The 108459-nt window shown below is 44.5% G+C and overlaps 7 protein-coding genes, 1 long non-coding RNA gene and 1 pseudogene across 15 annotated transcripts; 2 read left to right on the top strand and 7 right to left on the bottom strand.

The window, feature by feature from the left end:
• The first annotated feature begins 2711 nt into the window (after positions 1-2711).
• LOC110497016 (cyclic nucleotide-gated channel cone photoreceptor subunit alpha-like) lies at positions 2712-9525 on the top strand. The gene is made up of 9 exons (XM_090239870.1): positions 2712-3003; positions 4881-5019; positions 5278-5328; positions 5543-5710; positions 5944-6000; positions 7234-7320; positions 7427-7528; positions 7626-7732; positions 7835-9525. Exons 2-9 carry the CDS (start codon positions 4925-4927, stop codon positions 9190-9192), a joined length of 2025 nt encoding a protein of 674 aa, XP_090095996.1. The 5' UTR covers positions 2712-3003; positions 4881-4924; the 3' UTR covers positions 9193-9525.
• Positions 9526-11315: 1790 nt separating this feature from the next.
• Positions 11316-21799, bottom strand: LOC110518946 (ubiquitin-protein ligase E3A). Of its 2 annotated transcripts, none has more exons than XM_036982198.2 (12): positions 20702-21799; positions 19911-19955; positions 19139-19377; positions 18287-18966; positions 17635-18201; positions 17318-17462; positions 16344-16549; positions 15945-16109; positions 15641-15796; positions 15469-15542; positions 15127-15270; positions 11316-13245 (listed from the first exon to the last, which is right to left on the bottom strand). In XM_036982198.2, exons 1-12 carry the CDS (start codon positions 20773-20775, stop codon positions 13125-13127), a joined length of 2616 nt encoding a protein of 871 aa, XP_036838093.1. In that variant the 5' UTR covers positions 20776-21799; the 3' UTR covers positions 11316-13124. The 2 variants fall into 2 exon arrangements, with proteins under 2 accessions (XP_036838093.1, XP_036838094.1); XM_036982199.2 differs by having other exon boundaries at positions 20544-20994.
• On the bottom strand, positions 21524-25074 carry LOC110527210 (uncharacterized). The gene is made up of 7 exons (XM_036982201.2): positions 24971-25074; positions 24432-24451; positions 24042-24242; positions 23590-23882; positions 23460-23504; positions 21914-21986; positions 21524-21799 (listed from the first exon to the last, which is right to left on the bottom strand). The coding sequence occupies exons 2-7, from the start codon at positions 24445-24447 to the stop codon at positions 21735-21737; spliced, it is 693 nt and encodes a 230-aa protein (XP_036838096.2). The 5' UTR covers positions 24448-24451; positions 24971-25074; the 3' UTR covers positions 21524-21734.
• A 10723-nt stretch (positions 25075-35797) lies between these two features.
• On the bottom strand, positions 35798-39220 carry LOC118965223 (uncharacterized). 2 transcript variants are annotated; one of them, XM_090239874.1, is made up of 10 exons: positions 39110-39220; positions 38443-38462; positions 38053-38253; positions 37579-37871; positions 37449-37493; positions 37177-37221; positions 36921-36960; positions 36753-36814; positions 36137-36231; positions 35798-36029 (listed from the first exon to the last, which is right to left on the bottom strand). In XM_090239874.1, the coding sequence occupies exons 2-9, from the start codon at positions 38456-38458 to the stop codon at positions 36154-36156; spliced, it is 780 nt and encodes a 259-aa protein (XP_090096000.1). In that variant the 5' UTR covers positions 38459-38462; positions 39110-39220; the 3' UTR covers positions 35798-36029; positions 36137-36153. The 2 variants fall into 2 exon arrangements, with proteins under 2 accessions (XP_090096000.1, XP_090096001.1); XM_090239875.1 differs by lacking the exons at positions 36137-36231; positions 36753-36814 and having other exon boundaries at positions 39110-39218.
• Positions 39221-49329: 10109 nt separating this feature from the next.
• LOC149982217 (uncharacterized) lies at positions 49330-50330 on the bottom strand. The gene is made up of 3 exons (XR_016497013.1): positions 50250-50330; positions 49718-49737; positions 49330-49527 (listed from the first exon to the last, which is right to left on the bottom strand). It is a non-coding gene; the product is annotated as an uncharacterized LOC149982217 (long non-coding RNA).
• A 2270-nt stretch (positions 50331-52600) lies between these two features.
• LOC149982216 (importin-5) lies at positions 52601-68333 on the bottom strand. 2 transcript variants are annotated; one of them, XM_090239868.1, is made up of 25 exons: positions 68113-68333; positions 66297-66444; positions 64313-64393; positions 62958-63150; positions 62697-62799; positions 62450-62546; positions 62168-62272; positions 61726-61969; positions 61151-61238; positions 60491-60597; positions 60210-60334; positions 59817-59906; positions 59446-59619; positions 58772-58990; positions 58513-58596; positions 57389-57521; positions 57058-57179; positions 56712-56808; positions 56322-56494; positions 56019-56186; positions 55593-55715; positions 55110-55329; positions 54527-54755; positions 54147-54288; positions 52601-53938 (listed from the first exon to the last, which is right to left on the bottom strand). In XM_090239868.1, exons 2-25 carry the CDS (start codon positions 66372-66374, stop codon positions 53852-53854), a joined length of 3282 nt encoding a protein of 1093 aa, XP_090095994.1. In that variant the 5' UTR covers positions 66375-66444; positions 68113-68333; the 3' UTR covers positions 52601-53851. The 2 variants fall into 2 exon arrangements, with proteins under 2 accessions (XP_090095994.1, XP_090095995.1); XM_090239869.1 differs by lacking the exon at positions 68113-68333 and having other exon boundaries at positions 66297-66597.
• LOC110527217 (carboxypeptidase O) lies at positions 68113-72238 on the bottom strand. Of its 4 annotated transcripts, XR_016497011.1 has the most exons (10): positions 72108-72230; positions 71853-71919; positions 71672-71773; positions 71385-71489; positions 70844-70960; positions 70470-70563; positions 70032-70234; positions 69828-69912; positions 69346-69662; positions 68113-68191 (listed from the first exon to the last, which is right to left on the bottom strand). XR_016497011.1 is itself a non-coding variant. In XM_021608381.3 (9 exons), exons 1-9 carry the CDS (start codon positions 72206-72208, stop codon positions 69397-69399), a joined length of 1140 nt encoding a protein of 379 aa, XP_021464056.3. In that variant the 5' UTR covers positions 72209-72238; the 3' UTR covers positions 69189-69396. The 4 variants fall into 4 exon arrangements, 3 of the variants coding, with proteins under 3 accessions (XP_021464056.3, XP_090095998.1, XP_090095999.1); XM_021608381.3 differs by lacking the exon at positions 68113-68191 and having other exon boundaries at positions 69189-69662; positions 72108-72238; XM_090239872.1 differs by lacking the exon at positions 68113-68191 and having other exon boundaries at positions 69189-69662; positions 69785-69912.
• Positions 68290-70780, top strand: LOC149982215 (nucleotide triphosphate diphosphatase NUDT15-like; annotated as a pseudogene). Its single transcript, XR_016497012.1, has 3 exons — positions 68290-68444; positions 68534-68711; positions 68856-70780. The product of XR_016497012.1 is annotated as a nucleotide triphosphate diphosphatase NUDT15-like (transcript).
• A 3679-nt stretch (positions 72239-75917) lies between the features above and the next one.
• LOC118936676 (carboxypeptidase O-like) lies at positions 75918-79120 on the bottom strand. The gene is made up of 9 exons (XM_036982206.2): positions 78834-79120; positions 78584-78650; positions 78393-78494; positions 77823-77927; positions 77601-77717; positions 77227-77320; positions 76783-76985; positions 76589-76673; positions 75918-76455 (listed from the first exon to the last, which is right to left on the bottom strand). The coding sequence occupies exons 1-9, from the start codon at positions 78911-78913 to the stop codon at positions 76190-76192; spliced, it is 1119 nt and encodes a 372-aa protein (XP_036838101.2). The 5' UTR covers positions 78914-79120; the 3' UTR covers positions 75918-76189.
• Between the last annotated feature and the right edge of the window lie 29339 nt (positions 79121-108459).

Raw genomic sequence — 108459 nt, 5'->3', positions numbered from 1 at the left:
GGCTTTACAGCACAGGGCAAGTAGATAACAGATTATGTAGATAACAGATTATGAATTTGATTGATCCTCAGTGGAAAAAAGGTAAAATGTTTTGTTCATCATAATAATTTGTATTATGCCACAAATGGCAGTCCTGTGGGGGAAAATAACTCGTTGATGAAAGGTCAAAGGAGAATGGCAAGAATCGTGAAAGCTAACAGGCGGGCCACAAACAGGCAAATAAAGGCGCAGTACAGGCATCTCGGAACGCACAACTCCTCTGTTCTTGTCACACACCTGGTTCCACTCCTATCAGCTAAAAACAAGAAGAAGCAGACCCAGTGGGCACGCTATCAACAACACTGGACAATTGAGGAGTGGAAAAGCATTGCCTGGTCCGACAAATCCCAGTTCCTGTTGCGTCGTGCTGATTGCAGAATCAGGATTTGGCGAAAAGCAGCAAGAGTTCATCACCCATCCTGCCTGGTGTCAACATTACAGGCTGGTGGCAGTGGTGTAATGGTTTGGGGAATGTCTTCCTGGCACACGTTAGGTCCCATTGAGCAACGTTTCCATGCCCCAAAGAATTCAGGCATTTCTGGAGGCAGAGAGGTCCAACCCAGTACTAAATGGGTGTACCTAATAAACTGAAATATATGGAAATACTAGGAAATGCTCCAGGTCATACTAGGAAATGCTCCAGGTCATACTAGGAAATGCTCCAGGACAGCAGTGTATGATTTGAATTGGCCTGTTTATTCTAGCACAAAGAGATTTTTAATTGATCCCTCAGCACATTGACGCCTAGGATGGAGTGAATCATTGGTATCATGGTTACACACACAATCTCACAAGATCAGTGATTTCTCATGTGAGAGAAAAGGAAGTGTCTCCTCCATATTAGGATACATTTGGATATCTTGATCAACTGTATTGTGGGAGACCCTGAAAAACACCCTGAAGACTCTTCTTGTTAACTTCTTCCCAGCTGACTGCAGTTGTCATTGCCTCTCTTGTGAACGTCCAAATACCATCAAAAGATTAGAGGCAATCTCATTTGTAAGTACTAATCCCACAGTGCCAGTGACTGCAGTCTGGCCACACGGAGGCTTTTGGAGTACACAAGGTTCAAACGTAAAGGCAAATAAAACACAAACAAAAAGACTTCAATACAATTTCAGTCTATGGACTCTGAAGCTCCATCTATGCCTCTAATATTACATCAGTGTAGATTTAGTCTACTACTTGAAGAGGCTGGTACGAATGCATGTCCCCCAGTCGCACAATCACTTTTCTGGCCCTTTATCTAACGTTGTATGGCCAGTAAACACCTACATCTCACAACCAACAGGACAGGTCATGCAGTTTCTGGAATTGTTGTTGGACAGAATTAGCCTTTTATTAATGACTGTTAATTCAATGTTTATTTCTGAGCCCTTGATAAGAATTTATAGCTGTGGTAGTGGAGAAACACTGTCTGAACAACTAATTAATTGCTTTACTCTCACATTCATTCAGGTGCCTCTGCGGTTCCTTAATCTGCGGTTCCTTAAGTCCGTCATGACAAGAACTGACTTAACACTTGGACCAGGGAAACACATTAGTGGATCTAGGGACATGCTGGAGTCTTAAATCTAAGATTAGAGCTTCTGTTCTATAGATGGAGGACGGAGGATTTCCCCTGTGTCTTCTCCACTTTTCCCAGGTGGGTGGGGCCTCTGTGGCCATCCAGTAGAGTAGCCTAGTGGGTGAGACATTCTGAACATCGGTGACATCTCACAGCAGCTCATGGCCCAGGCTGTGCTGAAGGAAAGAAGAGCGCCAACCATGTCCTACCAAGCTAAGGGCAGAAAAGGGCACTTGGCTCTTCCTGTATTTGTAAACTGTAGGTAAACTACCTGCCTGATACGACACAACACCAATCACCCAGTCCTAAATCAACACCTACCCACTACTCACAAGACACTTGTGTAGATATGAATGGAGTGGATAGTTGTCTGGAATATTATAATATTTTCACCTTGCCGTCTGATAGGCTAGGTGGAATTTACGCCATATTTCGACCACTTATCCAATCCGTAAGGGGATGTTTCTTGTTATCTGTTATTATGCAGGTGAGGAGCAACACATAGCACCTCTTTCAGTCCCAATGGAGGAGCAATGTTGCTAAGTGGAAGTCTAGGGATTCATTTTCAAGAAGGCAGGGAGAGGGGGTGAGTATGAGCTACGCTCTACATTTCTAATGGACTATGATCTTTTTAGCCTCTTTAAGCCCCAGTTCATCTCATCCTTCTGACTCCTGCTCTATTATTCACTGGAGCCAAAGAGTAAATCCGTCTTCCTTCTTTATATGCTCTCATGACCATGTACTTATGGCAGGCTGGTCTGAACCTTGTTTAGTCGAACCTGGTGGAAGAGCTGACATCTGGTCCAAGGGTGACTGACATTAGGGCCCATTGCAAGGACTCTGTTGCACAACATTATTTATTTCAGGCAACATCTAATGATAAATGATAGGACTTCACCACCTGAACAAGTACTATCTTACCTAACTGTAGGCTAATGGCAAAAATTCCAAAACTAAATGAATACTGCCCTTATGTGGTAGTCGTTAAAAGTTGTAGAAACTTCACTTCGCAACAAGCGGTGGCGCTCACAGACCCCCCCCCCCCCCCCCCCCCCCCCCCCTCCCCTCCTTCTCTCTTTTCTTCCCCCCCAAGCAGTTAATGACTGTTCATGAAGGTGACGGAAGTCCGTTACGGTTTAAAGAAGGCTGCTTGGGTAATAAAGGACACAGGGGGAGCTGTCCGTTGGCCTGGGTGCTGAAATATAATTCCAAGTCGTTGTGTCCAATAGTATAACATTTGAAAGTAATGTAAGGCCGTGTCTAAAGAGGAATTAATGATTGGAAAACGTTTGTGTAGCCTATGAAGCAAAGGAGGAAAACATGGGATTATATCACATCGAGAGTTCCTTTGACGAAGACATTTGGTTGAGGACTATCCTTCCCTAAACTATATTCAGGTACATTTAGACTAGAAATTTGCACAAATTGTGTGGTAGTCTAAAGAAAGAACCAATTTTCCGTATTGTTGCAAATATAGAATTCATTAAATGTTATAGCTAGATAAAATGTTTTCGTATAGCCTACATTGAATCGGGACCAACAATAAAGGATAGATCCAAGCAGCTATGGCTACTTGGCAAGGCAATTTGTGAGGACGTTCTGATTAGATCACATTTAAGCAGACTACTGTGTTAAAAAAAAGGATGAACTAAACAACTAAATTAAATCACAATGAATTAACTCAAAGTTTGAAAAAGTAATTAAAAAATTACAACTAGGATGTAGGCCTTATTCTAACTTTTTTGACAGATTTTTATTATTATTGTAACGGTTTTCTGTATGAGAAGGAGAGTCGGACTAAAATGCAGCGTGTAGATTGCGATCCATGTTTTAATAAACAAACGTAAAACACGAATCAATACAAACACTACAAAATAAAGAACGTAATGAACGTAACGAAAACCTAAACAGCCCTATCTGGTGAAAACACATAGACAGGAACAATCACCCACCAACACACAGTGAAACCCAGGCTACCTAAATATGGTTCCCAATCAGAGACAATGACGAACACCTGCCTCTGATTGAGAACCATATCAGGCCGAACATAGAACTGGACAAACTAGACATGTAACATAGAATGCCCACTCAGATCACACCCTGACCAACCAAAACATAGAAACATACAAAGTAAACTATGGTCAGGGTGTGACAATTATCACCAGCTGCTGAAATAGTTTATAATCAACCATAAAGACATGTTAACATAAATTATAGATACATTGGAAACATTGGAAACATCAAACATTCTGAAAGGGGAAAAGTCAATCAATTGGATTTAATTCGGTCTCCTTCGTAATTCTTAACAGTAGAGATGTAGCCTACCCGAAAGTGTTGTAAATGTGTGGATTAATTAATGAATTATTCCTTGCATGCAGGTTGTAAAATGTTAGATTGAATGCGTGTTAATCCGTTATTTGACATTTTAAAAATAAGCACGAATACATATTCCATTTCAATATTTTTTGTCTTTGATTTCAAATAAAACATGTTGCGCAGAATAATACAATCATGCCTTACTAATGTATCTGTATTCTTTCTCTAATCTCGTGTTTCATTTAGTTGTTCAATTTGAGGTTCAGACAGGGCCATTCAAAGACATCACACACGGCATACTATGGGCAGGTCATGTCAATACACCAAATCATTTGCATGTAACGCTTTGGAAAGCAAAGCATTACTTCAGTGCGAGTCTATTATGCACTTGTTGTGTGGTTGTGGACCAACAAGTAAAATCGTATTTTTTTTAGATCACATTTTAGTTTTTTATTGTTGTTATTAAGCAAATGTCTTCGTTAGTGCACGTCCAACACACATTCATCGATACAATGTAGATTCATAAAAATCGTGAATCAGTCTATATGAAGTGAGATTGTTAAAACCATAGTTAAGTCTGATAAAATCCCTTCTAAATCCACAGTGAGACATGTGGTTCACCATCCCTTAAAATCCCTATTCATACTTCTCCCCTCTAGGAGAGTCACAGAGTCATCCTAGACCTAGAGTTGTCCTATAATAGATAGTTGAATCATAGTCGTACACTTTATACGTTTGTGATACATTACTATAAAATGTGGGTGTACACAACTACTGATATGAACATTGTTGCCTCAATGTCTAGGCTTCAACATTGAAATGTCTCTGTTATAGTTGTAGGTATATTTAATATTTAACAAACCGTTGTTCTGACTTGTGAGACTGTGAACAATGTAAATAATCAAACCCTATCTGTATCCTACTCTAACGTATCCTCACTATTCTGTTCTGTTCACAGCAGTCCACCAGCCTGATGCATTGGGGACCATAGAGTGAACCAAGATGCCTAAGATCAGCACGGAGCAGTCTTATCCCAGCCACGGCCGCTGTTCGGTAAACACCCCCGACAACCTGGACCAGATTGAGAGTGGCAGCAGGTAAGAAATGTACAGGATTTTACCAGCTTGGGTTTAGTTTAGGATTTGAAAGCTTTTACTTTGAAGAGCCAGCAACACACAGACTCCATTTTTGAATGCCAGTAAGCGTTCTGTGTGATCATGATTTATTGCAGTGTAGTGACACTCCAAACACAGGAAACACAAACGTTGACACGTCCCAAGCTAGTACAATTTCAGTGTATATTTTTAGCCTGGTGGAGGCCTCACTCTCTTCCTGGTGTCCTCTCTACGCTGCAGCCATGAGGACCAACTAGACCCCTCCTACACGGGGACAGGAGGCATGTCCAGGTCAGTGCAGATGTCTTTTTTCCATATAATTATTTACATTTATGCTCATTTTGAGGACTACAATGAAAATAAGTAAATAGACTTGAATGTGTTTTTTATTCTTCATCATTTATAATGTGTGTATAGTTGTTTCTCATTGTTTTATAATGCATGTATAGTTGTTTTCTAAATATTTGAATATCATTTGAACAACATTACAATGAATGTCTCTCAGGCTGTCTCGCTTCATGGTGTTGGTGAAGGGCTGGTCATCTCACAGTAGTCAGCCCTCAGATGCCCTTCCTTTAGATTCAACCATGAAGTCACACACAGAGTTCAGAGAGGCCTGGAGAGCAGAGAGCATGTCCAACACCAGACTCTCTGACCAAGTCCGCAGGAGGAAGTGAGTCCCTGTGTGTGTGTGTGTGTGTGTGTGTGTGTGTGTGTGTGTGTGTGTGTGTGTGTGTGTGTGTGTGTGTGTGTGTGTGTGTGTGTGTGTGTGTGTGTGTGTGTGTGTGTGTGTGTGTGTGTGTTTCGCTCAATTTCTCTTTCTCTCATGTTGCAATTATTATGACTTAGAAATGAAATAGCTGCTTAGATTTGAAGCTAACACGTGTATTTATATATTTGTTCAAGCAATGGTCAATGGCCCCTTGCAGCATACAATATGAACAACTGCAACAACAAGGATGAGTAAGTGGACCAACTATAGCATTCAGATAGTATTCAGACACCTTGACTTTTTCCACATTTTGTTGTTGTTTTTTCCCCCTCATCAATCTACACACAATACCCCATAATGACAAGGCAAAAACAGGTTTTTAGACATTGTTGCTGATTGATAACAAAAAAAATTGAAATATAACATTTACATAAGTATTCAGAAACTTTCATTTACTATGTAGGTAGTAACTAATCTAATCAAATCAAATGTTATTGATCACACACATATTTAGCAGATGTTATTGATCACACACATATTTAGCAGATGTTATTGATCACACACATATTTAGCAGATGTTATTGATCACACACATATTTAGCAGATGTTATTGATCACACACATATTTAGCAGATGTTATTGATCACACACATATTTAGCAGATGTTATTGATCACACACATATTTAGCAGATGTTATTGATCACACACATATTTAGCAGATGTTATTGCGGGTGTAAATAAATAGCTGTATATGGTTTTGTTCCCCCCCTGTCACTCTCCAAACTATTTTGTGTTTCATAATTGTGATCAGACACATATTTGTTTTTATAAATGTCATACTGGATGACAAAGAATGACAAATTACAAAGAAATATCAGGAGAAAGCCAAGAGACCTGTCACTACTCTTTTGACCCGACAGTAGCATGCTGCCCCCCTCTGGTCTTGATAAATCATTGCACATAGTTTCATGCAATGGAAAATCTAATTGAAACCAAATAACACCCTCCATGAACATTACAATCCAATATCACCAAACAAATCTGTAAGAGTGACGTTAGTTCAGTTGATTAGCCTGATCCACCATCCAGACTGCTGAGCTTTTGTTTCTTTTCACTTCATATCAGTGGAGGCTGGTGGGAGGAGCTATAGGAGGACGGGCTCATTTTAATGGCTGGAAGGGAATAAATGGAACGGTATCCAACACATCAAACATATGGAAACCACATGTTTAACTCCATTCCATTTATTCCATTCCAGCCATTACAATGAGCACGTCCACTCTTCCCACCAGCCCCCGCTGCTTCATATAGCAAAACAGAGAGTAAGCTTGCGAGATCAGGATGGTGAAACGAGGCTTGGTTGAGTACACCTGCTATAGATAATCCTCTTATTTTCCCCTTTGTATAATAGTGTGCTGTGCTGTAGTTAGTACCTGCTTCATTGAGATTGATAAAACGATATGTGGGAAAATAATGTGTTCAGCAAAAAAGACGAGAAGAAGGATGAGAAGAAACCGGATCCCCCGAAGCCACCTGATAAGAAACCAGATGAGAAGAAACCGGATCCCCCGTAAGTATATTCATATTCTATGGTTATATGGAAGTCTTATATGTATAAACAAAAAAATGGATTATAAGTGAACAGGAAAAAGCTTTGTATTTTATGTTTATTTCAGTAAAGAAGTGTGGATCATTGACCCCGCCACAGATATGTACTACCAATGGCTGACAATAGTAGCTGTCCCAGCATTCTACAACTTAATGCTTCTGGTGCCAAGGTGTGTGCTGTTTTAGAATTCCAGTTTTAGAGTTTCCCAAGATATTGTTGAGTAATTGTGAATGATCAATACTCTTGTGTTTCTGCTTATCTCCCAGAGCTAGTTTCAATGACCTGCAAGCCAACTATGTAATGCTGTGGATGGTTCTCGACTACACTTCAGATGTCATCTATTACATTGACACGTTTGTGAGATCTAGGACAGGTAAAACCATTCTTGTTTAGGGTTGTTGAAATTATTTCTACATAACATAGCCTTGTTCAACAATTTAGTATTTGCGATAAAGCTTTGAAATGGCATCAACAGGTTTCCTGGAACAAGGATTGCTCGTAAAGGACCCAGTGAAACTAAAAGAACACTACCGAGCCCAGAAGCAATTTAAATATGACATCATATCGATGATACCTACCGATCTTGCCTTCATTCCATATGGTTACAACAATCCAGAGTTCAGATTCAACCGCCTCGGCAAGATGGCGCGCCTCTTTGAGTTCTTCGACCGAACGGAAACCAGGACAAACTACCCCAACATTTTCAGAATCGGCAACCTTGTGCTTTACATCCTGATCATCATCCACTGGAACGCTTGCGTCTTCTACGCCCTCTCCAAACTCCTGGGCTTCGGCTCAGACACCTGGGTGTACCCAAACATCACTGACCCCGAGATGGGCCAGCTGTCCAGGAAGTACGTCTACTGCCTCTACTGGTCCACCCTGACCCTGACCACCATTGGAGAGACCCCGCCCCCTGTCAGAGACATCGAGTACCTGTTTGTAGTCGCCGACTTCCTCACGGGCGTGCTGATTTTTGCCACCATTGTTGGTAACGTTGGCGCCATGATCTCCAACATGAACGCAGCACGTGCCGAGTTCCAGGCCAAGATCGACTCCATCAAGCAGTACATGGAGTTTCGTAAGGTCTCCAAGGTCCTGGAGGCCAGGGTGGTCAAGTGGTTTGACTACCTGTGGACGGAGAAGAAGACCTGCGACGAGAAGGAGGTTCTGAAGAACCTGCCGGACAAGCTGAAGGCTGAGATTGCCATCAACGTCCACATGGAGACGCTGAGGAAAGTGCGTATCTTCCAGGATTGCGAAGCCGGCCTGCTGATCGAGCTTGTGCTCAAGCTGCAGCCGCAGGTCTTCAGCCCCGGAGACTACATCTGTAAGAAGGGCGACATTGGCCGAGAGATGTACATCATCAAAGAAGGGAAGCTGGCTGTGGTGGCGGACGACGGGGTAACACAGTGGTGTGTGCTGAGCGATGGGGCGTACTTCGGAGATCTCAGTATCCTGGGCATCAAGGGCAGTAAGGCTGGCAACAGAAGAACAGCCAACATCAGGAGCGTGGGTTACTCTGACCTCTTCGCCCTGTCTAAAGACGACCTGATGGATGCTCTCACTGAGTACCCTGACGCCAAGTACGCTCTGGAAGAGAAAGGCAAGGCCATCTTGATGAAAGACAACCTTATTGATGAGGAATTGGGAAACAAGGCCGACCCCAAAGAAATGGAGAACAAAGTCCTTACAATGGAGACCAACATGGAGGTCATGACGATCAAGTTCACCAGAATGATTGCAGAGTGGGCAACATACCAGGCCAAGGTCAAGCAGCGCATCAGCAACATGGAGGCCAGGGTCAAACCCCTCAGGCAGGGGGATGGATGAGGTGATGAAGGATAAATAATCACATGCAGAATATCTACTCCACATATTTAACAGACACGGACATTAAATGTAAATCTATAACCCATACTCACAATTTAGATCTGGTTAGATCTAAATAGCTTTCCATCCAAGTGGATTATAACCATAAACTGTATTGTTGACTAGTCAAAAGCAGTGAAGGCTGGTGGGAGGAGCTATAGGAGGATGGGCTCATTGTAATGGTTGCAATGGAATAAATGGAACGCAGTCAAACATGTGGTGTCCATATGTTTGATACAATTAAATGTTTTGCATTCTAACCATTACAATGAGCCAGTCCTCCTATAGCTCCTCCCACCAGCCTCCACTGGTCAAAAGTATACCTAGATTCAAACATAAACTCAGCCAAAAAAGAAAGTCCTCTCACTGTTAACTGCGTTTAAGGCAAACTTAACATGTGTAAATATTTGTGTGAACATAAGATTCAACAACTGAGACATAAACTGAACAAGTTCCACAGACATGTGACTAACAGAAATGGAATAATGTGTCCCTGAACAAAGGGGGGGGGGTCAGAATCAAAAGTAACAGTCAGTATCTGGTGTGGCCACCAGCTGGATTATGTACCGCAGTGCATCTCCTCCTCATGGACTGCACCAGGTTTGCCAGTTCTTGCGATGAGATGTTACCCCACTCTTCCACCAAGGCACCTTCCCGGACATTTCTGGCGAGAATGGCCCTACCCCACACCTTCCGATCCAACAGGTCCCAGATGTGCTCAATGGGATTGAGATCCGGGCTCTTCGCTGGCCATGGCAGAACACTGACATTCCTGTCTTGCAGGAAATCATGCACAGAACGAGCAGTATGGCTGGTGGCATTGTCATGTTGGAGAGCCATGTCAGAATGAGCCTGCAGGAAGGGTACCACATGAGGGAGGAGGGTGTCTTCCTTGTAACGCACAGCGTTGAGATTGCCAGCAATGACAGCAAGCTCAGTCCGATGATGCTGTGACACACCGCACCAGACCATGACAGACCCTCAACCTCCAAATCGATCCCGTTCCAGAGTACAGGCCTCGGTGTAACGCTCATTTCTTCGACCATAAACGCGAATCCGACCAGCACCCCTGGTGAGACGAAACCGCGACTCGTCAGTGAAGAACACTTTTTGCCAGTCCTGTTTGGTCCAGTGACGGTGGGTTTGTGCCCATAGGCGACGTTGGACGACGTTGTTGTCAATTTATTGCCCTGGCCACATCAGCAGTCCTCATTCCTCATGCCTCCTTGCAGCATGCCTAAGGCACTTTCACACATATGAGCAGGGACCCTGGGCAACTTTCTTTTAGTGTTTTTCAGAGTCAGTAGAAAGGCCTCTTTAGTGTCTTAAGTTTTCATAACTGTGACCTTAATTGCCTACCGTCTGTAAGCTGTTAGTGTCTTAACGACCATTCCACAGGTGCATGTTCATTAATTGTTTATGGTTCACTGAACAAGAATGGGAAACAGTGTTAAAAACCTTTACAATGAAGATCTGTGAAGTTATTTGGATTTTTACAAATTATCTTTGAAAGACCGGATCCTGAAAAAGGGACGTTTCTTTTTTTGCTGAGTTTAGTTATTTGTCCTGCTTGTTTGATAGGCTTAAAGTGATACCAAAATGTTTTTATTTTGTAATAAATATATTATCCAAAATTGGTCTGTATTTGAATCCAAAAGACACTGGTAGTTGAATTTTGCTGCTGGTGTGCTTTTGAAATGTCTTGGTCAGTTGAAATGTACATTATCTGAAAATAATTGGATGTTTTTGGCTTACTATCATTTCCAAGTCAATTCCACTTAAACTCAAGATTGTACTGTACTTGTTAAAACTAAGAAGCTTAAAAACGGTCAAATCAAATGCAAACATATTTATTTGAACTTTCAGTGATATGTTCTCTTTTCAGAGGTAGAACAACTCGGCTCTTTTAAGCCAATCGACTGAATGTATGTTGAATAAATTAACATGTCTTGGTTAACTTCACTGGGGTACGAGACAGTAAAAAAGTGGAAGAGTACTTCAGAATCATAAATTACACAATCCTCAAAAGTCTTACAAATCCATCTGTTCGCATATGATTAAATGAACTCTTCACCAAGTACAAGTTGGAAAAAAGCAGTCACTTTTATTTAGCATGTTTTCACAACACTTGATTTGAAGCCTTTTTATCAATTACATTTTTTTTTAAAAGGTAACAGTTAACTCAAACCAACCTATAAACTGACTGCTTCAATTCCAAGATCAGGGTGAACGTTGTCCATTCTCTGGGCCCTGGAGTCCTTTTAAATGTACAGGCGAGCAGCAACTTCAGCAGTACAAAACAGAGATACAAATGAATGAGGTACAGCAGAAACCCAAAGAAGCGATGGAGGAAGGGAAGGCTCAGGGCACAATATCTGAAATGTATTTGTTGGGGTAGGTTCTTCACAAGCAGCCCTGAGCACCGTTGAAAAGTGACATTACTGCGAGCTGGCTGACTGCTTACTGACTGAAAGACGGCATCAGGATTCAGGATCCATTGACATTCCTAAGCAGTGATTACATCCCTATGGAATTGTCCAGAAACTAAAAGACAAAGAAACAAATCAACTGTTTACTGTGCCAGGGCTGAAGGAATTTTCACAGCTAGCTTTCCCAAATCGAAAATGAACCATTTAAAAAAAAGGTCTGTCGGAAGTTATTTTCGACACAGAGACAAATCTTCTAGATCGCTCCAGGATCACTGGAGAGCAAAGATTTGTCAGTAACACTTGGCAAATGTCTGTAGACATTTCATTTAGTACAAAATGCCTCGATTTTAAAAGGAAGATAAACCTGGGACATATTTGGGGTTGGTCTTCTAGAAGTGTAGACAACCAGAATAAATGCTATTCTGATGATATAAATGTACTGAGGATTACAATATAATACCGGTTAGACACGGGCAACAAAGGAAGACTTCAGAAATTATTTTTTTTGAGAACAATCATGTAATTGTAGCCAAAAAATAATAATAATTCTGAAAATGTCTAAGTGCACTTACAACAGCTCCGACAAAGTTTCAGTCTACTCTCAGTGCTCCAATGGCGAAAATAATGTATGTGTCCCAAATGGCACCCTAATGGGCCCTAGTCAACAGTAGAACACTAGATGGGGAATAGGGTGTCATTCAGGACAGATGCTCAAGGTAAACATTTTCTGAAGATGCTGTCTGAATGAAATTACTTTCCTAGTTTCAAACACTTCCATGACAAATGGAGTCTGGTTCGATTGGCTAAATAATATGGAAGGTGTGTGTGTGTGTGTGTGTGTGTGTGGGGGGGGGGGGGGGGGGTAGGACATCATATACACATACACACGGTTTCCCTCGTCACATCAGCTTCTGACTGCAGCGATGCAACCGAACGATCGCAAAGTAACAGACTGCAAAGAGGACTGCAATGCATGAATGGATGCAGCCCTTTCTGTCTCACAAATGGTAAAATGTTTCTACATCGTCATTGTCACAATCCAGATTATTAAATAATCCCAGCCCTCCCCTTTCCCAACAAAAAAAAGGTGTTATTCCAGTCAAGGATCAAAATAACCGATTTCAACCTTAAAATAAATATTAAGGGGGAAACAATCCCCTGTACATAAAATAAAATAAGATAAAGGATGCGTTCAGAACACATTCACACGTGGGAAATGAAACGTACTTTAGATCACATGAAGTTCAATGAAGCTGCTCCAAGAGATCGGGACGCTGGCACAGACAAACTCCACTACTAGAGTGCGCTACCTTTAGATTAACCATTGTGTTGATTTTCGGCTTTTCTCATCTCGAATCTTGAACAATTTTGTGTTGGTTGGTCATCTTTCGTTTATTTTTTCTGATATGGGGGAAGGAGGGAGATTGTGAAAAGGAGTCCTCTTTCAGTGTGGCAGCCATGGCCTCAGAGCATCCCAAACCCTTTGGCATAGAGGATGGCTTTGAGCAGTCTCTCTCTCAGCTTCTCCTTGGTGTCGTACTCCGGGAGCAGCAGCACGTTGAAGCAGGTGTGAGATGTGGGTAACCTGCAGAAAGGGGCAGAGGAGAGGGAAGGGGTCAAAGGCCATTCCAATTGTTAAGGTCAACAGGCCATTCATTTGGAATGGGATTACCTTGAAGTTCCACTGTAATCTGAAGCCAATTCATCAATTTCCCCTCAAACCAAATGCATGCAAAGTACATGGTTATTTTTATTCATTTATACAGTGCCTTGCGAAAGTATTCGGCCCCCTTGAACTTTGCGACCTTTTGCCACATTTCAGGCTTCAAACATAAAGATATAAAACTGTATTTTTTTGTGAAGAATCAACAACAAGTGGGACACAATCATGAAGTGGAACGACATTTATTGGATATTTCAAACTTTTTTAACAAATCAAAAACTGAAAAATTGGGCGTGCAAAATTATTCAGCCCCTTTACTTTCAGTGCAGCAAACTCTCTCCAGAAGTTCAGTGAGGATCTCTGAATGATCCAATGTTGACCTAAATGACTAATGATGATAAATACAATCCACCTGTGTGTAATCAAGTCTCCGTATAAATGCACCTGCACTGTGATAGTCTCAGAGGTCCGTTAAAAGCGCAGAGAGCATCATGAAGAACAAGTAACACACAAGGCAGGTCCGAGATACTGTTGTGAAGAAGTTTAAAGCCGGATTTGGATACAAAAAGATTTCCCAAGCTTTAAACATCCCAAGGAGCACTGTGCAAGCGATAATATTGAAATGGAAGGAGTATCAGACCACTGCAAATCTACCAAGACCTGGCCGTCCCTCTAAACTTTCAGCTCATACAAGGAGAAGACTGATCAGAGATGCAGCCAAGAGGCCCATGATCACTCTGGATGAACTGCAGAGATCTACAGCTGAGGTGGGAGACTCTGTCCATAGGACAACAATCAGTTGTATATTGCACAAATCTGGCCTTTATGGAAGAGTGGCAAGAAGAAAGCCATTTCTTAAAGATATCCATAAAAAGTGTTGTTTAAAGTTTGCCACAAGCCACCTGGGAGACACACCAAACATGTGGAAGAAGGTGCTCTGGTCAGATGAAACCAAAATTGAACTTTTTGGCAACAAAGCAAAACGTTATGTTTGGCGTAAAAGCAACACAGCTGAACACACCATCCCCACTGTCAAACATGGTGGTGGCAGCATCATGGTTTGGGCCTGCTTTTCTTCAGCAGGGACAGGGAAGATGGTTAAAATTGATGGGAAGATGGATGGAGCCAAATACAGGACCATTCTGGAAGAAAACCTGATGGAGTCTGCAAAAGACCTGAGACTGGGACGGAGATTTGTCTTCCAACAAGACAATGATCCAAAACATAAAGCAAAATCTACAATGGAATGGTTCAAAAATAAACATATCCAGGTGTTAGAATGTCAAAGTCCAGACCTGAATCCAATCGAGAATCTGTGGAAAGAACTGAAAACTGTTCACAAATGCTCTCCATCCAACCTCACTTAGCTCGAGCTGTTTTGCAAGGAGGAATGGGAAAAAATGTCAGTCTCTCGATGTGCAAAACTGATAGAGACATACCCCAAGCGACTTACAGCTGTAATCGCAGCAAAAGGTGGTGCTACCAAGTATTAACTTAAGGGGGCTGAATAATTTTGCACGCCCAATTTTTCAGTTTTTGATTTGTTAAAAAAGTTTGAAATATCCAATAAATGTCGTTCCACTTCATGATTGTGTCCCACTTGTTGTTGATTCTTCACAAAAAAATACAGTTTTATATCTTTATGTTTGAAGCCTGAAATGTGGCATAAGGTCGCAAAGTTCAAGGGGGCCGAATACTTTCGCAAGGCACTGTATATACACACAGTTGAACACATTTGCTAGTTGCATGTTTCCAACGTGATGTGAGTGAGCAATGTGGGCTGCAGACGGAAAACATCCTCACCTGTCTGTGTCGGGGCCGTTCTTGGCGATGATCATCTTGAGCTTTCCCAGGCCTCCGACAGGGGCTCTGTCTGTGCCCGTAGTGAACTGCAGGAACAGCCTCTTCTGCTCCTCAGCAAACGAGTGCAGCGTCTCCCAGAACTCCCTGGTGGGTCAAGTACAGACAAGGCTTTATATTAGTGTCCTATTCTGGGTTTTTGGTCACTGTCCCTGATGTCAGCAGCAGATCAAACTGCTGAATTTCAAAATGGTTAGACTGTCCTTTCTGCAGTCAAGTCCCCTTTGAAGTAATGGTCCATCACCTCCACACACACACACCCCCTAAAATAAAGCAATTCCTTACTTAATGATGCGTGAATCTCTGCTGTAGCCGCCATCATATTCTGTCGTTTCTTCAAGTGCTTGAAAGTCTAGGTTCTGTGTGTGATATACACATTATGGAGAATTAAAAATCACATTTAAAAAAACACAAAAAAATAAATACAAATGACTAAATTCTCTTTTCTACAGCTTACCCTGCTTCCACAGATGAGCAGCTCGATTTCCTCCGGCCGGAATAAATATTTCAGCGGGGACTCGTTGGTGACCATGTGAAAACCTCTTCTGAAGGCTTTGAACTGCTTCTCAACACTCTTATTCAGCATGTACTCCGCATACTGAGCTACAAACTCCTGTCGACCACAAGATGAAACAACGGCATGATTCTCTGGACGGAACACTACCTCATACTCTATTCAACCCCACTGGTCAAATAAGCTACATCTAAAATAGAAAAACACTAATAATTAAAATGTCTAAAAGCAAATTTTTGAAACTCACTTTTCTGTTCTCATTGGTGACTGGAATTTGATCACCATTTTCCCTTAAGTCGTACATGAGGGGGTTTCCGAACAGGTCCGTCTGGGATATCTGGAAGGTGATCATCATGTCCTCCTCCACACTACCCTCGTACTCTGACAGCTCCTTCAGACTCTGGTACAGAACCTGCACAGAGAACAGGACACAGGGGAGAGCAGACAGAAACACCTTATCAATAACACCATTTCAATGGTATTTATCTGTTAAGGTCTAGATTGCCCTGAAAGAAATTGCTAAGTAAAATGTAATGTAACACCATAGGAGTCTACAGCCATGTCGGAGCACAAAGGTTTAAATCCCACTCTGGAGATGAATATCATTAAGCTAATTGTATTAATAAACAGGACTTCAAATACTAACCGGATTGGAGTCTGCGAGGTCCCGGAAGGTTCCTTTCTTGCCCATGAGCTTTCTGTAGACCACCATGGGGAAGTGAACGTCCAGGATGCAGTTGTTGTAAATGGCCAGGCCAAGGACGATGCCGATCAGCGTGAACTGACCCTCGTTTTCAAACGACGACGGGTTGAACCAGAACATCTTGGTGCGCTCGTCGTACGCAAACATTCCTGAGGAGAAGGACAAGGAACCACCTTTACAATATACAACACAAACCAACCACATCCACTGCAGTAACGACGAGGACCTTTATAAAACACAACAGCAACACAAACCAACCACATCCACTGCAGTAACGACGAGGACCTTTATAAAACACAACAGCAACACAAACCAACCACATCCACTGCAGTAACGACGAGGACCTTTATAAAACACAACAGCAACACAAACCAACCACATCCACTGCAGTAACGACGAGGACCTTTATAAAACACAACAGCAACACAAACCAACCACATCCACTGCAGTAACGACGAGGACCTTTATAAAACACAACAGCAACACAAATCAACCACATCCACTGCAGTAACGACGAGGACCTTTATAAAACACAACAGCAACACAAACCAACCACATCCACTGCAGTAACGACGAGGACCTTTATAAAACACAACAGCAACACAAACCAACCACATCCACTGCAGTAACGACGAGGACCTTTATAAAACACAACAGCAACACAAACCAACCACATCCACTGCAGTAACGACGAGGACCTTTATAAAACACAACAGCAACACAAACCAACCACATCCACTGCAGTAACGACGAGGACCTTTATAAAACACAACAGCAACACAAACCAACCACATCCACTGCAGTAACGACGAGGACCTTTATAAAACACAACAGCAACACAAATCAACCACATCCAATCCCAGTCTCACAGTGACGGGTCAGCAACGTATCGACCGACTGACGACTTGGTTTCTCACCAATATCTGGGTTGAAGATCTCCTCCACGACGAGCTGAAAGAACTCTTTGGAAACCCCTCCTTCATCTACACCTTGTTCTCCTTCAAACTCCACATACAGCTGCTTCTTCAAGTCTGCAGGATTCTCCATGGCGATCATCTCAAGCTAACAGGAAAAATAGAAGTAAAATAATGATCTAATACTAGTGTGAGGAATATAGTGGACACTCTCCAGTCAGTACAAACACCACTCCAATGCTTTTAAATCCTTGAGGGGGAGTAGACGAAACAAGTACACACTTCGGGGTGGGAGAAACTAAACAGGGCCTTGGACTTACCCTGACGAGGGCATCATCGATGATGTGGTCTCGGCGTACTTTAAGCCTCAGGTAGGGGTTGAGCTGTTGTCCCTGCACTAGGCTGTAGAGTACTGTGATGCGTCGCTCGCTGTACATGCGGATGCGGTTGTCGTAGTACAGGCCCAGGTTCTTGGTCACGGCGTTGAGGATGAACGGACACGTCATGAAGGAGAACTTGTTCTCCGTCTCCACTTTAAAGAACGTGTAGTCCTTGTCCATCTCTAGGACTTCATTCAGGGGCTCGTTGACAAACTCCTCAAAGGGGATGAGGGGCCGCCGGCTGTCGGAAGTCCGGATGGTAAGCTCAGTCTCCAGGGGGTCCACCCGGGGGCCCTTCTTGTTTCTCCTCTCCTCCCCCAGCAGCTCCTGCAGCGTCAACTCGCTGGACTCAGGGATGGGCTCCTCGTCCTCCTCTTCGTTGTGCTCCGTGTCCACCTCCCCTCCCATGACATTTGCATAGTAGACTATCTTCAAGCACTTGGTGGCTGCCACCACTGCATCGTCGTCGTTCACCAGGTTGCGGCTGTTGAACTCATTGCTGACCACCTTAGTAATTAAAATAACAATACATTTAATTTGTATAGTGCTTTTCATTACAAGAAAATACAAAATACCAAGAGAATCTAGCTACCTTGTAGGTGATGAGCTGCTGGAAGGTCTCCATTATGCGGTGGATCTGCTCAGCACTGTAGTGAGACCACAGGCGGGCCAGCTTGGCCAGCGCGGGTAGGGGCAGCTTGCTCATGGCCCTGCAGAACTGGGGCAGGGCGATCTCCAGGTAGTCTGGGCTGTGGAGGTTACTGTTCTCCATCACCACCACAAACAAGTTCAGGTAGTTGGGGTCCCGGGAGTAGACGTTGTGGTACGTCAGGTCACATTCCACGTTGGGCGACAGGTAGACCAGTGCGTTGAGGAAGGCAGTTTCGATATTACCGTTGGACAGCAGTCTCTGGTAGACCCTCCTGACAGCGTCGATGTCCACAGAAACCTCATCAGGACCCAGCTTCCCCACATCATTGTCCCCTGATGCAGCGCCGTCTAACCGGGAAGAGGAACCGGGCGAGTCCTCCTCCATAGCAGCAGCGGAGCAGGCGGCCGCTTCCTCCTCGTCCTCGTCTTTGTCCTCGTCCTTGCTCTGGAGGGACTTGAGCTCCTCCTTGGTGGGTGGTTTGGACCGGCGGAAGCTCTGCACCAGGCCCTCTGCGCTGGAGAACACCCGTCCTATGACCCGGATCAGAGGGGAGTAGTCCTCCTTCTCTCCACAGATGTGTAGGATCTCATAGACTTTATCCTCTGTTAGGTAATTCACATCTGGAAAACATCAATGTAATACAGTTAATTAAGCAGCATATGTAATATCCAGTTATGGCTAAAAAGTTAACAGTTTCAGTTAAGATCAACAGCCTGAAACTGAAATTCTGCACTACAATTGAAACACTCCAAAAAGTATTGATGCACGAATGAGTCACTTATGCCAACACACCTTTGAAGTCGTCCCTTACACAATGGTTCATAGTGGTGCCTTTCTTGGAGGGGTGTGGGTCGCACAGTTTGGCATTGTTCTTGTACAGCTCCAGGGCCTTGACGGCGGCTGCGTTGTTGTCCAAGCGGTGGGAGCCCCTGGACGAGGAGCACCACGCGTTCGAGCAGGAGTCATTCCCACAGCCCTCCGTTAACTGGTGGTAGTAGCGCTCTATTAGATGCTTGGCGGCTGCTCGCTTCCTGAATTGGAGGCCGTTCAGATTGGAAGCATGGAAAGTTATGAAACTGGCTGCAAGTCTCAATCAAAACAGCACTGAAATCAGTCTTATCAACATCCAAAGTGGTAAACATAAAAAAAAAACAAAAAAAACAAAGGGAACTTAATGTCATTTATAAATATCGATGTGGTCTTCATTGGAAATAGATAAGCCGCTAAACATTTAAGAACGAAAACATTCATTTTCATTGGGAACTTGTGGACTCAGCATCCACTGTGTGTGCCTGCTGCAGTCAGCAGACCATGCAGGAGGGAATGTGTGTGGAAGCCAAAGAGTAAAATTATTAATATGAAGGTGCATAGATGGTGACACTTTGACAAAATGACTGTGGACATTCATTGGTTAGTGAAAGGAGGGAGATATTAAATATTAGCATTCCATAGATAGTCAATTAACATGTTCTGAGGTAGGCGACTAAATTAACTTACTGTACTGTAGCTAGCTACTGTATGTTAATCACTGAATGACATGACTGACAACTTAAAATAAACTTACATTCGGCTTGCTTCCGTGTTTTCTATGTCAGACTCCTCTTGTATTCTAAACAAACAAATACATCAATAGCTTAGGTCAGGAATATGTAGCTAAATATGTTGACAGAACCATCTAGCCTACCTACTACAGCTAGCTACAGCAGAGAAATTAACCAACTTATCTAGCGAGTGAAACGATTTTTACTAGTGTAGCGTTAGCTAACTAGCTAGTTAAGACAGCCACAACAACTAACAGTAAGTGAACGCTAGTTAATCTTATGTTAATGTAAACAAATTTCTAACTGATGATGAAATGTCTACAGGAACAGCGAATATAAATCTGCAAAGACCGATACAAGTAGCTAACGTTGGCCAGCTAGCTAACGCAGACAGAGTGATGACCGTGCAGCTTGCTTGCTAAGTAGCTAGTCGTTCAGGCGATAATGTTTTAGGTAACATAGTTACAATTCAGCAATACATCGTCGTAACTGTACGTTAACGTGAAATCAGAACAGCAAACAAACTAGCTACCTAAAAGTTATGTTAATAACTAGCTAAGTAGCATTGCTAGTTAGCCAACTAGCGGTTGCTAAATGCACTTTTCAGGCCTAGCCTAGCCTAGCTGGAGGGCAACATTAACTAGCTGCCTACATACCTGGAAATCTGCAGGAATGTTGCACTTTTACTTCATTTTACATGCCAGTTACATAGCTAGCTAGCCAGAAACCATAAGTTGGGAATCATTTTATTGCAACGATACAGAAACATGCACCCTTCCCCAAACCACGACACTCTATTTATCTCCATGCCGACCTGTCGTATCCTCCTGCAGGGGATGTCTCGGCCTGTGGTAGCGCACACTCACAATCCCTCTCGTCGGAATTCATACGAGACGTTCTCCCGCAGTTGCCCGTGATCCTGTGTAACTGTATGAATTAACACTTTCTCCACAGTTTGGATAAATATTCAACAAATCGTTATGTTACTGCTCAAGGCTCTTGACGGTGATGGGCGATTTTATTGAATAAGGAACTTCATTTAAGGCCTATTTCATGCTCTAGTCTCTGTTTGGTGTTTACAGCCATCTTGACTTCAACAACCCGAACAGGGGACACGTCCCAGAATGCAATGTTGCGGTAGGAATATTTTGTTCAAAAACCTTTTCCCTCACTTTTGAGCTCAGTTCAGTCATTGAGCTACTGCAAAAAACAGTGAAGCCTTTATGTCTGTTACAAACACCTCCAAAATACATAGCTATCCAAATTAAAATTGTGGCTATCAAGTGTTCCTTGAGTCAGGCAAATGGGATTCTGCCACTGTTCACTACACCGGTGTCAGAAGTGGGATACATGTACTATCGTTTTAATTCTTAAACGTCTAAGCTGGGGGGGGTGCCCTTTAGCTATATAATATTTTTGTTTAATTATTTGATAAAATATTGAATTTGGCCTTTACTACTATAGCCTATAGAAACGCAATGAATAACACATGCATAAATGGCAACAAAAAAAAAGAAGTAAAAAAAGAAATCATAAATAATAAGGTTTTGAAGTGTCTGTCCTATATCTAAGAGATATAAGAAAACTCAGGAAATATATACTTACTCTAGGGTATAACCAGTGATGTTGAGACTCGTGCCCTTCCACAAATCCTGTTTTTTTTTATTTCCATATTATTGTTACATTGATACAGCCAGGCCTAATTCCATACATTACCACTGTAAATGATCTGTACTTTCTCAAGTAGGCCTAAATGACGTGCAATTAAAGATGTAATCCATAACATTTGTTCTCTAAGGGAATTGATCATCACGTTTACAGGAGTCACACTATATATTATCACATGTTCATAGTTGGGCCAAATGTAAATAGTCTTCATTTCTGGAATGAGGTCTTGCAAAGGGACATGGATCTTGAAAAGATTAGGAAACATAAAACACAAGATGTTAGTTGTTGATTTGACCTGTGATGATTACTGTAATTACAATGACGATATTAATGAATGCTTAAACCTACTGGAACCTACTTTTGCCTGAGATGAGCCCCATCATGTAAGAAAACACCACACAAGGGCAGTTGCAGCATAAAGACAGTAACACCTGGAAAGAAAATAATGATTTAAAAGTGACCTGTGCTTCAGAGATACGCTGCAGTTCTGACTTTTCTTTAAATAGCTACATTATGGCAGATATCTCCCCAACACTAGACAACAAGATATTTAATTAGCACTGAACAAAAACATAAACCCAACATATAGTGTTGGTCCAATGTTTCATGAGCTGAAATAAAATATCACAGAAATGTTCCATATGCACAAAAAGCTTATTTCTCTCAGATTTTGTGCACAAATTTGTCGACATCCCAGTTAGTGAGCATTTCTCCATTGCCAAGATAATCCATCCACCTGACAGGTGTGGCATGTCAAGAAGCTGATTAAAAAGCTTGATCATTACACAGCCGGGGACAATAAAACACCACTTTAAAATGTGCAGTTTTATCACATAACACAATGCCCCAGATGTCTCAAGTTTTGAGGGAGTGTGTAATTGTCATGCTGACTGCAGGAATGTCCAACAGAGCTGTTGCCAAAGAGTTGAATGTTCATTTCTCTACCAAAAGCCGCCTCAAATGTTGTTTTAGAGAATTTGGCAGTACGTCCAACTGGCCTAACAACCGCAGACTACGTGTAACCACACAAGCCCAGAACCTCCACATCCGGCATCTTCACCTGCGGGATCGTCTGAAACCAGCCACCCAGGCAGCTGAGGAAACTGTGGGTTTGCACAACCAAAGAATTTCTCAGGGAAGCTCATCTGCGTGCTCGTCGTCCTCACCAGGGTCTTGGCCTTACTGCAGTTCAGCGTCGTAAACGACTTCAGTGGGCAAATGCTTACCTTCAATGGCCACTCTGTTCACATTGTGAACAGAGTGCCCCATGGTGGCGGTGAGGTTATGGTATGGGCAGGCATAAGCTATGGACAATGAACACAATTGCATTTTATCGATGGCAATTTTAATGCACAAATATATCGTGAGGTGATCCTGAGGCCCATTTTGTGCCGTTCATCCACCGCCATCATGTTTCAGCACAATGCACTGCCCCATTTCGCAAGGATCTGGACACAATTCGTGGAAGCTGAAAATGACCCAGTTCTTCCATGGCCTGCATACTCACCAGACATGTCACACATTGAGCATGTTTGGGGGGGCTGGATCAACATGTACAACAGCGTGTTCCAGTTCCCGCAAATATCCAGCAACTTCGCACAGAGGAGAGGGACAACATTCCACAGACCACAATCAACTCTATGTGAAGGAGATGTGTCACGCTACATGAGGCAAATGGTGGCCACACCAGATTCGGACTGGTTTTCTGATCCACGCCCCTACCTCTTTTTTTAATGGTATCTGTGACCAACCATCCATAGATGATTGTTTAATGAATTTATTTCAATTGACTTATTTCCTTATATGAACTGGAAATCAGTAAAAATCTTTGAAATTGTTGCACGTTGCGTTTATATTCTTGTTCAGTATAGTAGTTGCTGATGTATGGTTACTTTTTATCATACCATGGCAGCGTTTAGAATCCAAGCTAGACAGTCACAATTTCTGGCCTGTAAAAAAAGGAGAGGAAAAATTAATACCGTACATCAAATAGAGAAATACTGTATTCAAAATGATGATTAATTGATACCATACCACAGGATCTATGTCAAACTTCTGCCTAATATTTCTGACTGCTGCATCATTGTGAGGACAGTCCAGTAGTCCCTGGCTCTCATGGAACAGACAGTCCACTGTGTCAAACTTCTGCCTAATATTTCTGACTGCTGCATCATTGCGAGGACAGTCCAGTAGTCCCAGGCTCTCATGGAACAGACAGTCCACTGTGAGTATTACATCACTTCTGGTCACTAGTCTGCTGCTGTAAGGTACAGTGTAGTCTGGGTTGAAGGTGTGATGCAGCACTACCAGAATGACATCTTTACCCACTGTCAAGAAAGAGAATGTGAGAATACTCAAATAAACAATGTAGTAATGTAATTCATGCCTTTGGTACATTTTGAGTAAATCTGGTGTGGAAAGAGAATATCTGGTATAGAGGGAAATAACATTGTTTAGGAAGTCATATTTGGGATGAGTTACTGTACTTGGAATCTGTTGCAGTGCTGCTTCAATATCAGTCCCGGCGCGGGAGACGGTGGGACAGAAAGCCATGATGACATCACTCTCCACTGGCGACTCGACTTCCGTAAAACATCTTGTGGTGTTGTTGAGTCGTCTCATAAACTGAATATGAGAATCCAAAGTATTGCCAGTCTCAACTGTGTAGTACTTCATATTGTGTGCCACTGATTTTAAACAGACAACAAAGAGGAAGGTCAAAAAGGTCATTGATAAAAGTATTAATGTTTTTGTTAATTGGAACAATGTTCATAGTTCAGCCAGATATAAGAGCATTGTAGGTTTAACCATTTACTTTATAGTGCACCCCTTCATCAAAATATTACATTATACATAAGAGCCCTGTTGAAAATTACCTCTGTGTTCCAACATGGATCTAAAGGAAGTGAATGAACAGACAAATGGGTTTATTAGTCTAGATAGATACATTCAGGATAGGAAAACATGTACAACAACCAGTGTGCAAACCATGAAGATAAAATATATTTCTCTACAGTGCAAACTGTGTACAGCAGCATGAGGCTATTTGACATTCTAAACATGCACTTTTTTGCTCTAGTCTTTCACAGTATCCGGCTCTAGAGTACTTCACCACCTCACTCCTTCCACTGGACCACATGATTTCTTGGAATTAGAAAGTGAAAGTAATGTGTTATTGTAAATGGACTTACTGACTCAGTTCTATTCTACATTCATAGAATTACTCATGTAAAAAACATTCCATTAAATTCTGCACTACCAGTTTCTACTTAACCATGTGTACCGTTTTATTCCTGTTGTAGACAGAATATTAAATGATCACAAAACCTTTCATGACACCCACCCAACTGTAAATGATAGTTATGATGTTCATATTGAACATGAATTTGAAATGAAATGAGGAAAGTAGACTTACTCTGCAGCTGTAGGATTATTTTTTATCGACTGTACTGCAGTTGTGGTTTGAAGTGATCTGTTTTAATAGCAAAGAGAAAGTGAGACTAAACAGCATGAGATAATAAGGGGAGGTGGCAATTTTTTCATAAAGTCACAAATGCTGAGTTTACACAGGCAGATGCATTCAGATTTTCTTCCACTAATTGGTCTTTTGACCAATCACATCAGATCTTTTCACAACAGATCTTTTCCAGAGCTGATCGGAAAAAAATATCAGAATTGGGCTGCCTGTGTGAATGCAACCATCTAGGCAATCTATAGTTCAAACAACAAAGTGGACACCACTGATTTGGTAAACAGCTGAGGAATGGGTCTGGAAAAATGTAACCACACTCACATTTATAGACAGACCTATGGATGCACCACCATCCATGATATAGAAATGATAGTTTTAGACAAGGTTGGAGGCTATGCAGTCTTTGTTTACAATTACACATTTAAAAACAATGTAATAAAACAAGGTTATATTTTGGGTTCTGATGGGGTTGACAGTTGAAGTAATCTCATAGTGCAATTAGAATTTATAGTCTTTAAGAATCAATGGGTGTATATATAATTAATTCAAAAGTCCAAAAATGTATGTACCAATAGCAGATTGCCACTTTGTACATTGACTTATGTATCCCGTACATTGACTGATGTCCCTGTACATTGACTTATGTATCCCGTACATTGACTGATGTCCCTGTACATTGACTTATGTATCCCGTACATTGACTTATGTATCCCGTACATTGACTTATGTATCCCGTACATTGACTGATGTCCCTGTACATTGACTTATGTATCCCGTACATTGACTTATGTATCCCGTACATTGACTGATGTCCCTGTACATTGACTTATGTATCCCGTACATTGACTTATGTATCCCTTACATTGACTGATGTATCCCCCCCCCCGTACATTGACCTATGTATCCCTTACATTGACTTATGTATCCCGTACATTGACTGATGTCCCTGTACATTGACTTATGTATCCCGTACATTGACTTATGTATCCCGTACATTGACTTATGTATCCCGTACATTGACTGATGTCCCTGTACATTGACTTATGTATCCCGTACATTGACTTATGTATCCCGTACATTGACTGATGTCCCTGTACATTGACTTATGTATACCGTACATTGACTGATGTCCCTGTACATTGACTTATGTATCCCGTACATTGACTTATGTATCCCGTACATTGACTTACAGTGCCTTGCGAAAGTATTCGGCCCCCTTGAACTTTGCGACCTTTTGCCACATTTCAGGCTTCAAACATAAAGATATAAAACTGTATTTTTTTGTGAAGAATCAACAACAATTGGGACACAATCATGAAGTGGAACGACATTTATTGGATATTTCAAACTTTTTTAACAAATCAAAAACTGACAAATTGGGCGTGCAAAATTATTCAGCCCCTTTTCTTTCAGTGCAGCAAACTCTCTCCAGAAGTTCAGTGAGGATCTCTGAATGATCCAATGTTGACCTAAATGACTAATGATGATAAATACAATCCACCTGTGTGTAATCAAGTCTCAGTATAAATGCACCTGCACTGTGATAGTCTCAGAGGTCCGTTAAAAGCGCAGAGAGCATCATGAAGAACAAGGAACACACCAGGCAGGTCCGAGATACTGTTGTGAAGAAGTTTAAAGCCGGATTTGGATACAAAAAGATTTCCCAAGCTTTAAACATCCCAAGGAGCACTGTGCAAGCGATAATATTGAAATGGAAGGAGTATCAGACCACTGCAAATCTACCAAGACCTGGCCGTCCCTCTAAACTTTCAGCTCATACAAGGAGAAGACTGATCAGAGATGCAGCCAAGAGGCCCATGATCACTCTGGATGAACTGCAGAGATCTACAGCTGAGGTGGGAGACTCTGTCCATAGGACAACAATCAGTCATATATTGCACAAATCTGGCCTTTATGGAAGAGTGGCAAGAAGAAAGCCATTTCTTAAAGATATCCATAAAAAGTTTGCCACAAGCCACCTGGGAGACACACCAAACATGTGGAAGAAGGTGCTCTGGTCAGATGAAACCAAAATTGAACTTTTTGGCAACAATGCAAAACATTCTGTTTGGCGTAAAAGCAACACAGCCCATCACCCTAAACACACCATCCCCACTGTCAAACATGGTGGTGGCAGCATCATGGTTTGGGCCTGCTTTTCTTCAGCAGGGACAGGGAAGATGGTTAAAATTGATGGGAAGATGGATGGAGCCAAATACAGGACCATTCTGGAAGAATGGAAACCTGATGGAGTCTGCAAAAGACCTGAGACTGGGACGGAGATTTGTCTTCAAACAAGACAATGATCCAAAACATAAAGCAAAATCTACAATGGAATGGTTCAAAAATAAACATATCCAGGTGTTAGAATGGCCAAGTCAAAGTCCAGACCTGAATCCAATCGAGAATCTGTGGAAAGAACTGAAAACTGCTGTTCACAAATGCTCTCCATCCAACCTCACTGAGCTCGAGCTGTTTTGCAAGGAGGAATGGGAAAAAAATTCAGTCTCTCGATGTGCAAAACTGATAGAGACATACCCCAAGCGACTTACAGCTGTAATCGCAGCAAAAGGTGGCGCTACAAAGTATTAACTTAAGGGGGCTGAATAATTTTGCACGCCCAATTTTTCAGTTTTTGATTTGTTAAAAAAGTTTGAAATATCCAATAAATGTCGTTCCACTTCATGATTGTGTCCCACTTGTTGTTGATTCTTCACAAAAAAATACAGTTTTATATCTTTATGTTTGAAGCCTGAAATGTGGCAAAAGGTCGCAAAGTTTAAGGGGGCCGAATACTTTCGCAAGGCACTGTATGTATCCCGTACATTGACTTATGTATCCCTTACATTGACTTATGTATCCCTGTACATTGACTCGGTACCGACAGTGGTGGAAAAAGTACCCAATTGTCATACTTGAGTAAAAGTAAAGAATAGAAAACAACTTTCAAATGTAAAAGTCACCCAGTTAAATCTATTTGAGTAAAAGTCTAAAAGTATTTGGTTTTAAATATACTTAAGTCTCAAAAGTATATGTAATTACTAAAATGTACTTCAGTATCAAAAGTAAAAGTAAAACTATAAATTATTTTTAATTCCTTATATTAAGCTAACCAGACAACACCATTTTCTTGTTTTTATTTATTTACATATAGCCAGAGGCACACTCCATCTGCCGCTGACTGGGTGTTTTTGTTTGTCGAACCGTTCATTCAGGTACACACTAGACAGTGTTATGCATGAAAAGCCGAGGAGGCCAGCCGTTTCTGAGATACTGGAACCGGTGTGCCTGGCACCTACGGTCAGACCACGCTCAAAGTCGCTTAGGTCACTCGTAGTTCTTGATTACATTTTTTCCCAATTGTTTACACACTAAAAGTGGAACTTGAAACGCAATCACCGAAACCTGAAACTCATGTACCAAATCCCTAAACCAAGTCTGCAAAATTGCAAACACAATTCCTGCTTTTCAATTCTATATCACACTTTTTGCAAAACACTACACACAGTTCTCTACATTAGGCACAGCATTCAACATTGAAATATCTTTAGTCCACTTGTTCACTTAGAAATCAGAGCTTTAGCACTATAAAAGGCCACAGATGAGTGCTCCTGTTTTGGAGGAAAATGGAAGTCAATGATGAAGCAAGAGCTAGAGCTAGAGGTGAGAGTTAGGGGAGGAAGAGGATGAGGAGGACGGGGAGGACGGGGAGGATGGGGAGGAAGAGGATGAGGAGGATGGGGAGAATGAGGAGGACGGGGAGGATGAGGAGGACGGGGAGGACAGGGAGAATGAGGAGGACGGGGAGGATGAAGAGGACGGGGAGAATGAGGAGGACGGGGAGGATGAGCAGGACGGGGAGGAAGAGGATGAGGAGGACGGGGAGAATGAGGAGGACGGGGAGGATGAGGAGGACGGGGAGGACGGGGAGGAAGAGGATGAGGAGGACGGGGAGGATGAGGAGGACAGGGAGGATGAGGAGGACGGGGAGGACGGGGAGGAAGAGGATGAGGAGGACGGGGAGGATGAGGAGGACAGGGAGGATGAGGAGGACGGGGAGGATGAGGAAGCACAGTTGTCTCAGATGAGATCAGGGCCACATTGGTTGACCATGTGCTCAACCATTGATTGAGTATGAGGGAGGTTGGGCAGAGAGTTCAGCCCAACCTGAGCCGCTACATGGTTGCATCTATCATCCGTACATTCAGAAATGACAACCGGTAAGTTACCTACCATCTACACTATGCTCTTTATGTATGTGTATTGTAGTATACTGCAGACTGACATATCAGTAGGCCTCTGTTACTCAGGGATTGTTGGCCAATGTTACAGTAATGTAATTTCATATGGAAAGAAAATAGATTATTTTAGCTTACTGTAACCTATCATATTTGTGGATATTCTGCAGAACTGAGACGGCCAGGCCATGATGGAAGACACCGGCTGTTCACACCAGAACAGAGACGGTCAGGCCATGGTGGAAGACACCGGCTGTTCACACCAGAACAGAGACGGTCAGGCCATGATGGAAGACACCGGCTGTTCACACCAGAACAGAGACGGTCAGGCCATGGTGGAAGACACCGGCTGTTCACACCAGAACAGAGACGGTCAGGCCATGGTGGAAGACACCGGCTGTTCACACCAGAACTGAGAGACGGTCAGGCCATGATGGAAGACACCGGCTGTTCACACCAAAACAGAGACGGTCAGGCCATGATGGAAGACACCGGCTGTTCACACCAGAACAGAGACGGCCAGGCCATGATGGAAGACACCGGCTGTTCACACCAGAACAGAGACGGCCAGGCCATGATGGAAGACACCGGCTGTTCACACCAGAACAGAGACGGCCAGGCCATGATGGAAGACACCAGCTGTTCACACCAGAACAGAGACAGCCAGGCCATGATGGAAGACACCGGCTGTTCACACCAGAACAGAGACGGCCAGGCCATGATGGAAGACACCGGCTGTTCACACCAGAACTGAGACGGTCAGGCCATGATGGAAGACACCGGCTGTTCACACCAGAACAGAGACGGGTCAGGCCATGATGGAAGACACCGGCTGTTCACACCAGAACAGAGATGGTCAGGCCATGATGGAAGACACCGGCTGTTCACACCAGAACAGTAGACCGCTATTGAGAACATGGTGGTAGCAAACAGTACCATTAGAGTATGAAAAATCCAGAACCACATAATTGCAGACAACACAATATTCAATAACATTCACCAGGTGGGCTTGTCTACATTGTGTTACAGCACAACCGAATCTGGATGAAACAGGTCTACAAGGTGCCATTTCAGCAAAACTCAGAGGGTTAAAGAACAGTGCTATGAAAATGTGCAAGTAAGTACTATATACTGTGAATTTACTATCATATCAGCACTGTATAGACACATCACAGTACTGTAATCCATTTTATTGTGCCTCGCCATATTGACTGCTCTAGGTCTATGTCACATATTGTCTTGTCTGTTTCAGAGAGTCTTGGAGCTGGATGCCGCTGCAATTCAGCATGTTTATATATACATTGATGAGGCTGGCTTCAACCTAGCCAAAAGGGGACATGGACGGAACATTATTGGCCACCGTGCCATTGTGAATGTCCCTGGACAGCGTGGAGGGAATATCACCATGTGCGCAGCTGTTAGCCAGCGAGGCGTCCATCACCATGCCAACCTTGGTCCCTACAACACCGTCCTTCTCATCACATTCCTGGACACACTACATGGCTTCCTCATTCCAGCCGAGCAGAGGGGTGGACCAGAGCAGCCCAGGTATGTTGTCATCCGGGACAACGTGAGTTTCCACCAGGCTGCTCTGGTCCGCAACTGGTTCATCGACCACCCACAATGTATTGTTCTATACCTCCCATCATATTCCCCATTACTAAACCCAATTGAAGAGTTTTTTCAGCATGGCGATGGAAGGTGTATGATCGCCATCCCCTCGCACACATGCCTTTTCTCCAGGCAATGGAGGATGCATGTGGTGGAGTTGACGTGGAGGCTTTCGGCGGCTGGATCCGTCATTTCCCCGTTGTTTAGCCAGGGAGAACATCACTTATGATGTGGATGAGGTGCTGTGGCCAGACCAAAATAGGAGGCAGGATGCAGCCAAATGTCTTTTTTCTTATATTTGCATGTGTTGTTGAAATAATGAGCCACTTTCATTTTTGTATCTTACTGAATGTTTTTCCTGGTTTTCTCCTGTTGGGTATGGAAAGGGTTGCACACAAAACACAAGTGTTCAAAAATACTGCATTTTGGAAATAAATGAATGTTTTTGTTACTGTATTGCATTTGTTTATGTATATTTGAGTAGGTATACTGTAACAACCTTCCACAGCCAGCTACAGTGTAACACCTTAAATGCAAAAGGCATAAACCCACTGATAGGATATACTTAGTGTTTTGTTTTGAGCACATCAGTGTGTTGGTTGGTTGACAGATCTCTTAATAAGACGCAACAAACTATTTTGGAAAGAAATTAAGCCGTTTTGAATGCAGTGTTTGCTTTTGCTAGAGATTTGGAGTTTTGTGTTTTGGGGAAATGGCCCAAAGATTCAAACGTTTTCTGCCCTCGAATTGGGTTCCCATGCAAAACTAGACAGATAACTAAGTCTTCAATAAAAGTCCCAAGGCTTGACTATTCTTGAATGAATATATTGAAAACTGTTGTTAAACTGCAAAATGCAGAATAATATTCTTCAGTATTCAATTCCCATCATCAGCTGTACATTATACAGTAAGTTGCATAAATACAAAGCAAGTGCCATGGTCCCATGTATCTTGCATGATACCAAACCAGATAGCAAATTACCATATGAGCAGCAACTAGCCAAACCCTTTCATTACACTAATGTGCAAACACCTCTGTACAATAAAGCATATTACACTAGGAACAGTAACAAAACTACAGCATTGTATGTTTAACAATTTGTTTATGACACACGAGCAACCTAATACAGCTGACAGCATACATGAAAGGCAATTTGTGAGTAAATGCAACCAACTAACATTGATAAGTAAGCAATTCTATCAATAAGATTATCATCACTAGCTTTAGCTGCTTCTCTGCGTGCAGAACGACAACTCTACTTGTTTCCGTAGTCTAAGTACCAGAAAGTTCCACTAGGGGGCGATAAACACCATGGAACACAATCAAAAGCCATTTTAACCGCTGTAATTAAAATAATCTGTCACCGTCTAAATTGATGGCAGCACAAAACGTGTGTAAACATTGGTGGAAAACTTTTAAAACTCCAGTCCATGTGCTGACCTGGCTTTGCTCAGACTGTATGTATGACTTTGCTCAATGTATCACTTCTCAAGATATGACGCAGACACGAGGCGGGTGGTTCGGTTCTCAGAATATTTCATAACAAAAGGTGCAGGTCAAAGGCAGGCATAGGTTCGTAGTCCAAGGCAGAGTCAAAAAGGGACACAGCGGCAGGCAGGCAGGTCTTAAACAGGAAGAAAGACTAGAAAGACTAGAAAACATGCTGGTAAGACCTGACAAAACAAGATGAACTGGCAACAAACAGAAAACACAGGTATAAATACACAGGGGATAAAGGGGGAAAAAATAGGAGACACCTGGTGGGGAGTGGGGACAAGGACAAGGCAGGTGAAACAGATCCGGTTGTGACACAATGACTGTATCTATGACTTGGTTTTACTCAATGACTATTTATTACTTGGCTTTCCTCAATGACTAGATGATTTGGCTTTGCTCAATGACTGTATATATGACTCGGCTTTGCTCAATGACTACCTACCAAAGGTTCCACTGTGTCCATTACAATGGATAAAAACATCTATTATTGAAGATGCCCAATCTTCAGAGATAACAATAGAACATGAAGACAAAGATACTGGTATCCATCTGTGGCCATGCTTTTCCCTAAATGATTATGACAAGTCCATCTCCAGAATAGCCTAATCTTTTGAATACGGTGTAGTAAAAAAACAGCAACAACAGATAACATTAACTAGCTAAGGTTAGCGTGCTAGCTAGGTAGCTACACTAACAGCTGTCAGTTACCTATTTGTTGATGTATGTCCACTCCACATGGAAAAATCACCAGTCACCACATTTCTTCCCACCCACAATTCGTGAATATGTAAGCCTGTAAATTGTCTGGTCATATTTCGGAGGTGGATCCAAAACAAGAATTTCCTGCAGTAGGCAGGAATTACGTCGAAATGAGGGCAGCATTGTCCTCTGGTGGGTCCTTTAATATAAGGTCAAGTACAGGTAGGCCAACGGCCAAAATAAAGGAAACACTAACATAAAGTGTCTTAACAGGGCGTTGGGACACCACAAGCCAGCAGAACCGTTTCATTGCGCCTTGGCATAGATTGTACAAATGTCTGGAACTCTTTCGGAGGAATGTGACACCATTCTTTGGGGAGCAATTCCATGATTTGGTGTTTTGTTGATGGAACACTGCTCAAGCGCCACTCCAGAATCTCCCATAAGTGTCCAATTGGGTTGAGCCTGGTGACTGAGACCGACACAAATACCCTTTAAACCCACTATAATCCTTCGAGACCTCTCTTTCAAAGCAGAATATATATGTATATAATGAAGAGATGTTCTTGTCTCCGCCCTAACAATGGGAGTCGATGTCCCAAAGGTGAGAAGGCAGGAGGTCTGCTTAATAAACAGAATGTAGTATTCCCACATGGGATTGGACCCTTTCACTTCGCCTCTTCCTCTCTGTTCAAAGTCACTGAGATCTCTTCTTCTATCCATGGTAGCCAAAATAATGAGCAACTGGGCATTTCTACACATGACCCTAAGCATGATGGGATGTTAATTGCTTAATTAACTCAGGAACCACACCTGTGTGGAAGCACCTGCTTTTAATATACTTTGTATCCATCGTTTACTCAAGTGTTTCCTTTATTTTGAGAGTTACATGCACATAACAGTTCATACAAGACGATCCCTCAGTTGTTGGTGATCCTGTGTATCAGACATCTGTATGAATGTACACTTCCTACTCAGGCTGTGTAACATTTCAGCAAAATGGTATGTTACTGCTGAACACTTATTGAACGAGGAACTTCATTTCAACGGCAATTCCTCCGCATATTCATAATCACCAAACCAAATCACTTTGTGCACGGGGGCATTGTCATGCTGAAATAGGAAAGGACCTTCCCCAAACTGTTGCCACAAAGTACAGAATAGTCTAGAATATCATTGTATGCTGTAGCGTTAAGATTTCCTTTCACTGGAACTAGGGGGCATAGCGCGACCCATGAAAAACAGCCCCAGACCATTATTCCTCCTCCACCAAACTTTACAGTTGGTACTATGCATTGGGGCAGGTAGCTTTCTCCTGGCATCCGCCATACCCAGATTCGTCCGTCGGACTACCAGATGGTGAAGCATGATTCATCACTCCAGAGAACGCCTTTCCACTGCTCCAAAGTACAAATGGCAGCAAGCTTTACACCACTCCAGCTGACGCTTGGCATTGCGCATTGTGCTCTTAGGCTTCTGTGTGGCTGTTCGGTCATTGAAACCCATTTCATGGAGCTCCCAACAAACAGTTATTGTGTTGCTTCCAGAGGCCGTTTGAAATTCAGTAGTGAGTGTTGCAACCGAGGACAGAGGGGTTTTTACCCGCTACAGGCTTCAGCCCTTGGCAGTCCCATTCTGTGAGCTTGTGTGGCCTACCTCTTCAAGGCTGAGGCGTTGTTGCTCCTGGATGTTTCCACTTCACAATAACCGCACTTACAGTTGACCAGAGCAGAAATTTGACGAATTGATTTGTTGGAAAGGTGGCATCCTATGATGGTGCCATGTTGAAAGTCACTGAGGTCTTCAGTAAGGCCAATCTACAGCCAATGTTTTCCCATGGAGATTGCATGGCTGTGTGCTTGATTTTATACACCTGTCAGCAAAGGATGTGGCTGAAATAGCCGAATCCACTCACCTGAAATGGTGTCCACATACTCTTGTATATATAGTGAATGTTGACACTGGTATTGTGCTTGTATTGTGCTGAAAATTAGGTTGATAAGTGATGGAGTTGCCCTTTAAGGATTTTATTGAATAAGGAACTTAATTTAAGGCCTATTTCATGCTCTCTTCTCCATTTGGTGTTTACAGCCACCTTGACTTCAACAATCCGACCAGGGGACACAAACCAGAATGCAATGTTTTGTTCAAATGCCTTTTCCCTCACCGTCTGTAACTCTGTGTTGTTGTATGTGTCGCACTGCTTTGCTTTATCTTGGCCAGGTCGCAGTTGTAAATGAGAACTTGTTCAACTGGCCTACCTGGTTAAATAAAGGTGTTCTCAACTGGCCTACCTGGTTAAATAAAGGTGTTCTCAACTGGCCTACCTGGTTAAATAAAGGTGTTCTCAACTGGCCTACCTGGTTAAATAAAGGTGTTCTCAACTGGCCTACCTGGTTAAATAAAGGTGTTCTCAACTGGCCTACCTGGTTAAATAAAGGTGTTCTCAACTGGCCTACCTGGTAAAATAAATGTGAAAAAAAAGAAAAATGTTTAGCTTAGCTCAGCTTAGTCATCGAACTATTGGAAAAAGTCAAGCCTTTGTATGCCTGTTCCAAACTCCTCGAAAAGAGAAAGCTATCCGTATTGAGTTTGTGGTTAGCAAGTTTTTCTTGCGTCAAGCAACCCAGGTCACCCCCCACTGTTTGCTACACTGGTGTCAGAAGTATGATGTATGTGCAAGCTAGCAGTGATGTTGAGATGCATCCCCTTCCACAGATCCTGTTTCTTCTTTATTATTTTTCATTCATTTTTATTAAAATGTTTAATATCGGCCCCAATTTCTATACATTACACCTGCAAGTGCTCTTAACATCAAAAGTAAAGACATTTTCTTAAGTAGGCCATACAATTAAAGATGGAATCCATAAAAACAATTAGCATGTCTTCATTGTTGGTACAAAAGTGGAACTGCTTTCATCACTTCTGGAACGAGGTCTTGAAGAGGGATGTGGATCTTGAAAAGATTAGAAAACATTAATCACAACATGTTAGTGGTCCTGATTTGACCTGTGATGGTTATTCTAATTACAATGACCACATGAATGACAACCTACAACCTACTTTGAACCTACTGGAACCTAATTATTGTCACAGAAGCGCCGCTTCACATATGTAAGCCGTGTACAGAGGTAGCTGTAGACTGAAGACACTGTGTACTGGAAAGAGAAAAATGACTTGTGTGAGATCCACAGCAGTACTGACTCTTGTTTAACAGCTCCATTATGACAGTTTCACTTCTATTTTTCTTTTTTAAGTGTCTCCCTGAAGAGGCACATGATTGATGATGTATAATTTCATCATTTGGCAAAGATTTGAAATAGCACTATATACTGTACCAACTCCATGATAGAAAGAAAGGTGTTCCTCATGTTTGGTATACTAAGTGTATACAGATGTATAATCTTAATTTGAGCCAGTTTACTACATCAGGAAAATAACTCTGCAGCAACAGGAAATGTGAATTGTTATGTGGATTATATGGATCATGGACATTTTTATAGGGGTTGATATTCTTTGTTAGGGCAAATCAAGACTGAAACTTCATAGTGGAAATTACAAACTTTAGAAGCCTTTTTAAAAATGCAAATACACTACTAGTTTGCATTTCAGCAACAAAAGAGTGATCAAATGAAGATCCTACGTCTGTAGTTATATCATTTGCAATGATTTGACAAACCATTATATTGCTCCGAATCACAGATAGACTGCCAGAACGAGGCCTTGTAGAGGGACGTGGATCTTGAAAAGATTAGGAAACATAAAACACAAGATGTTGGTGCTGATTTGACCTGTGATGATTACTGTATCACATTGACCACATGAATGACCACACAATAGAACCTACTGTGAATGAAAACGTAGTTGTAGCCTGAAGACACTGCCCACTGGAAAGAGAATAATGACTTGTGTCAGATCCAAAACAGTTCTGACTGTTGTTTAACAGCTCCATTAATTCATTTATTTCAATTTGACTGATTTCCTTATATGATCTATGACTCAGTCAAATCTTTGAAATTGTTGCATGTTGTGTTAATATTTTTGTTCATTATAGCAGTTGATGATCTATAGTTACTTTTATAATTTGCAGTAATTTGACATACCATGACACCGTTTAGAATCCAAGCTAGAAAGCCACAACTTCTGGTCTGTAAAATAAAGGAGAGGAAGAATGAGTACATCAAATACAGAGATACTGTATTCAAAATGATGATTAATTGACATCATACATTGTAAAGCTTCTGCTTAATCTTTTTGATTACTTATTTCCTTATATGAACTGGAAATCAGTAAAAATCTTTGAAATTGTTGCACGTTGCGTTTATATTCTTGTTCAGTATAGTAGTTGCTGATGTATGGTTACTTTTTCTCATACCATGGCAGCGTTTAGAATCCAAGCTAGACAGTCACGATTTCTGGCCTGTAAAAAAAGGAGAGGAAAAATGAATACCGTACATCAAATAGAGAAATACTGTATTCAAAATGATGATTAATTGATACCATACCACAGGATCTATGTCAAACTTCTGCCTAATATTTCTGACTGCTGCATCATTGTGAGGACAGTCCAGTAGTCCCTGGCTCTCATGGAACAGACAGTCCACTGTGTCAAACTTCTGCCTAATATTTCTGACTGCTGCATCATTGCGAGGACAGTCCAGTAGTCCCTGGCTCTCATGGAACAGACAGTCCACTGTGAGTATTACATCACTTCTGGTCACTAGTCTGCTGCTGTAAGGTACAGTGTAGTCTGGGTTGAAGGTGTGATGCAGCACTACCAGAATGACATCTTTACCCACTGTCAAGAAAGAGAATGTGGGAATACGTCAAAATTAACCTATAAGCCTCTCAAATAAACAATTTAGTCATGTCATTCATGCCGTTGGTACATTTGAGGAAAACTGGTGTGGAAAGAGAATATCTAGTATAGAAGGAAATAACATTGTTTAGGAAGTCATATTTGGGATGAGTTACTGTACTTGGAATCTGTTGCAGTGCTGCTTCAATATCAGTCCCGGCGCGGGAGACGATGGGACAGAAAGCCATGATGACATCACTCTCCACTGGAGACTTGACTTCCGTAAAACATCTTGTGGTGTTGTTGAGTCGTCTCATAAACTGAATATGAGTTTCCAAAGTATTGCCAGTCTCAACTGTGTAGTACTTCATATTGTGTGCCACTGATTTTAAACAGACAACAAAGAGGAAGGTCAAAAAGGTCATTGATAAAAGTATTAATGTTTTTGTTAATTGGAACAATGTTCATAGTTCAGCCAGATATAAGAGCATTGTAGGTTTAACCATTTACTTTATAGTGCACCCCTTCATCAAAATATTACATTATACATAAGAGCCCTGTTGAAAATTACCTTTGTGTTCAATCATGGATCTAAAGGAAGTGAATGAACAGACAAATGGGTTTATTAGTCTAGATAGATACATTCAGGATAGGAAAACATGTACAACAACCAGTGTGCAAACCATCTGTCTTATATGTTTCTTAATTCCATTATTTTACTTTTTGATTGTAGTGAATTGTTAGATATTACTAGATTAGATAAGCGTTTCGCTACACCTGCAATAACATCTGCTAAATATATGTATGCAACTAATACAATTTGATTTGATCTTTCTCCATGGTGTGAGCTGCATACATTAGCGTGAAGCTATTTCACATTCTAAACTTTCACTTTCACTCTATTATCTTTCACAGTATCCGGCTCTAGAGTACTTTACCACCCCAGTCCTTCCACTGGACCACATGATTTCTTGGAATTAGACAGTGAAGGTAATGTGTTATTGTAAATGTATTTACTGCCTCTGTTCTATTCTACATTTATAGAATTACTCACCTAAAAAACATTCCATTCAATTCTGCACTACCAGTTTCCACATAACCAAGTGTACTGTTTTATTCCTGCTGTAGATATAATATCTATCACAAAACCTTTCACGACACCCACCCAACTGTAAATGATAGCTATGGTGTTCATATTGAAAATGAATTGTCAAATGAAATGAGGAAAATAGACTTACCCTGCAGCTATGGGACTCGTTTCTGTTGACTGTATTGCAGTTGTGGCTTAAAGTGATTTGTTCTAATAGCTAAGAGAAAGTGAAACTAAATAGCATGAGCTAATAAGGGGAGGGGCAATTTTTTCAGAAAGTCACAAATGTTGAGTTTACACAGGCAGCTGCATTCTGATTTTTCTTCCGCTAATTGGTCTTTTGACCAATCACATCATATCTTTTTCAGAGCTGATCTGATTGGTCAGAAGACCAATTGGTGAAAACAATATAAGAATTGGGCTGCCTGTGTGAATGCAACCATCTAAGCAATCTACAGTTCAAACAACAAAGTGAGCACAACTGATTTGGTAAACAGCTGAGGAATGGGTCTGGAAAAATGTAACCACACTCACATTTATAGACAGACCTATGGATGCACCACCATCCATGATATAGAAATTATAGTTTTAGACAAGGTTGGAGGCTATGCAGTCTTTGTTTACAATTACACATTTAAAAACAATGGAATAAAACAAGCTTATATTTTGGGTTCTGATGGGGTTGACAGTTGAAGTAATCTCATAGTGCAATTAGAATTTATAGTCTTTAAGAATCAATGTGTGTATATATAATTAATTCAAAAGTCCAAAAATGTATGTACCAATAGCAGATTGCCACTTTAATATAAGGTAAATAACAGTAGTTAGACCAAGCACAATTTACATTTGTTTGCTCGCCTCAATTGCTTAAAAATCTGTCCTCTCGTCCCCTTCACCTGCACTGATTGGAAAGACTTGACAGGTGAAAACAACATGGTGGAAGCTCATCTTTAGTCCATTGTCTTATGTATCCCTGCGCATTGACTCAGTACCGGTAGTTCCTGTATAAAGCCTCGTTATTGATATTTTATTGTGTTACTTTTTATTGAATTTTTTACTTTTTTTTATTTGGTAAATAATATTTAAACTATTTCTTGAACTGCATTGTTGGTCAAGGGCTCATAAGTAAGTATTTCACGCTAAGGTCTACTACACCTGTTGTGTTCCGCACATGTGACCCCAAAAAATTATTTGATAGAACATTTGATTTGATAGTGATACTGGCCGTCTCCACTCCTGGCACCCGTGGTAGAATATCATTAGGTTGAAATGTAGAATTAATGCCACGTTTAAAACAACTCAGAGCTTGGAAGTCTCAGACTTCAGTGCATTCTAAACAACGGTTAATCAGAAAATAAATGGGGGGGAAAAATTGTTTGAATGGTCATTTAATTCTTCCAATTCGGGAACTCGGGCCCATTTCTAAAGCTCTGACTTTCTGACCTGAGGATCACTGACATCATGGTTAATTTTTTCAAATTGCCAGTTGTTTTGAACGCAGCATATTTTCAACCAGAGATCATAATTCATGTTCTATAACGTGCAGCCCCACCCCATAGGGGAGATCTGCTCTGAGGTGGTTTCCCCTGCTGCCTAGGCAGCGAATAGCCTGAGAGAAAATTATGCACCCAACTGCAGCCAATGGGAGTACAGGTGTCCCTATATAAGGGGATGCTTCCCCTCAATCAGCCTCCCATTATTTTCAGCGACTGGACTGAAGAAGCCGAGAAAATAAGTCTCAGGACGAACCTGATGTCGATCTCTAAGTCCTCGACGTCGTCCTTCTAAATGAGCATACCATTTCCACCCAACCCAAAAGCTCTTTTATGAGCTCAGTGTCGCTGCTCCACTATGGCGACTGTAGACTCACACAACTTATGTTTTGTGTGCCTAGGATCACAGCACGCTAGGGGCGGCCTCACAGATCCCCCGGAATGCCCTAGCATGTTGCCTCTAGAGAAGACGAAGATATTGGGAAGTGTTTGGATTTTTCTCTCGAACCCCCCCTCCCAATGGAGAGTGCAAGGTTTTTCTCATCCTTGGGCGAGGAAGAGACGGGCTCTGAAATTTCAGCAGCCCTCTCCTACGCAACAGCCTCTCTCTCTGCGCTCTGATTTTCCAGGGCTCATTGAGCGAGATGGCTGGAGATCACGCTGCCCTCCATTCTCTCCAACCCGGAAGTAGATATGATGGAGGGCGGCCCCTACTCTAGACCAAAAAGAGCGGTGGTGCCACTGGGAGCCGGCAAAAATCTTTACACCCCATTCACCAGAGTGGACGGCAGACGACCCCAGGGGATCCCCAGGCTCGAGGACACCATGGCTGCGTACCTCGTCCCGGGTATGAGCTCCTGGCCGTCACCCAGAAAACCCACTCTACCTACAACAAAGGACCAGCTCACAGCTCAGCTGGTAGAGAAGTCCTTTGCACTAGAGGTCCAGGCTGTAGCAGCAGCGAATAATATTGCCCTTCTGGCAGCCTCTCTGTCCCTTCTCACCACGTAACACTGAGCTGTCAGGAGAGGAGATATAAGAGGCGTCGAGAATTTCCGACGCCATACTTCATCTCACCCAGGCGTCGGCTGTGTGTGTGGGAAGGTCCATGGCCACTTCGGTGGTTGCGGAGTGACACCTCTAGCTGTCTTTGACGGCCATGAAGGAATCCGACAAAGCCGCCCTGCAGAACGCCCCCATGACAGAGCGTTTTGGGAAGACAGAGGAAGCAGCTATCTAGACAACTGCCATTGGCAGGAGGGTCTAGATCAAGTCCCAGAGAGGCACCCAGCTTCACTCTCTAGTAGACCTGGGTCTACAGCCAGACGGAGAGCCCGTCGAATCGCAGCACCTCGGTGGGCCGTATGGGCCCCGCACCTCCGGCACCTTCCACCTCTCCTGCAGCACCAGAGAGAGCAGCCGCTCCACAGGCTATATTCGCCCTACTTCCTAGTGCCAAAAAAGATGGGGGGAATGAGGCCAATATTGGATCTACGCAGTCTCAACGAGGCCCTTTCGAATGCTTACGACAAAACGTCTGCTGGAATGTGTCCACACCAAAGACTTTTGAATATGCATAGACCTAAAGGACACGTACTTCCATGTGCCGGTAATCCGCGTCACCGGAAGTTCCTGCGTTTTGCCTTCCAAGCATCCCGGAGTCGCCCCTTTACTATTGACAATGAGATTGGTGTTTTGCGGGTAGCATTTAATGAAGCTGCCATTTGAGGACTTGTGAGGCGTCTGTTTCTCAAACTAGCCACTTTAATGTACTTGTCCTCTTGCTCAGTTGTGCACCAGGGCCTCCCACTCCTCTTTCTATTCTGGTTAGAGCCAGTTTGCACTGTTCTGTGAAGGGAGTAGTACACAGCGTTGTACGAGATCTTCAGTTTCTTGGTAATTTCTTGCGTGGAATAGCCTTCATTTCTCAGAACAAGAATAGTCTGACGAGTTTCAGAAGAAAGCACTTTGTTTCTGGCCATTTTGAGCCTGTAATCGAACCCACAAATGCTGATTCTCCAGATATTGAACTAGTCTAAAGAAGGCCAGTTTTATTGCTTCTTTAATCAGAACAACAGTTTTCAGCTGTGCTAACATAATTGAAAAGGGGTTTTCTAATGATCAATTAGCCTTTTAAAATGATAAACTTGGATTAGCTAACACAACGTGCCATTGGAAAACAGGAGTGATGGTTGCTGATAATGGGACACTGTATACCTAAACTCAGCAAAAAAATAAACTTTTTCAGGAACCCTGTCTTTAAAAGACCATTTGTAAAAATCCAAAGAACTTCACAGATCGTCTTTGTAAAGGGTTCAAACACTGTTTCCCATGCTTGTTCAATGAATCATAAACAATAAATGAACATGCACCTGTGGAACGATCGTTAAGACACTAACAGCTTACAGACGGTAGGCAATTAAGGCCACAGTTATGAAAACTTAGGACACTAAAGAGGCCTTTCTACTGACCCTGAAAAACACCAAAAGAAAGATGCCCAGGGTCCCTGCTCATCTGTGTGAGCGTTCCTTAGGCATGCTGCAAGGAGGCATGAGGACTGCAGATGTGGCCAGGGCAATAAATTGCAATGTCCGTACTGTGAAACGCCTAGGACAGCGCTACAGGGAGACAGGACGAACAGCTGATCGTCCTCAGTGGCAGGCCACGTGTTACAACACCTGCACAGGATCGGTACATCCAAACATCACACCTGCGGGACAAGTACAGGATGGCAACAACAACTGCCCGAGTTACACCAGGAACGCAAAATCCCTCCATCTGTGCTCAGACTGTCCGCAATAGGCTGAGAGAGGCTGGACTGAGGGCTTGTAGGTCTATTGTAAGGCAGGTCCTCACCAGACATCATCGGCAACAACGTCGCCTATGGGCACAAACCCACCGTTGCTGGACCAGACAGGACTGGCAAAAAGTGCTCTTCACTGAAGAGTCGCGGTTTTGTCTCACCAGGGATGCTGGTCGGATTCGTGTTTATCGTGGGAGGAATGAGCGTTTCACCGAGGCCTGTACTCTGGAGCGGGATCGATTTGGAGGTAGAGGGTCCGTCATGGTCTGGGGCGGTGTGTCACAGCATCATCGGACTGAGCTTGTTGTCATTGCAGGCAATCTCAACACTGTGCGTTACAGGGAAGACATCCTCCTCCCTCATGTGGTACCCTTCCTGCAGGCATGACACTGCCACCAGCCATACTGCTCGTTCTGTGCATGATTTCCTGCAAGACAGGAATGTCAGTGTTCTTCCATGGCCAGCGAAGAGCCCGGATCTCAATCCCAATGAGCACGTCTGGGAGCTGTTGGATCGGAGGGTTAGAGCTAATGCATTCCCCCCCAGAAATGTCAGGGAATTTGCAGGTGCCTTGGTGGAGGAGTAGGGTACACAGCAAGAACAGGCAAATCTGTATCTCCTCCATGAGGAGGTACACAGGATCACCAACAATGCAGCTGGTGGCCACACCAGATACTGACTGTTACTTTTGATTCTGACCCCCCCTTTGTTCAGGGACACATTATTCCATTTCTGTTAGTCACATGTCTGTGGAACTTGTTCAGTTTGTCTCAGTTGTTGACTCTTAAGTTCATGCAAATATTTACACGTTAAGTTTGCCTTAAATAAAACACAGTGAGAGGACATTTATTTTTTGCAGAGTTTATAAGACTTGGCTGTGCTGTGCTGTGCTCAATTACTGTATATATATATATATATATAAAAATAACTTGGCTTTGCTCAATGTATCACCACTCAGGATATGACCCAGATGCAGACACAGGAGGCAGATGGTTATAATAAACATTCTGTGAACCGAACCAAGGGGCATCCAAATTGGCAGGCAGAGGTTCATAGTCCAAGGCAGAGTCAAAAAGGGACAGAACAGCAGGCAAGAAGGTTGGAACCGGGAAGACTAGAAAACAAGCACTAGAGAAAACAGGAAACACACTGGTAAGACCTCACACAAGACAAACTGGCAACAGACAAACAGAAAAGGCTGGTATAAATACACAGGGGATAATGGGGAAAAATAGGAGACACCTGGTGGGGGGTGGAGACAAGCACAAGACAGCTGAAACTGATCAGGGTGTGACACAATGACTACATAGGACTTGACTAAATGAATGTGAGAGATGTTTTTCTCCATTGTAAAGAACACAGTGCAACCTTTGGTAGGTAGTCATTGAGCAAAGCCAAGTCAGAAATGGTCAATGTGCAGAACCAAGTCATATATATATATATATATATATACACACGACTTGGTTCTTCACATTGACCATTTCTGACTTGGCTTTGTTCAATGACTACCTACCAAAGGTTCCACTGTGTTCTTTACAATGGAGAAAAACATATATTATTGAAGATGCCCAAACTGTGGAGATAACAATAGAATGTGAAGTTAAAGTTATTGGTTTCCATCTGTGGCCATGCTTTTCCCTAAATGTTTATGACAACTATAGTTCCAGAATAGCCTAATCTTTTGAATACGGTGTAGTTTAAAAAAAACAGCAACATAACTTTAACATTAGCTTAGCTAGGTAGCTACACTGACAGCGGTCAGTTACCTATTTGTTGATGTTTGTCCACTCCACGTGGAAGTCACCATGACGTTCCTTCCCACCCGCAGTTCATGAATATGTAGGTCTACATGTAGTCTGCATCATTATTCAGAGATGGAACCTAAACAAGCATTTCCGCTCTTAAGCAGGAATTACATTGAAATAAGGGTGGCATTCCCCTCTGGTGGGTCCTTTAATATAAGGTCAGGTACAGGAGGCTAACTGCCAAAATAAAGGAAACCCCAACATAAAGTGTCTGAATAGGGCGTAGCTTCGTACACCTTGGCATAGATTGTAGAAGAGTCAAACTCTTTTGGAGGAATGCCATCATTTTGTTGATGGTGGTGGAAAACCCTTCTCAGGCGCCGCTCCAGAATCTCACATAAGTGTCCAATAGGGTTGAGCCTGGTGACTGAGACAGACACACATACCTTTTAAACACCCTATGCTCCTTTCAGACTTCTCTTTCAAAGCAGAATATAATGAAGAGATGTTGTCTCCACCCTAACAATGGGAGTCGATGTCCCAAAGGTGAGAAGGCAGGAGGTCTGCTTAATAAACAGAATGTCGTATTCCCACATGGACAGATTTTGATGGGATTGGACCATTTCTCTTCGCTTCTTCCTCTCTGATCAAAATCACTGAGATCTCTTCTTCTAGCCATGGAAGCCAAAATAATGGGCAACTGGGCATTTCTACGCATGACCCTAAGCATGATGGGATGTTAATTGCTTAATTAACTCAGGAACCACACCTGTGTGGAAGCACCTGTTTTCAATATACTTTATATCCATCGGTTACTCAAGTGTTTCCTTTATTTTGAGAGTTACATGCACATAACAGTTCATACAAGACTATCACTCAGTTGTTGGTGATCCTGTGTATCAGACATCTGTATGAACGTACACTTCCATTTCAGGCTGGATAACATTTCAGCAAAACATTATGTTACTGCTGAACAGTCTTATTGAACAAGGAACTTCATTTAAAGGACAATTCCTCCACATATTCATCGTCACCAAACCAGCATGTTTCTATGATCTGTGGTTACAAAGATAAGATCCTAAAAAAAATGCTTGTCAATGACATCACAGGGTAGAGTTAAAAACAGTGATTTTTACAACCGGCAGTGAGTTTCTAGCCCAAGGGAGGGTATTTTCACTGCAAATCTCAGTGTTTGAAAATGTGTTTTTAAAATGTGCTTTGATGTCATCGGGTAGAACTTAACACTGGTATTGAGCTTTGTATTGTGCTGGAAATAATGAAAATTAGGTTGAAAAGTGGTGGAGTTGCCATTTAAGGATTTGATTGAATAAGGAATTTCATTTAAGGCCTATTTGATGCTGTAGCCTCCATTTGGTGTTTACAGCCACCTTGACTTCAACAACCTGACCAGGGGACACAAACCAGAATGTACTGTTTTGTTCAAATGCCTTTTCCCTCACGTTTGAGCTCAGTTTACTCAGTCAAAGAGTGAGGCCTTTGTATGCCTGTTACCAACTCCTACAAAAGAGAAAGATATCTGTATTGAGTTTGTGGCTAGCAAGTTTTCCTTGGGTCAGGCAACCCAGGTTACCCCCCACGGTTTGCTACACTGGTGTCAGAAGTGGAATGCATGTGTAAACTAGCAGTGATGTTAAGATGTGTGCCCTTCCACTGATCCTGTTTCTTTATTCTTTTTCATTCATTTTTATGAAAATGTTTAATATCGGCCCCAATTTCTATACATTACAACTGCAAATTGTCTTACCATCAAAAGTAAAGACATTTTCTTAAGTAGGCCATGAATTTAAGATGGAATCCTTAAAAATAATTAGCACGTCTTTAATGTTGGTACAAAAGTGGACCTGATTTGACCTGTGATGGTTATTCTAATTACAATGACCACATGAATGACAACCTACAACCTACTTTGAACCTACTGGAACCTAATTATTGTCCTAGAAGCGCCGCTTCACATATGAAAGCCGTGTACAGAGGTAGCTGTAGACTGAAGACTGTGCACTGGAAAGAGAAAAATGACTTGTGTGAGATCCACAGCAGTACTGACTCTTGTTTAACAGCTCCATTATGACAGACACCATCCATAAGTTTGACTTCTATTTTTGGCCTTGCTGGCCGTGCTGCTGCTCCAGTTTCAACTGTTCTGCCTGCGGCTATGGAACCCTGACCTGTTCACCGGACGTGCTACCTGTCCCAGACCTGCTGTTTTCAACTCTCTAGAGACAGCAGGAGCGGTAGAGATACTTTTAATGATCGGCTATGAAAAGCCAACTGACATTTACTCCTGAGGTGCTGACTTGCTGCACCCTCGACAACTACTGTGGTTATCATTGTTTGACAATGCTGGTCATTTATGAACATTTGAACATCTTGGCCATGTTCTGTTATAATCTCCACCCAGCACAGCCAGAAGAGGACTGGCCACCCCTCATAGCCTGGTTCCTCTCTAGGTTTCTTCCTAGGTTTTGGCCTTTCTAGGGAGTTTTTCCTAGCCACCGTGCTTCTACACCTGCATTGCTTGCTGTTTGGGGTTTTAGGCTGGGTTTCTGTACAGCACTTTGAGATATCAGCTGATGTACGAAGGGCTATATAAATTGATTTGATTTGATTTGACTGGGGACAGCAAGGAGTCATCATGTCAGGTAGTCCTGAAGCATGGTCCTAGGGCTCAGGTCCTCTGAGAGAAAGAGAGAATTAGAGAGAGCATACTTAAATTCACACAGGACGCCGGATAAGACAGGAGAAGTACTCCAGATATAACAAACTGACCCTAGCCCCCCGACACATAAACTACTGCAGCATAAATACTGGAGGCTGAGACAGGAGGGGTCAGGAGACACTGCGGCCCCATCTGATGATACCCCCGGACAGGGCCAAACAGGAAGGATATAACCCCACCCACTTTGCCAAAGCACAGCCCCCACACCACTAGAGGGATATCTTCAACCACCAACTTACCATCCTGAGACAAGGCCGAGTATAGCCCACAAAGATCTCCGCCACAGCACAACCCAAGGGGGGGGAGCCAACCCAGACAGGAAGATCACGTCAGTGACTCAACCCACTCAAGTGACGCACCCCTTCTAGGGACGGCATGAAAGAGCACCAGTAAGCCAGTGACTCAGACCCTGTAATAGGGTTAGAGGCAGAGAAGCCCAGTGGAGAGAGGGGAACCGGCCAGGCAGAGACAGCAAGGGCGGTTAGTTGCTCCAGAGCCTTTCCGTTCATCTTCACACTCCTGGGCCAGACTACACTCAATCATATGACCCACTGAAGAGATGAGTCTTCAGTAAAGACTTAAAGGTTAAGACCGAGTCTGCGTCTCTCACATGAGTAGGCAGACCATTCCATAAAAATGGTGCTCTATAGGAGAAAGCCCTGCCTTCAGCTGTTTGCTTAGAAATTCTAGGGACGATTAGGGGGCCTGCGTCTTGTGACCGTAGCGTACGTGTAGGTATGTACGGCAGGACCAAATCAGAAAGATAGGTAGGAGCAAGCCCATGTAATGCTTTGTAGGTTAGCAGTAAAACCTTGAAATCAGCCCTTGCCTTAACAGGAAGATCCGGGTAGCCGGAAAGTAGAGCATTGCAGTAGTCTAACCTAGAAGTAACAAAAGCATGGATTAATTTTTCTGCATCATTTTTGGACAGAAAGTTTCTGATTTTTGCAATGTTACATAGATGGAAAAAAGCTGTCCTTGAAATGTTCTTGAAACAGTCTTGATATGTTCATCAAAAGAGAGATCAGGGTCCAGAGTAACGCCAAGGTTCTTCACAGTTTTATTTGAGACGACTGTACAACCATCAAGATTAATTGTCAGATTCAACAGAAGATCTCTTTGTTTCTTGGGACAAGCATCTCTGTTTTGTCCGAGTTTAAAAGTAGAAGGTTTGCAGCCATCCACTTCCTTATGTCTGAAACACAGGCTTCTAGCGAGGGCAATTTTGGGGCTTCACCATGTTTCATTGAAATGTACAGCTGTGTGTCATCCGCATAGCAGTGAAAGTTAACATTATGTTTTCGAATGACATCTCCAAGAGGTAAAATATATAGTGTTAACAACAGTGGTCCTAAAACGGAACCTTGAGGAACACCGAAATATACAGTTGATTTGTCAGAGGACAAACCATTCACAGAGACAAACTGATATCTTTCCGACAGATAAGATCTAAACCAGGCCAGAACTTGTCCGTGTAGACCAATTTGGGTTTCCAATCTCTCCAAAAGAATGTGGTGATCGATGGTATCAAAAGCAGCAGTATAGAAGGAAATAACATATGGAAGTCATATTTGGGATGAGTTACTGTACTTGGAATCTGTTGCAGTGCTGCTTCAATATCAGTCCCGGCGCGGGAGATGATGGGACAGAAAGCCATGATGACATCACTCTCCACTGGCGACTCGACTTCTGTAAAACATCTTGTGGTGTTGTTGAGTTGTCTCATAAACTGAATATGAGAATCCAAAGTATTGCCAGTCTCAACTGTGTAGTATTTCAACTCGTGTGCTACTTAGACAAGAAAGAGAAAAGTCAAAAAGGTAATTGATAAAAGTATTCATGTTTTTGTTAACTGGCACAATGGATATTTGGTTCATACTTCAGACAGATATGAGTACTGTTGGTTTAACCATTTACTTTATAGTGCACCACTTAATCAAAATATAAAATGACTCAAAAGAGCCCTGTTGAAAATTACCTTTGCATTCAATCATGGATCTGAAGGAAGTGAATAAACAGACAAATGTTTTTTTAGATAGATACATTCAGGATCGGCAAACTACAACCAGTGTGCAAACCATGAAGATAAAATATATTTCTCTACAGTGCAAACTGTGTACAGCAGCGTGAGGCTATTTGACATTCTAAACATGCACTTTTTTGCTCTAGTCTTTCACAGTATCCGGCTCTAGAGTACTTCACCACCTCACTCCTTCCACTGGACCACATGATTTCTTGGAATTAGAAAGTGAAAACAATGTGTTATTGTAAATGGACTTACTGACTCAGTTCTATTCTACATTCATAGAATTACTCATGTAAAAAACATTCCATTAAATTCTGCACTACCAGTTTCTACTTAACCATGTGTACCGTTTTATTCCTGTTGTAGACAGAATATTAAATGATCACAAAACCTTTCATGACACCCACCCAACTGTAAATGATAGTTATGATGTTCATATTGAACATGAATTGTCAATGAAAGGAAATGAGGAAACTAGATTTACCCTGCAACTGTGGGATTATTTTCTGTTGACTGTATTGCAGTTGTGGTTTGAAGTGATCTGTCCCAATCGCTAAACTAAGAGAAAGTGAAACCTAACAACATGCGATAAATAAGGGGTTATATCATAAAAATTATTGAAAAATAAAATGTGCCTTTTGGTTTTAATTTAAGGTTTGACATAAGGTTAGCTGTGTGGTTAAGATTAGAGTAAATATTATATTTAAAACCACAATTGAAAACGATAAATTGCAGAAATAGGCGGGGTTGATGACTTTGTGTTTGTGGTATCTAGTGGCGACCGATAAGGGGAGGAGGCTATTTTATTAGAAATGCACTATAGTTCAAACAACAAAGCAGAAACTCGACACATATTTGGTAAACAGCTGATGGATGGGGCTGGAGAAAGGTGACCACTCTCACATTCACAGACGGAGTTATGAATGCATGGAACGACCATCCATCCATGACATCAACATGATAGTTTTAGCCATGTTTTGCGGCTATAGTATAGTGTTAGTTCACAATTACACATTTAAAAACAATGGAGTAAAACAAGCTTATATCTGGGGTTCTGATGGGGTACGGCAGTTGAACTAAACTCATAGTGCAATAGGTTAGTATTTTGAATTATATATACAGCCATTAATTCTTAAATTCAGAAATTAACGTACTAATTACAGATTTCCCATTTAGTATAAGGTAAAGTACATAATAGTAGCTCGAACAAGCAAGATTTAAATTTGTTTGGTTGCCTCAATTGCTTAAAAATCTGTCCTGTATTCCCCTTCACTGGAAAAGCCTTGCCAGGTGAAAACAATGTGGTGGAAGCTCATTTTCACGCCATTGTTTTACGTCAGATAGCACAACGTCCGTGTGCACTACTGGCTCTCGCGGTAGAATTATTTTCAAATACAGATCATGATTCATGTTATTGTCCTGTCATTTAGGTTTAATGGTCCTGGAAACCTAGCAGTCATAGTTCTATTTTGTTCTATGCAACTTCCCTTATTCACTAGATATACTGAACAAAATATAAATGTAACACGTAAAGTGTTGGTCCCATGAAATAAAACTTAGCAGAAATGTTCCATACTCACAAAAAGCTGATTTCGTGCACACATTTGTTTATATCCCTGTCATTGGGGATTTAGCTTTCGCCAAGCTAATCCATCCACTTGACAATTGTGCCATACCAAGACGCTGACTAAACAGCATGATTACACATATGCACCTTGTGCCGGGCACAATAGCAAGGCCATTCATTCAATTTTAATTCATAAATGTGCAGTTTTGTCACAATGCTAGAGTGTGAAATTGGCATTCTAACTGTAGGAATGTCCACCAGAGCATTGCCAATTAATTGAATGCTAATTTCTCTACCATAAGCCACCTCCAGCACAGCAGAAGTGTAACCACCAAGACATCCATAACCGGCTTCACCTGCAGATCGTCTGAGACCAGACACCCGATGAAACTGCGGGTTTGCACAACTGAAGAATCTCTCCACAAAACTTTTGCGTGCTCGTCGTCCTCATCGGGGTCTTGACCTGACTGCAGTTCAGTGTCGTAAATGTGTGCAAATGTTCATCTTTGATGGCCACTGTTCAGGGTGAAGAGTGCCCCATGGAGGCTTTGGGGTTATATGGGCAGGTGTAACAGTATAACTTTAGACTGTCCCCTCGCCCATACCAGGGACCCTCTGCACACATCAATAACTGACACCCACGAAGCATCGTTACCCATCACTCCACAAAGCCGAGGCCCTTGCAGAGCAAGGGGAACCACTACTTCAAGGTCTGAGAGCAAGTGACGTCACTGATTTAAACGCTATTTAGCGCGCACCACCGCCAACTAGCCAGCAGTTTCACATCCGTAAGCTACAGACAAACTCAAATGCATTTTATCAATGGTAATTTGAAAGCAAAAATATACCGTGATGAGGCCCATTGCCATCACCTAATGTTTCAGCATGATATCGCACTACCCCATGTCTCAAGGATCTGGAAGCAATTCCTGGAAGCTGAGTGTCAGTTCTGCCATGGCATGCATATCACCCATTGAACATGTTTCAGATGCTCTGGATCGATGTGTACGACAGCGTGTTCCAGTTCACACCAATAGCCAGAAACTTCGCACAGACATTGGAGACAACACTCCACACCAAGGAGCGGTGTCGTGCAGCATGAGACAAGTGGTCACACCAGATACAGACTGGTATTCTGATCCACGCGCATACCTCAAATACCTTTTTAAAATGGATCTGACTAGACGCATATCTATATTCCCAGTCGTGTGAAATCCAGATTAGGGCCCAATTTATTTCAATTGACTGATAGGAACTGAACTCTAAAAAACTGTTGCATGTGGTTTATTTTTTGTTCAGGGTAAAATCAACTTTCCTTATTTCAATAATGTATAATAAACCTACATTGCAGTGAAAGTGACAACCCATGCATTACATTAATGCATTACGACAAATTCTGCCAATCTGAAACGTATTGTTGACATCCACCAAATATCTGCAGGGGTGCTAAGGTTCTAAACCAAATGTTAGCGGAGGATGAATGCACACATTAAGTCTATTCCATGCGTCTACATGTCTATAACCCAGCACATTGTGGCTAAGACACTTAATCCTAAACCAACTTCATTCAATTGGTGTAAACCTTCATGAAAAACAAACCTACATTTATACAGGGTTTCAGGGAAAGGAAAATAACACCTAAAGTGTTTGTTTTAAATCTCCTAGACAGACAATCATGATTTCCTCACTCATTTATTAAAGGAGAGCTTGAGTTAGCCACTGACACATGCTGTTAGTCTTGAGAATAGACAGATTCAGATCAGTGAGCCAACAGCATACAGAGGCCGTTTCCTCCAGGTGCCACCGTGCGGCTCCGTCAGAAAGACAAACAAAAAAAGCCTAAACAAAAAAACAAAATTCAGAGGCAGGAAGTGGTCACCCCATGACATGTACACACTCCCCTCTTCCATTCCCCAGTCCTCTAGTCAACACTCCTCGTACAGCAGCTGGGTCCTACCAAGTCTGATACTTCTAGGAGTTTATTACAGCTGGGTAAACATGACATTTTCACATGGTTCCACAGAGCACAACTACACCAGTTAAACTTGTGGTGGAAAGGGTTAAGTCAATTTCATCAAAAGACCAGATGATTCTGAACAGTGTAACAGGATGGAGAAGAAACTGAATTAATACTTGTGTTCATTTGTTTTCCCTTTGTGGAGGTGAGGCCAACAACGCTCCAACCGTCAGGATTCAGGAAGAAGAGGGTATAGACCACTCCAGTGGGCGATAACACATTAGTGACTTAAAGGGGAGGGGTCATCCTCTGGAGGGGGCAGGGTCTTATTGACAGTCACTCAGACAAATCAACCTGGTCCCTACAGTTAGTCGAGTGCAGGGGAGACTGACTGGATAGGGAGGGGGGCAGCAGGAGGCTGCAGTGAAGTCCACACACGCTACAGATCAGAGATGGAAAAGGAGATGGGAGGGAGGTGGTGATCTAGGAAGGAGGAGATCCAGGAGCTAGATGTTTAAACATGGTCTTGTTGTTTTCCAACAAAGGAAGGGGATAAGGCTTCTCAAGCAGTGTTGAGGAGGTCCTGGATGGCCTTCTGTTGAGTCTCGTTCAGCATCGTGACACACTGGGTCCACAGTCCTCCAGAACCCTGGGGAGGGAGGGGACAAGCTTTTAGATGAAGAAACTGCTGACTGACTACTAGACCTAGGACATTTCAATGTGGGACACTGACAAGGTGTTTCAAATGAACCTCGGTTTGGTTTACACCAATATTCAGTATTCCTCAATGCTTGGCTCAAAAAGCAGAAGTTCCTAGATTGAACAAAGTAACTCCGGCAAGTAGAGCATTCCCTCACCTGTACTTGGCGGATGACATTTGCCAATCTCTTGCTGCATGCATCCTCACTCTTGACCGACTCGTTGGCGACCCCTTCAGCGATGATCTGGAATATCTTGGGAAGATTTGCATTGTCTGGTCCGAGGACAATAGGATTGTTGCTGTTGGAAGGAAAATGCATTAACAAAGAGAACATCTATACCATAGACATATCAGCTGTAACACTTGGGTCATGTTCATTAGGCAACCATGTAAAACGTCTAAAAGCTAAGCAACAGAACACTAAATAAAATGTCTTATTGGCCAAGTTGCATTAGGCCACTCCCCGTTTGTCAGTTTCCAGCCATTTGGAGCCTAATGAACACAAACCAAATCAGTAATATTAAAGTCAGTCCCCACCTTTCGATAAGGTCACAAAGGAAGTCAAAGGTGTGCACAGCTTCCTCCTTGTCTTCGTTGAGTGGCAGCCAGGAGAGCCAATGGGGAAGGATCTCGTTGACATTGGCACACTCAGGCCTGAATCTCATGACCTTGCCCACGGCTGATATGCAGTTCTCTGTGGCGTTGACGTTCTCCTTGACCTTGGAGTCTGGAGACTGGATCACACCCAACAGCGTGGGCAGTGCCTCTGGAGGAGAGGATAACCAGAGTCAGGAGAGGGCAGAGACATAAATGTCAAGGGATGCATGTCAACAGTGCAACAAGCAGGCTATCCATAGTGGGCTGTAGCCAAGTGAGCAAGTCTAAATCATGACTTGCCCACTGACTAGGTTCAATGTAATCAAGTTAGATACATATTCCTAGATAAATACAGAGTGCCTTCAGAAAGTAGTCAACTCCACTTATTCCCAAATTTTGTTGTGTAAAAAAAAGTGCAATCAACTTCAATCCCACCTTGTAACTAAAAGTGTAACAAGTCAAGGGGTGTGAATACTTTGAAGGCACTAGCTGGATAGATAACAAAACCCTGTGTGTCAGGTACCGGTGCAGAAGGGTCGGTAGTTCTCTCCTCCGTACTGAGCCATGACTCCTACGCCGTAGGCTGCAGCTTGTCTCACTTCGGGGCTGGTGTCACACAGCGACAGGGCCATGGCCCGCAGGAAGAGTTCCGCGTATTTAAAGGAAGAGGGGCTGCAGTGCTCAACCACGTCGTCAAAGATGCACAGACCCCACTGCCTGTCTGCCCACGGCCTGCTAGGACACTGGAGACAACAGCAAGAGGTCAAAGGTCAGCCCTGTAACAGCACCAAGCTTCTGTTGATTAAATCCTACATGGTGTGGCACACCAATGTGACCCCACATACATGGACATGTTCATTAGGCACCAAATAGAAGAAAACTGACAAACAGTGAAGACTAGAAATGCTACTTTCCCACTAGGTTTTGTCACGGTGTGCCCTAATGAACATGACCAAGGACCATGTTAATGTCTGTCTGTTGGAGTGAGTGCTGGAACCATCCTCACCACGAGCTGTACGATGAGCTGTAGAAGCTGCTCAAACCACGGCAGCACTTGTTCCTTGTAGCTGCTGAACACAGAGTGCAAAATGTCTGACACTTTGGTCAGTATGTACACATCGTTTTCATCCTGCAGAGAACACAAACACGTGGTAGGAAACACTGCCAGGGAAATGGGAACAGAACAGTTGGTTCATGCAGAAACGGATCATGCAAGACAAGGCTGAAATGTTGATTCATTCTAGAGCTGAATAAACACTTAGAAAAAGCAGGTGTGAACACAAACACTGCTATTGGACAGTACAAACTTGACATGGCTCACATCAGTGCAGTCACTATTGCTGTAAACTTGAGCATTTAACATCAAGCCAGATTACTTTGCATCTAACAAGTCATTAAAATGCCCAGAAGGTCCGTCGTGAGGAACGCTCACCTCGTCTTGTAACGTTTCCTCCATGCCCTCGTCGTAGTCCTCATCCTGTCGTTTGGCCTGTCTCAGCTCCTGGTTCTTAAAGTGTTCCTCCAGCTTCCCCTTCAGGATCCCTCCCAGCTCTTCAAAGTGCTCGTTGTTCAGGCAGCCCTCTCCCATTAACTCAATACACTGGAGAGCAACCACAGTCAGCATCTTTCCACATCATAAATTAATTACAACTTAAATTCATAAGATTCATTTGTGTGGAAATGCTACAGACAATATAATCCAAGCATATGTGGGATGGGGGAGGAGGTTGGTTACCTTGGCAAACGAATGCATGATTTCTGATAGGACATCCGAGTCTGGCTCTGTGCCAATGGCCTTGATAAGGGCGTCGCACATGAAGTGCCACATCTGTGTGAGGTAGTCTGGGCCTCGTACCCGCGCACACTCCAGCAGCAGGGGCATGGACTCCGCTGCTGCCACCCGCACACGTACAGACAGGACAGTCAAGGGCCAACCACAGTGGATGACAACAGTCTTATTCAGAGACCTGCCAGACAGCCCAGCCAACAACAGTCTTATTCAGAGACCTGCCAGACAGCCCAGCAAACAAGTCTTATTCAGAGACCTGCCAGACAGCCCAGCCAACAACAGTCTTCAATAAACATGACGTTCAACACGTAGTGAGCGCTCCGATTAAAAGGATATCATCGTGGAAGTAGAACTTGAGCAGAGGAACCATCAGCTTGACCACCTGTTCTGTGTACTCCACAAACCCTTCCTTCAACTCTTTGGCATAGCACACCTGGAGAACACAGAGACAGGCTTTTAGAAAGAAGACCTGCTGAGTTTAAAATACAAGACAGCTTTTTCTTTGTCTTGGGAAGGAGACAGGGTTAGCCTGAAAGCAGAGTTTGGGTAATGTCCAGGATGAAAAAGGAAATTAATCTAATCCCTAAACTGGAAACGACTCCAAATCTAAAGCAATACGGCAGCCATGTTTAAATGAAGTTCTATTGGTGTGTGAGCAGCACTTCCCCTCGCCCAGTCTCACCAGCATCTGGCAGGCGGTGGCCTTCTCTTCCAGCCCGGCTGTCTTGATGCCGAAGCTCTGCTGGTCTCCCAGGTTCACAAACTCCCATCCGTCATCCTCCGACATGTTCTCCATGTCCTGGGCTGGGGAGGGAAGCCAGGAGAAAAGGCTTAGTTAGCCACAGGACACTACCCTTCACACAAGCATAGCAAGCCAGTTGAATTGCATTTCCATCATGTTTTGACTTCAATAATTGAGATTCTATAGTGACTATGGGAACCCTGCAATGTTCTATAGGAGTCTACTGTGGATACCAAAATCAATCCCAACATTCAACCAGCATAGAACTTACTGTCCAGGAGGGCCACCTCTGGCTTGATAGAGGCAGTCTTCATTAGGGGCCCCATGACCACAGGTAGGTACTGCTGGAACTCTTTCCCCAGGATCTTACACATCCTGGCCCAGGCTGAGATCATGTAGGAGATCTGAGGGAACAGACAACCAGGGGTTCGTTCAGTATGGAGAAAACTGTTTGAAATAACATTTTATTTGTCACATGCGTCAAATACAAATACAACCTTACCTACAAGCCCTTAACCAACAAAACAGTTAACTTCTTGAGGGTCGGGGGCAGTATTCGGGTGGTGACGTGCCCAAAGTAAATTGCTTGTTATTCAGACCCAGAAGCTGGGATATGCATATAATTGGTAGTATTGCATAAACTCTGAAGTTTAAAAACTGTTAAAATAATGTCTGAGTATAAGAGAACTGATATGGCAGCTGAAAAACCAAGGAGAAGCCATCCAGATTTTGTTTTGTTGGCATCTGCCCATTCAAATGCTTGTTTATGGGAAAATCAAAGGAACACCTCCCAGATTGCAGTTCCTATGGCTTCCACTAGATGTCTGTCTTTAGAAAGAGTTTCAGGCTTGTTTTTCTTGGAAAATGAGCTAGAATTTGTAGTTTTTCCTGGGTGGCTCTCATTTTGACTGTAGTATTGTGGTGCGCACTTTGTTATTTATCTCCGGTAATGAACATACTATTCTCAGTCTTTAATTTGATTGTTTATTTACATATTAGGGTACCTGAAGATTGATTAGGAACGTTGTTTGACTTGGACGAAGTTTATTGGTAACTTTTGGGATTCCTTTGTATGGATTTTGAATGAGGGAAACAGGTAAATTATTGAGTCAAGCGCACCAACTAAACTGACTTTTTGGGGATTTAAAACAATATTTTCTAAATAAATTAAGAGTAAAAAAGTGAACAGGAACAATGGGGAGGCACTACCAGACCGTGTCCAATAACAGATTTGCGATTTCAGTTGCAAAACGTTTCACTACAGTGTTCTCTACATAACCCAGCAGTTCAGTTCCCAAAACAATGCAGATAGAAATGCAACAATTAGAGCAGACAACAGTCCCCCGTTCTGATGGATAATCATATCCATTCTAGACAACACATCTGTGAACATACCTGTGGGTCGTCATCCTCCAGGTCATTGAAGTCGGTCTGGGTCTTCAGCAGCAGCTGCATCACAGCTGACGCATCAGGCATGAACTGAGACAGAAGGGCAATCAGTCAACGTTTCACCAAACAGACAAATACAAAATGGATGGAGAGGAAATAACACTTAAAGTACGGGCTTTGAGCATGTATGCAAATCTTGGTGTGTGACAAATCCTCTTGCATAAGAAACATGTACTGAACACCTGGTAGACAAAGCAGTGTGTACCTTGTCCTTGCCGACAGCCAGGCCGATGAGGCTGATACACTCGATGGTCTTCCCTCGGAGCAGCCTCAGCTCCTTCTGCACAGCGTTCTCCACGATATGTTTGAGGGAGGGCATGAACAGGTCGTAGTAGGGAACAAACTTCTCCTCGGCCGTGTCCGCCACAGACGCTATGGACGTCACCACCTGCTCCAGAACCAGCTTGGTACCCTTCTGGATCAGCTGGGACGGTGGACAGAGGGCTTCATTAGCTTATTGCCTAGATGAGGAATTCAGTGGCTTAAAGCATCCACAAGTTAACATGGTCATTGATCATGACCTACCAAGGCCCATTAACAAAGACGTGCGTCTGATAAGGGTTTGTGCTGCAAAACAGATTAGACGGATAATGTTTGAAATCAACAAAGACGGGCATTTTTTCTCTAAACAGATTGGTAACACTCAAAGCTGAAACTCCATCGATTACATCAAATTAATAGATTGTAAATGTAGTCTGACATTAAGTAACAGATTCCTACAGCGAGAGAAACCCGTGGTGGAGAACAGACCTTTAATCTCCCAAAAGGTCTTACTGCTAAACCATAGAGGACTGTCGCAGAGAAATACCATGTGGGTTGAAATGTTTTTAATACACACACTAAGACAGAACAACAGCACACATTGACAGACAGACATACCTCCTGTAGTTTGGCCACCATGATGACATGTAGGTGCTGGACCAAGCTGTCCAGATAGGGGATCAGGAGGGACTTGGGACAGTCCTCAGTGAAGTTGATGAGGGCCGCGGCAGCGTGGGCCTGGACACGGGGGTTGGTCTGGTCCTCCATGGTCTGCAGTAGGGCAGAGATCACCTGGTGGGAGAGGGCACAGGGTCAAAGGTCAGCTGACATGAATATAGAATTGCATCAGTGATGAGTTTGATAAGCTGTGCAGGCCTAAGACCCTGTTTGACATGGACTCTCTTTACAAGAGGTGGTAAAACTGCCAATGTAAAACAATGTGTCCTCAAAATACAGTTCAACAAACCATGTGGAAAAATCCCTTATACCTTATCGTGGAATTTCTTTTGGAAGGTGGGGGCGAAATCGGTGGCCATCTGCCCGATGGCGTTGCATGCAGCATAACGGACTCTGGGGTGCTGGAAACAGAGACAAAGGGTCAACAACAAATCACATCAGGGAGAAACCACAACTTCAACGTGAAACAGATTCAACCCAATTAAAAAGTACTTTGTGACAACTGCTGATGTAAAAGGTCTTTACAGACTGTAGCCCAGTTGGTACAGCAGGGGTTTTCCTGCAACGCCATGATAGTGGGTTTGAGTCCTGCGAACACCCATACTTAAGGTACGCACGCATGACTAAGTCGCTTTGGATCAAAGCGTCTGCTAGATGGCACGTATATTATATATGAAGGCTATTGATTGGTTGAATAAACTCACAGGGTCCTGACAGAACAGTAGCAGGAAGCTGACGATCTCGTTGAGGATGGCCTCCATCTGTTGGTGGCAGCCCTCCCCGATGGCCGACAGCGCCATGAGGCCGGCGTGGCGGTACTTCCAGTCAGCTGACACACAAACATACAGTTACTGACATGTTGCTAGGTAACATCACAGCTGGGTCACACCTGCCATGCTATGGTACATGATCGAGACCATGTCCAAGAGAGTGGTTCAGGATGACAGGTGTAGTAGAAGTGTTTGAAACCAAAGATAAGACGTACGGTTCTGCAACATAGTCATGATGTGCTGTTTGATCATGGGCAGCACCATCTTTCCTCCCAGCCCACAGGCCATTCTGTCCAGAGCGCTCTCTCCTGCAACTGCATTGCTGTGAAACCAACACAAAAATACAACAAGTTAACAACCCCATCCTACATTACCATGGACAGATTATACCTTCAACCAATCACCTTTGAACCTTTTGTACACGCTATAATCATTTTTGCTGGGGTAAATTCTTGCAGTATGCTTCATCAGCAGTGCAGGAAATACAGGTTTAGGCTGTACCAGTTGAAGATTGTGTGCATGTGATGTAGCTGGCATAGAGATGGAATGAATAGAACAGGCTTGGAAACTAACCATATAAGTTTGACTGGTAAACGTATGGTACATTCGCAATGGCTGCCTGGTATTGTGACGCAATCATTCCCATGGTAATGTAGAATGTTTATTCAAATTATTCTAATTGATGTGGCTCATTCAATGGTATGCATTTGTTGCAATGTCAGTTGAGTTGAACCAAACCACAGCACAGATTGATGGTACACTTCCTGCTTAGCTCCTCTATGAGTAGACTTGCACTGGCAACCAGACCACCCACCATTGACTTGAATGGGGACGGCCGTTCTATTCATTACATTTCTGTAGTAGCTAGGATGTACCTGTCAAAGTCATCGTCCTCCAGCTCATCAGCCATAGACCACTCCTCGTCCTCCTCCAGATCCACCATCATAGCCAGCATCTGGGGAACTGCACAGACAACCACCACACCAATACATCACTGACTTTACTGTGACCACTTCTGAGGACAAACAATGGTGAACACTTAGTCAACAGCAAACTACAAATACTTTCCTACATTTGGACTAAACGACCCAATAGTGACACAAACCTCCAAACTAAATGCTAGCTTCTGCTGCTGAAACATCCCTCAAACGAGAAACTGTTCAAACAGCTATTCAGTTGCATTTTTAGCCTGCAGTCAAAAGGAGTCAGACTGAAATAGCACTTTGAAGTGCTACAGCACACGGCAGTGAGTTGATTTAGACACTTCCCAAAACAACATTTCCTTTAGCTGCACCCAGTTTACCTCTGAAGAGAACAGACTGACTGCATCTCCACTGGCATGAGAGAAAATGTACTTCCTGCCATCCCTTACAAAACACATCTGAGTGAATCAGTACACCTCAGACAGCAGACTGGGGTGATGAGACAGGGCGGTGTGACCATCACTCACCGCTGGATGCCACGATGGCGGTGTGTTTCCTCAGCATAGCGGCGGCAGTCTCGGACAGCGTGACGATAACCTCTAGGGCCAGCTGCCTCTGCATGTTGGTCAGGGTGGTGTCAGCACACAGCTTCAGGCTGAGCTGCAGCGTGGCCTCCAGGTTGGGTCGCAGGTACTTGGGGGCCGTGTCAGCGATCTCAACCAGAGACTTCAGCACAGAGTCATCTCCCTGGTAACACGACTCATTCACCGCCTTACCAGAGACCGAGAGGGATCGTTACACCAGCGGAACGGGTAAAGCTACATTACAATAAAAGAGCACCTCATATCTAGAGATTCATCTGAGAAGGATTCATTATTAAAACCGCTAACAGACAACATGTAAGGGTACATCTGTGATTTGACTGGAAGAAGCCAAGTTCCCCAGAGCAGACGTGGGGGCCTGTCTCACCTGCAAGATGCCTGGCAGCAGGTCAGAGAAGTGCTTCAGCAGGGCAGCGTTGCCCTCGTTGGACAAGACGAAGGAGGCTGCAGCACGGGCAGCTAGGGTACGGATCTACAGGGGGGAATAAGGGAGACAATGACACTACCAGTTCGGGTGACAATAGTTTATACAAGACTTGAGTTATCCTTCCAGGAGCTGGAATGATGTTGAAAGCTGAAAACATGTCTGCAGAGTTAACATTTTCTATTCAAATGGAGGTGTGGAGTGTTACCCCTGCATGGCACTCACCTGCGGGTTCTCCTGGTCCTGCATACACTGGACCAGCATCCTCTTGATCACCTCCATGTAGTGCTGCTGCTGGTTGCCAAAGATACCTGGGAAGTTCCTACAGAGAAAGACCAGAGCATAGTGGGAGTTATGCCAAAGGCTGCATACGCAAAGCTTAGGCTATAGTCACGTCATCGTACAAGAACACAGATCAACAAGTAGTCATTAATACTTTGGGGAGGGGGGGGTATTGGGTTGGGTTTCTCACCAGAATATATGCAGGGCGGCCTCTCTCAGGCCAACGTTGTCAGAGTTGACCGAGTCAAACAGGAACTTGAGCAGCTCTGGCCACTGGTTGTTTCCATCATCATCTAGAGGAACCATGTAAAGACAAGAGAATGTAGTATACCAGACTGAGCTGAAGGAGCCTGTCCATATCACTCCACAAGGTGACACAGTCAAAACCACCACGGTTATGCATGGACCAAGAGGTCAACTGCAGATGCCCCTCAGCTGTCCCCTAACCAACCTAGGAGGTTCCGGCAGAGCTCTGCAGCGATGTCGGCGACCTTCTTGCGAATGTTGGGCGAGGCCTCTGTCTGGATGCTGGTGACCAGCTCTGTCTTGATGGCCGTCTGCATGTCCACCGTCAGGCCGGGGTAGATCTCCTCGAAGGAGGACGACAGCAGCCGCCGCAGCAGCACCGCCGCCATCGTCTTGACCTGGGGGGGTGGGGGACACATTTCATGGTTACACCAGAGGTCAATGCCTCCATTTGATCAATGTTTAACACGATTAAAGTCCACCGTTTCATTCGGTCAAAGGTGTGCCATAAGTCTTCCTTGGCAACCAGTCCTTAACCCTGCATGTAGATATCCGAAAGGGACAATTGGAAAAGCAAAACAACTTGTCTCAACATACATGACATCCCCCTGAGCAAAGCCTAGCTCTCTGAAACAAAGATCTAAACATGTCAAGTAGGCAGCAGAGGTATGCTGTTCCCGGTCGAGTTCCGTCCTGCTCCCCCGCTCTATAAATACTGTCACGCGAGAGAGGTGCATGGAGGGCCAGGCCGCCTAGCCCATCCAGTGCACTACTTTTAACCAGGGCCCATCGTCAAAAGCAGTGCGCAATATAGGGAATAGGGTGCCATTTGTGATGCAGAAAGAGGTAACAGATGCTGCTCAGCAATCACACCCTCATCTGAATAAATGTCAAGAGGACGACTCACTGACACGACCGTCACACTGGTCATGCTCCCCTGCTCAGACGCTGCATGCGTCGACCAATGGTTACGTGCCACATCTATGCTGTCAGGCACCAGATTTCTATAACTTATGTGGGGTTATCCGAGGTAAAATACCTATCCAGGCGTTGTAAGATCTGGCATTTGTCAGCAACGTCCGAGCAGGGCAGCATGACCAAAGTGACGTGACAATGGCCATGTATGAGTTATTACACTATTACTGTGCAGGTTGGTGAGCATAAAAACAGGGTATTTGAGCTGATGCAATGCAAAAGGACTACTTCCGGAAGATGAAATGACTACAGGATTCCTAGGATAGACTGGATGCTGCACGACAACGGTTTTACACAATAAGAATTTGGCTACAGAAGTACTGTGACACAGCTTTGTCTTGTGACTAAATGTTCTTCCAAGACTTGTTTACATAAGCTCATTCTGCCCCTCAGAGACATTGTTCATCTTTAAGAGTCAACCATGGGCAGCAGGTAGCCTAGCAGTTGGGCCAGTAACCGAAAGGTAACCCAGAGCCAACAAGGAGAAAAATCTGCCGATGTGCCCTCTAGCAAGGCACTTGACCCCAATTGCTCCTGTAAGTAGCTTTGGTTAAGAGTCTACTAAATGACTAAAATGTAACAAACCTCTTCTGCGCAGGCTGCATCTCGGATGGCCTGCAGCAAAAATGTGATCTTTGTCTGACCGGGGATGGTGTCATAAGCTTCCTGCAAAGAGAGAGAATGCGTCAGTTAGAGGAAGCATTAATGTGTTCTCCTGAAAGCCATTGCCCTGATAACGGAGGTGCGTGGGGGTCATAGATTGAAATTCAGGGTTATGAAAATCTCCCTTGGGGCAAAGTTAGACTAATAGGAGTTGTCATCTTAACTAGAAGCTACTCATTAGTTTGTCTAATGCGGCAGCTGTCTGACATCTGGTTATTAACACTATGGCTGTTGCTGGATGCTTGGTGACATTGGGGGGGGGGGGGGGGGGGCTAAATTGTGACTGCCACTGCACATTCTCTCTCCAACAATGTGGATGTATGCCCCAGGAAACACCCCACGCCCGCTTTTCAAGATTCCCGCTAACTCTGTCACTGCTGCTAAAAAAAAAAAATTAAATTAAAAACTATTGGGGGGAAACACTGAATTAGTTCTGGTTCATAGGTGGCATCTTTTAATATCTGCATCTGGAATCTTGACAGGGTCAGCAAATAAGAGCACATAAGCCCACCACAGGACAGTTTGGATTTATTGGTGCTATATATAGTTTTAGGTTAATGAGTGCGATTACATCTAGCTCAGAGTATCTTCGCAATAGATTACAATGCCCATAGCATTGACCAACGACATTTAAAATGGACACATTGAATCTAAACTTGTTTTATTCTATCCCTGCTGTCCAGTAGGTTGGTAGATATAATCCTGATCTCCATGACGTTCTCTCTGTGTGACTAAAGAATTCCGATGAGCTTAACCATCGGCAGACACTCATTGTCTTTCATAAAGGAAAGTGCTGACCGCTAGTGGGGGATGAGTGTGATAAGATTCAAGTAAAACTCAAATCCAGAGCCCTGATGAAGAGAGACCGTCCATAACAATGCGCTACGGATCCCAATCTCGGCTTGATCACGGATAAGTATGTCTACTCAGTGGGAAAACAAGATCATTAACGTTAGCTGCTAATCCTGGTAGCTAGTTTCAGAAAGTCTGAGACCAGGCTATCCATAAAGATTACCAACTAGTGACACAGCTGACCAGGTAGATGTGTGGATTACACGCATGCTAATACAGGCGTGCTCATATGATCTGTATATTTAACCAAGATAGCTTGCTATCGTGTTAGATACCAACCTAGTTGCGACACATCGCACCTGAAAGAAAAAGCCCACAGGTCCGGACAGACTCATTTTTTATACATGTAGATTATTTAGCGGACGTAACGACTGTAAAACTTACTAGTTTGTTAGCCATCTTATAACTAAAGTTATGCATAGTCACACCAGCTGACATAATATAGGGAGTAAGCGAGATAACTAAGAGTAGTTTGTAGCTTCGGACTCTAAATGTATTGCAACATAGCTGGCTAACTAGCTAACATTAGCTACATTTCCGACCGGGGCCCTTGACAATTTTATGTTGTCGATTAACGTTGCTTTAGATAGCGTTACTGAGGTCGATTTCTCAAGTCTTCGGATGAGGAACCAAAATATTTAACTACCTAAAACATAGCTTGCTAAACTAGTAACGTTAGTAGCTACTGTAACCGAAGTGGTGATGTGCATATCAATGTGTGTCTCTAACTTGCTAACTAGCTAACTAACGTTAACTGAGCACGACTGTAAATGAGCACGACTGTAGTGTTAGCTAACGTTAGTTATAGCTAGAGAAGGGCCTTTTAAAAATCGTTGACGAAGCCTTAATGACTTGCTTACTAACGAAGTTTCATGGATCAATGAATTGTGCCATTTCCACATGCTACATTTTTAGCCAACTAGTTAACGTTAGCTGCTAAGCCGTAGTCCACTTCGGCTTCACACGTGGGCTGGGCTAATCGCAAATTGGCTAACTCTAGAAAGTAGCCTCAGCGCGGTGCTATCGACCTAGACAGTATATTTTGAGATCTTACCTCCGACTGTTTCCTGATGTCGTTGTCAGGGCTCATCAGGTTGCCCAGCAAGATGTAGAACTGCTGCTGCTCCGCCATTGCAGTGAGATCCAGAAAACGCTCAGCCAAGAGAGACCGCGGAAAGGAAAGCCGGCAGACGTTGCGACCCCTTGCACCAGACACAAAACACCCCAGGTTCTGATTGGCCTCTATTATCAACGCTACCCTTCGTAGATTGGTTAGATATATAGGGATACACGTAGATGATAGGTGTTTGGTATATGTGTTGTTCTTATTGGACAGTGAAAATCCAACCACGAAGCGATTGGTGAAATTTCTCGGCGCACCCGCCTGTAAAATTAAATGGGCGTTTCTCTCGTTATTTCGATGATGTCATTACAAAATATTACTAAAGCGCGGGAAATTAACACATTGTGGGAAAATAGCAGATAGAAAGTCTTTGAGCGCAGTGAACAGGGTTGCGGCTAGATGGGATACAGTTTACGTGAAATTGACCACAAAAGTGGATAATTATTTTGCATTTTTGCCAGTGGTGGAAAATGTACGCAGTTTTCATTATTGAGTAAAATTAAAGATACCTTAATAGGAAATTACTCAAGTTAAAGTGAAAGTCACCCAGTAAAATACTACTTGAGAAAAAGTCAAAAAGTATTTGGTTTGAAATGTACTAAAGTATCAAAAGTAAATGTAATTTCAGAAATGTACTAAAGTATCAAAAGTAAAAGTGTAAATCATTTCAAATGTCTTATATTAAGCAAATGAGTTGGCACAATTGTTCGTGTTTTTTTTTATTTACGGATAGCCAGGGGCAGACTCCCAACACTCAGACATTCAGAAACAAACCAAGGGATGTTCTCTTGATAAGTGTGTGAATTGGACCATTTCTGCCCTGCTTCAAAATGTAACGAGTACTTTTGGGTGTCAGGGAAAATGTATGGAGTAAAAAGTACATACTTTTCTTTAGGAATGTAGTGAAGTAAAAGTTGTCATAAATAGTAAAGTACAGATACCAAAAAAAACTACTTAAGTAGTACTTTAAAGTAATTTTACTTAAGTACTTTACACCACTGATTTTAGCTAACCTTAAACATTTTCAGAACCTTAGCCTAATTCTTATTTTAATTACATTTTTAAATTTTTTATTTTATAACTAGGCAAGTCAGTTAAGAACAAATTCTTATTTTATTATTTATATAACACGTTACGTTAATTATCCTAACTTGCTGCGTAAGTTCTCCTAACCTACTACGAAAATCCCCTTCTGGTCAATTCTGACAAACCGTTTCCCTTTTAGTCAAAACGAGTGAACAGCAAGCAAGTATTATCTGCCACACCAAAATACATAACAGTATTAGTATACTGTGTGTAGCCTAATAAGGCGATATGTTTATGTTGTCATCAATTCAGAAAAAATGAATGTGAGACTCATTGTTCACATAGTTGGCAAGGCTATGCAGTTTCTGTTAGCCGGCGGCCGCCTAAAATGGGGTAGCTTGCTCTGACAAATGTGACTGATGCAAAAACAGCCAACAGTCTGGGGTTCCATTTTTGTCCAGTCCACTGTTGTAGGCTACTACTATAACTATAATAAACTATATCTGGCTACACTATGGACTATCTGTTGTGGTGTTCGCCCTAACACTTCCAAAATAACATTTTGATGTAATATCACATCAGGGCAATAAAGGGACGGTTATAGATAGGGAATCATAGCATACACGTTTGCTTATAAATATTTCCATCTGCATTGTTTAATGTATCTACATTTTTAAGCTACCCAGATAACTTTGCCTGATAAGCAACTAAAAAAATGTACCGGAAGTGATATTCACGTGTCAACCTGGCTCGTTCCGTTCCGTTCGTTGCGGAGGAGGAGCTGTGCCTGGTGAAGTTGCCTGAAACGATAGAAGAGCATATGCCATAGCATGTGTTTATAGTAGAGCTATTTGCTTATAGTTTTACTAACTGAATTACCGTGGTCTGATTTGACGAGATGACACAAAACTGCAGACCCCTCAAGCGCCCTGGTGTCGGAGTAGGGGTTCTTGTCACAGATTCAGCTCACTCCAGCTGCGTCCTCTTAGGGAAGCGAAAAAGTGCAATGGGCAAAGGAACGTATCAGCTACCTGGCGGTCATCTAGAATTTGGGTGAGTAGCTAATTATTTCTTAATGTAAACAAGAGTGTGATATTAATTTCATATTAAAGTTGACCAATAGTTGTATTTTTCATTTGAAGAGAGACATGGGAAGATTGCGCTCACAGGGAGGTGATGGAAGAGGCAGGAGTGCGCCTGAAAGAAGTAAGGTTCGCATCCGTGATGAGCAGTACCACTACATCACCATCATCATGCAAGGAGAAGTGGACAGGAGCTACCCATCAGAGCCAGTCAATCTCGAACCAGAGAAAAACGAAGGTGAGAAACCTGGCTATCCCAGTCTCCTAGGTTCCCAGGAATTGTATTACTGTACTTGGCCTGCACTATTTACTACACTGGCAAGTTAATGATTTGTATCTGAGTTTATGTAGATATTTCTGTCTCTCTGTCTGTCTGTCCCAGGTTGGACATGGACACAGTGGGACCAGTTTCCTCAAGAGGACCAACTCTTCCTGCCTCTGGCCTGCCTGAGACAACAGGGCTTCCAGCCGTTCAACACCACATAACACTGCAGCTACCCAGAAACAGAGAAGAGAGGGGCAAAACACAGGGATAGAAGACACATACATTAGAACTGCTTTGTAGGACCTAATCAAGTCAGGCAGTTGGGTATACATGGTAACGGTTGAACTAATGTTGATCAGCACCTTTGGTTGGGTAAACATGGCAACGGTTGCTGGACTTATGAGGGGACAACTCATGGATCTAACGGAAGGAAGTTATGACAACAAATCATTACGGTTTGAGTGTATTTATATCAATGAAATGTTAATGCAAAGCACACTGTACTACAAATAACCTGTATGTGTTTTGTCAATATTAAAAGGAACATAAGAAGTAGATGATAATTTAACAGTTTTACAGTATAGTTTTAAAGACACAAGTAACATACCACACTTGACAAAATAAGTGTGTCTCATCTGACTCCTGCAGTCCTCCCAGTCTACAGCAGGATGGCGCTAGAGACCCAGGCTGCCAGCAGTGTGGTCCACAGTGTTGCCCTGACGGTGGCAGCATAGCTGTAGAAGGCCTTGTCGTGTGTGTAGGTGATGATGTGTTGTGCTCCGGCGTAGGCCTCCTCACAGGTGGGCTGGATCTGGTCCTCTGGGAGCTCGAAGCCGTGTTCGCCCTTGTCCCTGAGCTCAAAGGTGAAAGACAACGGGATGCCGATCAGCCTGGCAAAGTCCTGAGACGAACCCGAGAAGGGATCTGGAGACAGAGAGAGAGAGTTTTATAGGCCAGTAGTTGTATAGTCTCTTCCCATTGGATTGCCATGTGTCCGAGTATAGATGTGGGTCTTGATAAAATGGGATTAACCAGGCATTGCTCACTTCAGTGTTTGGTGACTCGTTGTCTTCCCTCAGCCTTACTTACACAGGATATCAGGTGAGGTGCCTACAGTGTAGTCCATCCCATGGACAGCCTTTATAGCCTTGGCTGCTCCCAGACCCACCTCCATCTGGCAACACAGAGACATACTACAGGTTAATGTGGTCAGAAAACACGTGCACCCCTGTTGATCCCCATTTTAAAACACTGGTCAATTACAACACAACTTATCTTTGGGGGCGGGCGTACCAGCTCATCGTGGTTGGGTGCTGAAGTGTTGGGATGTCCGTAGGGCACCAGGAGCTGCTGGCCATAGGAGTGGATGGTGAGGAAAGCCAGAATATCTTCCCTCATTTTCCCCAACATGTCTGTGACGGCCCAGGCCTCAGACTCAGAGAGAGCCTTGGTGCCGCAGTAGAACAGATTGCAGCAGTCTGTCGAGACACCAACCACTGCACAGACAGGAGAGGAAAACACATTTAGGATGTGTGTGTGTTGGGGTTGGGGTCAATTCTATCTCAGTTCCAGTCAATTCAGGAAGTAAACCAAATTCCAAATGTTCCTCATTGAATAACATTGAGAATTGGAATTTCAGTGTACTATCTGAATTCAATGGAATTGAAATGGAATTGACCCCAACCTTGGTGTGTGTGAGTGAGTGTGGTTTAGAGTAAGAACCATACTCACTGCCCCAGTTAGCGTAGAAGTTACGATTGAGGTCTGTTCCATAGCAGGTACAGCCTCCTGTTCCTGGAGATCTGGACTTCCTCCACAGTCGAGTCTACAGAGATAAGAACCACTAGTCACTAACTGGAATGATAATACTGTCATCAATAATATTTCTGTTACAATATGTCATCCAAGCCAATAGATGGCGCTCTTGTTACTTGTAAGGTCTACTCATATATTGTACCAGCATGTCTAGGTCTATTGTGAACTATGTACTGTATGGATAACACCTGGTAGAGATGTGACGCAATTAAAGACACAATTTGTCATATTTGCAGTAATTTCCCAGAATGTGTCAAAGCTGGTCTGAAGTAGCATTAATCAGTACTTACGCTTTCATTATGCCAAGAGTAGATGTAGCCATCAACGTTTAGGACTGGTGTGATGTAGAAATCCAGATTTTTCATCATCTCATTCACCTTGGTGTCGGTTTTGTACGTTCTCAGGATCTGTTGGTAGAAATCAAGGAGGAGATTCTCACCAGTACTGCTTCATGCTCTTTCATCTCTATGATAGTACACACACACACACACACACACACACACACACACCATGTTTTGTACAGCTAACCTTGTGGGGGGACACAATTCAGTCCCATTCAAAATCCTATTTTGCCTAACTCGCAACCCGTACTCTTACCTTAACCCAAAAACCTTACCTTAAACCTAACCCTAGCTCCTAACCCAAAAAGTAACCCTGGCACCTAAACCTAATTCTAACACTAATTCTAACGTTAACCCTAAACCCCCTAGAAATAGCATATGACCTCGTGGGGACCAACAGCATGTCCTCAGTTGGTAACATTTTTGTTTGTTTACTATTCTTGTTTCGTTTACTTCTGATCCCCACAAGAATAGTTAAACACGTCCACACCTCTTTAACAAAGTACTGGCAGAAAGCGGGAGTGATCCATTCTCTGGCGTGGATCCCACAGTCCATCCAGATAGCCTTCTTCCTCCCAGTAGAACGCAGACCAATCTGCAACATAACAACCAACAGGAGATCTCCATTGAGCTGCAGACATTGGTCTCTTGGGTCTAGTCAAAGCAGAAAAACACTAGTGATGAAAGCTACTTAGTGGTTTCCCTGTAAGACTGACCTAGCCAGGGCCAGGCATGCTGACGACAGTGAATGCAGAGAGAGAGAGAGAGGTGAAGAACCTTCAGTAAGGTGATGTTCCTCCTCTCATAGGTTTGACCGTAGACCATGGAGGACACAACATCTGGGTTCTCCCTCTTCATCTGCTCCATCCATGCTGTAATCTATAGGGAGAGGTACCAGAGTCTCTATGCAGTGAGGACTCAGTCATTCTTTGTGTGTGTGTGTGTGTGTGTCCCTCACCTCTGACATGTTGTGGTACCTGGTGTAGTAATTCCTCTCAGTGGTCTCCTCTCTACTCCAGACAGCACTGTACATTGACACACACATACTCTATGCACATCAAACAAATATATCTTGGTTTGGTGGTTATAAATTGGTTGTAAATCAGCTACCGATGTATGAATCTTTAATAAAAATCCTGTTAGTCTGACTTGTTAAGTCATCCTTCATAGGAGACTAACCGTAGTAGAGTTACAGTATCCCTCCCAGACTCACCTGTCCTGGGCTCCATGTCCACTCTGGACAGCCAGAGATAACAGAACCAATCCAACAACAATCCAATCCATCAACAATGTCCCTCTCTCCTTTACTAACATGTCTCACAACTCACTGTGTCAAATCAAATCAGTCACCTGGGCAGCAGGGAGAGGACTTTATACAAGTCCCCATCTAGATGAAGACACGTGCAGCCCCACATCTAGATAAAGACATGATGTAAGAAACTGTTATCTCTGTTATCTCTGTTATGTCATTACAAGAAAGAGAACAGAAAGATAGAATGGCGCTGATCTAGTGGTAATAAAATAAATATGTAAAGCCACACCTTTACCTTGATCAGAAGAACTCACTAGTCTGATGACTGTGATTATCTCAGACGCACTAAAAGCCAATTTATGCTTGATCCGAAAGAATGTTAGTAAGTTCCATATAGAGGGTGTGATGGAAATTGCGGCGGATCTGGAGGCATGTTGATAAGGACTCCATGAAAGTGCTAGCCACTGCCCTCATTCAATGCCATTTTGACTACGCTAGTACTTCCTGTTTTGGGGGCTTATCTAAGTTTATGAAGGGGAAGCTCCAGATAGACCAGAATAAGCTGATCAGTGTAGTATTGAAGGTGAGTCCACGTACTCCCATAGGCAGGAGCTGCTTTCAGAAACTGGCTGCCTGTTGAGGCTGAGGTGTTCCAGATTAGACTCGGTTTGGTTTACAGGAGTATTTATGGTTCTGCCTGTTGAGGCTGAGGTGTTCCAGATTAGACTGGGTTTGGTTTACAGGAGTATTTATGGTTCTGCCTGTTGAGGCTGAGGTGTTCCAGATTAGACTGGGTTTGGTTTACAGGAGTATTTATGGTTCTGCCTGTTGAGGCTGAGGTGTTCCAGATTAGACTCGGTTTGGTTTACAGGAGTATTTATGGTTCTGCATGTTGAGGCTGAGGTGTTCCAGATTAGACTGGGTTTGGTTTACAGGAGTATTTATGGTTCTGCCTGTTGAGGCTGAGGTGTTCCAGATTAGACTGGGTTTGGTTTACAGGAGTATTTATGGTTCTGCCTGTTGAGGCTGAGGTGTTCCAGATTAGACTGGGTTTGGTTTACAGGAGTATTTATGGTTCTGCCTGTTGAGACTGAGGTGTTCCAGATTAGACTCGGTTTGGTTTACAGGAGTATTTATGGTTCTGCCTGTTGAGGCTGAGGTGTTCCAGATTAGACTCGGTTTGGTTTACAGGAGTATTTATGGTTCTGCATGTTGAGGCTGAGGTGTTCCAGATTAGACTGGGTTTGGTTTACAGGAGTATTTATGGTTCTGCCTGTTGAGGCTGAGGTGTTCCAGATTAGACTGGGTTTGGTTTACAGGAGTAATATGGTTCTGCCTGTTGAGGCTGAGGTGTTCCAGATTAGACTGGGTTTGGTTTACAGGAGTATTTATGGTTCTGCCTGTTGAGGCTGAGGTGTTCCAGATTAGACTCGGTTTGGTTTACAGGAGTATTTATGGTTCTGCCTTTTGAGGCTGAGGTGTTCCAGATTAGACTGGGTTTGGTTTACAGGAGTATTTATGGTTCTGCCTGTTGAGGCTGAGGTGTTCCAGATTAGACTCGGTTTGGTTTACAGGAGTATTTATGGCCCTGCCTGTTGAGGCTGAGGTGTTCCAGATTAGACTGGGTTTGGTTTACAGGAGTATTTATGGTTCTGCCTGTTGAGGCTGAGGTGTTCCAGATTAGACTGGGTTTGGTTTACAGGAGTATTTATGGTTCTGCCTGTTGAGGCTGAGGTGTTCCAGATTAGACTCGGTTTGGTTTACAGGAGTATTTATGGCCCTGCCTGTTGAGGCTGAGGTGTTCCAGATTAGACTGGGTTTGGTTTACAGGAGTATTTATGGTTCTGCCTGTTGAGGCTGAGGTGTTCCAGATTAGACTGGGTTTGGTTTACAGGAGTATTTATGGTTCTGCCTGTTGAGGCTGAGGTGTTCCAGATTAGACTCGGTTTGGTTTACAGGAGTATTTATGGTTCTGCCTGTTGAGACTGAGGTGTTCCAGATTAGACTCGGTTTGGTTTACAGGAGTATTTATGGTTCTGCCTTTTGAGGCTGAGGTGTTCCAGATTAGACTGGGTTTGGTTTACAGGAGTATTTATGGTCCTGCCTGTTGAGGCTGAGGTGTTCCAGATTAGACTGGGTTTGGTTTACAGGAGTATTTATGGCCCTGCCTGTTGAGGCTGAGGTGTTCCAGATTAGACTGGGTTTGGTTTACAGGAGTATTTATGGTTCTGCCTGTTGAGACTGAGGTGTTCCAGATTAGACTGGGTTTGGTTTACAGGAGTATTTATGGTTCTGCCTGTTGAGGCTGAGGTGTTCCAGATTAGACTGGGTTTGGTTTACAGGAGTATTTATGGTTCTGCCTGTTGAGGCTGAGGTGTTCCAGATTAGACTGGGTTTGGTTTACAGGAGTATTTATGGCCCTGCCTGTTGAGGCTGAGGTGTTCCAGATTAGACTGGGTTTGGTTTACAGGAGTATTTATGGTTCTGCCTGTTGAGACTGAGGTGTTCCAGATTTGACTAGGTTTGGTTTACAGGAGTATTTATGGTTCTGCCTGTTGAGACTGAGGTGTTCCAGATTAGACTGGGTTTGGTTTACAGGAGTATTTATGGTCCTGCGCCCAGATATTTAAGTGATTACTTTCCCCGTGTTAGGGATGCACATAATCACAGCACCAGATCAGGTGTTGCTGATGTGTGCTTATACAGGTTCAGGAGTAATGCTGGGAAAGGTACTTTCTTGTATACTGGAGCCTCAGAATGGAATGAGTTGCCTCTGTCTATAAAAACAACGTCCTCTCTGGACAGCTTTAAACATAAAGTAAAAATATGTTTGATGTCCTCTGTGCCCATATGAATAACCCCTATGATGTAACTGGAATGATGAGATAGATGTTCTTCTTCTTTGTTTTTATGTTTTATTATCTCAATGCCACACTGTGTTTAACTGTGTTCAATGTTGTCTAGCCATCTTGTCTCAAGAGGACCACAATGGAAATAAGTCCCAGACTTTATTGTGTGTCATCCTCCATGGTTTTACTCAAGTGCATGTATGGCTTTTTAAGTTTTATGTGTGCTTGTTTTTTTAAATGGTCGAATTAATAAAATAAAATAAACTGAACAGAAGCCAAATTGAGCTCTGTACCACATCACTGTGCACCTCCCAATGTAATGATGCGGAGGGGTCCGTATAGCTCCGTATAGCTTCATATAGCTCTGCATTAACATGAATGGTTGACAGTAGGTGGGGGCGGGAGGTCCTGTTTGAACACAAGCTCACTTCCTTGACAACTTCCCTCACAACAGCCCCCACGAAGTGCAATAAGTATGAAAGCCCTGACTTCTGCAGAGGCTGTATCACCGTAAATACTGCACGGCCAATGCAGACAACAGATTGACCAAGCAGCGCCTTTAATGCTCCTCAGCTACACATGGACAGGGGAGAGGGGGTCAACGTAACCTTCTGCTACCCAGGAACACTGGGTTTTTGTTCTACTTTACTTTTTTATACAAACAAATGATAGTACTACTGATATTGATTACCGCATTGTTGGGAACGAGCAAACAAGAAAGGCATTCCACTGTACTTGTGCACGTGACAATAAAAACTAGAAACCTGACAGAGGTGAAAGCAACTGGACACAATGGTGCTGTTGGATCTGATCAAGTTAAACAGTCCAATATTTCATCCGGAGCAGAGGTTGATCTAATGTTGAACTGGACCTTCACTGAACTCGTGGGGCTCGATAACAGAAGCAGGACGTTACGACAGCATTACATAGCAGTTGAGTATATTTATATCACGGAAATGTTCATTCAAAATATTCTACTGTACAAACGTGTTTGTGTTTTGTCACTTTTAACGAGCGTTATATTTTACAGCAGAATTGTAGAGAAACAAATAACAAAGCACAGTTGATCAAATAAGTGATTAAACAGATTTTATAGTCTATCTGACAGTTTATCACTTTTGTCCAAAGTCTCATTTCTGAATATACTGATAAACTGCCACCATCTCCTGGCCTGACTCCTGCAGTCCTCCCAGTTTACGGCAGGGTGGCGCTAGAGACCCAGGCTGCCAGCAGTGTGGTCCACAGTGTTGCCCTGACGGTGGCAGCATAGCTGTAGAAGGCCTTGTCGTGTGTGTAGGTGATGATGTGTTGTGCTCCGGCGTAGGCCTCCTCACAGGTGGGCTGGATCTGGTCTTCTGGGAGCTCGAAGCCGTGTTCGCCCTTGTCCCTGAGCTCAAAGGTGAAAGACAACGGGATGCCGATCAGCCTGGCAAAGTCACGAGACGATCCCGAGTTGGCATCTGGAGACAGAGTATAGGCCAGTGGTTGTAATAATAGAGAAACACAAGAAAGGATTTGTTGAATTGTAAACAGGATATTCATGTAACTATAGCCACTTAGAAGTCACAGTATCCTCTTAGCCTCACTACTTACACAACACATCAGGTGAGGTGCCTACAGTGTAGTCCATCCCATGGACTGCCTTTATAGCCTTGGCTGCTCCCAGACCCACCTCCATCTGGTAACACAGAGACACACGTTATTAGGGTCAAAGAAATTGCACCCTTGTGCGTCTCCAAAAGCAGAATTGAAAAACGCTGGTCTACTTGTGTGTGGAACAGGCGTACCAGCTCATCGTAGTTGGGTGCTGAGATGTTGGGATGTCCGTAGGGCACCAGGATTAGCTGGCCATAGGAGTGGATGGTGAGGAAAGCCAGAATGTCTTCCCTCATTTTCCCCAACATGTCTGTGACGGCCCAGGCCTCAGACTCAGAGAGAGCCTTGGTACCGCAGTAGGTCTCAAAGCAGCAGTCTGTCGAGACACCAACCACTGCACAGACAGGAGAGGAAAACACAGTTAGGATGTGTGTGTGTCAGTGTTGGGGTTGAGGTCAATTCCATCTCAGTTCCAGTCAATTCAGGAAGTAAACCAAATTCCAAATGTTCCTCATTGAAAAGCATTGAGAATTGGAATTTCAGTGTACTATCTGAATTTAATGGAATTTAAATGGAATTGACCCCAACTTTGGTGTGTGTGAGTGAGTGTGGTTTAGAGTAAGAACCATACTCACTGCCCCAGTTAGCGTAGAAGTTACGATTGAGGTCTGTTCCATAGCAGGTACAGCCTCCTGTTCCTGGAGATCTGGACTTCCTCCACAGTCGAGTCTACAGAGATAAGAACCACTAGTCACTAACTGGAATGATAATACTGTCATCAATAATATTTCTGTTACAATATGTCATCCAAGCCAATAGATGGCGCTCTTGTTACTTGTAAGGTCTACTCATATATTGTACCAGCATGTCTAGGTCTATTGTGAACTATGTACTGTACTGATAACACCTGGCAGAGATGTGACGCAATTAAAGAAACAATTTGTCATATTTCCAGTAGTTTCCCAGAATGTGTCAAAGCTGGTCTGAAGTAGCATTAATCAGTACTTACGCTTTCATTATGCCAAGAGTAGATGTAGCCATCAACGTTTAGGACTGGTGTGATGTAGAAATCCAGATTTTTCATCATCTCATTCACCTTGGTGTCGGTTTTGTACGTTCTCAGGATCTGTTGGTAGAAATCAATGAGGGGGTTTCCATGATTGGTACTCACACCCCTAGACACAGTCCTGACAGAAACAAGGATATGTTTCACTGTAATGGACACACACACCTCTCTGACAAAGTACTGGCAGAAAGCAGGAGCGATCCATTCTCTGGCGTGGATCCCACAGTCCATCCAGATAGCCTTCTTCCTCCCAGTAGAACTCAGACCAATCTGCAACGCAACAACCAATAGGAGATAAGTACATCTAAAATCTGCAACACAACAACCAATAGGAGACCAATAAGTACATCTAAGCTCTATATCTTTCAGTAACTGAGTGGTGGCCATCATCTCCCTTGTTTGTCTCCCAGGAGACATCTATTGTGCTTCTGATACCATACAGAATATTAGGACTAGAGGAACTCCTCTGTAGTCTATAGAGAGGGTCAGGTATGTTCCACCACCCTGGCTTTCTAGGAACTCTGAAGTCAGTGAATGGAGAGGGAGAGAGAGAGAGAGAGAGAGAGAGAGAGAGAGAGAGAGAGAGAGAGAGAGAGAGAGCGAGAGAGCTAGAGAGAGCGAGAGAGCTAGAGAGAGAGAGAGAGAGAGAGAGCTAGAGAGAGAGAGCTAGAGAGCGAAAGAGAGAGAGAGAGAGAGAGAGAGAGAGAGAGAGAGAGAGAGAGAGAGGTGAAGAACCTTCAGTAAGGTGATGTTCCTCCTCTCATAGGTTTGACCGTAGACCATGGAGGACACAACATCTGGGTTCTCCCTCTTCATCTGCTCCATCCATGCTGTAATCTATAGGGAGAGGTACCAGAGTCTCTATGCAGTGAGGACTCTTTCATTCTTTGTGTGTGTGTGTGTGTGTGTGTGTGTGTGTCCCTCACCTCTGACATGTTGTGGTACCTGGTGTAGTAATTCCTCTCAGTGGTCTCCTCTCTACTCCAGACAGCACTGTACATTGACACATACATATGCACATCAAACAAATATATCTTGGTTTGGTGGTTATAAATTGGTTGTAAATCAGCTACCGATGTATGAATCTTTAATAAAAATCCTGTTAGTCTGACTTGTTAAGTCATCCTTCATAGGAGACTAACCGTAGTAGAGTTACAGTATCCCTCCCAGACTCACCTGTCCTGGGCTCCATGTCCACTCTGGACAGCCAGAGATAACAGAACCAATCCAACAGAGCCCAGACCCAGCATCATCATCAACAATGTCCCTCTCTCCTTTACTAACAGGTCTCACAACTCACTGTGTCAAATCAAATCAGTCACCTGGGCAGCAGGGAGAGGACTTTATACAAGTCCCCATCTAGATGAAGACACGTGCAGCCCCACATCTAGATAAAGACACACCTTTACCTTGGTCAGAAGAACCCACTAGTCATAGGTTCTGTTAATGTGTAATCAGGAGTCTAATACAATGGAGGAGGGTGGAAATATCACAAGAGAGGGTGAGGGGGAGAGAGAGAGCGAGAGAGAGAGAGCGAGAGAGAGAGAGGTAGGGAGAGAGAGGGAGGGAGAGAGAGAGAGAGGGGAGAAGGAGCGAGAGTTAGAGAGAGAGAGAGATAGAGAGAGAAAGAGAGATAGAGAGAGAGAGAGAGAGAGAGAGGGGGAGAGAGAGAGAGAGAGAGAGAGAGGGGGAGAGAGAGAGAGAGGGAGGGAGAGAGAGAGAGAGAGAGAGAGAGAGAGAGAGAGAGAGAGCGAGAGGGAGGGGGGGAGTGTAATGTTTACTGTTACTTTTTATTGTTTATTTCAGTTTTGTTTAGTATCTAGTTCACTTGCTTTGGCAATGTTAACATATGTTTCCCATGCCAATTTTGCCCTTAAATTGAAATGTAATTTAATTTAATTTAATTGAGAGAGAGCGAGAGAGAGAGAGTGATATCCTCAGTGTACAACGTAAACTACCAAATAATGCATGCAGAGCAGAATTAGGCAGATAATTATCAAAATCCAGAAAATAGACATTAAACTCGATATCCACCTAAAAGGAAGCGATTCCCAAACCTTCCATAACAAAGCCATCACCTACAGAGAAATAAGTCCTCTAAGCAAGCTGGTCCTGGGGCTCTGTTTACAAACACAAACAGACCCCACAGAGCACCAGGACAACAACACAATTAGACCCAACCATATCATGAGAAAATAAAAAAGATAATTACTTGACACATTGGAAAGAATTTACAAAATAACAGAGCACACTAGAATGCTATTTGGCCCTAAACAGAGAGTACACCGTGGCAGAATACCTGACCACTGTGACTGACTCAAACTTAAGGAAAGCTTTGACTATGTACAGACTCAGTGAGCATTGCCTTGCTATTGAGAAAGGACGCCGTAGGCAGACATGGCTCTCAAGAGAAGACAGGCAACAGTATGTGCTCACTGCCCACAAAATAAAGTGGAAACTGAGCTTCACTTCCTAACCTCATGCCAAATATATGACCATATTAGAGACACATATTTCCCTCAGATTACACAGACCCACAAAGAATTAGAAAACAAATCCAAATTTGATAAACTCCCATGGCTATTGGATGAAATACAACCGTGTGCCATCACAACAGCAAGATTGGTGACCTGTTACCACAAGAAAGGGGCAACCAGTGAATAATGAACACCATTGTAAATACAACCCATATTTATGTTTAGAAATGGTTATTTTTGTACTTTAACTATTCTTGTGAGTGTAATGTTTATTGTTCATTTTTCATTGTCTATTTCACTTGCTTTGGCAATGTAAACATATGTTTCCCATGCCAATAAACCCCTTGAATTGAATTGAGGGAGGGAGGGAGGGAGGGAGGGAGGGAGGGAGGGAGGGAGAGAGGGAGGGAGGGAGGGAGGGAGGGAGGGAGGGAGGGAGGGAGGGAGGGAGGGAGGGAGGGAGGGAGGGAGGGAGGGAGGGAGGGAGAGATCAAAGGTATTAGAGTGGAAAGCCTGGTTTATTACCTCATCATAATACCCAAATCACTGATGACATCAGAGATACAGGGCCTGTAACCCCGACAACAGCCCAACGAGCTCCCATGTCCTCAGCCTTGGACAGAGTCACAGTGGAACGGTTCATTACTGAATGAATCCGTTTGAATGGTTTTATTCTGGAAATCACCAGCCCACTCCATTACATAACGAGTTATTGCCAGCAGACAATGTTTTGTCCTCACCTGTTCCATTACACCATGGTCTCAACAGTTTGCTGTGTTTTGTAATGGTTTAATGGGTTCTGGTCGGCTTTCAGCTGAACGTTCACAGGAAATCAAGTCCTGGTTTGAGGCAGTGGACAATACTTCATCCATCACAGGCTAGTGGTATGAAAAAGTCTGGATTTGATTGATGAATTGGATACAGCTAATGTTTGGAATTTGTTCCAGGGTTTATGAGAACGATGTTTAGAATGTTCCATTGAATCCTCTGACCTCTTTTAACCCATTTTGATTGGGTAGTTTTTTCTTGTGGGCTTGATGCACCATTATCAAAAAGTAGTTATCGATGATCGACTTGTGAAATGTAAGTGGTAGATATTGCCCTCATTACATTGTGTTCCAGTTTATTGATGGGGCATTAAGGCCTTTAACCTCCCATTCAACTCATGCCCTCCTCCCGACATGTCCCATACCTGACCAGCAGAGGGCAATACGCTCTAGCTACAGAGACCACTGCACACATGAACAAAGAAACACACTTTGAGTGAAGTTGCCCTCAGGCATTAGGGTGGGCAACAACATACAAGTGACCTTACTTAGATCAGTGTCTAAAGGCAAATTCATCTTTCCCGAAAACCCAGGAAAGAAGATTCCAGATAATGAGTCCCAAATGTAGAGTTTGTCAGAGAGGTAAAAACATGACGTTAGTGAGACCAGAAACACCACGTTCATCCACTGCCAAATGGACAGTGACATGTGAGTCTGTTGGTCACTCCTTGAGCCAGGAGCTCACATGACCGTATCTCTATTTATCTTCCTTTCTTTGCAATTTGCCTCTTCCGCTGCCTCTGCCTCTCTATCCCTCCCTCTACCTCTCTATCCCTCCCTCTGTCTCTCTCTCTCTCTCTCTCTCTCTCTATTCCCCTCTCTCTCTCTCTCTCTCTCTCTCTCTCTCTCTCTCTCTCTCTATTCCCCTCTCTCTCTCTCTATCTCTCTCTCTCTCTCTCTCTCTCTATCCCTCCCTCTGTCTCTCTCTCTCTCTCTCTCTCTCTCTCTCTCTCGCTCTCTCTCTCTCTCTCTCTCTCTCTCTCTCTCTCTCTCTCTCTCTCTCTCTCTCAATTCAATTCAATTCAATTCAAGGGGCTTTATTGGCATGGGAAACGTGTTAACATTGCCAAAGCAAGTGAGGTAGAAAATATACAAAAGTGAAATAAACAATAAAAATTAACAGTAAACATTACACACACAGAAGTTTCAAAAGAATAAAGATATTACAAATGTCATATTACGTATATATACAGTGTTGCAACGATGTACAAATGGTTTCTCTCTCTCTCTCTCTCCGGGCCAGTATGAGTTGTTGGAAACAGAGGCTGAGTGGAGGGGGAGAAAGGGGTGTGACGGGAATTACTGTCCTAAGCAGAAAGGTGCCATACGCACACCCTTTCCCCCATCATTTTCAGATGTCAGTCCTGCTCTGTGACAGTGTCAGCTTCACTGAGAGGAAAGTAGGGGAAAAGGTTTGCACCCGCTTATTATGGGATGTCAACTGTAGACTACAGCATTAGAAGTCTATAATACATCGGAGCTTGTTTGCACATGAAGGGAGGACAGAAGCCATGATGATACAGTTCTGGGTCCATTGTCATGTGTTAGATGAAGTGAGTTTGCATGATTGAGTATGCGTTTGTATGTGCATATGCATATGTCAATTTGCACGTGTGTGCATGTGTGTGCGTGTGTGTGTGTGTGTGTGTGTGTGTGTGTGCGTATGTGTGTGAAAGTGCAGTAGAGACAAGTTGGTGATCACAGCCCAGACTGCGAGATGCACAGATGTCATATAGACAGTTCCATTTTAAACCCGTTGTTGACATCAGTGTTGGTGTGGTAGCCGTGGTAACGCTGGTGGTTAATACTGTACAGTCGACAAACGTGGAGGTCGGTCTGGGGTCATCATAAACTGGAAAATGAAAGAGGAAGAGAATCTGAAATATAATACTATACATTTCCATGGATTGACGTAATTTGCCTTTTATGGGTGTGCAGATGAGCAGACCGCCTGCCCTTCACCTCTCCTCCATTTCTGGACAGCGATGAAAGAGACTAGCTACGTAGATGACAGTACACAACCCCTCCTCCTCTCCTGGGCTTCGCTCACGTTGTTCATACCAAAGGGGAGGTGAAAGCTTATGACAGAGGCAACACAACCTCCAACTTATTCTCATTTTCCCTCATAATTCAATATGATGTCACATAGTGCTTGTACAGAAGGTGCCTGTATAAAATAATCCAGGACCTTGAAGGTATTATTTTAATAGTGATTCAAGTTAGGATTGAGGAGCAGAACACCAAAATCCTAAACTATCAGTAGTGGAGAAACATGTACAACTGTCCACTCTTATCATTGGAGATGTTCTCTAGTCGGAGGGGAGTAGTGTTCTAAGAGCTGGAACTGTTCTGTTCTCCTCCAAGACGATTACATTACGACCTTAGTGTTTCCATAACGGCTTTCCAGGTATACAGCCAAATAAACCTAAAAGAACTGCAAAGAACACAAAGTACACACTACGTATGGTCTTTCTCCAGCCTGGCCAATATCACAGACGTGGTGTTCTGACATTTTGGACACCCACCAAAACATTTTCCCCAGGGAGTCTTAGGGGACCTTTGGTTCCCGACCGAACCTTTGCGATCCACACCGGAGGCATTGAAACGTCTGTGAAAGAAAATGGAGATTATTTTTTTGTCTGTTTTGGAAAGCTTTGGAATGAGCACCACTAAAGATGTAATGGTAAATCCATTACCCACATGATTGATGTAAGTGAGTGAATGAGATGCTGACAGGGTGGTACTGAAGAGGAGTGTGCCAGGTGTAGTGTACTGGAGAGGGGTGTACCAGGTGTAGTGTACTGGAGAGGGGTGTACCAGGTGTAGTGTACTGAAGAGGAGTGCACCAGGTGTAGTGTACTGGAGAGGGGTGTACCAGGTGTAGTGTACTGGAGAGGGGTGTACCAGGTGTAGTGTACTGGAGAGGGGTGTACCAGGTGTAGTGTACCAGGTGTAGTGTACTGGAGAGGGGTGTACCAGGTGTAGTGTACTGGAGAGGGGTGTACCAGGTGTAGTGTAATGGAGAGGGGTGTACCAGGTGTAGTGTACTGAAGAGGAGTGTACCAGGTGTAGTGTACTGGAGAGGGGTGTACCAGGTGTAGTGTACTGGAGAGGGGTGTACCAGGTGTAGTGTACTGGAGAGGGGTGTACCAGGTGTAGTGTACTGAAGAGGAGTGTACCGGGTGTAGTGTACTAGAGAGGGGTGTACCAGGTGTAGTGTACTAGAGAAGAGTGTACCAGGTGTAGTGTACTGAAGAGGAGTGTACCAGGTGTAGTGTACTGGAGAGGGGTGTACCAGGTGTAGTGTACTGGAGAGGGGTGTACCAGGTGTAGTGTACTGAAGAGGAGTGTACCAGGTGTAGTGTACTGGAGAGGGGTGTACCAGGTGTAGTGTACTGGAGAGGGGTGTACCAGGTGTAGTGTACTGGAGAGGGGTGTACCAGGTGTAGTGTACTGGAGAGGGGTGTACCAGGTGTAGTGTACTGAAGAGGAGTGTACCGGGTGTAGTGTACTAGAGAGGGGTATACCAGGTGTAGTGTACTAGAGAAGAGTGTACCAGGTGTAGTGTACTAGAGAGGAGTGTACCAGGTGTAGTGTACTAGAGAGGAGTGTACCAGGTGTAGTGTACTAGAGAGGAGTGTACCAGGTGTAGTGTACTAGAGAGGAGTGTACCAGGTGTAGTGTACTGAAGAGGAGTGTACCAGGTGTAGTGTACTGAAGAGGAGTGTACCAGGTGTAGTGTACTGAAGAGGGGTGTACCAGGTGTAGTGTACTGGAGAGGAGTGTACCAGGTGTAGTGTACTAGAGAGGAGTGTACCAGGTGTAGTGTACTGAAGAGGAGTGTACCAGGTGTAGTGTACTGAAGAGGAGTGTACCAGGTGTAGTGTACTAGAGAGGAGTGTACCAGGTGTAGTGTACTAGAGAGGAGTGTACCAGGTGTAGTGTACTAGAGAGGAGTGTACCAGGTGTAGTGTACTGGAGAGGGGTGTACCAGGTGTAGTGTACTGAAGAGGAGTGTACCAGGTGTAGTGTACTGAAGAGGAGTGTACCAGCTGTAGTGTACTGGAGAGGAGTGTACCAGGTGTAGTGTACTGGAGAGGAGTGTTCCGGGTGTAGTGTATTGGAGAGGAGTGTGCCAGGTGTAGTGTACTAGAGAGGAGTGTACCAGGTGTAGTGTACTGGAGAGGAGTGTACCAGGTGTAGTGTACTGAGGAGGAGTGTACCAGGTGTAGTGTACTAGAGAGGAGTGTACCAGGTGTAGTGTACTGGAGAGGAGTGTACCAGGTGTAGTGTACTGGAGAGGAGTGTACCAGATGTAGTGTACTAGAGAGGAGTGCACCAGGTGTAGTGTACTGGAGAGGAGTGTACCAGGTGTAGTGTACTGGAGAGGAGTGTACCAGGTATAGTGTACCAGGTGTAGTATACTGGAGAGGAGTGTACCGGGTGTAGTGTACTGGAGAGGAGTGTACCAGGTGTAGTGTATTGGAGAGGAGTGTACCAGGTGTAGTGTACTGAAGAGGAGTGTACGAGGTGTAGTGTACCAGGTGTAGTCTAACCCTAACTCTAACCCTAATTCTAACCTTAACCATAAACCTAACCCCTTACCCTAAAATAGCGTTTTTCCTTGTGAGGACCGGCGAAATGTCCCCACAAGGATGGTAAAACCAAAACACACACACACACTTCTAATCTTTCCCTCCATTGACTTCCTCTCATATTGTAATCTTCCCAGACCAAACTTCCTCCTGCAGACTGAGTGTCATTGTTTCAGCAGCCTATCAAGCTGCAGTACAATAGGTCTCTGGGAGATTACATCAGAGGGCAATCCTACGAAACTGATTTGAAGAGCTAGTGAGTTAACTTTGGTCAACTCTGAGTTCAGCTCGGGGTAACCGGTCATACGAAAGTGGCTTACCCTTTAGCCAGGTAAAATGATACGGCAACGAATCCTTCAGAACCAACCTGCTCTGAGGCAGGCTAACTCACGGCTAACTCCACTTACCCTGAATGAAATGACTGAGCCACGAGCTGAGGACCAATGAAATCAGATTCCCTCCATCCTGCAAAGATTGCGTCATCAACCCCTTCATTTGACGAAGACGACTGATAAAATATTTGATTAATAAATAAATGTGTCTCAAAAATAGTCATGTTAAAATATATCACATTACACATTTAGTAATGACAGAATGCACAAATGAATATGTGCCACATGGATTGACGTTTCAGCATTGCCCCAATGAAGAGTTTGGCGTTGGACATGTGCGACATGCACGCGCAGCAATATCCAACGTCGTAGTACGGATGAAGCCTGAGATGGGATGTGAAGCTAACTGAAGCTGGCTAGCTTTGGAACACCCTGAGTAGATCTAGCTGACTGATACACCTCTGACCTCACAGAGCCAAACCAGCCAGACACAACATAGCATGGCACCTTGTCACAGAGCACAATACAGCTGTGTGTGTGTGTGTGTGGGGGGGGGGGGGGGGGGGGGGGGGGGGAGAGAGAGAGACAGAGAGATAGGAAGATAGGAAGAAAGACAGAGAGACCTGTGGGTGGTGGACAAACAGCTCATCTCCCCCATGTCTCCTCCTCCTCCTCCTCCCCCTCCTCCCCCTGGGAGTACCAACAGATGTTCTGGAGGAGTGCTCTATGCTTTGATGTGACATCCCCTTTATCTCTCACATGACTGAACTCTGCCAAACAGATGAGGTTGAATATCACGAGGGCTTTAATAAACCTTACCACCGCTTGGTGTGGTGAAAGAGGATGAGTCACTCCCCAAAACCACAGCCAAATACAGTCCTGTTCATCCCACATCCCAGCAGGCAGGCGGAGTCCAAAACATGACAGAGGGTATTTTGTCAGAGTTGTGTATAGCTCATAGGAAGTCGTCTTCAAGGGATGTAATTAATTATGAACAAATAGGAGGTACGACAGAGACAAAACAAGATCCTGAAGGATTCTTCTTCAACCGTTGGTGAACGACTGTAAAGTTAGTGTTGGAGCTGAAGGACATAAACTGTAGGTGGAGCATCAAATGGTTTTAGTTACTATTGGAGCTGAAGGACATAAACTGTAGGTGGAGCATCAAATGGTTTTAGTTACTATTGGAGCTGAAGGAGATAAACTGTAGGTGGAGCATCAAATGGTTTTAGTTACTATTGGAGCTGAAGGAGATAAACTGTAGGTGGAGCATCAAATGGTTTTAGTTACTATTGGAGCTGAAGGACATAAACTGTAGGTGGAGCATCAAATGGTTTTAGTTACTATTGGAGCTGAAGGAGATAAACTGTAGGTGGAGCATCAAATGGTTTTAGTTACTATTGGAGCTGAAGGAGATAAACTGTAGGTGGAGCATCAAGTGGTTTTAGTTACTATTGGAGCTGAAAGACAAACTGTAGGTGGAGCATCAAGTGGTTTGTTACTATTGGAGCTGAAGGAGATAAACTGTAGGTGGAGCATCAAATGGTTTTAGTTACTATTGGAGCTGAAGGAGATAAACTGTAGGTGGAGCATCAAGTGGTTTGTTACTATTGGAGCTGAAGGACATAAACTGTAGGTGGAGCATCAAATGGTTTTAGTTACTATTGGAGCTGAAGGAGATAAACTGTAGGTGGAGCATCAAATGGTTTTAGTTACTATTGGAGCTGAAGGAGATAAACTGTAGGTGGAGCATCAAGTGGTTTTAGTTACTATTGGAGCTGAAAGACATAAACTGTAGGTGGAGCATCAAGTGGTTTGTTACTATTGGAGCTGAAGGACATAAACTGTAGGTGGAGCATCAAATGGTTTTAGTTACTATTGGAGCTGAAGGACATAAACTGTAGGTGGAGCATCAAATGGTTTTAGTTACTATTGGAGCTGAAGGAGATAAACTGTAGGTGGAGCATCAAGTGGTTTGTTACTATTGGAGCTGAAGGAGATAAACTGTAGGTGGAGCATCAAGTGGTTTGTTACTATTGGAGCTGAAGGAGATAAACTGTAGGTGGAGCATCAAGTGGTTTGTTACTATTGGAGCTGCAGGAGATAAACTGTAGGTGGAGCATCAAATGGTTTTAGTTACTATTGGAGCTGAAGGAGATAAACTGTAGGTGGAGCATCAAGTGGTTTGTTACTATTGGAGCTGAAGGAGATAAACTGTAGGTGGAGCATCAAGTGGTTTGTTACTATTGGAGCTGAAGGAGATAAACTGTAGGTGGAGCATCAAATGGTTTTAGTTACTATTGGAGCTGAAGGACATAAACTGTAGGTGGAGCATCAAGTGGTTTGTTACTATTGGAGCTGAAGGAGATAAACTGTAGGTGGAGCATCAAATGGTTTTAGTTACTATTGGAGCTGAAGGAGATAAACTGTAGGTGGAGCATCAAATGGTTTTAGTTACTATTGGAGCTGAAGGAGATAAACTGTAGGTGGAGCATCAAGTGGTTTGTTACTATTGGAGCTGAAGGAGATAAACTGTAGGTGGAGCATCAAGTGGTTTTAGTTACTATTGGAGCTGAAGGACATAAACTGTAGGTGGAGCATCAAATGGTTTTAGTTACTATTGGAGCTGAAGGAGATAAACTGTAGGTGGAGCATCAAGTGGTTTGTTACTATTGGAGCTGCAGGAGATAAACCATTTGATGCTCCACCTACAGTTTTAGTTACTATTGGAGCTGAAGGAGATAAACTGTAGGTGGAGCATCAAGTGGTTTTAGTTAAAGCTGAAAATACGTAACTTTTTGGGTGTCCTGACCAAATTCACATGGGAATGTGTAACGACGTTCGTCTGTAGGAGGAGAAGCGGACCAAAAGCAGCGTGGTGGTTATTCATGTTCTTTAATGGAAAACTGAACGATACATGAAATAACTCAAATCTACAAAACAACAAACGGAACGTGAAAACCTATACAGCCTATCCTGTGACAACAAACACAGTGACAGGAACAATCACCCACAAACACACAGTGAAACCCAGGCTACCTAAGTATGATTCTCAATCAGAGACAACTAATGACACCTGCCTCTGATTGAGAACCATACTAGGCCGAAAACATAGAAATGCCCCAAAACATAGAAAAACAAACAGACTGCCCACCCAACTCACGCCCTGACCATACTAAATAAATACAAAACAACAGAAATAGAGGTCAGAACGTGACAGTACCCCCCCCCCAAAGGTGCGGACTCCGGCCGCAAAACCTTGACCTATAGGGGAGGGTCTGGGTGGGCGTCTGTCCGCGGTGGCGGCTCTGGCGCGGGACGCGGACCCCACTTCACCATTGTCTTAGTCCGCCTTATTGTCCGCCTCCCTGGCTTACTCACCATGGCCACCCCTCTCAATGACCCCACTGGACAGAGGGGCTGCTCGGGACAGAGGGGCAGCTCGGGACAGAGGTGAAGCAGCTGCTCGGGACAGAGGGACAATTGCTCGGGACAGAGGGGCGATAGCAGCTCGGGACAGAGGGGCGATAGCTGCTCGGGACAGAGGGGCGATAGCTGCTCGGGACAGAGGGGCGATAGCTGCTCGGGACAGAGGGGCGATAGCTGCTCGGGACAGAGGGGCGATAGCTGCTCGGGACAGAGGGGCGATAGCTGCTCGGGACAGAGGGGCGGCAGCTGCTCGGGACAGAGGGGCGGCTGCTCGGGACAGAGGGGCAGCTGCTCGGGACAGAGGGGCAGCTGCTCGGGACAGAGGGGCGGCAGCAGCTTGGGACAGAGGGGCGACAGCTGCTCGGGACAGAGGGGCAGCTGCTCGGGCGGCCCCTGGCTGACTAACGGCACTGGCGGCCCCTGGCTTACTGGCGGCCCCTGGCTGACTGGCGGCACTGGCGGCCCCTGGCTTACTGGCGGCCCCTGGCTTACTGGCGGCCCCTGGCTTACTGGCGGCACTGGCGGCCCCTGGCTGACTGGCGGCACTGGAGGCCCCTGGCTGACTGGCGGCACTGGCGGCCCCTGGCTGACTGGCGGCACTGGAGGCCCCTGGCTGACTGGCGGCACTGGCGGCCCCTGGCTGACGGGCGGCACTGGCGGCTCCTGGCAGACGGGCGGCACTGGCGGCTCCTGGCAGACGGGCGGCACTGGCGGGCTCCTGGCAGACGGGCGGCACTGGCGGCTCCTGGCAGACGGGCGGCACTGGCGGCTCCTGGCAGACGGGCGGCGCTGGCGGCGCTGGGCAGACGGGCGGCGCTGGCGGCGCTGGGCAGACGGGCGGTGCTGGCGGCGCTGGGCAGACGGGCGGCGCTGGCGGCGCTGGGCAGACGGGCGGGCGCTGGCGGCGCTGGGCAGACGGACGGCGCTGGCGCCGCTGGGCAGACGGGCGGCGTTGGCGGCGCTGGGCAGACGGGAGGCTCAGCTGGCGCTGGGCAGACGGGAAGCTCAGCTGGCGCTGGGCAGACGGGAAGCTCAGCTGGCGCTGGGCAGACGGGAAGCTCCGGCAACGCTGGAGAAGAGGAAGGCCCTGGTAGCGCCGGAGAGGCGGGAGACTCCGGCAGCGGCGCCGGACAGGCGGGAGGCTCCGGCAGCGGCGCCGGACAGGCGGGAGGCTCCGGCAGCGGCGCCGGACAGGCGGGAGGCTCCGGCAGCGGCGCCGGACAGGCGGGAGGCTCCGGCAGCGGCGCCGGACAGGCGGGAGGCTCCGGCAGCGGCGCCGGACAGGCGGGAGGCTCCGGCAGCGGCGCCGGACAGGCGGGAGGCTCCGGCAGAGGCGCCGGACAGGCGGGAGGCTCCGGCAGAGGCGCCGGACAGGCGGGAGGCTCCGGCAGAGGCGCCGGACAGGCGGGAGGCTCCGGCAGAGGCGCCGGACAGGCGGGAGGCTCCGGCAGAGGCGGAGAGGAGGAAGCCCCTGTAAGGATGGGCCGGAGAGACAGCCTGGTACGGGGGGCTGCCACCGGAGGGCTGGTGCGTGGAGGTGGTGACGGATAGACCGGACCGTGAAGGCGTACTGGAGATTTTGAGAGCAGGGCTGGCACCAACCGCCCTGGCTGGATCTTCACCCTAGCCCGGCAGATGTGGGGAGCTGGGATGTAGCGCACCGGGCTAAGCACGCGTACTGGGGGCACCGTGCGCACAACTGCATAACACGGTGCCTGACCAGCACCACGCCCGCCACAGTTAGCACTGCTAGGAGCACTGTAGTGCTGAGATGGCACAGGATGTGCAAGGCTAGGGAGATGCACAGGAGGCCTGGTGCGTGAGGCTGGCACAGTCTTCACCAGACCCCTTGCTCGTACCTCAGGATGAGTATGGAGAGCTGACCCCGGTGCCATTAAATCCCTGACACGCTCCGTCGGGCGAATGTCGTGCCTCATGCACCAAACCAGCAAGTCCCTCATATCACTCTCCTCCAATTTCCCCATTAACTCCTTCACAGTCTCTGCTTCGCTCACCTCCAACACCAGCTCTGGTTCTGAGCTCCTCCTTGGCTCCTCACGATAAACGGGGGGAGTTGGCTCAGGTCTGACTCCTGACTCTGCCACACTCCCCCTGTGCCCCCCCCCAAGAAATTTTTGGGGCTGACTCTCGGGCTTCCGTCCGCGCCGCCGTGCTTGCTTCGCCAACCTCATTCTCCTGTAACCTTCCGCGCACTGTTCCATCGAATCCCAGGCGGGCTCCGGCACTCTCCCTGGGTCGACCGCCCACCTGTCTATCTCCTCCCAAGTTGTGTAGTCCAGATTCTGCTCCCATGTCCCAAAATCCTGATCTCGCTGTTGCTGTTCCTGCTGCTGCTGCCTCTGTTCCTTCTCCTGCTGCTGCTGTTGCTGTTGCCCGTTACCACGCCGCTTGGTCCTGTTTGGGTGGGTGATTCTGTAACGACGTTCGTCTGTAGGAGGAGAAGCGGACCAAAAGCAGCGTGGTGGTTATTCATGTTCTTTAATGGAAAACTGAACGATACATGAAATAACTCAAATCTACAAAACAAGAAACGGAACGTGAAAACCTATACAGCCTATCCTGTGACAACAAACACAGTGACAGGAACAATCACCCACAAACACACAGTGAAACCCAGGCTACCTAAGTATGATTCTCAATCAGAGACAACTAATGACACCTGCCTCTGATTGAGAACCATACTAGGCCGAAAACATAGAAATGCCCCAAAACATAGAAAAACAAACATAGACTGCCCACCCAACTCACGCCCTGACCATACTAAATAAATACAAAACAACAGAAATAGAGGTCAGAACGTGACAGAATGTGAGTTATAGATTTGTCATTCCCATTAAAAGCAAGTCTAATAAGCGGTATTCTGTGTGTGCTATTTCTATGCTTCCTATTCTTTAGTTTCGTTTTTGCATCTTTTACTTTCTGTTTTGTACACCACCTTCAAACAGCTGAAAATACTATATTTTTGGTTATGAAAAATATGTTTCACAGTGGTTTAGAAGGTACAATGATTCTCTTTACTAGTCTTGCTTGTTCTGTCACATAAACTGAAATTAGGCAAACTATTATAATTTTTGCAACCAGGAAATGGCAGTGCGATTTCTGCACAGTGCATCTTTAACTTTAAAGTAGCATAACAATCAGAGGTATGTTTGTTGAGGCTGTCACTTTGCCTGGGGGAATCTCAGTCATGTCTGTTTTGTGAGCGGATCCACAAGTTATAACTGGCCACAGTACAGGTGTGGGATCTTAATTTGATCCTGTTGTTGCACCAAATGTCACTTGTAGTGTATTCTAGAATAAAAAAGCTAATACAATTTCTGATTTGATTTTCCCTAAGTAAAAAATTATCAACCCCTACAAAAATGTCCATTAATTACAATCCACACAATAATTAACATTTCCTGTTGCTGCAGGATTATTATTCTGCTGTGAGAAATTGGTCAAATTAAGATCCTGCATCTGTAGGTGAAAGCAGATCAGATAGAAGCTAGAACAAAACAAGAAGCCAGGAAGCTGAAGTACTTTGTTTGATTTGTTGGAGTGGTAGGTGGAGGGATGAGAGGGGTAGTGTGTCTGGTTTTCTCCTGACTCTGCAGGATGGTATCCATGGTATTCATGCACTCGTCTTTCGATGAGGTCATCCACCATCCAGCTGCTTCAGCTTTATCGTCACGATAACAGGAGCCAACTGGAAGACGCTGTCTCTGACAGGGTGCCTGTAGGTGGTGTGTGTGTGTGTGTGTGTTTGTGCATGTGTGACACACACACCTGGAGGGGCACCTCTTTGGAAGGGCACCTCTTTGGTGGGGAAAACCCACTAATGAAACTCAGAGACCCATATCTGATTTCATACATTCCTTGGTAAGGATAATTTTAGGTCGGTTGGTTCCCCCTCTCTCGCCATGCCTCCCCTCTCCACCAATTCAATTCAATTCAATTCAAGGGGCTTTATTGGCATGGGAAACATGTGTTAACATAGCCAAAGCAAGTGAGGTCGATAATATACAAAAGTGAAATAAACAATCAAAACGAACAGTAAAGATTACACATACAGAAGTTTCAAAACAATAAAGACATTACAAATGTCATATTATGTATATATACCGTGTTGTAACAATGTAGAAATGGTTAAAGTACACAAGGGAAAATAAATAAATAGAAATATGGGTTGTATTTACAATGGTGTTTGTTCTTCCCTTCTTCACTTCACACCATCTATAAAATGTCTCCATGCTGCATTAAATTGAGACTTTGGGTGTTAATGGAGGTTACCAGAACCAGACAGCTGCAGAATGTTAGCCTGGCCTCCCCTTGGCTCTTCTTCACTCTCCATGCTCCCCCTGGCTCTTCTTGACCCTCCCTGCTCCCCTGGCTCTTCTTCACTCTCCCTGTTCCCCCTGGCTCTTCTTCACCCTCCCTGCTCCCCTGGCTCTTCTTCACTCTCCCTGTTCCCCCTGGCTCTTCTTCACTCTCCATGCTCCCCCTGGCTCTTCTTCACTCTCCCTGCTCCCCCTGGCTCTGCTTCACTCTCCCTGCTCCCCCTGGCTCTTCTTCACTCTCCCTGCTCCCCCTGGCTCTTCTTCACTCTCCCTGCTCCCCTGGCTCTTCTTCACTCTCCCTGCTCCCCCTGGCTCTGCTTCACTCTCCCTGTTCCCCCTGGCTCCTCTTCACTCTCCCTGCTCCCCTGGCTCTTCTTCACTCTCCCTGTTCCCCCTGGCTCTTCTTCACTCTCCCTGTTCCCCCTGGCTCTTCTTCACTCTCCATGCTCCCCCTGGCTCTTCTTCACCCTCCCTGCTCCCCTGGCTCTTCTTCACTCTCCCTGCTCCCCCTGGCTCTTCTTCACTCTCCCTGTTCCCCCTGGCTCTTCTTCACTCTCCCTGCTCCCCCTGGCTCTTCTTCACCCTCCCTGCTCCCCTGGCTCTTCTTCACCCTCACTGCTCCCCTGGCTCTTCTTCACTCTCCCTGCTCCCCCTGGCTCTTCTTCACTCTCCCTGCTCCCCCTGGCTCTTCTTCACTCTCCCTGCTCCCCCTGGCTCTTCTTCACTCTCCCTGCTCCCCCTGGCTCTTCTTTACTCTCCCTGCTCCCCCTGGCTCTTCTTCACTCTCCCTGCTCCCCCTGGCTCTTCTTTACTCTCCCTGCTCCCCTGGCTCTTCTTCACTCTCCCTGCTCCCCCTGGCTCTGCTTCACTCTCCCTGCTCCCCCTGGCTCTTCTTCACTCTCCCTGTTCCCCCTGGCTCTTCTTCACTCTCTATGATCCCCCTGGCTCTTCTTCACCCTCCCTGCTCCCCTGGCTCTTCTTCACTCTCCCTGCTCCCCCTGGCTCTTCTTCACTCTCCCTGTTCCCCCTGGCTCTTCTTCACTCTCCCTGCTCCCCCTGGCTCTTCTTCACCCTCCCTGCTCCCCTGGCTCTTCTTCACTCTCCCTGTTCCCCCTGGCTCTTCTTCACTCTCCTTGCTCCCCCTGGCTCTTCTTCACTCTCCCTGCTCCCCCTGGCTCTTCTTCACTCTCCCTGCTCCCCCTGGCTCTTCTTTACTCTCACTGCTCCCCCTGGCTCTTCTTCACTCTCCCTGCTCCCCCTGGCTCTTCTTTACTCTCCCTGCTCCCCTGGCTCTTCTTCACTCTCCCTGCTCCCCCTGGCTCTGCTTCACTCTCGCTGCTCCCCCTGGCTCTTCTTCACTCTCCCTGCTCCCCTGGCTCTTCTTCACTCTCCCTGCTCCCCCTGGCTCTTCTTTACTCTCCTTGTTCCCCCTGGCTCTTCTTCACCCTCCCTGCTCCCCCCTGGCTCTACTTCACTCCCTCTGCCCCCCCCTGGGTCTCTTCTTCGCTCTCTCTGCTCCCCCTGGCTCTTCTTCGCTCTCCCTGCTCCCCCTGGTTCTTCTTCGCTCTCCCTGCTCCCCCTGGCTCTTCTTCACTCTCCCTGCTCCCCCTCTCTCTTCCTCTAATCCTAGTTATCAGTCCACATGAACAAGCCTGGCGACTCCTCTCTCTCGCCTCGCTGTTGCAACACATCTATCCTGCCTAGTGATAAACTAGGCTTCACCTCACCTCTCCCGTCACCTCTCCCTACAACTCACTGTCATCTTCCGAGCCAGAGAGATACAGTGAAAAGTACAGTCTTCCTATAAAGCGGTCAGTCTATCAGCAAGGGACCTGTGAAGGTTGTTATCTATTAAGACCATTCATAATTCAAGACTATGGGAGAATGTTATGTTTGTCTATTGGTTCTGAGCCCCAAGTTAAACAAATGGACAGCTTTACGAGCCAAGGTATCCTGCTGTTACACAACTAGGGAGACTGGTTATCTGTTAAATTGAGTAGGTTAGGGTTGGGGTTGAGGCTAAGGTTAGGGTTGAACCGGGATGTGGACATGAATCTAGGGTTATGGCTAGGGTGAGGCCTAGGGTTAGTTGGCTAGGGGTTAGGGTTAGTTCGCTAGGGCTAGGCTTAGTTGTCTTTGGGTTAGGGGTTAGGGTTAGTTGGCTAGGGTTAGGGGCTAGGGGTTTGGGTTAGTTGGCTAGTATTATAGCCTGTACCTCAGGGCAGCTGTTGGTTCAACCCAGAATAATTCACCAGTGCAGAATGTTCATTCTTCCTTATATGGGCGAATGAGAGAGGAGGATAATTATTGGAGCATTCTTACTGACATTCTTACTGTTACCGGGCAGAAGAAGAAAACGCTTATCAGACGGGAACTCCTAAAATAAAAAGACCCCAGAGGATAACAGGGTGGGGATGAAGAACAAATGTTTTTCTTTATTTATTTTATTCCTCTGGTTTCTTTAGGTTTCTTTATTTACTTACACTCAGACCACATCAGAATAAAATGGGGTATTTTATTGTCTGATACACTTCCTGCTCATATCCTAGAGTTCTCCTAAGGAAGGCTTATATGACCTTGTGAAAAAAACCACAGCTAACCCCCCCCCCCCCCCCCCCAAAAGTACATCCATTCACTGGCATGTCTCCCATTCCCAGTCAGACCTGTGGGTCGGTCTTATAGCCAGATAGTGGAGAGATGAGAGGCTGGCTGTTAGAGTCTGGGTTAGTGAGGAGAGATGAGAGCCTGTTAGAGTCTGGGTTAGTGAGGAATGATGAGAGGCTGGCTGTTAGAGTCTGGGTTAGTGAGGAGAGATGAGAGTCTGGGTTAGTGAGGAGAGAGGAGAGTCTGGGTTAGTGAGGAGAGAGGAGAGTCTGGGTTAGTAAGGAGAGAGAAGAGTCTGGGTTAGTGAGGAGAGAGGAGAGTCTGGGTTAGTGAGGAGAGAGGAGTCTGGGTTAGTGAGGAGAGATGAGAGTCTGGGTTAGTGAGGAGAGATGAGAGTCTGGGTTAGTGAGGAGAGATGAGTCTGGGTTAGTGAGGAGAGATGAGAGTCTGGGTTAGTGAGGAGAGAGGAGAGTCTGGGTTAGTGAGGAGAGAGGAGAGTCTGGGTTAGTGAGGAGAGATGAGAGTATGGGTTAGTGAGGAGAGAGGAGAGTCTGGGTTAGTGAGGAGAGAGGAGAGTCTGGGTTAGTGAGGAGAGATGAGTCTGGGTTAGTGAGGAGAGATGAGAGTCTGGGTTTGTCCTTGAATGATCATCATCCAGATGAGTCACAGGAACTCCCTGTTCTGTCCACTCCCCACCTCCCCCGTCTCCCCCTCCTCCTTCCCTGTCTCCCTCTTCTTCTCCCAAGTCTCCCCCTCCTCCTCCCCAGTCTCCCCCTCCTCAGTCTCCTCCTCCCCAGTCTCCCCCTCCACCTCCCCCGTCTCCCCCTCCTCCTCCCCCGTCTCCCCCTCCTCCTCCCCAGTCTCCCCCTCCTCAGTCTCCTCCTCCCCAGTCTCCCCCTCCACCTCCCCCGTCTCCCCCTCCTCCTCCGGCCGTCTCCCCTCCTCCCCCACCTGACATATGAAGGGGTTTTGTCTGAAGTGTTTCTCTCTCACTCTCACACACACCATCCCTCCATGACTTCATTAGTTGATTATCTGTCTGTGTATGTTCTCATCATGGGGGTATAGTGTAATTAGGTTGGGAAACTCCTTGTGCTTCGGGCCATGTAGAAGAGCAAGAGGGAAAGAGAGAGAGAGAAAGCACTAAGATCTTCAGCACAGATTCTGCCAGACCAGGGCCCTGACAGTAAGTCTCAGTAAGACAAAAATAGTGTTCCAAAAAAGGTCCAGTCGCCAGGACCACAAATACAAATTCCATCTGGACACCGTTCCCCTACAGCACACAAAAAACTATACATACCTTGGCCTAGACATCAGCGCCAAAGGTAACTTCCACAAAGCTGTGAATGAGCTGAGAGACAAGGCAAGAAGGGCCTTCTATGTCATCAAAAGGAACATAAAATTCGACATACCAATTAGGATCTGGCTCAAAATACTTGAATCAGTCATAGAGCCCATTGCCCTTTATGGTTGTGAGGTCTGGGGTCCGCTCACCAACCAAGACTTCACAAAATGGGACAAACACCAAATTGAGACTGCACGAAGAATTCTGCAGAAATATCTTCTGTATACAACGTAAAACACCATATAATGCATGCAGAGCAGAAATAGGCCGATACCCACTAATTATCAAAATCCAGAAAAGAGCCGTTAAATTCTACAAACACCTAAAAGAAGCGATTCCCAAACCTTCCATAACAAAGCCATCACCTACAGAGAGATTAACCTGGAGAAGTCCTCTAAGCAAGCTGGTCCCGGGGCTCTGTTTCCAAACACAAACAGACCCCTTAGAGCCCCAGGACAGCAACACAATTAGACCCAACCATATACCGGAAAGAATTTACAAAATAACAGAGCAAACTAGAATGCTATTTGGCCCTAAACAGAGAGTACACCGTGGCAGAATACCTGACCACTGTGACGGACCCAAACATAAGAAAATCTTTGACTATGTACAGACTCAGTGAGCATAACCTTGCTATTGGAAAAGCCGCCGTAGGCAGACATAGCTCTCAAGAGAAGACAGGCTATGTGCACACTGCCCACAAAATAAAGTGGAAACTGAGCTTCACTTCCTAACCTCATGACAAATATATGACCATGCTAGAGACACATATTTCCCTCAGATTACACAGATCCACAAATAATTTGAAAACAAACCCAATTTTGATAAACTCCCATATCTACTGGGTAAAATACCACAGTGTGACATCACAGCAGCAATATTTGTGACCTGTTGCCACAAGGAAAGGGCAACCAGTGAAAAATAAACATAATTGTAAATACAACCCATATTTATGTTAATTTATTTTAACTATTGTACTTTTAACTATTTGCACATCGTTACAACACTGTATATAGACATAATATGACATTCTAAATGTCTTTATTCTTTTGAAACTTCTGTGAGTGTATTGTTTTACTGTTAATTTTTATTGTTAATTTCACTTTTGTTAACAATATTAACATGTGTTTTCCATGCCAATAAAGCCCTTGAATTGAATTGAATTGAGAGGGGAGGGAAAGAGACAGTGATAGAGAGAGAGAGAGAGAGAGAGAGAGAGAGAGAGAGAGAGAGAGAGAGAGATTGTGTGACAGAGACAGGGATAGTGTGTGATAGAGGGGGGGTAAAGAGAGAGAGAGACAGAAAGAGTCGCAGGGAGACAGGGAGAGAGAGATAGTGGGGAGGCAGAAAGAGAAAGACAGAAAGAGCTGGAGGGAGGGAGAGAAAGAAAGAAAGAAAGAAAGAAAGAAAGAAAGAAAGAAAGAAAGAAAGAAAGAAAGAAAGAAAGAGAAAAAGAAGAAGAAGAAGAAAAAGAACAAGGAGGAGAGAGGTTCCACTCTCTTCCCTCTGACCCTGGATGTTATGCAACAGGAAGGCCATACGGTTCTCCTCCATCGGAAAGATAAGTGCAAATAAACACAACACTAAACAGAACACTGACCATCCCAAAAAACAGAGATACTCAGATCAACTGATGTGATAGCAGGCTCCTCTCCTGTCTGACTGTGTAAAGACAGTTCATATCAACTGATGTGATAGCAGGCCCCTCTCCTGTCTGACTGTGTAAAGACAGTTCATATCAACTGATGTGATAGCAGGCCCCTCTCCTGTATGACTGTGTAAAGACAGTTCAGATCAACTGATGTGATAGCAGGCTCCTCTCCTGTATGACTGTGTAAAGACAGTTCAGATCAACTGATGTGAAAGCAGGCTTCTCTCCTGTCTGACTGTGTGAAGACAGTTCAGATCAACTGATGTGATAGCAGGCTCCTCTCCTGTCTGACTGTGATTACATCAGATGATGGAAGTAGGAACGGTAAGGCAGTATATGATATTTTATTAATAAGCAAAGCTCAACTAAGACCAGTCCTGGGATCAGTGTTTCCCTTACTTCTCCCTCTCTCTCTCTCTCTCTCTCTCTCTCTCTCTCTCTCTTTATCTATTTCTTAAAGTGTTGGTTTTCTCTAGAAACAGAGAACAGGATTGGGACACACTTGTCCACATGTGTTCTATGTCTAGGACAGCTTTAAGTAGTGTTTAAGTAGTGTTTGATGGAGTGTCTCCTGTCTGTTGGCTAATCTACTGCTACTGACATAGCTGAGTATCACAGTAGAAATAACAACCGTGTTGCTGCTAATATAGCGTGTGGCTGTGCTGGGCTGAACTTTCAGTCTGTTCTGTAATCTTACTGTTAGACATCTCCCTCCGGACACTGTTGGCTCGGAATGATGATGTCATAGTGCCTGGACACAGTGAGGCCCTGTGTGGTGAGGGCTGCAGGGGGGGGGGGGGGGGGGGGTGCTGTAACACCCGTCTTTGGGTTTGTGTAGGGAAACAGATCATGTAGACCAGGACCACATGAGAGAAGAGCTGTTTTCATTGGTCTAGTCGTCTGGGACTCTAGAGTATGTTATTGCTGTCAGCAAACGAACCCTATGTTACACACACACACACATTATTATTATTGTGTAGGTCGGGAAGGCAAAATATGAAAGAAGGAAAATATAAATGTCCCTCTTTATCCTGGAGCTGCTCCAGATATATTTTAAGAGCAGACTCCTCTGAGTCCTCTGATTAATAGTTACAGAACCTAAGACATTCTGCTTCACTACTCCAGGGCAGGGAGTGAGGGAGGAATGGAGGAGTGAGGGAGGAATGGAGGAGTGAGGGAGGAATGGAGGAGTGAGGGATGAATGGAGGAGTGAGGGAGGAATGGAGGAGTGAGGGAGGAATGGAGGAGTGAGGGAGGAATGGAGGAGAGGGAGGAATGGAGGAGTGAGGGAGGAATGGAGGAGAGGGAGGAATGGAGGAGTGAGGGATGAATGGAGGAGAGGGAGGAATGGGGGAGTGAGGGAGGAATGGAGGAGTGAGGGAGGAATGGAGGAGAGGGAGGAATGGAGGAGTGAGGGAGGAATGGAGGAGTGAGGGAGGAATGGAGGAGTGAGGGATGAATGGAGGAGTAAGGGAGGAATGGAGGAGTGAGGGAGGAATGGAGGAGTGAGGGAGGAATGGAGGAGTGAGGGAGGAATGAAGGAGTGAGGGAGGAATGGAGGAGAGGGAGGAATGGGGGAGTGAGGGAGGAATGGAGGAGTGAGGGAGGAATGGAGGAGAGGGAGGAATGGAGGAGTGAGGGAGGAATGGAGGAGTGAGGGAGGAATGAAGGATTGAGGGAGGAATGGAGGAGAGGGAGGAATGGAGGAGTGAGGGATGAATGAAGGATTGAGGGAGGAATGGAGGAGAGGGAGGAATGGAGGAGTGAGGGATGAATGGAGGAGTAAGGGAGGAATGGAGGAGTGAGGGAGGAATGGAGGAGTGAGGGAGGAATGGAGGAGTGAGGGAGGAATGAAGGAGTGAGGGAGGAATGGAGGAGAGGGAGGAATGGAGGAGTGAAGGAGGAATGAAGGAGTGAGGGAGGAATTGGTATTGGTGAGTAGGAGGACACAACTAACTTGGAAATGTTTGGTTGTGATGATGGGGAAGTGGAAGATGATCCATATGATCCTTTCTTACTTTCTATCCCTTACTCACCATCTCCTCCCTTCATTCTTCCTCTTTTTTTACTGTACACAATCCAGTGTACTGCTTCTCCATCGGCTTTGTGCAACCTCATCAACCACAACCTGATCTCTCCTCCCAAAAGACTTCCTGCTGGGCTATGAGGCCCTCTCACCACTGACCAAAACATCTCCACAACAACCTCCCTCTTCACCATGTCACAGTCCACTGCAGCAAATACTGTTTATTCCATCCTCCAAACTAAGTAACCAGGCAAGTCAGTTAAGACCAAATTCCTATTTACAATGACGGCCTACACCAGCCAAACCCAGACAACGCTGGGCCAATTGTGCGCCGCCCTATGGGACTCCCAATCACAGCCAGTTGTGATACAGCCTGGATTCGAACCAGGGTGTCTATAGTGACACCTCTAGCACTGAGAGGCAGTGACTTAGAACACTGACTTAGAACACTGCGACCCAGACAACGCTGGGCCAATTGTGCGCCGCCCTATGGGACTCCCAATCAAAGCCAGTTGTGATACAGCCTGGATTCGAACCAGGGTGTCTATAGTGACCTCTAGCACTGAGAGGCACTCGGGAGCCCTCTGGAGCCCTCTGGAGTGTCACAGACAACAGTCATTTAATGGGGATAACACATCATATCAGTTGTAATCACACTATACTTACTGCATTTCGTCTTTTGAAAAGAATGCTTACTATTAGATAATTATTGCCTTCTGATATTCTACTATGTGGTTGGGATACCAACTCCTGCAGTCTCCCTAGTCATGTTTTCCAGTGTCGGAGAGACAAGGGAATGTGACGAGACATCCCGTCCCTCATCTGTCTATCTGGTGACTCTGATCTGTGAGATGTTCCAGAAGAATCACTCACCTCTAAATGAATTGCTTCAGGTAGCTACAGCATCTAATACTCTGATGATGTAATCTGTTGCCGGATGCCTTTGGGGCAGATGAGCTATATAATTAGGAGAGGTTAGTAACTCGGCACACACACACACACACACACACACACACACACACACACCTCCTGTACCTGGGCTTGAAAGGCCTCACCCTCATCTCACATCCAGCTATTGGCTTACTTGAACTTACATCAAACCTCATCAACAGATATTTCACCCAGAGTGCATTTGCTAGGTTCTGTGTAATTACTAAGCTGCCCTTTGTAGAGAAAAGGAGAGGAGTTAAACAGGGGTGAGAGGGAGGAGCTCCTACTCAGCAGTGTGTTGAGGTCATCTGAATGAGGAGGAGAGGTCATGAGGTCACTACAGTTGGGTGAAACGTACTGACCAAATAATTCACTTTTGACTACTCTAATACACATATAAGTAATTTTGTCCCAAGACTTTTGCTCGCCTAATACGTGGGGACTATGTACAAAAAGTGCTGTAATTTCTTACCGGAACACCCGATATGAATGAAAATACTCTCACATTAAAGCTAACAGTCTGAACTTTAACCTTCAAATCCAAAGTGCTGGAGTACAGAGCCAAAACAACAACACATGTACCACGGTCCCAATACTTTTGGAGCGCAATGTGTATTTCAGTGGCAGTGTACTGTACTGTAATAACTGAGCTATGCACTATGATGAGTTATAAGCTATTCTGGACTTATTACAGAATACTTTCCAAGGTGTGGCTGGTTTTTATGTCCTTGTTACTTTCTGCCATTGGGTTATTATGGTCTGCTGTATTAATGTAGACTGGAGACCAGCAGAAGTAAACCTCCACAGCTCATCGGTCTTAATGCTTAGTGTGTTCTCCATATAAAACCAAACGTGCTGCTGGAAAATGGATCTAACGGGTTCTGACACTGTTCCCAGAGACTGTGAGTCACTTGGTTGGCAGCCTGTTTAGGGCCCTGGTCAAAAGTAGTGCACTAAATAGGGAATAGGGTGCCATTTGGGAGGCAGACAGACTGCGTGAGTCACTTGGCAGGCTGTAGACTGTGGGTATGAGATTGAGCTAGACTAAATCAAATCAAATGTTATTTGTCACAGGAGGAGGGGAGCCAACAATGGAGGCAACAGAGAAGGCACAGTTGGAGAATGTAAATTCTGTACATCAAATCAAATTTGTCACATGCATCCCAGGGGCGCAGTGGTCTAGGTGCACTGCATCGCAGCGCTAGCTGTGTCACCAGAGACTCTGGGTTCGCGCCCAGGCTCTGTCGCAGCTGGCCTCGACTGGGAGGTCCGTGGGGCGACGCATAATTGGCCTAGCGTCGTTAGGGAGGGTTTGGCAGGTAGAGATATCCTTGTCTCTCCCGAGCCTGTATGGGAGTTGTAGCGATGAGACAAGATAGTAACTAATAATTGGATACTACGAAATTGGGGAGAAAAAGGGGGTAAAATTAAAAAAATTATAATATAAATTTGTCACATGCTTGGTAGACTAACAGTGAAATGGTTACTTCCAAACAATGCAGAGAGAAATAGAAAAATGATAGAAAGACAATAACACAAGGAATAAATACACAGCGAGTCAATGATAACTAGGATATATACACAGGAACCAGTACAGAGTCAATGATAACTAGGATATATACACAGGAACCAGTACAGAGTCAATGATAACTAGGATATATACACAGGAACCAGTACAGAGTCAATGATAACTAGGATATATACACAGGAACCAGTACTGAGTCAATGATAACTAGGATATATACACAGGAACCAGTACAGAGTCAATGATAACTAGGATATATACACAGGAACCAGTACCGAGTCAATGATAACTAGGATATATACACAGGAACCAGTACCGAGTCAATGATAACTAGGATATATACACAGGAACCAGTACTGAGTCAATGATAACTAGGATATATACACAGGAACCAGTACCGAGTCAATGATAACTAGGATATATACACAGGAACCAGTACTGAGTCAATGATAACTAGGATATATACACAGGAACCAGTACTGAGTCAATGATAACTAGGATATATACACAGGAACCAGTACTGAGTCAATGATAACTAGGATATATACACAGGAACCAGTACCGAGTCAATGATAACTAGGATATATACACAGGAACCAGTACCGAGTCAATGATAACTAGGATATATACACAGGAACCAGTACAGAGTCAATGATAACTAGGATATATACACAGGAACCAGTACCGAGTCAATGATAACTAGGATATATACACAGGAACCAGTACCGAGTCAATGATAACTAGGATATATACACAGGAACCAGTACCGAGTCAATGATAACTTGGCTATATACATGGGAACCAGTATTGAGTCGATGTTCAGGGGTACGAGGTCATTGAGGTAGATATGGTCATATACTGTAGGTAGGGATAACGTGACTTGGCAACAGGATAGATAATCAACAGTAGTGTATGTGATTACAGTTAGTTAGTGCAGGCTGGCAGCAGGCTGGGACAGAGACAGAGACCGTATCTATTCTAGCACCTCCTGTTACAGATCCAATGTTAAAGAGAGAGAGAGACTGTGTGTGTGTGTGTGTGTGTGTGTGTGTGTGTGTGTGTGTGTGTGTGTGTGTGTGTGTGTGTGTGTGTGTGTGTGTGTGTGTGTGGGGGTGAGGCTGTCTGTCTCTCCAAGTGCAGTGACTTCACCAAACTGCTAAATCCAAAGCTGATTTTCAGTTAAAACATATCATTCACACAGTCAGAACGGCAGGGCAAAACACCAAGACCATTTGGCCTAAATGGGAAGACTATCTAGAACTTTCTGGCCCTCTGTCTTTCAGCAGACTGGTTCTAGTGTGGTTCTCTGTGGCGTAGTCATTAACTAACCCTGGTATTCCCCCCCAAAACAGCGCCGGCCCTTTAAGTGGCCTGAGAAATACTGAGAGCCAGTCTCATTTCCCCTCACATGTGGCCAGAGAGATTTTATTTATGACTGGGACCAAAAAAGGTAGTGGAAAGAGGGATAGAGAAAGAGGGGGTGAGGGAGGAGAGAGTGTGAGAGAAAGAGAGCGAGAGAGAGAGAGAGAGAGAGAGAGGGAGGAGTAATGTGTGTGTTTGAGGATCAGAGGGAGAGATACAGTGCACACTGAAAGGAGACCTGAGACTAGAGCGTCCTCAGCAGAGTTCAACTGAACTGCTCTTGTGATCATCCTCCCACCATGACACTGTGGAACACATTATTGCCTTGCCCTTTATTCCCGCCATCACTATGTTGATGTTGTCTGATTAAGATGAAATACAGACAAACTTACAGAAATGACATCCTCCTCACCCCTCCTCACTCTTCCTCCCCCCTAGACTGACTCACCATATGGCAAAAGAATCAGCTGTGTGTGATGTGAACTAAGCTTTAGTCAGCACTACTGCAGACAGACAGACAGACAGACAAACACCTTTCTTCCATGGTCCCAGTCGTCTCCTTCGGCCCTCCCCACTAAGTCAACTCTCCCTGGGCATGTGGTGGTGGCCTGGCCCTGGTCCTGACATGGGGGTCTGGATGTCTCGGTGTCCAAACAGAGACCAACCACAGCAATGTCTGCAGAGAGATGGGAGCAGGACAGGACAGACAGGAACAACAACGAAAGGCTGAAAAATGGGGCAGCTAGAAAAGGGGCACTCAGCTACCCTACAAAATCATCCCCATACCGCCTAAAATGTTTCTGTTTGTTTTCACAGGTTTATTTGTACTCAGCTTGGAACATGACCATATTCCCAGAGGATGTGATGTAAGTGTCATGTTGAGCTCCTGTGGGGCTGATTGTGTGGTGATAACAGGGGAAAGTGGATACCTAGTCAGTTGTACAACTGAATGCATTCAACCAAAATGCGTCTTCCCTCTGAATCAGAGAGGTGTGGAGGCTGCCATAATAGATGTCCACGTCATCGGATTGCAGTTGTTGTTAGAGGTTAACTGCCTTGATCAAAGGCAGAACGGCAGATTTTTCCATTCAAACCAGCGACCTTTCAGTTACCCAACACTCTTAACCACTAGGCTACCTGCCCCCCCTACAGACGGACACTGGCAAGGGTTTTGGAAGTTTTGTGCTCAGAAGTGGGTTAGTTTGGTTTCAGAAGTATAAAGCTCGGACAAAATGGTTCAAGTAGCTCAAAAAGTCTATTTTAGAACCCTTTGAAAAGAGTAATTTGCATATTTAGAGTCCAACAGTATTTGTGGCCCATAATGTGAGGTTTAGGTGAGGTGAATAGAGAGGTCGTGAAAGCCTACTGACTGACACTGTAACTAATAAGAGCAGATTCAGAACTACGAGCTCCGTGTCACTCTTCCAGGTGTGGTAGAAAGACCCTTACCACAGTCTACCCTACACACACACACACTCAGACATCTACGCAAACACACACAGACGCACATACACCAGCCCACACACACACACCCAGGCAGACAACTCAGCAAATACAGTCGGATAGTTCCCTGATGTGTCTGTCCTCACCCTTTCACACCTGTGTGTGTGTGTGTGTGTGTGTGTGTGTGTGTGTGTGTGTGTGTGTGTGTGTGTGTGTGTGTGTGTGTGTGTGTGTGTGTGTGTGTGTGTGTGTGTGTGTGTGTGTGTGTGTGTGTGTGTGTCCTACTTGTTTCCCCTTTTTGATTGAACATTTCCAGATCCAGACTATTTAGTCTCCCAGCATGTATGAATTTGTTAAAAGGGATATTATTGGAGTGAGTTTATCTGTGTAATACTCACACAGCCCAGTCCAGGACAAGCATTCAATCTATGGTTCTGAACCGTGTATATCAAATGACTTGATTTATTATTGTAGCCTGAACCCTCATCCCGTGGTAACACACAACATTTACACAACCAGGGAAGAACCAGACCAAGGGGCCTCGTCGGGGAATTCCTCCCCCTAAAAAGGCCCACCTCACCTGGGGTGACTGAGGAGGCAGGTAGAACAGACAGGCTCAGAGAGTCTAGACGGGAATGAGTAATGCTGATGGCCATCGTACAGTTAATGGCATTTCCCTTCACTGGTTGGGAGCGTGGCTGTACATTCACAGCCCTGGAGCTGCTCTTTACTGGGGCTGTATTTCAGCTTCCTCCCAGTCCGTGTTGGACAATATTCAGGACGTGGATGATTAACTTTACTGGCTGTGTGTGTATGCGCTCATGTGTGTGCATGGCTGGCATTGGGTGAACTAAGTATTTCCGCCCTGGCCTTTGGTCTTAAAAGTCCATGTTAGCTCTGACTGAGAGAGGAAGGGAGAGCAAGAGTAAGAGAGATGAACGTTTGCTGAGAGCTTGTAAACCTAGATTATATTCCTTCAAGGGCATTCAATGTGAAACACTTAGTAATGATGTCATTGACAAGTTTTAGGAGGCAGACAAGGCTGTAAGATTTCCTGAGCTTAGCTGGAACATACCCTGTTCTATTTGACATGTTTTGGAGAGGCGCTATAGTGAATCCAACCACTGTCCTTTTCGCAAGCTCTGCTAAAAGAAATCTTAGCACTTTGGGGGAAACTACTTGTCATGAAAGCAGAAAATAGAAAAAGAATGCTGGGAAACTAGCTATTTAATTGCCTGGTTTAGTGAGAAACAAACACTAGTTTCAGCTTAAGAAAAGCATAGCCATTCACATTCATAGCCATTCACATTCATAGCCATTCACGTTCATAGCCATTCACGTTCATAGCCATTCACGTTCATAGCCATTCACGTTCATAGCCATTCACGTTCATAGCCATTCATATATATATATATATATCTTTCTCTCTCTCTCTTACACTCTCTTTAACTCTCTCTCTTTCTCTCACTCCATATACTGCTTTTTCAGTGAGAGATGATGAAGCAGGTATTTGTAGAGAAGGGGCCTTGTTCAAATGCACGTCCCAGACACACACCAGCATGACTAAGAGACAACGACGCACGCACACACACACACACAGATAAACTCTCTCACCAGAGTCAACACACCACACACCCACACTCTCTCTCTCTTTCACTGGAGTCAACACATACACACATACACACACACAGTAGTGTTTGATCATGTTCCCTTTCTTTCGGCCATGCTCCCATGTTGTCAGTATACAGGAAGCCATGTATCTCCTCAGTGTGAATATCATCACCTTTCCACTTTCATTAAGGATGAATTAAAGTGATAGATTGTGGTCAGTCACTTCCTGACCAGCTAATCAATCTTCATCTGAATCAGTGGTGTGACATGAGGAACCAGCACAGACACTTTCACATGGATCCCAA

Source organism: Oncorhynchus mykiss, chromosome 7 (assembly GCF_057628025.1).
Source record: "Oncorhynchus mykiss isolate SJ-2025 chromosome 7, ASM5762802v1, whole genome shotgun sequence".
NCBI lineage: Eukaryota > Metazoa > Chordata > Actinopteri > Salmoniformes > Salmonidae > Oncorhynchus > Oncorhynchus mykiss.
The sequence above is the reverse complement of the archived record's forward strand: the minus strand, read 5'-3'. Positions and strand labels throughout refer to the sequence as shown.

Coding starts and splice junctions, on each gene's coding strand:
- LOC110497016 (XM_090239870.1), top strand. CDS start 4,925: ATGCCTAAGATCAGCACGGAGCAGTCTTATCCCAGCCACGGCCGCTGT. Junction 6,001..7,233: donor AACTGCAACAACAAGGATGA/GTAAGTGGACCA, acceptor TAATGTGTTCAG/CAAAAAAGACGAGAAGAAGG. Junction 7,733..7,834: donor GTTTGTGAGATCTAGGACAG/GTAAAACCATTC, acceptor TGGCATCAACAG/GTTTCCTGGAACAAGGATTG.
- LOC149982216 (XM_090239868.1), bottom strand. CDS start 66,374: ATGGCGGAGCAGCAGCAGTTCTACATCTTGCTGGGCAACCTGATGAGC. Junction 59,620..59,816: donor AAAAGAAATTCCACGATAAG/GTATAAGGGATT, acceptor CTCTCCCACCAG/GTGATCTCTGCCCTACTGCA. Junction 53,939..54,146: donor ATGTCATCCGCCAAGTACAG/GTGAGGGAATGC, acceptor CTCCCTCCCCAG/GGTTCTGGAGGACTGTGGAC.
- LOC118965223 (XM_090239874.1), bottom strand. Junction 37,494..37,578: donor AGTTTGACATAGATCCTGTG/GTATGGTATCAA, acceptor CTTTTTTTACAG/GCCAGAAATCGTGACTGTCT. Junction 36,232..36,752: donor TGATTCGGAGCAATATAATG/GTTTGTCAAATC, acceptor TTCTCTTTCCAG/TACACAGTGTCTTCAGTCTA.
- LOC118936676 (XM_036982206.2), bottom strand. CDS start 78,913: ATGATGATGCTGGGTCTGGGCTCTGTTGGATTGGTTCTGTTATCTCTG. Junction 78,495..78,583: donor GGTACCACAACATGTCAGAG/GTGAGGGACACA, acceptor CTCTCCCTATAG/ATTACAGCATGGATGGAGCA. Junction 76,986..77,226: donor CTTCTACGCTAACTGGGGCA/GTGAGTATGGTT, acceptor CTGTCTGTGCAG/TGGTTGGTGTCTCGACAGAC.
- LOC110527210 (XM_036982201.2), bottom strand. Junction 21,987..23,459: donor GGATTCTAAACGCTGCCATG/GTATGATAAAAA, acceptor TTTTCTTTCCAG/GTGTTACTGTCTTTATGCTG. Junction 21,800..21,913: donor GGGGCTCATCTCAGGCAAAA/GTAGGTTCCAGT, acceptor AATCTTTTCAAG/ATCCATGTCCCTTTGCAAGA.
- LOC110527217 (XM_021608381.3), bottom strand. CDS start 72,208: ATGTTAGTAAAGGAGAGAGGGACATTGTTGATGGATTGGATTGTTGTT. Junction 71,920..72,107: donor GGACATGGAGCCCAGGACAG/GTGAGTCTGGGA, acceptor GTCAATGTACAG/TGCTGTCTGGAGTAGAGAGG. Junction 71,774..71,852: donor GGTACCACAACATGTCAGAG/GTGAGGGACACA, acceptor CTCTCCCTATAG/ATTACAGCATGGATGGAGCA.
- LOC110518946 (XM_036982198.2), bottom strand. CDS start 20,775: ATGAATTCCGACGAGAGGGATTGTGAGTGTGCGCTACCACAGGCCGAG. Junction 17,463..17,634: donor TCGATGATGCCCTCGTCAGG/GTAAGTCCAAGG, acceptor TTTTCCTGTTAG/CTTGAGATGATCGCCATGGA. Junction 16,110..16,343: donor ACCTCGCAGACTCCAATCCG/GTTAGTATTTGA, acceptor TTCTCTGTGCAG/GTTCTGTACCAGAGTCTGAA.